We start from the raw sequence: 136,018 nt of genomic DNA on the forward strand, positions 1-136,018 counted from the left end.
ATAGCTCATAACTCCACCCCCTGCTCGTCTCATCTCTCCACAGCAAACATACTGTGAGCAGCAGTGCTACAGCTGCTAGAAATATCAACTTTGTCCTTTCGTTTGCAGCCCCCCACCCCCCCCCCCCCCCCCCCCCCCCCCCCCCCCCCCCCCCCCCCCCCCCCCCCCCCCCCCCCCCCCCCCACCCCCCCACCCCCCCCACCCCCAGACCCCCCCCCCCCCCCCCCCCCCCCCCCCGTTTAACATTATCTAATAAGGGTATACACTGATCAGCAGATGTCTGTTCCAGACGAGATAAATGAATCGTGAGCTCTTTTTTTTTTTTTTTTTAACTCCTTTGTTGACTTTTTTTAAACCATAAAAGCTAATGCTAGACCTGACCACACAGATGTAATTATAATTCCAGGTGTTGCAATGAGCCCTGGGACAAAAAAATTCAAAAAATGTAATGCTGTAATGCAGTAACGCACTGTATTCACATGGTGTACCCTGTTCATTGTTCAGGCGATGGTGGATATGCCAGGGATGCCAAGCTGAAAGCCCCCTCCTCCATGGCAGTGTCTCCAGATGGCACGCTGTACATCGCAGACCTGGGCAATGTCCGGATCCGAGCCATACGCCACAACCAGCCTCAGCTGAACCGCATGCACATGTACGAGATCGCCTCCGCGGCAGATCAGGAGCTCTATCTCTTCAGCACTAACGGGACCCACCTCCACACACTCAACCTTATCACCGGGGACTACATTTACAACTTCACCTACAGCGGGGAGCAGGATCTCAGCACCATCATCAGCAGCAATGGAAACTCAGTGCACATCCGGAGGGATGCCAATGGGGTGCCCCTCTGGCTAGTGGTGCCTGGAGGGCAGGTCTACTGGCTCACCATCAGCAACAATGGGGCCCTGAAGAGGGTGTCCGCCCAGGGCCACGACCTCGCACAGATCACCTACCATGGCAACAGCGGTCTCCTAGCAACCAAAAGCAATGAAAACGGATGGACCACAGTTTATGAGTAAGATTTTGTTCTGTAGTGGTGTGTTCTGGAAGTGTTCAGGTGGCCTGTGACCTACAGATCCCGGTTGTGAGCACGCACGTTCCTTCTTGATTTCTTTGTGTTGTTTTAATTTGAGCTGTCGAAGCTGCAGTAGAGAGAAGTGTGTGCCCCTGGCGAGGACTGATCTGACTGATCACTGCTTGATTTAATGGTGTGGGCCAGACTCAGGAGGATTCAGATTATTGTTAGATTTTGTCCAGCTCTGACATAACAGAATTCGTATGCAGTTATTATCAATTGGTGCTTTTAGAAATCCTTGTCGACAGACAGGAGTCATCACCACCTCTTTTGGCTGACACTAATGCTAGAATTCATTTATATAGGTTACTGCCTGTGCTCAGAGCAACAGACTGCCACATTTGTATTCAGATATTTATATGTGTGTTTATTTGTTTAATTTGGTGTGGTGTCCCAGAGGATATAGGCAAGTGCAATGACATTCCCCACACAGTAATGTATAGCTCAGAACATATTACCAACAATTGTCATTTGTCATGCAGTTAAACCTGCTAATAAAACTGCCCAAGGCACTATCGGCAAGTGGCCTCTTAAAATTAGAATTTATGACACTTATTATCGACTATTTAATAGTTTATTCCAGGGTGCAATTTAATTCAGCTTTGGGGCGCAGGGGCCAGTGTTTCTTTGTTACTTGACAAACAATTTGTTGCTATTTTCTGTGGAGCACGTCACCCTCTGGTGGTGCATAGCTGTAATGATATTTCAGAGAGGTACTGGAGTGAACTTGATTTAAATGCGCAAACCAATCCAACAAGCCCCATGATTTACTCAGGCGAGGAACAAATCAGACATGGTGTTCCAGCATGGTGACCAGAATAAAACATTCGAGATTGTTCAAAACATTCCAGATTGTTCTGTCTGTACAATACAAATGTCTCTGTGTGTTTGTATTGTATTTTCTGTCCTCTGTCTGTGCTGTATATATAAGGCTTACATAACAGTAATATCCATGGACTATCTGTCTAGACAGCTACGCAGCCTTTGTTGCAACGTTTTGTCTTGCTGAGGCTAAATAGTCTAACTTACTTCTTTGAGAAGAAAGGTGTTGTCCTTTTTCAACAAATGCATCTATTTTTCCAAAGTTTTTATAGAAATGTGTTTCTTAGAAACGCTTAGATTATTATAGCATCCCAGGAGTCTATTTATGTCTATTTAATGCAGTTTACTCACATCCTTGCATTCTGTTCTCTTCGGTGCAGCATTGCTTCTACTGCACTGGAAATTTCAGAATGATGCAACATGTAATTAAGTTACAGTATGTAAGCAAGTGTAAAAAGCATTTTCAAGCCAAGCAGACTCTACTGTCTGAATGTGTGTGCTGTGGGGCAGTGCTTTCAGATATACCTGCAGTCGCAATCTTCTGCTTCAGCGAAACATGACTTGTACCAGCATACTCATTTATCAATTAAAATCAATGCTTACTGGAAATGAAATACATCACAAACAGACAAACGCAAATATGCTTTCAAATGTCAGCATTTGGATATTGCACACAGCTTGGAATCGGATCCCTCTTTGCTAAACAATGCTGATGGTGTCAATCTCAAAACATATCAAATGTTAATTTAATGCATATATTTCTTTGATATAATACAAAAGTACAGTGTGTATCTATATATATATATATATATATATATATATATATATATATATATATATATAGATATATATATATATATATAGATATATATAGATAGAGATAGATAGATAGAGATAGATAGATAGATAGATAGATAGATATACTGTATAAAGTGTATAAATGCATATTTACATTGACATATTCTTCTTATACCTAAACTTTTATAAACACAAATTATTTGAATTAAACTGTGATCAATAGTCAATCCTTCCTACTTTGGATTCAAATATCAGACTAATAGGACTTACAAGTAGTTGTTGTATCATCTGTGCCCCATTATTTACTCCCATTGGCTAGCACAGACTGTTCACATGTCTCTGAAAGTCTATTAACAACATTAAGACACCTGATGAGAGGAAGCTACAGCAGCTGACTATCCAGGCATTAACCCTCTATTAGACCACTGTATGTTGAACAGTGTAGTTTAACCTATTGGTTTACCTATAAGTGACTTACCAAAACACATTCTTCAATGCCATTTATTTGGTTAACACTATACCCTATAACTTGTACCATTATTGTAAAGGCTTCAGAGTGAGAAATGAACTCCAAAAATATAACTGGTGCGTGGTAAACACCTGACCAGCATGTTGGAAAGGTTTATTTTTTTCCTAACTCTTCTAGTTTCTAGTTTTCCCAGCTAGGAGATGCAGTTGTGACACGGCTGTCTGCATTGAATAACAATCGTGCCTGTGTGTAGGTACAATGCTGAAGGTCACCTGATCAACGTGACCTTCCCTACCGGAGAGGTCAGCAGTCTCCAGAGCAACACGGAGAAGTCTGTGCGAGTGGAAGTGGACACTTCAAACAAGGAGAACTTTGTTACTGTCACCAACTTCTCAGCAACCAATACCATCTATACACTGCGGCAAGGTGAGCAGTACACCGCTGCTAGACGTTAACTTGTGTGTGTGTAATGTGACATGCCCGACCTGGTGATACACTTCCCCCTCTGCAGTACTGGGAACGTACCGCATTGATGCCCACAACAGACACAACATCTGCTGCTATTCTAAAGTTAGAAATGAGAGTGGTTACTAAGTGCTAGGCAGATCATCTGCCCAAAGAGTTCAGTACCCAATGCTGATACCATGTTCATTTTTATAACACTTTAGTAGGAATTAAAGAACAGAAAGGGTCGGTGCTTCATTGACCATTTGAATGACCCGGCTATTGTAATTTTATGGCCAGTAGCATTTGTCATTGTAGTTTTTTTTAAGAAGCGTTCTCACTGTAAACGGCACACCCAAGCAGACACCCTGGATCAAACTGATACAAATCCCTTGTCTCTAGTGGCAATAATGAAGGGTTGTATTCATACATCACACACTTGCTGCTCAATTGACTGCAGTCTCGACCGGTGTGTTAAAGCTTTATGAACAAGTCACACAGTGAATGCACATCTGTGTATTACTGTGTCCCCAGTTAAGAGACTTACCCATCGGTTCAATTCAACTGGGAACACACTGAGGTATGTAGTCCCATTTAATGATTCGTACTGTATTTTATTGAATCATATTACTCCTGGAAGATCTTTAGAGATTTCAACTACATAACATGAGCCTAAACAGGCTCCTAGTGCAGGCAGGGTACCTTCAGCATTAGGATACACCCCTCACTGAAGTGGCAGCTCTGTCATAGATGGCAGTGGTAGGGCTTCTTTTTTCTCCTCTATGCTAGAGGTTTTTATTCATATAAGGCAGGCTCCCTAAGGACCACATTCATAAAGCCTTGCTGTTCTGCACAGTTACAGAACCCCATCAGATCACCACAAAAGCCATTTAGAGTTTAGTTTAACCTCCCTTTAGAATACCAGGGGGTGAGGGGTGGGACTGCAAGGGATATTTCTACCTTAGCAAGATAAATTGCTCCTAGATGTTATAACAGAAGAAGGGCTCCAGGGATAAATAGAGCAGTTTTAAAGCTCCCACTTACAAGCATGCAGGCCATTTACAGAAATCCACAAACATGGAGTCAACTGATTGCTTTCCTGGTTTAGGATTCCTCGGCTCTAAGCCACTGTGGACGTGTTGGAATGATCGATGTCCTCCGATTGTAATATATTGAAATAGGGCTCTTTGCATGCCGAAGCGGGAAAGGATCTCAAGCTGCTTTCAGTTTGCATGCTTTCATCATTACTGACATAATCTGCTATTCAGGTTTGCCATGTATGCATTTATTTAGTTCCTTATTTATGCATTTATTTATTTCAGTAAAAAAAAAAATGCAGCACCTGGATTGTTCCCGTTTCTTTGTGAAGTTAACAAACATTAAACGTGTTAATAAGAGCTCTTAAATAAGTGTCATTTCCATAATGATGCAATGTACTTAATCACCAGGTAATACTTCAGTTTGTTTGGTGAAACAGTGTTAGTGCTGTGCCTAGCCATCTATTCACACGTCTGCTTTGCGAGTGTAAATGAGATGACAGGTTCATGTTATCAAATGCATGTCTGGAAAGACATCTGTTGTACTAAAGCCTCATTGGTGAGAAGATTCTGCAAAGGTGTCAAGAGCTGGTGGTCTGTGAAGACCCGATGAGGGTAAACAGGATGTTCTGCTCTTTCTCTCGCGTGAGCCAAACGACAGTTACGTGCTGTGTGCAAGTATCAATTCCACCAAGCGTGAACATCGCTGGACACTCAAATGTGTGCATATCATTTTTATCTACTGGTGGTTCGAAAAGGAGATTTGTTTTGCAGTGCAGGGGTACTAAAGCTAGGGCAACAATTAATAAAAGAAAACAGGTTGCAGTTCAGACTTTGAACCATTTGTATCTAAAGTATAAAATAAAATCTTTAGTGCATCAGAGACTATAGTTTTTTTTTCTTTCTAACTTGCCTTTTTGTAGGTTTTGGGGGCGGGGGGGGCTGGGAATATACACTGTCATGCTATAAATATTAGGACACAAGGTGTTACAAACAAAATCAGAAATGTAGGCAATCCTATCTTGTACTCTCTATATACAGCCTATCTAATAATGCGTGTATAGGATTGCTGAATTTCTAGCTGGCTGGAAGGTCCTGTATGTGTATGATATAATTAGTTTAAAAGTTTAGAGGCATGTGCATGTTTTTTTTTTTCTCCTTCTTAAAAAAATCAATTATACAGTTTATTGAAAGGGCTCTAGAAATGGCCACATGTTTATCTGGTTGAATTTTTTTTTTCCAGACCATGCACAGAACACCTACCGTGTGAGTGCAGACGGCTCTCTGCGCGTGACCTTCGCCAGCGGCATGGAGCTGACCCTGAACACGGAGCCGCACATCTCTGCGGGGGTGGTGAACCCCACCGTGGGCAAGTGCAACATCACCCTGCCCGGCGAGCACAGCCCCAGCCTGATCGAGTGGAGGCAGCGGCGAGAGCAGGCCAAGAGGAACTACACGGCCTTCGAGAGGCGCCTCAGGGTAATCATCTCTGATCAGCAACTCTGTGAAATGCACACAACAAATTATGTTGACAGAATGTTGCACTCATTAACACCATATATTTTCACTGCTGGGATGCCTGGCTGCTGGTGTGATTGTTTGAGCTTGATCACATGTCACTGATATTCTGTTATTGTATCTGTACTAGGCTCATAACAGAAACCTGCTGTCCATTGACTTCGATCAGGCAACAAGAGTGGGCAAGATCTACGACGATCACCGCAAGTTTACCCTTCGGATTCTTTATGATAAAATGGGCCGCCCCGTGCTCTGGTCCCCGAGCAGCAAGTACAACGAGGTGAATGTCACTTACTCCCCTGCTGGGCTGCTGACCAGCATTCAGAGGGGGAACTGGTCAGAGCGACTGGAGTATGAGAACGGGAGGATAGTCTCCAGGATGTGGGCTAATGGCAAAATATGGAGCTACACTTTCCTGGAGAAGGTAGAGTATTGTTGTTACTGGGTTTTTCTTTGTTAATTCTGATTAGTTTATTTGCTTGTTTTGCAATGCATTTGAGTGCCATGTATCAATATTATATACCATACCTTTTTATTAACAATAGCAGTATGCTTAACGAAACAGAAAATAGAATCTTTCATTCTATGTGTGTTTTGGAGAATTGTTATTTTTGTTCTCTTTTCTTTACATTTTTATTGTAGTCCGTAATGCTGCTTCTGCACAGCCAGCGAAGGTACATCTTCGAGTACGATCAGACTGACCGCCTCGTTTCCATCACTATGCCCAGCATGGTGCGACACAGCCTCCAGACCATGCTGTCCGTGGGATACTACAGGAACATCTACACCCCGCCTGATAGCAGTGACGCAGTGATGCAGGACTACAGCCGCGATGGGAGGCTGCTACAGACGCTGTACCTGGGGACGGGCCGCCGAGCCCTCTACAGATACACCAAGCAGTCCAGGCTGTCCGAGATCCTGTACGATACCACCCTGGTGACCTTCACCTACGATGACTCCTCTGGCGTGGTTAAAACAATCCACTTGATGCACGAGGGCTTCATCTGCACCATCAGATACAGGCAAACAGGTAGCACAGCACAGCAAAGCACACACTTCAATAGAGCCCTGCTCCACAGGCATCAGATACAGGCAAACAAGTAACACAGCAAAAGCACACACTTCAATAGAGCCCTGCTCCACAAGCATCAGATACAGGCAAACAGGTAAATGCAAAGCACACACTTCAATAGAGCCCTGCTCCACAGGATCAGATACAGGCAAACAGGTAAATGCAAATCACACACTTCAATAGAGCCCTGCTCCACAAGCATCAGATACAGGCAAACAGGTAAATGCAAAGCACACACTTCAATAGAGCCCTGCTCCACAGGCATCAGATACAGGCAAACAGGTAAATGCAAATCACACACTTCAATAGAGCCCTGCTCCACAGGCATCAGATACAGGCAAACAGGTAAATGCAAAGCACACACTTCAATAGAGCCCTTCAATAGATACAGGCAAACAGGTAAACAGCAAAAGCACACACTTCAATAGAGCCCTGCTCCACAAGCATCAGATACAGGCAAACAAGTAACACAGCAAAAGCACACACTTCAATAGAGCCCTGCTCAACAGGCATCAGATACAGGCAAACAAGTAACACAGCAAAAGCACACACTTCAATAGAGCCCTGCTCCACAGGCATCAGATACAGGCAAACAGGTAGCACAGCAAAGCAGAGCACACACTTCAATAGAGCCCTGCTCCACAGGCATCAGATACAGGCAAACAGGTAAATGCAAAGCACACACTTCAATAGAGCCCTGCTCCACAGGCATCAGATACAGGCAAACAGGTAACACAGCAAAAGCACACACTTCAATAGAGCCCTGCTCCACAGGCATCAGATACAGGCAAACACAAAGCACACACTTCAATAGAGCCCTGCTCCACAAGCATCAGATACAGGCAAACAAGTAACACAGCAAAAGCACACACTTCAATAGAGCCCTGCTCCACAAGCATCAGATACAGGCAAACAGGTAAATGCAAAGCACACACTTCAATAGAGCCCTGCTCCACAGGCATCAGATACAGGCAAACAAGTAACACAGCAAAAGCACACACTTCAATAGAGCCCTGCTCCACAAGCATCAGATACAGGCAAACAAGTAACACAGCAAAAGCACACACTTCAATAGAGCCCTGCTCAACAGGCATCAGATACAGGCAAACAAGTAACACAGCAAAAGCACACACTTCAATAGAGCCCTGCTCCACAGGCATCAGATACAGGCAAACAGGTAACACAGCAAAGCACACACTTCAATAGAGCCCTGCTCCACAGGCATCAGATACAGGCAAACAGGTAAATGCAAAGCACACACTTCAATAGAGCCCTGCTCCACAGGCATCAGATACAGGCAAACAGGTAACACAGCAAAAGCACACACTTCAATAGAGCCCTGCTCCACAAGCATCAGATACAGGCAAACAAGTAACACAGCAAAAGCACACACTTCAATAGAGCCCTGCTCCACAAGCATCAGATACAGGCAAACAAGTAACACAGCAAAAGCACACACTTCAATAGAGCCCTGCTCCACAGGCATCAGATACAGGCAAACAAGTAACACAGCAAAAGCACACACTTCAATAGAGCCCTGCTCCACAAGCATCAGATACAGGCAAACAGGTAGCACAGCACAGCAAACACTTCAATAGAACCCTGCTCCACAGGCATCAGATACAGGCAAACAAGTAACACAGCAAAAGCACACACTTCAATAGAGCCCTGCTCCACAGGCATCAGAAGGCGCTTTACATCAGCGGGTCGCTACTAGGGAGCCCTGGCACTGTGATGGATCTCCTCCTAGGGCTGATGAGTTAATAACGCTGACATCAGCACAATACCTGCACTTACCTCTTGTCTACAGAGCTTGCTCTTTTTAGTTGCATGGTAAGACGTTCGTCTTCGAAGCGTGAGGTTAGTGGTTTGCATGCAGCTGCGTTTCCATTTAATTCAGTGGGCTAAGCCATTACAGCACACAAAAAGAAAATTGAATTTCAGTTTGGGAATGCAGTGAGTCTTGTGAATCTTTGCAATATAATACAATAAAATACAATTCAATATTAGATTTATAGTGTGCCTTTGTTTGAGAAAACCTGAAGGCGCTGTGAGTTTTTAATACACAGATTTAGTTACAAATTTTAAATGCATAAAATTCTAAAAAGATGTTTTAAACTGATGTAGCTTTGGTCTAGGTGAGAGATACAGAATCCAGCCTTACACAATGAGAACTAATCCAGAGGCCATCGTCAGAGGAGTTTGGGGGTGTAGCCAGGCGCTTAACTGGTGCCCACAACTCTGCATGCAGTATGCTGGAGTCCAGCCTTGTACAATCATGGACATTTTGAAATCAATGTGTTATGCATTGTAGTGGGAGAGATGACACTTGCAAAGCTATAATCGAGAGAGTTTGAGCGTCCTTCAGGAAGCCCCTTCACCCTGCTATCCTCCTCCACACTGTAGTTTCAGATTATCTGTGTGCTGCTTCACAAGGCTGCTCATACAGGGTTATCACTTTGAACTAGGAAGGCATTGACTTTAACCTTCCTTTAACTGATCTTATTTCAGTTTAACAAATGTTTTTTTTTTTTTTTTTTTTTTTTTAATTTGAGTTTTGATAGGCCTCGATAATGTGGTCTGAAATAAGCAATCAGGGAGAGATGAGGGGAAGCGATAGGCCTCTGTTAAAACAGAAACCGTGCTGATGTGGCAAGCACTAAACAAGACTCAATATGAAACCAGGATGAGAGAAGGTTATGGTAATTGCCATGGTTTTGCAGGGACATTGTGATTAGCTGATGCTTTGTTATTAATATGTCACACTTTCAGATTATTTATGAGGTGTAATATGTATGGGTGTTCCCCTTTTTTAATCTTGTATCATACGTAACACTGTTTTGCATGTTTCGCAAGTAAAACAGCGAGAATGATCTATATATATATATATATATATATATATATATATATATATATATATATATATATATATATATATATATATATATATAGACACACACACACACACACAGCGTCTGAGTTAAATTCCATAGATGTGACTTGAATGAGCAATATGTGACTTGCATGATGTATGGTAACTCTGGTCTTGCTTTTAACTCTTGCCACTTTATCGCTTTACTGTTAATAATCAATAATTAATCACGAGCCATGGAGGTTTAAGACAAACAAATTAATCTGTCATAGAGTCTTATCATTATCATTATATTTGGGTCCCCTCAAAGATAATTATGCCCAGCCATTTTTTTTCTAACCACCAGTGTGCAATATTCATTATGTTGTTGCCATGATGTTGTTATTTTTACATCACTTCCTTCTTGACAATACTTTTATATACAGTAAGTGATCCAGAGGTGAATACATTATCATGAGCATTTGATAAGGCACCCCTGAAACCAAAAACCTGAAACTAGTGTTTATCCTATAAACACCAAAGGAACACTGGAGATTACTATTTATTTTGTGTTCCCTTAGCCCTATTTATTGTGCAGTTTACTCTATTTTGTTGTAATAGTGGTACAGTGCACTGTGATTCCCATGCGTGCTGTTATTTGATTTGAGCAGTTCTTAGGATGCCTCAACACGTCAAAACTCTGGAATTGCTTTTGGGCAGAACCAGAAAGAGTCGGTCAATTACATTTTCAGACAGTTTAAAAAATAAAATCCCCAGTAAACACCAATAGGGGAATAAACAAGCACAGAAATTCATAGCATATTTTTTTTTGTTTGGTTTTGTTTTTGTACTGATGCGCTGTTTCCTCAGCGGTAAATGACGTGACTGCCGCCCTTCTGCTTCTCGTTTGTCCAGGTCCTCTGATTGGTCGGCAGATCTTCAGGTTCAGCGAGGAAGGTCTCGTGAACGCCCGCTTTGACTACAGCTACAACAACTTCCGGGTCACCAGCATGCAGGCAATGATCAACGAGACTCCTCTCCCAATTGACCTCTACCGCTACGTTGATGTCTCGGGACGGACGGAACAGTTCGGGAAATTTAGCGTTATCAACTATGATCTGAACCAGGTCATTACTACGCATGTGATGAAGCACACCAAGATATTCAATGCCAATGGCCAAGTGATAGAGGTCCAGTACGAAATCCTCAAATCCATAGCTTATTGGATGATCATCCAGTACGACAGCATGGGCCGTACCGTTATCTGTGACATCAGGGTCGGCGTGGACACCAACATCACCAGGTACTCCTATGAATACGATGCGGACAGCCAGCTTCAGACCGTGTCGGTCAACGACAGGCCGCAGTGGCGCTACAGTTACGACCTAAACGGAAACATCAACCTGCTCAGTCACGGCAACAGCGCCCGCCTCACTCCACTGAGGTATGACCTTAGAGACCGCATCACCAGGTTAGGGGAGATCCAGTACAGAATGGATGAAGACGGCTTCCTCAGAATGAGAGGCAGCGACGTCTTTGAATACAATTCCAATGGGCTCCTGAGAAAAGCTTACAACAAAGGGTCTGGCTGGAGTGTGCAATACCGCTACGATGGCCTTGGACGAAGAGTGGTGAGCAAGTCGAACCTGGGGCCTCCTCTCCAATTCTTCTACGCCGATCTCACACAGCCCACCAGGGTGACCCACATGTACAACCACTCCAGCTCTGAGATAACATCCCTGTACTACGACCTTCAAGGGCACCTCATAGCCATGGAGCTGAGCAGCGGGGAAGAATACTATGTCGCTTGTGATAACTCCGGAACGCCCCTGGCTGTGTTCAGCAGCAAAGGCCAGATCATCAAGGAACTCTTGTTCACCCCCTATGGAGACATATTTCAGGACTCCAATCCCGATTTCCAGATTGTGATTGGTTTCCACGGCGGCCTTTACGATCCTTTAACCAAACTGGTGCATCTTGGGAGAAGGGATTATGATGTCATAGCAGGAAGATGGACCACCCCAAACTACGATTTGTGGGCGGAGCTGAACAGTGTCCCCAAACCTTTCAATCTTTACTCGTTCAAAAACAATTACCCAGTCGGGTACTTCCAGGACGTCACGCAGTACACAACAGGTAAGGAACACTGGGTGTTAACTGGTTTCAAACAGTTTGGTTAAAGTGGTCAGTGGAATGTCTATTGGGGCATTGTATCCCCAACTTAATTCATGTAATGAAATGAAAAAAAACGGTTATAAAAAGCTTGTATGCAATTCTGACAGAAAAATGTAGTTTTGTCACACTATAGCATTAATGCCAGTATATTCATAAGGTATTGTGGTGATGCTGTTTTGACTCATATGCCAGTGATGACTCTCCCACTACCCTAACTACAGTAAAAGGGGCATTTTTAATGCAGTAAAAGACCTTGGGATTAAGCAAAACCATATCTATATTTTATATAGTGTTTAGGGTCAAATACAGCCTGAATAAGCAATGAAACTGTGGTATTATATGGTACAAGTAAAAACCTGTATCTTTCTCATGTATGTGTGTGTGTATATATATATATATATATATATATATATATATATATATATATATATATATATATATACACACTTCTTACATGTGTTCAATGGCTTCACTTTGCTGTATCTTTTTATTAAAATGTTATACTGTTCTCTGTTTGAAGACATTGGCAGCTGGCTCCAGTTATTTGGATTTCAGCTTCACAACGTGGTGCCGGGGTTCCCCAAACCTGATGTCCAAAGCATGGAGCAGACCTACGAGCTGATGCAAACGCAGACCAAGACACAGGACTGGGACCCCAGCAAGGTGAGCCAGCACAACTGTGGCACAAAGGCGTTGTGTGTTTGGGCTTGCTCACTGGTTATTGCCGCAAGCCTTAATTATGAAATTGTTTTTTCAACAACATGCACTCTCTCCGGCCTGTGCCTGAACTTTAACTTAGCGAAATGGGATGATATAGTTCAATGGTTGTAAACTCGCCAACAAATAGAGGTTTAAATGTTTCATTTTTTTTTCTTAGTTTATTAAGAACATTGGAACAGCTAAAGCACACGTAGAGGAGCTATCCACAATAATTAACATGCCCAGCTTTTTATTTTCTTATGCTTGTGTTTTTGCAGAGAATAAAAACAGTTTAGGCTTGGTAGTTTAATATTTTCAGGTTAATTTGAACACTGATCCTTTCTCTATTCTCTGCCTGAGTTGCTAGAACCCAGTTTAGCCCTCCAGCTTAGAATGAAATGTTGTCAAGCTTGGGGAAGCAAACTAGCAAGCCATTGCTTGTGTGGATGTTTTAAGCAATTTGTTACTCACAGCATGTGCATTGCTAAGAGATAATATACAGGCCAATGGTCAATTGAAAGCATTCAATAACTGCTTTTCTCAACCCTTGACTTCATTATCCCTTCTCTGTTCTCCTAGGTTGTTCTCGGCATTCAGTGTGAGCTTCAGAAACAGCTCAGAAACTTCATCTCATTGGATCGCCTCCCCATGACCCACTTCGGAGAAGATCAAGATTGCCAGGACAGGAGCCCTAGGTTTTCCGCCATGCCTTCAGTTTTTGGGAAAGGAGTGAAGTTCGCTATAATGGATGAGATTGTGACCGCCAGTATCATTGGGGTTGCCAACGAGGACAGCAGACGCATCGCAGCCATCCTCAACAACAGCATTTACCTGAAGGGAATCCACTTCACCATCGACGGGAGCGACACCCACTACTTCATCAAGTCTGGTCCCTTGGAAGAGGACCTGGCTGTGATCGGCAACACTGGGGGAGGCCGCATTTTAGAGAACGGCATCAACGTCACTGTGTCCCAGATGACATCCGTTGTGAACGGAAGGACTAGACGGTTTGCAGACATTCAGCTCCAGCACGCTGCCTTGTGCTTTAATGTCCGCTACGGGGCCACTGTAGAGGAAGAGAAGGGTCACGTCTTAGAAATGGCCAGGCAAAGGGCAGTCGCGCAGGCCTGGACTAAAGAGCAGAGGAGGCTGCAGGAGGGGGAGGAAGGTGTTAGGGCATGGACAGAGAGCGAGAAACACCAGCTGCTGAGCACAGGGAGGGTGCAGGGCTACGATGGCTACTTTGTGTTGTCTGTGGAGCAGTATCTAGATCTTGCTGACAGTGCCAACAACATTCACTTCATGAGACAGAGTGAAATAGGAAGGAGGTAACAGCGACGACTGACTGCCTGACGTTCCTTCACCAAAGACTGCCTGTTTGTAGACATTCAATGATTTATTTATTTTTTCTAGAATGATAACTATAATATAGTATGAACAACAAAAACTGGAAAAGACATTTCCAACTGCCTTTAAATGTGACAAATGATGGTATTTTACTATTGTTTCATTGGGAGTGTCTTTATCACGGTGGCACATGCTTTCAAGGCTTGTAAAGCCTTTAAAACAGTTTCGGTGTTTCACATTACAGTCAATGACAGTTGATTTCAGTTTCAGACTGAAAATATTTTTGCTGTAAATAAAAAATAAATAAGTGAGGCCATACAGTATGGTGATTGCTACCCTGCCTTGTTTTATGGCAAATGTAATTTGTGTGTGCACCCAAAGCCCTGCAAGTTCTGCTCACCGTAGTGATGGGAGTATGTTCTCCCTCCAGCAAGTCAAGCCTCTTCATGTATTTTTAAATGGTAACAATGATCTACAGTATTTACACGAATCACAAATAAAGCGTAAATAGGAAGTGCTTTAAAAAGAAACAAACAGAGCGGATATGCATCACACATCGTCACCAGTCATTAAGTGTCAACATCACTGCTTATAACCTATAGAAGCAGTCATGTCTTTGAAACTGTACCTGTTGCAAAGTGCAGATATCCACGCTTAAATCTCTATAGAGGTTACTTTTCAACAAAATTACAGAATGCATTATAGTACAGATACAATTCAGATCTGTGCATTATTGTAATATAATGTATTGTTGGGGTGGAGCTTGTGCCTTTTAGTTAAAAATAAATTAATAAATCAGTAACACACATGGAAGCACTGTGAGCCATGGCCAGAGAACGTGCCGTACCGAATGCTTCGCATAGATATTCCGCACGACTTCTGCCTGTGAACTGGAAAGGACAGTTCAGTGAAGCTTTTCATGTGCTGCGACCTGCAGCAAAGTAGCATCAAGTCCAGAAGACTGAATCAGAGTACCTGGGCCAGGCCAGGCTGGTTACTAGCCAGAAACTGTACCTCTCTGTCTACTGGTTCCCCTGTGTCTACAATATAAAAGCCCCTTCATGCATTGTGTTTTATAAAAAAAGATATTGAAGAACAAAACGTATGATCAGATTATCTTTTACTGTATTATTTTTTTATTGTTATTTCATTATTTAACAGATGCTTTTATCAAAAGCGTCTTACAGAAATTAAAATAAAAAGTATACAAGTTACAGGCAATAAAAATACAAAACACACACACACACACACATATATATATATATATATATATATATATATATATATATATATATATATATATATATATATATATATATATAAAGGAAAATACAAAAAGATATACTGTATACTTAGTGAAATCCTGTAATACTGTAACGCAAACGGCCGAAGGCTAGTAAAGAAACAAAGAGAAAAAAAAAAAAGGAATACTGAATCTTGTGTCTACTGCATATGGAAAAGCTGTTTTCTTGTGGAAGGAGAGCAATGTGTCATCAGTCAGTTCAGAGTAATGGATTTCCTAGAAATGCCAAGGCTATGGCAGAAAATAGAGTTTCTCTACCCTTGATAAAGCAAGGGCAAAAAAAAAATATATATATATATATATATATAGTCTTGATTGTTTTTTTCATAAAGATATGCTGGTTGAATCTTAAATGTGTAGTGACACATACTGCTGAAACGATTGCTTTTAGGTGTTTGAGAAGGATGCTGCGTTATACTTTTTTTAAAAGTAACAGCTCTGCTGACGTTTCCTGTACATTTTGTATCAGTATAACAAAAACAAAGATGATCCTTTTTTTCAACACAGATTTATAATTGTGTTTGAGATTTTTTTTTTTTTTTTCTTGAGCTACAGCAGAGCTGGCAGATGACATTAATAACCTCCTGCTGCTGCAAGTATAGCAGGATCCATTGCAGTTTTTAAAGAGAAAGTTTATTGCGAAACACAGCCGCTTTAATCATCACAAGAAAAAAAAAAAAAGTTTTGTACAAGTGAATGTATTGATTTAGGAAGGAAGAGGTGTGTCGTGCTTAGAAAGCAGGCAGCATTTACTCCAGTTGTGTAAAGGTCATTGCAAGTGCAGTACTGTAGAAACCTTTGTCTACTTGGCTTAGTCGCTTAGTTTTACCTTAGAATTTTTATCGGCTGTTTTGAAGTTATGTATGCCTTTTTTCATAGCTCTCATTGGATCATTTTGTCTGTACTTTTGAAGGCTGCAATGCAAAAGATGTTAGAATAATGTTTTTTTTTCTGTTTAAGGGTTCCCACAGGAATATAATTCAACTAGGAGTAAACGGGTGTCTGGCTTGTGTTCATTTATCATATAAGATATTCTTCTATTTTATCTAGATGGGGTTTTCAAATCGGCTGGAAAGTTCAACAAAAGCTTAATACAAACAAATACACTAAATGAAAACTGTGGTCGCCTGTGGAGCTCCCCTATATATTATATATCTATATATATATATATATTATATATATATTATATATATTATAATTACACACACATACACACACACACACACACACAAACAGCTCTAATTCCTTCAATTCAAAGATTTCAGAAAATAAGCAATTCTGCAGTCTTTACTATCAATGTCAGATTTTGGAAAAAAACAAGCAAAACTCTCACAGCCACACATATACAAATCCCAAACTACTGTATGTACGTGTCCACTGGTCTGTGTTGTTGCGAGTCTGAAACCTGCTTCTGCCTTTGTCCTCAGATACATAAATGTAAAACGCACTAGAAGCCAACCAGAACACTGGGTCTGTGTCGTGGAAAGCTTGTTGCTAGGAAACCATGTGCTCCAATGATGTATTCCCGCTCTCTTCCTGTGTGTAGTGTGCGGGGTGGTGTGATTTGGCTGTGATGAAAACCCTCTAATGCATTTCTCTCTCTGGGGTTCACACCCGAGGCATGTGTTTTGTACAAGTGCTCCGCAGCAACGCGCTATAGAGAGAGAGAAGTTAATATATTGTGTGAGAATTTGAGTAAAAAAAAAAAAAAAAAAAAAAAAAAAAAAAAAAGGACTTTGAACTTTTCATTTTTAAAAAATAAATGTGCAAATCAACCTCTGGTGTGTGTTCTTTTTCTTAATAAATGTCTCTGTGGCATTTAAAGCAATTGCAGAATTAAGTGCAGTATGTACATTATATATCATTATACACTACTGTAAACTAACTCAAGTGTACTAGTACACTATGCAATACAACGCCCATTCACCTATAATAGAAGAACGATCTCCACGTCAGGAATTAGCATTTAAATTGATTGTTAAAAAACAACCCGACTCCAGCTCAGACCTGGTTTACATGCACAACATAAAGGATCTGGATTGCCTGCATTACTGTTTCTACCTGCTTTCCACCTATTCTGTAGATAACCCACTTCATACCAATGCATAGAGTCCCAGTATGTACAGTGCAATTAGAAGATATGCAGAATAAATGATTAAAAAAAACAAACAAACAAACAAAAGACACGACATTAAGGCAGACATACAAGCTTTACATTTTTAGCGAATGTATTCGTGTTTCTGGCAACATCAGAAGAACCCAACAAACCGCTCATCTGAGTAAGCCGTGAAACCAAAAGGCAACAGCGAAGGGAAATGAGCTAATTAATCTAGGCATGAATGTCGGGTGCACGTTGTGGTACAGTGTAGCTGTACAGCTGTCTAGTTTGTTTTTTAAACTCAGTTCTTTTTTTATTTTTCCAGTTGTTTTCTGAAAAACAGAATGTAACTAAATCAGGAATGCATCTATATGTACATTTACCAAACAATCAATGCTGTCTTTATTTTTAGTCAGGTTGCATGAGCAGAAGCGCAGTGTATGACTGACATGAACTCTGTGATGCAGCACACAAGTGTCATCTCATTTCTAAAAAAATTAATTGTGCAGTGCATTTTATATGTTATAATACAGCTTCCCTAATGAACAACTGCCCTGTGAGATCACATCATTATAAAATATTCATTGAACTTTGCTTTGAGGAAACACAATCATGTTTTTAATGAGAATATTAATTTGAAGATGTGCATTTACGCAATATACAAATGACGTGTCATATCAATAAAAAGAGAAAATCACATTGAGAACCATTATAAGATAAATCTCAGGCAAAATGCAAAAGACATGTAACACAAGGGCTACACCCTGCTTTGGATCCGTAATATAGGAAAACACACCATTTTCAATTTCAAAATTGAAAACCAGCTAAAATCAAAGAAATAGTTTAAATCGCTTAAATAAAATAATCTGTGCAGCATAAAAAAATAAGAAACTATCAGCTGTGTCTCAATGAATTATTAACACATTTACAGTGTGGGTTCCTCGTTACTGTAAACGGGTGTCCTTCAGTATTAGAATGCAAATACTTGAATAATAAACCTTCCAAATGTCATCCAGCTTTCTGCAGTTTCAGGCTGTCGTTTCATTCTTGATACCTTGTTGAAGTCATTAGCTTTGTTAATACAGGGTGGCGTTGCAATGACACAGTAACTGCAATAGGGCTGTGCAGCTAAGCAAGGTGTAGTATCAAATGAATTCCTGCCCAGAGGGTGCTGTTTTATACGTGGAGTATGAGGGCACAATGGCAAGCTAATAACAGCGCTGATGCATCTTGGCTCCTCTCGGATAGCCTCTCGCGGGTCTGTGAGGCGATGCATTGCATTAATGCTCTCCCTACTTTTTCTTCAGGTTTAATTTCGCTACAACAGCTTGCTGAAGACAAAAACAACAATGAATGCTGCGCTGCCACCAGTCTCTGTAACAAATCCAATAGTTTGCCTGCTGTGCACAAAACAAAGGCTTTCATGCGTCTGTGGTTTCCGGGATACTTAGATGATCTTTTTAATGATATTGTTTTTTTGCGCATTTGATAACAGATTTTTTTAAAAATATATAATATAATATATATCATTATATTATATATAAGATATATATATATAATATATATATATATATATATATCCAAGAGGTACACCATGTGGAAGTATGTGTCTACAGATATATAAAATTTGGATACGAAGCTGTCCATGCATCGTGGAACAGAGCGTCGTCTATCATGGTGTCGTGACACGTCTCCACCTAAAGCAAACACAAAAAGACATGATGAATATCAACGTTCGCAGAAATAGGCCCACCCTACTGATCAGAGCAGTAGAGTCCAGTAGTACGGCAATAAGGCAACAGTATATTCAGAAGCTCTGCATTCAGATTTAATGGGCTAGATTCACAGTGATTTAATCACCCGAATTATCAATGGCATTTTCCCTGAAAGGAACAAAAAAAAAAAAAGACCAAATTCTAAAGATGAAACAACTTAAAACTACTTTCAAGCCACTGCATGTGTTGTCTGAGCTGTTTATTGATTATTCAATTATTTTTTATCATCATCTGAAGTAATTACAAGTCAATGTTCAGAGGTACATAGTATTAGTAACAGTCTATACACACACACAATACAGTACTGAGAGAAGGTACAGTAGAAACCCTCACCACTGGATAGCATTTTAATTAAGGGTTGCAGTCCTTAGAGCTGCTTATAAAAAGAACCAAATAACAAAACAAACAGCTGTGACACAAGTAACCGGTGGGTTTTTAATGTTTCAGTTGCATGACTAATAATGTAATTACATAGTAGCTACCTAATCCTTACAGTTGAATTGGTTTACAATAAACATTAAAAACCACTTTGATTAATTAATAGTTTGCCCTTCAAGACACATTTTTTATCTGTTCAATAAAGGGTCGTATTTTAAGGAATGTTATTTTATTGGCTATTTTAAGGAACATTTTAAACAAAATCAGGAATGTTCGGCACTTCAAGTCCGCCGCCCTAAAAATTAATTTAAAAAATAAAATACAAATAAAATAATTTTAATTTCAATGTATTTTTTTCTTGTATGCAATAATGGTGTTAGGTGTGTCAATAAATCGACAGAGCGATGGTATTTAGGCACGCCACAAATTAAATTAATAAAATAGACTCCATTCAATTAAAGTTCTGACCAGAGATCAGAAAGCACTGAACGGTTTTACTCACAAAGGAGGTACCACTGATTAAGTTGACAGCACTTCTGTGTAAAAACTAAAAAATAATTTTTCTAACGTTACACCAATCGGTTCACCTACGGGCTCATACACAGTAGCTATCTCTTTAAAGCTTTTTAAACAGCACTTTTTTTTCCTTAAGGTATTAACTTAGAACATGTAAGTACATTGTAAACATGGCCCTCGTTCATTCAATTACACATTATAACTTTTAATATTCAAGCTAATTGGGACTGGAGGTTTTTAGGATAATCAAAATCTGCAATTCTTTACATGACTTCTCCAATCAAGAAACCTCCTAAAAAGATAGAATTTACCCCTTTTACATGTAAATATATAACCTATAGCAGGGCACTGTTTTGTAGATACCAGCGCTTGAGGGCTGAATAGTGCTCTTTTTTATTATTATTATTATTATTTTTTTTGCAAACAGGGCAGAAGATCACAGCACACAATACAGGTTAACTGTTCACATGCTCCAGGTGTTTGGATAATCAGGGCTCTGGTAGTCAGGGTTTTACCATACCTACAGTATCAAACTACACTGCTAGGGCGCTCCAGGACAGGAGTTGCATTACAGTCTCAAAAACATGTTAAAGTTTTATCTAAATGCAGTTATGCTGGCATACCGTTTCCAGTCATGGGTTGGCTGTTGGTGAAGTTGTTTTCTTGCAAACAGGGTAGAGTAGAGGCATCACTAAGCCCTGGCCCGGTTTATGATAGGCCACAATCAAGTTCTTTATCTTCCGAAACAGACGCTTTTGAACGCCAGGAGCAGTCTGAACAAAAAAACCACACACACAACAAATCAATTGTTCTGCTGATTTCATGCTGGTAAATGATTGCAGATAGATCAGATGTTGCATTTTTCTGTGCTAATTAAAAAAACAACGCAAAAGTTTAAACAGTACAGTAAATGCATTGAAAGTGCAGTAACTTTTTTTTTTTTTTTTGCTAAATTACGCCATGCAGATTTTTCCGAAACACAACATTACAGAATCTTCTGTTTGGTAAACACAGGCTTTTGTAAATCAGATGCAGTGTGTCTTGACTATTCACAGACACCGTTTTGTAGAACATCATGCATGTTAAATTAGAATCGGAAAATGAGACTCTCAGAATTTAGCGGTGGGAAGTAGAACGTGACCAATATACAATGAACAGGTTAGTAACCAAGGCTGGGGTTAGTTTAAAGTTTGTATTACTGCGCTCGTACAATACTAGCATGCTAAAAATAATTCACAATATACCAACATGAATTACCATAAAAGTAGGGGCATTTTTCAATCTTGGTTTACACCTAAAGTGAAAATACCCTCTCTTATGTTTTCATTATTACTTCCAAATAACGTGCCCACCCACCCACAAGCATACACACACACGGTATCACAGTGTCATAGTTTTGTTAAATGCGCCACTGACTGAAATTGTGTTATGTGGAAGAGCTAACATTTTGATGTCTGAAAAGTAAATCTAACCCAGACTAGAAGAGCAATCAATTAAAGCACAAGGGGAAAACAACTGCTGTGTTCAAACAACTGAGCTTTCATTTCATTTTCATTTGCATTCAACCACAGAATGGCTATGGCAGGTCATTAATATCATTGTTATCAGATTTAAAACAAGCAACATCAGAACATTTATTTCAATTGAATAAAAATGAATAAAAAGAAAGAAGTGTTCCTCAATAACCTCTACTTTACAATGACTAGGACAGTGCCATCATTTAGATTTAACCCGGGCCCAGTGGTATTGTAGGTAACTTCTACTCACCTCGGCAGACCAGGAGCCCCCATCTGTCTGGCACAATCTGTACGTGTACACAAACCCCTTGCACCTGTCAACGAAGCACAATACACAGAGATGACTGGTCAATCTGTACGTGTACACAAACCCCTTGCACCTGTCAACGAAGCACAGTACACAGAGATGACTGGTCAATCTGTACGTGTACACAAACCCCTTGCACCTGTCAACGAAGCACAATACACAGAGATGACTGGTCAGTCTGGAACTACACCTTCACAGTACAAACGAAGCACAGTACAGAGAGATGACTGGTCAATCTGTATGTGTACACAAACCCCTTACCTATAGTACAGTGTTAAATATCACAGTGAACCGTTATATTAGGTGTATATAGTACAGTGTTAAATATCACAGTGAACCGTTATATTAGGCGTATATAGTACAGTGTTATATATCACAGTGAACGGTTATATTAGGTGTATATAGTACAGTGTTAAATATCACAGTGAACCGTTATATTAGGTGTATATAGTGCAGTGCATCATTTCAAATGAACTTCACTCTGTGTCTCTGGCTGTATCTATTACATAACAAGTGATCTGGTCCTGAATTGACACAGAGTTCATTAATTGCATCGATGTATTCATGGTCTGTTCTGCACCAGTACCATATATTCCCTATATCGATACAAATTAACCAATACACTTTCATTGACTTTATAGAACTTCTTGCCACAGCAAGTGTATAATACGCATTGGCAAAACCAATTACTGTAAGATAAAATTAAAATAAAAATGATCAAATACAATTTTTTTTTTTTTTTTTTTTTAAATAGGAATTTGCTTAAAGGGTCTGGCATTTCTTACACACTTTGATCTCACAAAGTTGTCTGTTGCATGCAAATGCTGGGGTTAATACTGTAATTGAGACTGAAGAAAGACAGTAGGAACAATTTACTTTTGGATACGTCTCGCCTTTGTTTTTGTGGTTAAATTTAAATTAGCCTGGGGGTTTTTGAACTTCTGTTTTTGAATGGGTTGTCTAACCAGGTTTCAGCCATGCCCACGAGTCTTGGTACTCTAATAGTATGAACAGGCTTTGCTAACTGTGAGCTCTTCTCTGGTGTTCTCCTGCCTGCTGGTCATGCTTTATCCGTGTGAAGTCTCTCACACAGTTACCCGAGTGGGTGGCTTCTTTCCAGTCCCTTCTCAATATCTCACTGCGCTGCATCTGTTTTTTTTAACCACATTCCCTCAACGAGATATTATTTTTGCGGCATAGCCACATAAATGAATATTTAAATAAAAGCACCTTCAACATGTATTTCCAAATGAATGCAAATATATCCAGTGCATATGTGAGATGTTTTTTTGTAATAAGAAAAGCGTTATTTGACACATGTACTGATAAGCATCAAGACATTTGCAAGCTATCTGTGCAGAGGTGTGATGAGGGGAGATGTACAGTTGTTTTGGTTTTTGGCTCTTTACAGTGTGTTACCATAAATCTCTCCAACAGACAGCAAGCCCAGAAATAAGAAAAAACATCTGTGTTGAAATTGCAGCACTATTATTATTATTATTATTATTATTGAGTATGCTTTTTTTTGTTTATTAGTTTTTTTTTTTGTTTGTTTAATTAGCCCAGGTGATGTGATTGGATCCCTTTTCCAAATATTGCCCCACCCTACCATTTACCCATAACTATTAAAACATTCAGTGCTGAATTTACAAATTCTAAAAGCAACTTAATACATTCAATGACAAACATTTCCACTACAAGTATGGTCGAACGCATTAAAGTATGTAGAGGAGCAATTGTAAAATATTCGATGAGTGCCTGGGTGGCTAGCGTTTGTGATGTCTGGAGCGGACAATTGTGTAATGGAAATTAAATTCGATTTTGAAAACACACATTGACAAAAAACACAAAATTGGCCACATAAAGAACAGGGGCTTTGCAAATTTTCCACTCTGCTGTAATTATATTTATTTTATATATATATATATATATATATATATATATATATATATATATATATATATATATATATATATATATATTCTGTCAACAGCATTTTGCATTGCAGGCGTTACCCACAAATGGGGGTTACCCACACTAAGGCGCTGATGTAAGGATAGGCACAGTGCAAGTAACTGCAGCTGCAAAACCCAGATACTAGCCAATTCTTTTGCACTGCAGCCTATACAAGCTTAAGAACAATGTAAACTAGTCAACACGTGCAGGGATTTTGCTGCATGACAGTGAGGGTCACAATGAGCGCCGCCTGTGCTTACAGACATTTCTCAGACACACATACAGCCCAGAGGTGAGGTGAGTTAGGAGTAGAGAGAGCAGTAGGCGCTGTATGAGATTTGTGGAGCACGAAAATCAAACCAAACAAAAAAAAAAAACGTCAGACGAAAGTCCTCTTGGGGCACAGAAAAGAACAGTTTTCTAAAGGAAGAGCTGAGAGTCCTTACGGCTGAGGTCACTCAGCCTGAAACTGAGCGATTTGGAAAACATCAGTTATGCTGCCAATGAGGTCATACGGTCCTCTGTAGTGGCGAGGCAGTGCTGTCGGTATTACCAGGAGGACAGTCAGCCAGGTGATGAAAAGGTGAAATTTAGCTATTAGATCAAGGATGACCTGCGGCGTGAGATGATAATGCTTTACCACGGCATCCTCCGGCATCCCAAACAAAGTGACCCTGGCTTTGAATATGCAAGGTCTTCTCCGTATTGTTCTTCTCCTCCAAAAGGTTTTCCTGCCTGTCCTCAGCAAGAGCCAAAAACCATCCTGAAGCCAAGGACAGGTCTCTGAAGGGGTGGAATTTTATACAGCTCTTAATTACTCGCTTAATTACAACGCTTGTGTCAGCTTAGTATTCCAGATCCCTGTCCAATTCCATGCTCCATCCTTTATTTCAATATAATTTAAATGGATTCAACTTTAATAGCATTTGCAGAATGGCAGGTGAAAACCATTATTTACATATGCCGCATTTTAAGGCTGCTAAACACGGTTTGCGTGTGCAAAACGCAGATTTTGACCGCAATATGGGCATTCAATCCAGTTCAGTTTTACTGGAAATGTTAATTTATGCATTTGGTACACTTTTGTTGTTGTCTTGATTAAAAGATTACTTAATTATGTTATTCTTATAACGGCTTCAAAGGAAAACACCCAATTGAATTCCAAAGAAAATAAACTATGGACAGCAGTTTTAGCATAATTTCATTGATCTTTATCACAGTTTGTGTTATCGGTGCTTTATTAAAGCCATTATAAAGATTGAAGATCCATAGTTAAAATGTACTTCCATGCTCTTACTCAAAGGCTGAAAGGGTCAGACTCACACACTTCATTGTATGGGTTAGTTTCAAGGGAAGGAAGGCAGATAGCACAATACAAGGCTTTGTGCTGCATACAGGATTTTAAGCTGATGAAGGTACTGCCAATATTGTATTGCGATATACATTTAAGGGTTGATATGACAAATCAGATTATTCATGTTTTGTTTTTTTATATATATATATTGTATTTCTCTCCCCCTGTGTGAGGTACAAATATATACTAGGGTAACACATTAAAATAATTCCCGCAAGTTTCTAATGAATTCCGACAATCTCACCGGAATAACACCTGGATATCGTTTACACTTCCTCCGAGTTCTGAAGTAATTCATGTGTATTGAATTACCTATATTCCTTCCATGTTCCTCTGCAACAAATGATCACATGTATAAGACATGCATTCAGAGGATTGTTAAAAGTGCTAATTCATGTATGAACGCATGTGTTTGAACATTATTTGTTCATATAATATAGAATGAATGTGGTCAGTTCAGTCCATGTGCATTAACGGGGCTGAATTCAAAATGAATGACTTCAGAACTCAGAGAAAGTGCAGAACAGAGTCAGGTGTTAGTCCTGTAGTATTCAGCTAGCATTCATTAGGAATTTGTGGCCATTATTTTAAAGTGTTACCTATATTGCACATTTTCTTCTTTACAGGCACTAATAGCGGGAAAAGAGAGTTCCCTTTTTACGTATCTTATGTTTTACTAGTCTGTGCTAATATCCTGTGATGTGTAAACAAATTGTGCCTACATAATTAAAATCTGGAAACATTTTATGTTGTACGTCTTGTGAGGTTACATTTTTGCGAACATTTTATTCCTTGTGAATTCAATCAATGATATATTGCTGACGCTACCATGGTATTTTTTGTAGAAAATTAGATAAAATGCTGTACAGTGTTCTTGTGGTTTACCGTGCCCTCAGAGCCCCTTGATGAAATCAGCGCCTTAGTAAGCACTGTTGCATAATTATTTGTATCATGGAAATGTATAAACACTGTATAAAACTAAATACGTTCCATGAAAACGTTTGCACTGTGACAGTGTTTTATAGTTATGGATGTTATTTCACAGGAGAGAGGCACTATGGAGTTCAATTGCTTAATTTCTTATCTAGCTGGATCAAAACCACAAGGACATCACTGTTACAAATATGCTGCAGATCTTCATTGTCAAAAAATGAACTCTGTCTTTGTACTTACAACACACACAGGCAGTAAACCCCAGGCACAGTCTCGCTGTCACGAATTAGATAGCTGCCATCCTTTCCAGCAGCCCCTAGAAGCCTCTCTCCAGTCTCCCGGCTGATCTTCCCGTGATAAACAGGCAAGGCGTCCATCCTGCAAGCAACCCCCAAGTGGAACAAGCTGGACAGAACTGCTGTGAGCAACGCACACAAATTAAATTCTGAAATTCTGCAGGAGGCAGAAAAGTGCAATAGAGGAAGGTGAGAAAAAAAAAAAACACAGGATGTCACGTCAATCCTTTTTTTTTTGTTTTTTAAACCACAGCTCACTTTTCCATTTCATTGTAAATGCATCAGAGATTTATTATATATTATATATATATATATATATATATATATATATATATATATATATATATATATATATATAATCAAAATGGACCCTGTAGAAAACCATTGGTCATGTAAGCAAAATACATTGCTAATGGAACAGATTACTTTAAAACGACATCCAGATTACTTGATAACAATCTCTGTTTTCCACATTTGAATATACACATCTGTTTATGTTATATGTCATAAACACAAGTTAAATCTTTTTACACAGAAAAGGGTTAGGGTTCTATTGTGCAAAAAATGGGCACATTAAGAACATTGTAACAATGCCTAATAAAACTGCAATTACTGTATGTGTAAATTCACGTATATCTACCAAGTAACTACTATGGTAATAAACAGTAATTCAAGACAATGTAAAATACTGGAAAAATTACCTTAAAATAAACAAAATTGTACAATAAAAATATTGCCAAAACCTAAACAAAAACGCACGATTATTTGATTTCCATCTAAAAACATGCCTGGATTAAAATTTCTGTAGAATATTAATAAAAGTCATACATATCAAACAAAAACATGACATGAACTACGGCATGGAAACTGATCTCTCAAGGCTGCTTTGCTGTCAGGAGGAAAGTGTGATGCCCTAACGGAATCTGCAAGCTCATTAGTGTGTGGGTGCAGGTACAGTATGTCTGGCTTTGAGAAAGGGAGTTCTGGGTGGCTTGGCTTTGACATGCAAAACAATTTTTAAAACAATATATTGCCTCACGAAAGTGTTCTTCTACGCTTTGTGAAATGTCACCGTTTGGTTTGCTCACCCTCATGTGCAATGACCTGTTACCAAAGCAACAGTAACATTAAGCTTTTTACTAAGAGGCCCATTTCCACCGCCCTATTGAACATCAAAGTTTGGAGCAAGCGTACAGTTTATTATTTTCAATCATATCACCTACACTTGCAGGTTATACTTACAAGACTAAAACAGGATATTGCTCTGCTGTGGTTTAGCAAACCCTTAAAATTATATTATTATAAAAACATGTCTTCCCAATTGTATAATCTTTTTATAATCATTCCGTCTCCATCCTGGGAAGGTGTTCAAAAGGTGTCTAATTAGTGAAGATGTATCTAAATTAGATGCTTTTGTATTGGGTGGGAAGGACCGTCTACCTGGATGGCAACAATGAGCTCTAATTGGCCCTCACGACTTTTTGTTTAATTTAAAACTTTAAAAAAGTGGTGTATTGTTTCATCATCTCAAACAACTATAACACTAATATATATATATATATATATATATATATATATATATATATATATATATATATATATATATATATATATATATATATAAAAGCATTCATTAATTGGTTCCGTTTTGAGATATATTGCAAACAAATGTTTTGTTTAAATAGACAACTGCTGATGGTATTACTGAAAGACACTTCAGAGAGGTTTTCTTGTATCAAAACCACACTTCTAGTTTTGGTAACACTGCATTAATTACACTTATTATGCACAGTTACAATGTACTTACTGTGGTAATCTGCAATGACAGAGTGACTGGACAAATCACACTGTTAAATTATACTGAGTTGCTAAGCAGAGTTTGATTTTTGGGGGCTGGTGGGTTTTTTTCTGGGGAGTGGAGCTGTGGAATCTGAAGCTGGAAAGCAGAAATAATTCATCTTCTGACAGGGTCGACTTCTGCAGTTTCTTATTGTAAACAGTAAAGATTGGATGTATCGCATGCCATCCCATTATAAACTTTCATACTCCCTACTACTGTACTACCACCACTTTCAATGAATTGTTACTGCTGAAACAAAATGTTTGACAATACTTCCTAAACAGGCACTACTGTTTAGGTGTCAGCATCCTGCACAATATTGTATGTAAAATAGCTCCCCAGTCTCCGCGCAAAGTAACATCAAATGTGGGTGAATGGTTCTATATATATATTATTAACCCAATCGGTCCTGAAGTCAGAACTGCATGTGTGTGTCCTTAAACATGGCAAGCAGACTCCTAAAAGAACCAGAAGAATATCGCACTGAACACAATGCGAGCACAGCAGACTAACCCCACACTGATTTAGTTTAGCAGACTAAATACCAGTCTTAAACTGGATATTCTAGCTCCCTCTAAATCAAAAGAGCCACCTTTTGGATCTCAGTGAACCATATTGTGTAATCACAGACTAGAGAGCATTAATAATAAAGTCCAAACAAATTTCTATTCAAAGTCAAATCATAATTGGAAGTGTAGCTTTCAAATTACATGTTGTACATACACTGTACACATTATTATTAGCAGTAGTCAGATGAAAGCAGCTCAGTGATCACAGAATGAATCAAGTCTAATGTTTTGTTTCCTGTTTCCACATTTGTAATAATGCTGGTAACTATAGCTAGCAGAATATACATTGTACCTTCCTCACGACTCCGGCAGTCAGCAGACACACGCGAGCTTGCTGCTGTGGAAGGCGGCGCGAGGCTCCCGGACTCAAATTATTACTACATTTTCAAAATGTTATTTTAATAACTCGATAGTTAAAACTTTGTGATCAATGGCAATGGTTAACATATTATTCTGACACAGCGCATCTATTGTTAAGTTGTATGGAAGGTCCCATTATAAACACAATTTGAGATCTCAGTATGTATGCCATTTAGTATCACTGTTACATTGCAATTATAATATTGTTAATGAAACCTGAAACAAAGCATTTTTTATTGCATTTAAAATAAAACATCAAAACTGGTACGTATCAACAACATGGCATACAAGTTTAAATAGGAGATTGTTAGGCTTATTATTATGATGGTTAATGCTATTATGCAAGCAATGATACTTTCGTTTATTAAGAGTTTTGTCTGTATTACTGCTTAACAGCTTTTCTCCAGCTTAAAACAAAGTCATTTGTTTGTCTGAATTTTTTATTTATGTCATTACTTATTGACATGTGTTCGCTGTAGATGCTGTTATTTATACAGCACAGAAAATAAAATCGCTGTAATAAAACCAGAATTTTGGAATTACTGACAAGTGTGCCGGTGAAGTCAAAAGGTCAAAGTATCACATTTTTATTTTAAATTCAGGAAGCTACAATAGGTACAAAAAAAATAAATAATTCGGCAGATATTAATGCCAAGTAGTGAGCAAGGGGTCTTTAAAGAAAAAAAAGAAAGAAAATAGCAATTTGAGGATCCACTGTAGTGTCTGAGCTGCCTATGAAGCTCTGTAAACGTTTTAACTACAAAGCTTCCTTTAATGTGAACTTGCTGCACAGACGAGGCACTCCAGCAGCACGGTCTAATCACTCGTTTCTTCGGATGTGGGTTAAGTGATAAACGGCTGCAACTGACAACCAGTAACCTCCTGGTGTTTTGTGTTCTTTGACTCCAGGTGGGGTGGAAATGTTTCAGTCAGAGACTCCACAGAACACTTAGGTGTGAACTCTTAGATTAATTTTATTTTGTACATCTACGGACAAAAAAGTTTTGCATCACCCTATATAATTAACTATGTCCAATGAAACCTGCCAAATAGTGTTGCGTTAACATATTGAATTACATACCGCTTTGTAGTTTTCCATATACTTAACGAAAAACTGATTTAAAAATGTGACATTTGAAATGTAACATGAAATAGTACTATACTATTACTGCTTGAGGTAGATTTACATGATGCTAGATAAGATATCAATTATATCTGAATCCTACAACTGCAGGTGATGCAAAACTTTGGCAGTATTTAGAATGAAGCCATATCTAGTGTTTTATTTATTTATTTTGTCCCATACAGCAGACCATTATAGGACGCACTGAAGAATAGGCAGTGCACTATCTTTTTATTTATTTTATTCAGATTTTCACCTACACAAATTAAATGCCTCAGAAATAAAGCAGAAAGGCACTGGGATATTTATTTTTATTTTAAGCTTGTTGAAATCAATGTAATTGTTTGAGATGTTGTCCTGTCGTACATCAGACATTTAAGAGTGTATTCAGTAAATCGAATACAGGTGTAATAACAAACTACAATAAACTTCCAGTAAATGCACGGTTTTACTCGAAATAGAAATATTGATAAAATCTGTACTAGTTTTGCAGCACACATATTTGCAGCTTAGTCAGCATGTGCAATCTGTAGATGAAGAACATTTGCATCATCTATGTCAGACAAAAAATAACTGAGAAACTGTGGTGGAAAACTGAGCCAGTGCAAGTACATGTATATTTGTTTTCCACCGAGTCAAACTTGCTGGGTGATTTTGCTCTTTGCTTCCTGGTTTGAGAAATCATGCGATACTGAGACCCTTCAACTCATCACAGCAGAAAAAAAAAAGCATTTCCCTGCCAATGTTTTGTCATCATAAAACAATTGTAGGTAGCACAAAGAGTACTTACTAACACAGGCAAATAAGAAACAATTGCAACCTTAAAGAACAGGTTAATTTTCCATGAATTCCCCAGGCGAACCAAGTATTCCTCAAGTTCACCAGACTGAAATACATTATGGTTATACAACTCATTAAATTGAAGTAACTATGAGGCTTTCAACAGCTTCTGTAGTGATTTAATATATGTATAATTTAATATATCTTTTTAAAATTAGAACATTTTTTGCATTAAATTGGTACTTGTGCAAATAGAGTATAGCTGAGCACACGACCTATAGTCGATCAGACCATCCTGCCCCCAAAGATGCGGTTGGTTCACACAGGGAGGTGTTTCACACTTCTGCAAACATTTACAAGACACACAAACCACAACACCTTTGAAGTCAGAATATAAGCAAGTGGCAGATATTTTAGGACAATATAAAAAGGAAAAAAAAAAAAAAAAAAAAAACACACACACACACAAAAAAAAAAAAAAAAAAAACCACCCTTAAGTTTACTTTAGTATTGCACTTTTGTTTGGTCCCATGGCTGTTGAGATTTCAAGCTTCTAAATGGAAACTGAAAAGTTGCTAGATGTTTTAGAAGCCTTCAGCATGGTTGCTGTCTCAGGCTGGACTGCTACATTGAAACCAACATTCAATATGTTTATTTTAACATATCAAAATGAGGACCTTCACCAGAACACGTACGCTTAAAATGAGAACTTCAGCTTACAGCAATCAGCTTACCTCGGGTTTTCTAGTTCCAATACAAGCTAAGACATCTGCTTATTAAACAAACTGAAATACAAAATGCATCTTAAGCTTGATAGGCAACTATTTTCCTTTTTGTTCGTATTACAGTTAAACATTTTGGGGGCTGTTTTGTAATATTTACATTCTTATGGATTGGTAGAGACTTAAGGTCTAGAATTAGATGGGTCAGAAAGAAAAAAAAGACCTAAGACAGAAAACGATCAGCATGTTCTCTGTCCCTGTCAAAGCAGGACCCAAGTTCTATTTGAATCTAAAAATACATGAAATTATACAGAACGCAACACGTAGTTAAGCAAGGGATTTTTATATATATATATATATATATATATATATATATATATATATATATATATATATATATAAATGTTTTTTTTTTTTTTTTTAATGAAATAAAGATGCTGGCCCTTTTGTGGGACTTAATATCACAACTGCAGAAGGGTTACTTTTATTCAAAAAGTTACTGTCTCCAGACATAAATACAAATCAGAAACAGTACAGTGGACGACAGGAAGTGGAGGACAACGGGATAAGGTAAATATATAAAACATTTTAAGCCGATTGAAAAACACAGCTTTAAAAAGAACTGCTCACACAAATAAAACACACCTTTAAAAATAGAAAAAAGAAAGAAAAAAGAAAACCAGCTTGCACTTAATTTATATATACTGTACAGTCCTTTCAGCAGTTCTGTTAATGCAGTGGTCTGAAACTAGGCAGTATTCTTAAAGCATAAGAGTCATTTTATTACGGAAAAATAATTACGTAAAACACAAAAACATATGCTGTATCGATAACGTTTCTACTCTGTTTTAATATAACACTAGTTCATTTCTATGGGTCTTGGCTACCACAGCTCCAAAATACATCCTTGAAACATAACTATTTATTTAGATACATGGAAGATTTCTGCAAGAGAAAGTTGGAGTTTTGTATTGCAAGCAAAGTAAGGCATGGAATGATTATAAAGAATATACCTCAATAAACAAGACATAATAAAAAATAAAAAAAGTACATTAGTACTATAAGTTAATGTTTACTTAAGCTGTGTCTAGCTGCCCAAGCGTTGCAGAATAAAAGTTCATTTCCAAATAGTAATTTTAAAGATTTTATGTTACAGACTTAAAGGTTTGTGAAAGGACATTTGAAATTAAAAACTTTAAAAGAATACGGAGAGCTTCATGAATCTGTTATCCAAACTAATTTACATATATAGCAAAAACAAAAACGGTATTGAAACCTGACAACTGTTTGCAAAGACAAAGATAAAACAATATAAAATACACATTTAAAAATCTTTTTTTTTTTTTTTTTTAAAGCATGAATACACATGCTTTTATTTTTAAATATTGTTTTTATTTTCTTATATTTCTGAAACCTTAGAATTTCAGGTTGGAATTTAAAAGTAAGAAAAACTAAACAAACTGCGCGATTATAAAATCAGCACCAATATATTATATATATATATATATATATATATATAACTTTATTTAAAATTTAGGATACCTATTCCCACACTCTAATAAGCTGTATAATTGTGTTTAGAGAATTATTTTCAGCAAACATACTATACCAAGCTCCTTTTATTAGAGACACAATACAGTGGCACTACTGGAAGGATTTGAACTTGCTTCCTTAATATTAGTCTCTCAAAAAAAAGGACAAGCAAACAGTTCTAATCTTTGGGTAAGCTAAATGGCTACTTGTACAAGCAGTCATCCTCATTAGTTTCCAGCACTGTTGTGATGGCACAGCAGTGCCAACAGGAATTTAGCTCTGGAGCTCATTATTCCGAATATGCCTATACATGATTAGCCTTTGGCACATCTTTTTTCATGTTTCAACAAAAAACGCATACTGAAATGTAGAGGTTCGACTACAGCCTTTTCATCACTCTCCTAAATCATTTCATCATTAAAAATACAAATTAAAAATGTGTTTCTGAATTAATGAAAACTTACTGCTACTGATTACAATCATTTATAAATGAACGCTTTACATGGGATTGCTTTCTCTTACACAGGGCTGTACACTAAACAAAGGCTTCTGTTTTATGTTCTTAAACTTGTCGTTCGTTTGTTCACAAAACTAACGCAACCCGATTCATAATCTGCCGAGTGACCCCTCTCATTTCAAACACACGTGCCATTCAACAAGCTCAATTATTATTTTTTTTTGTATAACCAATTTAAAATTTAGACTTGAAGCTTTTGTAAATTGTGAGCAACTGCATAACTAACTAGGGAAAGCTTACCCACCGATTATGAACTTAGTTTTAACAAATCACCTCAGCAGGCAAACATTGCCTCTAAACGCACTTCGTCCAAAGAGCATGTCCAATAAACATTCTCCAGAGGAGAAAAAAAAAAAAACAATCAGAACAGCATCAAGAGGGTTACTGTAATAGAACTGCTTCGATTTCTCAAACAAAAAAAAAAAAAAAAACTGCAGCAAATCTTCTTAGAACATTGAAACTCCAAGAACCTAAAAAAACAAAAAGAAAAAATCAGTTATAGTTTAAAATTCAGCAATGCTAGGACTATTTATTTTTACATATCCAATATCTACGTTACCACATTTGTTTTTTGTGTGTGTGCAATTTATTTATCAAATGTATATATAATATACATGCACATACAGATTATATATATATATATATATATATATATATATATATATATATATATATATATATATATATATACACACACACACCTCAGAAATATCTCACACACGAAAAAGGGGACAAGTAACAATGTTGAGAGCTGATAAGCAGAAAGATGATGTATTTTAAATAATTGCTTTTAGCAAGCAGGTAATTTAGAAGAGATTAGAAAACTGTTTGAATGCACATTCAAATCAGTCACCCGGAGGATCAAATAGAGCCCGAGAGCAAAGCACTTTTTACCAGACACGATATTCATGCATGGGTTTCTCTGAGTGTCTGCTGGACTGCCTGCAATGACTCTTCATCACTGCATTACTTACAGAATCCTCCATGATGGAAGCAGGGTCGAAGTAGTCAGGTTTCAGTTCTGTTCTCTCTCGTCTGTTTTTAGATGGCGGCTAAAAAAAAGAAAATGTTCAATCGGTGACACAAAAAAAAAAAAAAAATTACTTTCAAAAGCCTGGAAATCTTCAAATTAATCAAACATATGCGTCAGATATGTGGCAGTTTGAAGCAATATTGAAATTACATAGTAAAAAAAATAAATTCTGTTTGAAACCAATGTGGTAGTACTAGTGGAAAACTGAAAAGAGACTTGACCAGAATATTCACATATACTTTATTTGCACATTTTCTATGGTTTTTTTTGTTTGTTTTTTCACAAATGAATACAGCTCCATCATGTGGTAGAAGTGGATACTTCACACTGACTGACCACGACCTGTTACTTTCAGTAGAGGCACCTTGAACACACAGCCACTTTGTCTTAAGCAAAATTTCCAGGCCGTATGGCAAACAGTTCATTTTGGTTTTACAGTACGTCTGCCAGAAAACTGAATCTATAATATATTCTGAACTTTTAAAAGTAATTCTCACCAAATCAATGTCCATTGTGTCAAAATCCATGCCCTCATTGAGATCCTCCATGCGACCTTCAGAAGACATCATCACATCTTCTACTATTGGCTCTTCATCATCCTCCATTAGTCCTGTACCACGCCGGCTGAGAAAGGGACAGACAAAAAAAAAAAAGTCATGAGACCCCGGTACCACAGTTAACCAAGTCTGTATACCCATTCTTGGTCACACTTCTGAACTTGTGAATTGCACAAATACACCTATACAAAAGCAATCATTTTATGAAACTGTTGCAGGGACACCACATTTAGAAACACTTAACACTCCAGTGAGAAAATGGGTCAGTTTAAAGTAGGGGGTTTGATTGTACTTTTCTAACGCTTATCTTGGTTAAGGACACACACACACACACACTTACATTGCATGCTGCAGGTTTGTTCTCAATTTAGCATAATTCATGGCAGCTCTTTCTTGCTGCTGTCTTGCTTCTTCTTGCTGTCTCTGAGCCAACATCCAAGTAACCTGGGTACTGAAGGGAGAATTGTTCAGAATGAGTCTACAAAATCGACAATGTTTTTAAAAAAAAATTCTGAACTGCGCTAATAGATATATAGATCTATATGCATCACAGAACTTTAAAATGTGGGTAGGCAATGTAAGACTAACAGAGCATCATATTTACACTGGTAAATTACTTTATTTTCTCACAAAGGCAACAGCTAAAAACAAAATATGGATATGTTCTTTCCTGTAAACGATCACTTAAACAGAAATCCCTTACTTGTAGTCTATAGGAGTTTGAGGATGATGGTGCTGCTGCTGCTGCTGCTGCTGCTGCTGCTGCTGCTGCTCGGGTTGCATGGGGTAGACTCCCATGTAACTTTCTTCTGGCCGTAACCTCTTGGGTTCTCTCATCACCGTAGATGTAAGGTGCGGCGTCTGCATCATAACGGGGCTCTGCAGTGACTGTTCCCTATTCATCCACATCCCATCACTGCTACTGCTTTCCTCAGCTAGAAAACATCTCAGCATTAATGTCGGTGTATAAAATAAATTAAAAAAAACAGCACTTTCATATGGTCTTCAACTCAAAGGAGTCAAATAAAAATGAACAGTGATGTCATTATTATAAAATGGGTTTAATACAACAATATAAAACCGACATTCGAAGCTACTGCTATCTGATAGTTGACAGGCTAGACACCTGTGACGTTCTTTATTCATAAGAAGATTTTAAAATGCAGCTTACCTTCTGCCACTTTTCGCTTGGCAGTGGCTGGTTTTGTCTTTTTACTCCTCACAGAGCCTCGACTGCTTATTCCACTGATTACTGACATTGTATCGTCATCTCCCCCAACCTGTAACGAATTTCTGTAGGAAATCAGGGGAAGCCAACAATCCTCCCTGCGTAGCGCCATTTGAAATGTCATGAACTTCTCAAGGTAAACATGCCTGGAAAAACAAGAAGCATTCTCAACACCTGGAAAGACAGCTACAACACATAGGTTAAACATTTTTATACTTAGAATAAGTATTCTGTGGAAAGAAAGCACACACTATGATATAATACTGAACAGCAGCCACCTGACCAAACAAGTTTATTTGTACTTACACTGTCTTCTTGTCCTGCCGAAGCAGTTTGGAGGAAAATTCACTCAGGATATCTAAGAAGGCAAGATTAACAGGAGTGTGCCCTTCACCATGAGGGCTGGGCTCTTTGAAGGCAAATTCTATGCCGTCTCTGAAACACAGTAACATAAATAATTTTACTTTGATCACTGCAGTATTTGGTGGCGGGATTACATTGAACTGGAAATAAACATTTGTATGACAAGCAGTTATTCATTTTAACAGACAATCTCAAAATGAAAGCCAATTCATTGGTTTTTTTCAATGTAAATAGTTAACGTTTTTATTATTATAAAATACATTGATATGCAAGTAATGAAAATCAAAACAATCCATAAATAAACTTAAATTTGTATTGGGCCACACATTTCTAGAACATTTTACTTACAGTTTATATTAATAAGGAATTCAACACAAATGTGAGTTTAACCATGTTAAAATATAATGAATTCTCAGTGACTTACTTATGTAACATAGCAATCGCGTCCCTTGTTTTGACTTGATCAAGCCCAAACGTCAAGGAAAAACGTCGAGCAAGTTCCTTAATACCACAGAAGGCTGAAGATGATCGGTCAAAGTTAGAGCCAAGCTCTGAGAGCATCTCATTAAAAAGCTAAAGGGAATACAAAGAACAATGCACTGCTGTTACCTGTCAAAAGAAATATGGACTAAAGGAAATACATGCATTAAAAACGCAGGTGTAAAACCATTCAAGATTTTAATGGAGCAATGTCAGTCTTTTTTTGTATGACTTGGCAAATTGATAGCCATCAATAGAATCTCAATGACATAAACATTAGCGTAGATAATAAGCACACTAATACTTCCTCTATTTAAAAAGATACTTTGTACATATATCTCCTATACTTGCCACAGAATGTGTGCAATACATTTACAAGTTTAACAGCATTGTAGGCTTTTATAAAATATATATAGCTTTGCTTTGCAGTGTAACCATTCTCTTACCTGTTGCAAGCTCAGTATGAGGGTTTTTGCACATTGGATTTTGTCTATTTGTCTCGTCTTGCTCATAGTTTCTTTGATGATATCTCCATAGTCATTGTAATACTAGGGTTAAAGAAAAACATTGTATGAGTGCAAGACAGGTTACAAAAAAAAAATACACATACACACACACACACAAAGCATAGGCAACCAGGACTAATGATCCATAACTTACCCTCATATACTGTTTGAATATGTCTGCCCCGGTATTAATTTCCACCACATTATAAACTATTAGTTTACAATAAGCTGCAAGTAAGTTTCGTCTTTTGTGCAAAGCTTCGATTTTACCAGCTTCGTCATCTTGCTGACCATCTGGTTAAAAAAATAAAAACAAATAAAAAGTTCAAAAATTACGAATAAAACTTATTAAACTTCACCTGAAATGAAAACCTTTTTTTTTTTTTCTTGTCACCATGTAAAATACCCTCCCTCTGGTGGCCAATAACAGTAATTGCATTAATACTAGCTTAACTATTCTGAACTATTGTGTGCTTGCCTAAATTACCTTCTCTCAAGAGCAACTTCATTGTTCTAACTTTATTCCAAGTCATTGAATCTTATTGCGATTGTTGTGAGTGAGAAGCCCTGGATTACTGCTGTTATAGCATGAATGAAAAACACTTCTCTATTCTGAACATGCAAGGGCATGCTGGTCTTACCTGTACTATTACTGTCATCATCCTGATCAATAAAAACATGATCCAGAATAAAGTTAAGTAGGTCAGACTGCAAAGAGGAATCTGGATTGTAAACCAAGGGCTCCATGATTTCACGACCTCCTGATACAATCTGATGGCTAAATATCATCAGGACATCACAAAGGATAGTGAAGGCCTATGAAGCAAATGTGAAATGCTGTTAGGAGTGCTTTATAAAAACAAGTGCTTATCAATGTAAAAACCACAAGTCACCTTCATTTAAAAAAATAAATATCATATAAACCATAATTTCCATTAATATACTGCCACTGAGTTTTTTTTTTTTTTTTTTTTTTTAAATGGCAAGTTTAACAACAAATGTTTAAGATTGTTATATATCAGTATGAAAGCGTATTGTTTTGGATCCATGGACCTCATTGCTTTTGGATAGTGTTCGTGTCACTGACCTGTTCTTTGACTGTTGTATTAACATTGGTCAGGTAGTGCTGGCAGATCTGACAGAAAGCCCTCATCTGTTTCCTCAATTTCACCATATCATCCTGTAGGAACAGAAATGAGAAAAAGGCCATATTCAATTACAGTACACATACACGTATTTAGCTGCCGCAAAATGGCACATATAACGGCACTGTAAAACCTGTCTTACTTATATTTTGTTTTATACTTAAAACATTAAATAATGGTGATGGAAGTGTCAGAGGATACAAGTGCACTACATAAAAAAATAAAATCAACAAATTCATTTATTATTTTTGCCTTAAACATGGAGAACATGTGTTTTCAGTTTATACTGCACAGGCAAACCTCATCTCAGCAGGATACCTGCATTTTTCTTCTGGCCATTCACTTAAGGATTTAATAATGTTGCTCTTAAACCCCCTATGTAGGATTAAATATTAGTTGCCCGACCTTTGTCGAACTGCCTTCTGAAATCTTGGCTAGATTCCACAGGATCACATAGTGGGTACATTGCAGTGCATGAATAACAATCTGGGGGAAAAAAACAACAGGCAATGAGGCACCATCATACAGAGCAATGTCCTTGTTAAAATAAAACCACTGTTAAAATCTGAAGTACACACCTGTTCTGGCATATCCCCATTTTCAATGCCCGTTTTAAGTAACTTGTAGTTGCTATTAAACAAATCCCACCGAGAGAGATCATGGGCACTGAAACGATAAATTAAACACACATAAAAATACATTCATTTAAAATTAAATCTGCCTGATGCCAAAAAGAATAAATTGAATTGGTTATGGGTCACATTTAAAGTATATACAATTATACAATTCCGAAAGTGTGAATGAACACCCCCCCCCAAAATCTTTCCCTACTGTTGTAATTTGTTTTACTTATTCAATATATTTCTGTTCATACCACCCTCCTGAGAGAATTAATCACAAACAAAAAGGGAAGATTAGAACTACGAAGAGTCATCTAAGAGTCAGCTAACACACTAGCTACTACTGTAGTGTCATTTTTAAAAGTATCCTTCACTCACTTATGAAAGGCTGTGATCCTCTTCAGTGTAGATAAGACCTGATAAGCATCGTCCTCATCAGGCTCTTCTCCCTGTAAAATTAAAACACATTTTTTTTTTTTTAGACCCTTGTTTCATCCTTTGTTAGAAGTATGTAAAAACCCCTCACACTGGCATGCTCTCCCCAGGTTGGAACCTGGTATTGTGCAGGTCAGCTATGCAATTTCACTGCTTTTGATAAAGCAGGGTAGACCTGGATGACAGAAGCAAATACATAACGCGTGTATCAATGCCCCAGAAGCAGCTTGTTACGGACGCTTCCATCCAAGCTTCTCTGGATTGAACTGTCGGCCTTGTGACCTGGGTAGACAGAACCCGGGTCAGGACACGGGTAGGAGTGCCAGTGCGAAAAGGGGCTTAAGATGGCAAGCCATTACTAAGGTTTTTAAATATAAAATTAAACGTTTGCAATACATACCTCCTGCAAGAAGTCCTCTAGTAGTTGGTTAAACTTATCTACAAGCTCATCCAACATCTGGCTCCTGGCAATGTCCACCCTGTTAAATATTGTGAACTCTTCATTGCAGAGGGCATGGCAGGTCTTAGAGCAGGCCTCTAAAACATCAGTATCTGTGTGCTTCGCAACAATTTCCCTTATTTGCCGTAACAAAGAATCCAAGTGCTACAAATTCAGATAAAAATAAATAAAATAAATAAATAGTTAATGCTAATTTAAAACAATATAGCCAAATACTTTTGTATGGGATTCACTTTTTTCTCCAACATTCAAACTGTAAATGCTGCTAAAACGACAAAATGTTGTAATGCAAAAATGGTCAGTTTCAGAAATTTGCACAGCATTTGAGAATATCCAGCACATGGTGATATTTAAATTAAAAGAGAAAACATACACTCATACCTTTTCTAACCGGCCTGTTGTGTAGATTTCCAAGTCAAAGTACTGTGGCAGTTGTAACAAGTTGGTTACCTTTTCTGCATCTACAGAATACTAAAAAAGTACAATTGAGAGTTATAAAGTACAAGTAAAGGTTAAGTATTATAAAGAATTTTGAGCATTTAAGGATCGCTAGTAAAAACTTTAATATGGGTTTGTGCAATGATTAAAAGAGAGATGTGTAAAAGAGCACCAACTGTACTTGTTTAATTCAAAAAAGAAACTGCTTAGCCATTTTAAGACTTGCAAATGATGAGTACAACATGGACACTAATGTATAAATTCTAACTAAGTATCTCAAAACAGCAATTGGACTGCATAATCCTCAAGCTTAAAATTGAACATACAAAACAACTTAATTACATTTTATATTTCTTTGTGGAAAAAGCATTTTGTATAGTTTATTCCTGCTCTCTACATGTCAAGGAGGGAATGAGAGTGCAAGAGAATATGGGGGGGGGGGGGGGGGTTGTCAAGGTAACTGATTAAGAACAAAAATACAAAAGCACAGCTATAACTGAGGGAATAAAATGTATTTGCTTATGGCCCTAGTTTCAGTCTGACCTGAAGTTTTTACTGACACATTCAGCCATGAAGAAACTGTTCCCTCAATAGAATATCGTATATAGATATATATATATATATATATATATATATATATATATATATATATATATATATATATATATATATATATATTTTTTCTATTCACTTGCATTTGGGATGAAACCTCTTTAAATGATAATATGAATTATTTTTTTATTTTTTTATTTTTTTTAACTGCTGCATTTAATCCATATATCGCTTAAACACAGGAAATACCTTGGATAATAACTGAGGCAATGACACTGCAAAGAGCTCTGTTATTCTCGTGCGATCATCAAGCTGGGATTTCTTCTCTTTCGCCGTGAGCACCTACAAGTTTTATAGACTGTTAAATTCCAACATATATTTGCAGATTAATTTGAACAGTTAAATTCAAGGATTGATATACAAACAGAAAAAAGAAAAAGAAAAAACAGATGTCATCTAATTCAAGATAGCCAAATGAAAACAGGCATCTTCCTTATTTCCCTTTAACAAGTGACAGGATCTTAAATGGAGAATAACTCATAAAAAAAAAAAGGTTTAAATAATGTTTTACAAAAATAACAAAGCAAACAAACGCCAAAATGCATTTGTTAAAATACTAAAATGGCACAAGATGGTAACTACTTCTGCTTACCCTTTTCCCAGTTCCTCTACCGACAGGGGGGTGGCACTCCGATGCCTGTCGTATAGTGCACAGCATTATTTCAATCAGTGCTGTCTCTTGCCTGTCCGTCAGTGCTAAAGAAAAATACAGTAAAAATCAAGTTACTTTGGGAGGCACGCACCGAGGAAGTCAAATCTTTACTAGTATAGAAAGATCTAGCACTCTATAATGTTTTAAAACACTGTATACTCAACTGGTAATTATGGTCCCATGCAAAAAAGGGAAACATACTTTAATTATATGAACTTCAAAGCTTTCCAATATAGGAGTCAAAAGCTAAAGTCCCCCGCTAACTGCAAATGAAATTCACTAGACATGTTAATTCAAAATTAACGTTCTGCAGTAGGGAAGAAAAAAATAGAAATCTATGGTTCACATAGATTCAAAATAGATGAATGACTAAAATGGTTTTGGCTGCAATTTGATTTCATAATACGCCATTTAAGTTAGTTAACTGAAATCAAGATTGTACAAACACCAAAAAAAAAAGTAAATCTTAATTGGATTTATGTTGTCATGAAGTTGGGCGTTGCTTCAATGCCTCAAGAATATATCCTCCACTAGCACCAACTTAGCAGTGTGACAGCAGATGGTTTGGGGTGAAATGTGCTGTCATTCCTTAGCAAGTGCAGCAGTGGTTTGTTTAAAAAGAATTCTGAGCGAGTATGATAGCCAGTTACATGCACTCAGTCCCAGGACACTGGTTGACAACTTACTGCAGCATCAGAACAATCTGGGGAACAATCGGACCAGCAAAAGAACTCACAATGTCGTGAAGGATCCTACCTCTGATCTCTTGTCATGGTAAAATGTTTACAGTGAATTACATGCAAGTTTGTGTGATCAATGCCTATGACTGGCTAACATTAACATTACTTCAAATCAGTCATGTTTCGCGACACAGCAGTCCCCCCCTTGTTGCTCTTCAAACTAGACTGCACCAATGTGCACAAAACTTTAGTAGACAAAAATTGATTTTTTTTCTTCTTTTTCTATCCATGTTCCATTAAACACATGATAATCAATTGAATGATGTACATCTCCTCCTGCTACAAGTCCCAGTTTAAAACACACACACAAATAAAAATGAAGCGTAACATGAATATCCTTTGTGTTGATTTCAAATAAATGAACCCAGTTACCTTCCTCTCCTGGAAGTGGTTCTTCTAGCAGAAGGCTGATCATACACTCCCAATCCTTCAGCAGCTCTGAGGCACAGTCCCACATGCTGTCCACAAGGTAGGCAGCATGCTCATGCAGCTTTATACGGAGGAAATGAAATCAAAAAGTGATCAGCTAAATTTAATCAAATAAGGGAAATACAGTGATGCAAATTTAAATGCTTCAAAAATACTTTTCTACAGAAAGTATTAATATATTTTCCTAGCTTTAGGGCCCTTTGCACTACCCACCCAGATCATTTCTTGCAAGTTATCTTTATAATGAAACATTTCTAATGTTTCAAAGTACAACAATATTAAAACACAATCTTTGGTTCTGGACAGTGTCCTGTTCAAAGGAAATTTAAAACTAAAATGTCACCAGCCAAGCATTAGAGATGGATGGCAAACAATGAGGTATTGTAAAAAAAAAAAAAAAAGGATATATAAAAACACACTCTTACCTCACTTTCCAAAAAGAAAAATACCAAGGTCTTCACAAGGTTAGCATTGGGACTTTGTCGGCCCCTCCTTTTAGGCATCCCTTCTTCTTCAGGATCCCTGTGACTAAACAGTCTATGCAAAAAAAAAAAAAGAATAGCAGCAAGCTTCTTAGGAGCCACTGAAAAAGTGTGTATATTCAAAATGCTGTAAATTAATTTACATTCCATGTATTACAGCCTAAAATCTGTAAGTAGTCAGCATTACTCACTTTTTGTAAAGGAACTCTCCCGCTGCCACAGCTACTGGCCGATGAGCTGAGTAAACCAAGTGATAGACGTTTTCACAGTCCTCCGAGGTTAGAACTTCATCACTACTACTGTGAAAGAGAAGACACACTTTGAATACAACAGTACAATGTCATACAAATATAGCTGTAAAGCAAATCAAAACAATAACTTATAAAATTTACAGATATTAAAACTTGGTTATTACACTAGCAGTATATATTTTTTATACATATTTTTTGCTGTTTATATTTGAAACTTCAGGAACATGAATTTACTGCACATTGTATTGACAAAATATACTTACTGTAATACAAGGGTTAAAAGTTTTATTGCTTGTACTGCCACATCATACTCCTTATCCAGTGTCATTGAAACAATTCTATCCTGAAAAGTAGAATAAATACATTTCACTTTCCTTGTAACACGCAGCCTCATTAAAATACTAAAGTATACCAGTTTAACACCAATCTCTCAACAAGGATCATAAGAGCTTTATCAATGCCAAATAAATGTTTGAAGTACCTCCTCAGTTACTCTAAAGCAGCTTAATCTCTGAAGTACTGTAAACCATAACTTATGGGCATTACAATAGCCTTGTACATCGAAAAATGCACGAATAAATACTAACCTTGAAACGACTTGTGAACAGCTCAAGCTTGGCATTAAGCTCTCTGTTGTAATACAGACCCTGAAGCGCTGTCAGACATTTAAGTCTCACTTCACCTTGCTGAAACATGAAGTACAATTTATAAAGACAACAACAAAACACTTACAGCTTCTAATAATCTTCCATTCAAGAAACCCTGGTTAAGTGAAGCAGACTCGACGATTATAAAAAAAAGTCAATCTTCTATTTTTGCTGAATGCTTAGCACACAATGAACCGTGACATGACTGGCTTTCACTTGAGCAAAAGTGATAATGACTGAATGTAATCTAAATAGAAGCACTCAATGTTCGATTACAATTCTGTAAAGTAGGTGTGCAGAGCAAGAAACTGCACCCTCGCAATGCAAAGTACCGCCATGGACATTTCATGGAATTCTTACAAAATTAGTTCATCCCATAGCTCTCAAAAGGCTGATTTATAAACTATAAGGATCTCACACAGTAAAAATAATACATCTGGCTTCACTGATCTTGGGACTACTTAGTTACCTTAGGTAGTCCAAGATGCTGCTTATTTGGTTCTTTGAAACCTGTACTAAATCTGTATAACAGATTAGCCATTACTTATTTGATATAAGCAACTTTATAGGAATGACAAGTTACCTTATCATGCATGGTCCATCCCACGTACTTTAAATAGCTGTCATTGAGAAATGCATCACTGTACATCTTCATCCACACACCGATCTCTTCAATACAGATTGCACGGATTTCAGCTATAGCATCACTGAAAACAAACAAACAAATCATATTTTTCCATGTCTTAAAAAAAAAAAAAGGGTATTTAAGTCAACAAACTAAAATTCAAAATAGTACCTGCATTACACTAGAAAACTAAGGCTTAAAACATGTTTTCAATACAAGTTACATTTAAAAAAAAAAAAAAAACGTTAGGCTTTATATTGGGCATGATTTATTTAATTTAATTAATCCACTATTTCTGGGGGGGGGGGGGGGGGGATAAATAATAAAAAATTATACAACCATCAACATTAATAGTGACATGACATGATAGTTCAATATATTAGGCTACACTTTATTTTCAATGCAAGTACACATCCTTTGGCTATGCAGTTCTGTAAATACACCTACCGGTATCTGTGAACAAAAACACCTTTGAATATCGCATTCATCATATTCTCAATTTCATCTTGATTTTCTTGAAGCTGGGAGGAGGAGAAATAAAACATGTTTAAAAATATAAAAATGAAGAACAGGTTTCCAATACATGACTGCTTTACCAACAGAGACCTTTCAACATGCAGTGCGTAGATTCCACACCTACATGTGCAGTCATGTCAGCCCAGAATCACACAACTTGGTCAATTTGGACAATTTGGTTCTTTACTGGTTTCACGTTTTTCTGCATGCAGCGTATCTGTGTTGGTGTTTAGCATGCTTCATGTCATGCAGACTGAACATGAAGTTCAGTAAGCGAAAACAATTAGGCCAAGGGGTTTATCTGATCAACCTATACTCTGCCGGGATGAGACACAGCTGGATTTGTTTTGATTGAGCATTTTACAGCAAATCGAGAATTGCCCTGGATTGCATCAACCACCTATCTGTGGTTATCTTTGGATTATCAATAAATACTGTAGTTGATGCAATCTGATGCAGATCGTGCAAAAAAGGACATGCTGGAGGTTGCCATTTAACATTACTTTAACTGCCACCACTAAGTGAACTATGGAACCACTGTTAAGTATTAGATAAATGGCAGTCAATTAAATAAACCCACTTTACAAATTTCGTCATTTTAGAAATAAAATGAAAAACACCCAGATGGTGGCCTAGCAGGTAATGAAATTATATAATCCCCTGATAATAAACACTGCTAGCTAAACAGAACACTAGTACTGCGATGGGCATGTTAGTATTAGACATTCTAGTATTTTGGCATCATAGCCCTAGTTACAATTATTAGGTTCATCAACTACGAAAGGGGAGGTGGATACAATGTGTTAATTGTCAAGTTTATATAAACAGATCCATAAGTGTTTAAGTCAAAGAATGAACTGTTAACGAAAAAAAACCTTTGTTTTTGTTTTAGTTATGAAAATTGAACCATTAAATTTTAAAACTCAAATGACTTACAAATATCAGTGGTTACTTTAACCAGAATTAATTCAGACCGAAATGTCCTTATACATATGAAAGGCATGACGTCACTGATTTTGATTAATTTATTTTTTAAACAATACAGTCCTTGTGCTAATCTACAGTAAACTACATGACACAGGACTCTAATAAAATAAATTCTAAAAACAAGTGTAAACAATTCTAACCATTTCTTCAGTGCTTGTTGTTGCACTACATTGCTACATACAGTATCTTCAACAGATTTTGTTTTTGTTTCAGGAGGTGGCTGCAAGTCCAGGGTACATTCACATGGTGAATTTAGGGAGACAACCATTTCGACAATCATTGATAGGAGTAGCCATAAAAACAACTAATGAATAAGGTTGAGGCGATACATCGATGTTTCAATGCATTGTATCGTTTGACAACTACCGATAGTCAAGCCAGTGCATCGTTTGTGTAAAGAGTTTTAACAAAAGGAAAACTTATTTTTTTATTAAATTTAGAATCGGCAATTATTTTTGGCATTAAGCGCAGAGCTTCTCTGCTCCCTTCAGGTCTGACTCTGAATCTGCATGCAATTGAGCTCACCTTCTCCCCCCTGCCCCGTCCCCTGTGAACGCTTACTGATGGGATCGGATCTGTGCAGTTATTTGTGCTCTTTCCAAATCAAAGCCTTAATTCTCAGGCGCTTCCACTGAAATTTGTCATGTTTTAGATGATCCCCACGTAAACGACAGTGTTTGCTGGTTTGCCCTCTGTTCTGACAGCTAAAACCCTGTTCTTCTGGTACACTACATGGGACCTCCATGGAATTTTGTTTTTTATTTTTAAAGGATGCAGGGAGCAGTGGAACCATTTTTACATGTTGCATTGCATAAAACTACTTCGTAATATAAACAAAATTATTGGATAGGGATTAAAAAGGGAAATGTCTTTTACATCTGTGTTTTAGAAATGCACTGCTGTTATTGTTTTGCTTTTTATTAAAATGTCCTGCGTAGCTTGTCTTGATTGGTTGTTACTCTAATATATCCTTTAGATGTACCAAACAACCTCAAAGTAAACAGGTATCTTGACTTAAATGCTAACAAATGTTTCCCCAAGAGTGAAAGATCTTACCTCCTTGCGTTTCTGTAACAAGAGCTCTAGCTTATCATTGGCTCTCTTGCCAATCATTTTGTTTCTCTCAGTCTCATATTGCCTTTGCGTGTTGTCCATATTAATGCTGAGATTCAGTGCAACATTTACCAAAGCAGTCATCAGCTTCATTGCTGTAAATAAAATAGATATCAAAGTTACAGCCCACAGCATATGTACAGAATAAGCTGAATGACTTATTCCATTCAGTCAGGCTTGAAGAGAAGCAGCAAATACACATCCATATACTGCAAGACCAAACACACACTGCATTGCTGAACCTCAAAAGACAAAATACAGTAAACTTAATTTAAAATGCACACTTGTTACTAGTTTTTCCAAATACCTTTACTATTGTATGTTGATTACAGTTTAAATGTATCATGCTCTAAATTGTTCTCCAGTTAATATTAGTGAAACTGTGTTTATTACCTGCCAATGTGCTGGTGTGCCTGAAAGCTCTGACCTGGGAGTCAGACAGTCCAGTGAGAAGTGAGATCACGGTGTCCATCATGTACTCATCATATATGATACTGTACTGACACTGTCGAACTAGAACCCCGATGAACTCACAGAAACTTGACTTGAACTTCTTCCACTGGGGCCCAGCGATTGTAAGTGGGTAGTCACCACTGTCCTATTGTAGGAAAAAGATTGAAAATCAGCACAGAGAAAAAACAACTTCATAGTAGTTTAACATGGTCAATAGGGTTGGACATTTTCAGTTATCGGTTATTGGCTAAAACTATAACTTGGCAGCAGTGGTGCTTATTCCTTTCTAGGACTCAAAAAAACAAATACCTACATTACTTATAGTTAAATACATCACTGAAGATAAAAGTATTAATAATATGAGGACTCCTCCAATGCTAGATTACTAGCAGTTAACTAAACCTTACCTCATCAAACTCTTCTGTCATCTTCCTAATTATTTCTGAATTCTGCATATGTCTAAACATCTCCGCCGATACAACACCTGCAACAAAGAATAACGATTAACCTGTTTTTGCCTAAATACTTGTTTAATCCCAGAGGTTACAAAACAATAATGTTATCAGTCATAGAACACTGGCTTAAGAAAAATAATACCAAAAAGAAACAAAAAAAATAGGTAGATACGAATGAGTTACTTAATATTTCTGGCAAACGCAAGATAATAAATTGAACACAAATATAATTTTACCAAAATAATGGTTTAACCTTACCTTTACAGCCTGAACACTGGATGAAAAAGTTGATGAGGTCAAGAAGTGCCATGTCCCGGTCGTGTTTGTAGGACTCTATCCAATCATCCACGACAGACTGTAAAAATAAAAAGGTCACCATCTTCAATAATATAATATTTTTTTACACCACTTTTTTATAATAACATTTACACCACGACATTTAATTTAGGCCAGTGCTATTTTACAATGAACAGCAGAAACGTTGCTTTAATTTATACAAGTTAAATCTCTTGACTTCAGCAGCATGGAAGAACAGGATTGCAGCATCTGGAGTTTTCTGCTGCCTGGGCAGGAAGCAAACACACAAACCCTACTTAATACCCTTCATTGCTATAGTGGTGTTAATGGACACTAGCAATAACTATCTATCAAATTTGCCATGCCTTACTTTAAAAAGGTACCACATTTCCCATCTCCTGATCTCTTTGCGACTAATACCAACCTGCATGGCGCTCTTTCCCATTTTCACCACCTCAAACAGCATCATGTTTTCCATCCCATTTTCCTGGTGGTGTCCATTCATCCGATTGAGGCCTCCACCTTTCCCCTTCTCTCCTGGGACTTTCTTACCCTTTTTAATAGTCTGAATTGAGGGGGAAAAAAAGTTTACACATTGACATACTCAATGTCATTAAACTGGGCTTTTTTTTTTTTTTTTTTTTTTTATCTACAAATCGGTGTTGTATAAATACAGCTAAAGCTGCACCCAACTGGATACTACTGAAACTGCACTGACTGAGCCAATATCGCAGTGGTATGTTACTTACTTTTCCTTTGCTTGGTTTTTGATTCCTTCCATCTGGATCTTCAAAGTCAGTATCAGATGAGAAGTGTGGATCAGTTTCCCTGCAATTAAAAACCATTAGTGCTTTATATGTGCAATTGCGACTAATAAGATATAAAAAAAAAAAAGTAGTATTGGGAAAAGTAAAGAATAAAGAATTAGCTGACTTACTGAGAAAAATTAAACTCTGTGTGTAATTCTGGTGCTGCTATCATTTCTTTAACATCTTCTGTACCACTGCAAATTAGAAAGGACTTCCACTCTCTTCATAAACAGGTCTGGACCAATATCTCAAAGACTCGCTTTTTGTCCCCCTTCCTAGAAACGATATCCTAAGGTAGAGAAAAGAAAATACATTGGCATTCATGCGTTAACTTCAAACAAGCAAAACATTTTAATAATCTGTTTCTTCAAATGCATTTTTAGAATGCATGAACTGGTCAAGCAGGACATCCAGATACCAGCTAGTTTAACTAAAAAAAATTGTAGATATTTTTTTTAATTGGGTGTTTTGTTCCATTGCATTGTGGAAATCAAGTCTCAGGCAATTTGATGGAAAAAAAAATCTAGGTTTTTATAAATGGAAGTTCTTGAGAGTCACAAAAAAATTACAATTTTACACAATTACAAAACAAGGTTAAAAAGCTAACCTAATGTTTAACATTATTAATGTTAGTAAAACTGTACCAGGTTGCAAGAGACAAAGTGTGTTATACTTTGTAAGTCTGTTTACATGCATTGCATTTACTAACCACTAGGGGAGCAACATTGTACTCCTTTTGGTCTCCAGTACTCCTTGTCAATGACACTTGAGCATTACTACTGTTTAGCTTCTCCACTTAACAAATGGCAAGCAATAACAAATCAAAGGAAAATTAGTGGTCTTCATCCATGAAAATTAACGCATTGGACAGTAGCACCTAGTCCCATTTGTGTTGTCTGCTGTAACAGTTAAATGAATCTTTTGCCATTGCAAGCAGCATGTTTTATCCATATTGTGAATAACACTAAAGATTTAGAACATGCAGTCTCTTTTTTCTCAATTACTATACTGGATTTTTGACCATTCCATGAAAATGTAATGCTGGAGAAGTCATCAATATGAAACTACTGATGACAAGTACAATAATTGTGTTACAGCAGGGCAGCCCCATCACCACAAAAGTCTTGGGTTTGCATTACAGTAGTCTGACACGAATGACTAATGAATTGTATGCATCCTTTGAGTGGAAGTTTAAGCATAATTTACCACTACTTAATAAATTAGGTAGGAATGCATTTTATTTATTTACTTGAAATCAAAACACCAACTCTTCATAAAAGCAAAACATACAAAGTATCACAGCATATCACAAATAACAGCTATGGCTTTTCCTGCAAAGGACGTGTTGTTCTTTTGATAAGCACTAGGGGTAGATAATGCTCTTTTGTAAGCGACTGCTACTTTATGCCTTCACAACTAAAAGTTGCTACAATGGCTACTTACTTGATCATGTTTTGACACTTGATGTTGAAAAAGAAGTGACATAGTAAAATATGATGAAATTAGTCTAATTAAAAATAAACGCAACAAAATATAACTATATAACTTTAGTAAATATCTAAAAACTGACGAGTACTAAAAACATTTTTATGAAATCAGATGTAACAGTTTTAATATGAAAGACAGTGATTGTGTAAAGCTTGAGCAATAAAAACCAAATTGTATTGTTACAGTACTACTACTTTAAAGATCAGCCCGAAATTAACTATGATCTCATGGTTAATTCAATTTTATTTGAACAAAAAAAATTTAAAAACACAAAAACAAAGTACAGAGGAAAGCATGTACTCAGAACACTAGGCTTAAAGCAGTGTTTTCATAACATTTTGTTTTTAAATGCATCACTTTCAAACCCAAGTGTTGTAAATGAATCATCATGTTGCACAACCTGTTAGATCCTATCATTCCACTTGGTAGACAGTAAACAGGGTCATTAGGCAGTCTCTAACCTTTATGTTACACATCTCTCATGACAGTGTGCAAAGGGCACCAGCTGTTTGTGACAAATTGACTGAATAAGGCAGCGTCTCTGCCCATTGTATTATAAAACAGTTAAGGGGAGCATTAAACCCTGCCTTGTCATGTCAGCTCTGTTCCTGTTTTAGAAGCACTTTCCAGTCTCCTGAACATAATCTGCAACCCATGCAGTTAACCAAGGGTTAGAAATCTTCAACCAACATGAGCCCATAAGCAGTTAATATTGCATAGTATTTGATTACATAGCTGACCTACAACATCACAATGATCATTGGCAGTCAAGAATATACACCAGTACTTCATTTAAATAAACTAGAGGTCCTATCCAAGCACTCTGTTTAGTTTTTCATATACATTACTGAACTAAAATTAAATTCTCACAGGTTGTTAATTTAAAAGGTTGGAAGACACACTACCACTTTATTAATTAAGTAATTGACTTAACTGGAAATGTACCCAATTACAAATTCAGATTGTTTGTTTAGCTGGAAACTTTGTCCTTTAAATAAAATACAAACACAAAACAAGATGAATACATTTTGGGATACAAGGTTTAGCTTTGTGATCTTATTTCCAGGAGAACTTGAACATTCTGATAGTGGATTATCAAGGTAACTCTTGGCTTATCCTGAAACTGGCTGCAATCAATTAATGTAAAATCACAAACATGTGTCAACATTGTGTTTCAATTAAAACCCTGAAAAATCTAACTTCTGTAACTGTACAACACTGACTTATCGGCTCAGATGACTTGCTACCATTTGTCAAACAGATCTCGATAACCCTCATGCACTAAAAATAAGGCTTTCTGCTTCTGGCCAGAGCATTTTTGGTAAACTGCAGTGATTTGGATTATTTGTTTTACCACAAGTATTTAATTGCCTGGGTCAAGTCAGCATGTGCTTAACACCTGCAACAAATTTACCAGATTTTCTGGGCAGCAGCCAACATAGTAAGTCAAACACATTCTGTGTTCTCCAAACATGCTTCAATGCTCATGTACGCACTTTTCTGAGAAATGCATAAAAGTACAGTACATCCCTGTGTTTAGTCAGATCTCCACAAATCTTTATACGAGTCCAGTATTCAATTAGAAACAGGCTAACTTAAAGATATACAACTAATTTCATGACAGCAGTTTAAGTTTTGGGTGTGTGCTTATGCACAAGTGTACTGGTATCTATCAGTAGATATCTACAAGGTCTATCTAATACATAGCACAAGTCAAAATTGAATGCAAAACGTATTCTTGCCAATGCCAACAGGCAGCAGTTATTGTGCAACAGCTGGCAGACTGTCAGCAAAATAGCCTACTACAATCCAGTCTGTATGGATATACAATCAATAATAACTGAGCAAATCAATGAATACCCCAAAGTGTTTTTTTGTATTAAAAAAAAAAAAAAAAAAAAAAAAAAAAAAAAAAACTAATTTTGCCTTTACAGACAGGCATCCTTTTTTTTTTTTTTGTTCCTGGGGAGTAAGTGTTATTTCCTAATTGCTTATGCCTCAAAAGTATAGAAAATGGCTATTATTCCCCACAAACTTTGCTTTTGTGACCAGGGCAGTGATATTTCAAAATACCACTATTTCCAATGAGAAAACAGGCAAATGTGTGTCTTTTCGTTCACATCAAGTCAGAAAAAAACAACATATGAATCCAAATTAACATGTATTTATACTAAAGTAATACAAAAATGACTACAAAAGATTTAGAAGTGAGTAGTTTCTCGAGATTTACAATTTACGAAAAAGAGAGAAACTTGACAGGTTATACACATCCTTTATAAATCTAGGGTTTAGCAGTTACAAAACTGAAAGAACATCAACAAATATCTGAATTCCACAAAGCAGCAGCAAGTTGACAATTAATTTGTGTCTGTGATGCAACAAACAAACACCTGTACATAAGAAGTTGAACTCATCTTAAAAGAAAGAATGGAAAACAGGCAGAAACTATTTTTATATATTTTAATAAATCCCAAGTATTGCTTATTATAGTTGTAATCTTAGTAGGTTACTTAATTTTTACTAGCAAATGTGTTCCAAACTGCACAGAAAGAAACGTTTCCTTAAAGTATGGTATAAAGTTGTTGAGGTGAGGTCACAGGGAAGCTTGTGAATCTTGAAGAACACAGTAAGACTGAGGCAATACATCGATTTATCGATTGATAGTCAAGCCTGTGCATCGTTTGTGTAAAGGGTTTAAGCAAAGGAACATTTTAATTTTTTTATTAACTTTGGAATCAGCAATTCTTTTTTGCATTAATCACAAAGCTTCTATGCTCCCCTCAGGTCTGACTCACTGAATCTGCATGCGATTGAGCTCACCTTCTCAGCTAATTAAAACACACAACACGATAGGGAAGCCACCATTCAGAAAAAAATGTCTGTTTATACCAAAGCTGTGAAATGAAACATAACCTTTTTTTTTTAGCCTGAGAGGCTGTCAATCCAACCAAGGAACAGGAACATAAACTTAGAGATGATTATAGAGATGACAGGAGACAATTACTTTGCAATGCCCTCAGAAATCTGGCTTCATAACTGCCTTGGTTTATTAATCTAAAATGGGGTTTATAAGGACAGCTAAATAAACAATGTATTCAGATCTATAATATACACACGAAGCACCACCACGACATCATCATAGGCTGAGAACAAATGCAAAGATATATCTAACTTCCTATAGCAAGACATAAGTTTCATCCTATAATTAGCAAAGTGATAAACCACATACAGGCGGAAAAAAATACATTTCTGAAAGCTGTAACCTAGCCTGACTGATTTAATCAAATTTAACAACAGAATTACAGAATTGCTTTTCATAATTTAAAGAGATACAGTATTGTGAATTTTGGGCTGGTCCGAATGCAAGAGCATATCATCTTAATTACAATACATGCTTGGTGACATCATAACGACCACTTAAGGGATGAAGAGTTTTCCCCTCCCCAAACCAAAGACAGAAGAGACAGAGTGGTATTACAAACAACACAGTGTCGTGTTCATATTGCGGGGACTCATCTTAAATATATACTTGTCTGGTTATTCGTTTAGCGTGTTTGACACAACATAGCAGATCCTAACCCATTTCTTATGTGAAGGATTTCACCTTGAGTACGAGAAGTAAATGTGCTGTTTATTACTGCAATAAACACCCTTTTGTTTTCAAAAGAACTATTCTGTTTCTTCACCAATATTATCGCACCTTGTATATATAGGCCTGCATAATTGTATGATGCGTAAGACCTTTATTTTTTTAGTTAAATTAGGCTAAGCAGCCACAGAAATACCAGAGAAAAAACATTTATTGTATACAATTGCAGTTAAAAAAAAATAATTCAAATTAGCCTTGTTACAAATACTACTAAATATTAATAATAATAATAATAATAACAACAACAACAACTATCTAAATTGGTTGTAATTACTCAAAACATTGTTTCTTTTTTAAAAAACAAAATGACAGGGAGTGCAAATTATTAAAACAATCTATTTAAAACTTAGTACATAACATGAAACGCAACTGTGCAACAGATCAACTATAAATCAGAGTGCAGAGAGGGAGTTGCACAGATCTTTTGCCAGACTTGTCACCATTTCCCAGTATATGTATTTAATGTTTCCGCTTAGAGTGCACTCTGTATTTTAGTTTTGCCCCATAACACCGACAGCTCTGCTTTCTTGCTCTCCCCAGTACACACCAGTTGTCAGAAAGAAAAAAATTAAAATTCTGAAAAAAAGCTAATCATTGGTACAATCTAAATATTTAAACAATAAAAAACACACACCAAAAATAAGACCGTTAAAGGGTGTTTGAAACTAAACCAATAACTAAGTGGTTTACAATAAAATATCATGGAAAAAACACAATACAGGATATTTTTTGTATGCATTTTTAAAAAATTCTCACTGATACATTCAAATAATACACTTGTTTCTCCGACGTCTACCAGCATCTGCACCCGTTTAACAAAGCAAAAAAGTTATCGTCAAAAGTTTACATAGCCCAATGTAGAGTATGTATATTTGGGGTATGTACACTTTTGACAACAACTTAATAAAAACGTAAACATTTACAAATACTCCCCGATAAACAGTTAATAAATTCAAATATTCAGGACGTTATGTTTAAAAAATAATAATACAGCTTTAAAACGATGGTTGCATAATGTAAAACTTTCAATATTTATGACATGTAACTATTACTCCAGCCTAATTTTATTACTGGCATATGTTATTTACATACCGAAACTTTATAAAGCAAGCATGCAAAAATAAAACAGCACTAGAATTAAGGTAATCCCTGTCTCTTTTCTGGCATGAATGAAAATAGGTTCTTGTGTTGCCAAGTGATGACAGCAAAGTAGTAATTTACACATGGAGCTGCCATAAAAGGTCAGGATCCAACCACTTGGAATCAAACTGCAAATTTTCATCCGTTGCATTGTCTCCAAATTGAAGTATAAAATACAATCAATTCACCAAAAGATCCTCAATAAAAAAGGGTGACCGTTTATATTGCTGGTGCCAACCGGAGGCTACAAAATGGATTTCACAAGCCACAGATAGCACTCATGCAAGTATAAATTCAACTGTTGTGACTTTCCTAAAACTACTTGGCAACTACATTGTTGCAATAAATCCCACTGTAAATGGTTACCGCATTAGGGTATTGTAGCATTCACAGCACTAGTAAAAAATCTGCTTAAATAAACTCTTTATGGCCTCAGTTAAAAAATAAATAAATAAACACACCTTATCGCTGCGCCCTTGAGTCGGCAGAGCTTCCCAACATGCTTCCTAAAAAGCAGCTTGAGGTTTTGCAACAAGAGAAGAGACTCATGCAGTCACTACCTGCAGTTTTAAGTGTTACTTTTAGGAAGTGGTGTGAACCCAGGGAAGAAATATGGTCGCTTGGTTTATTTTTAGACATACCTGGGCTACAGGTCTTGTGAGAAGTAAAGTACATCTCCCAGTATAAAAGCACTTACTCATCTTCAAAAGTCTTTTAAAGTGTCTGAAGCAGATGTTTAAAAAAATAAATAAAAATAAATACAGCAACAGGTTTGTTTGTTTACGTGCAAGTTTTGCACAAATGAAGGCTGACCAACTAAAGCATCAGTTTTGTAAACAGCAGAATGAATATATTTTACTGCTTAAAAAAAGAAGGCTGTTGAGCTTAAATTGCTTTGTGAAATAAACAGATGGCATTGTTCAATGGGTGATAGTATTGAGCAGGCTTACAGTCATGTTGCTGAGTAATATGAAACTACATGGTTTTTTTTTGCTTTTTTTGTTTTGTTTTAAGTATAAACTGTTCTCAAAAGTAACCAGTATGTTTCATACAGATAGGAAAAGATAATAAAACGTCACTACCAAGTGTTGTGCTCAGTATTAGTACTGTAGTTTTTAAAAAAAGATTAATGTTTTATTAAAATGCTGTGGAGATACTGTAATTGTATAACAAAAAAATTAAAACATTTGAATTTATTGTAGATGGTTGTGTGTGTTTTTATTTTTCTGTTACCCTCACTATAAACACCACCCTCGCTTACTGCCCGTTTTTACCCATGGCCCTTACCTGGTAGTATAAAGAGGGTTGACTATTTTCAAATGCAGGGCTTGAATTTCACTGTGTGCGGGGGGGAGGGGTTCCCCCCTATACTGCAGCCAATGGGGGGGGTAGCAAAAAAATAAAAAAAAATAAAAATAAAAAAAGGCACTGGTGTTGCTTTAAAATAAGCTGCTTTCAGAAGACCTAACAGCTGTTCATCCCTGTGAGAGAGAGCACTCTCCATTGCCCGATGTGAAGTTTTTGCATGCAGCAGAAGAAAAAGGTGCTTTTCTTTTTAACCAGCGTTCCATTTCTTTTAACACTTTCCACTCAGCCCTATTTCCACCTGTTTTTCACTGTTTTCATTTATGTATGTTTATGAGGGAAGCTGAGCTTCTCAGCTTTCTAACGATACCGCCCCTTTCAGTCTAGCTGCTACAATAACAGAGCAAACTCAAAACGAAACCTAAGCTGTGAACTCTGTCACATGATGAGAGGCTTAACTTCAGGCAATCGTAGTTCCAGCTAGCAGTACCCATACACACACTGAATAGTCTCTGGAGAACCCAGAGTCTTTACTTTTAAACAAACCAAATAGGTGGCATTTATGGTGCCTGAATAATATTTGCTTAACTTTTGGTGCGCTGGCACCCCAAAATGAATGAGTTTTAGGAGTTAAAGGTAGTCACCACAACACCTAGATAGAGTTCATAGCGTCTTTTTTTTCAAAATTGTTTACTTACTGCAGTGTACTGCGTTTCTACAATGCTAAAAGATAGTGGCCGAGAATCGCTTACGTGAGAACAGTCTCGCGACATTTAAAATATCCAGCACTACTTTTATTTATTTTAACCAGAACTACTCAGAATGTGGCTCATAGTGTTTTCATCACTGACACCCACTTCCTTAGAGATTGTTGTTGCGTTTCAGGCATTCTAAATTGGGTAAGAAGATACAGTAGCTTGGTGTCTTAAAATATCTCTGTGGGATTTTCAGCACTGAAAGTTGCAGATATGCAGGAGCAACTTGGAAAATGTGCGATTCCCGTGCTGAAATTCAAATCCTAATACATAAGTATATACAGAAGTACAACAAAGCTAAACACACAATGATCAATGATTCTCGGCACTGCTCATCTATGACAATGCTGGTTTCCCCAAACCAAGAATCTTGGATATAGTACCTAAAGCCAAATCCGGTAGTCACATGTGTGTTAACCAGGGTCAATGACACCAGAGCATCAGTGCATCCAGTGTTTGTACCAACAACGCTCTGTCCAACAGCAATGCTGATGAGCTTCAGGATCACTCCTCTTTCTGTGTTTTCGCAACTTAAGATCTGGGAGGGTAGTTTTCAGATTTTGTAAACAAAATACTGCAAAACAAATGTCCTAGAAAATGTGATATTTACCATTTACATGTAGAACTCTGCCAAGCAATGTGTTTGGTTTTATTCCCTATCTTTTTTATGAGCTACATTGTAGGAATTAATACAAATCTAAAAACACAATGATTATGCTGCAAAACATCTCCACGATAGGTACAACAACAACGAGACTCAGCATGTTAAAGTATTGTATTTGACTCGATGGGTTATCTAAACAACTTTTTTTTCTGTAGCATTAATTGAAACTTAGCTAGGCAGCCTTCAATTTCGTTCTGTGGGAAGTATTATTATTTTCAATAAAGCATATTATGAACTGTGACATTTATTCTACTAAATATCACAATACCTTTAAACCTGCCCTTGATGTAGTTATAAATATCTGCATTTCAAGATTTACTGGAAACAAGATGAAACTGAGCTGCTGACTGCCTGAAATGGAAATCCAAGAAAAACATTAAAGTAGCAAGATGGGCAGCCAATGAGAAAACAGGGTTATTTACTTGTGCATGTTGGCACGAGAATCAAAATGACTTTGGCTGTGTTCACACTGGGTAGCCTGCACTCAGTACAGTTCAGTACGATTGGTGTGAAGTGTGAACAACAAAGTCCGCTTGGAAATTGAACCCTACTGAATACACATAAACAGCTGGTTTGGCAAACGCACGAGTCTGGTTTGCTTGCTAAACCTCAATGTAAGCAACAGCTGGACTTGGTCCTCAGGGCCTGAATTTCAGCACGGAAATTACAGCACTGTTTCAGAACTGTTTTGAAAAAAAAAAAGATGATACTAAGTCTATCTAGATGTTTTGCTAGCGGTGACTTTCACTTTAACTCTTAAAACTCAGCCCCATTCATTTTGGGGCGCCAGCACACCGAAAGTTACGCACATAATACTCAGGCATCGTCATGGCTTATTTAAAAGTACAGCCTCAGGGCTTTCCAAAGCCGTATTCAGTGTGTGTTTGCAGTACTACCGGAACTACAATCGCCTGAAGTTAAGCCTCTCATCATGTGACAGAGTTCACAGCTTAGGTTTCGTTTTGAGTCTATTGCCAAGGACCAATAAAAATAACTTAAGCTTGCACCCAAATGAACCTTGTCCCTTTGTTCACAGATAAATGTGAACACCAAGCACACCGACAGTTTCAAAATAAACAAACCAGACCAAGTTTGAAACTGTCCCAATGTGAATGCAGTCTTACTGCCTCTATCTGGAACAGCAGAGTTTAGGTTAATAGATGAATAATACCACCTGCCTCATTTTTTATTTTGTTTAAAAAATGACATTTGAAGTGACAAGATCCAAGATTATGTTGCGGAGATCAGATTACCTCCTGCAAAGTCTCTGAATCATAAATAGCTTTTCCTGGTATTAAGTTCAATGATGCTCTGCTTTCGTAAGTGAAGTTGGTTTACACTGTTCAAACTGAATGCTTACTGTACATGGAATCTCAAGTCACCTTTCACAAACATTCACAGGCCAATCACTAGGCCTGACTAACAGATGTGGCAAAATTTAAGTATGACATACAGACTACCTCAATATATTCCTGGAACCTGTCACTCTTAAATTTATGTTAAACACCATTACCAAGTTACAAGTTTCATTAAAACTGGATAAGCGATTCTCCAGAGTTATGCAAAAATGTACACTTGATAGTCAGGAGGATGGATGTACGGACAGACAATCCCCTACACCCCCCACTAATCTGCTTTTCTCAATGCAATGTTAATACCAAGGTTCGGGACTAAGCTGTTTTCCAAGGGTATGGAGAAATCTGTGAAATGTGATGTACGTACATACAGCCACCTCCACTAAATCCCCTTTGCTAAGTCATGAGAGACAGCACGCTGTATCTGAATAAGCAACTTACATGAACATGCCTGGAGACCCCTTTGCAAAGTACACAATATTGTAACACCAACAGCTTTCATGGACACAACCCAACACCCCCCCTCCCCATTAACCACAACAATTATTTTTGTTAAGTCTGATGCAATGTGATATTCATATTTTTAACATGATACATACATTGGACCTTTCCAAAATTCCCTTGTGGTGATGTTCTTCCACAAAGGGTAATACAACTCTGGCACTGAACAAGCAGCCAACCCTATTAAAAACAAACAAGGAGTCAAGGGTTTTGAATTAACTGTAGGGAATCTAAGCTTACAAAAACACTCAATTTCTATAACTTGAGTAGGATCCAATAATCAGAACCAAGAGTGTGTGTCGGTATACCTTTAAGACAGGACTTTATTTTAGCCTGCGCCAAAACCTAAAGTAGAGTCCTTAGGTTTTTAATACACATTTTTTATTTGTTCAGCATCAAGTAACTTTACAGAGACTAACCTAGGATGACCAATTGGATACAGAAAAATAAACGCAATGAATTAAACCGCAGTGCACATTTCATTCTCAACCTCTGCTGATGACTGTGACGTGAGCCACCATGAAAGTCTGAAATGAGCAAGTTGTTGATTTTTGCATTGTATTTATAGTTGGTTTTAGAGTTAGTGTTGCACACTGTGGTGCTGCAACAACCACCAGCAAATATATGCTGATAACAGTAATTACATTTTCAAACTTTTAAAGTTGCTATATAACGCATTAATACCAGAAACAAGCAACACACATTTCCCCTAAATCAGACATTGTTTTGTTATATTAGCTCTTAATGCATTTCATTTGCATCCCTACATTATGGAAAGCATATTTCTACTTCCTTTGGAGCCAAGTCACACACTTCTTAGCAGGCCTTATATTATACTGAAACAGCTATTCCTGAATTATACCAGCATGTAAAATAAGAGATCATGCAAGAGCTTCTGAAGCCAGAGAGGGTAACATTCACCTTTAGAGAACTGTTTATTTATTTATTTATTTTAAACCTGTCTGATTCAGAATTTTTTGCAAAACTGAATTTTTCCCCCTAAAACATTTGTTTCCAAAAACTGCAATTGTACAGTTATGTATATTTTAGTATTATTTACAGTATTTGTAATTGTTTTAAATTTGTTTAAAAATGTTTTATTCAAAATGGAACACATTCACAGTCCAGGTGAAAGCACCAACGCAAGACTTATATAAATGATCTAAAAATGAAAACAAGTGTTTGCTAGAACATTTGTTCATTTGAAAAAGGCACATTTGAGACCCATATATAGCAAGTCTGTGCTGATTTGGTTTAGTTAGCTACAACTACAGTACTTTAGGAATAAACCATTTAAAACCTACCAACTAGTAATGGGATGTATTTCCTACAATTATATTTGAGTGTCATTCAAACATGGGATTGTGCTGATTGAATTTTAAATGCAGCTGGTTTACAAAAAGCCTGAGGCATGTCCTTAGCAACACCCATAAATGAGCTCAATTTCACTGACAAAACACTGACACACAATTCCAGTTATTAAGTAAAACTGTATCTCCTTCAATAGTTGTTATTCACTTCGGACACAGTGGGGCTTTCCTCTGAACAACTAATACAAAAATTGCAGTCACTACCTCTTATTTGATATGTTCTTTCCAGTCATGTAATTTGCAGTGTTTGAATCCCGAGGTGTGACAGCGTGGTGCCTCAGTGCAATTTTTTCCCTTCATGCCATTGCCTGGACACATCACCGTTTAACCTTCGCCAAAACAGCACACCACATAGCACTCCGACTCCCTCCCCTCGGCACTCTGATCGTCCAATCAGCACAAACCATTACTTGCAGACATAAACAAGCTGAAAACAAAACAGCTGCAGCTTTTGTGCTCAAATGATGATCTTTAGCCAAGAATTGGGGACCCGGGCTAGTACAAAAAAAAAAAAAAAACTCTAGACACCAAGCGTTTGGGTATTCAAGGAACTAAATAATTTGCCTAAAACAAATGCACCACCGGAGCTTTGGTCGTGTACACTATTTACACAGATTTTATTTTAAAGTCAAGGAAGCGGATTTAGCGCCACCCAACCCCTTTTCAAAAAAACAAATGTTTGTTTCCATTCTTAAACAGGGTGTGGCTAAACTGAGTGGTGAATTTATTTCTACAACAAAGCAAATTAACCTGGAAAGAGCTAGCTTTTAATCCTATTATATGGAATTAACCATTTTTGTTTATTTTACTATGTAAAACAGACACATCTGGAAGCACTCACCGACTTAAAACAAATGGTTTGTTTATTAAATAAGACAAACAAATACCACCCTATACCCACCCCAAATTATAAATGCGTTAACGTGTAGAATTTATAAAGCCACAAATGGCAATGCGAACAAAACACGAAATGAAGAGCGATAAGGTCACATCAAGTGGAAATGTTAATTTAAATTTGAACAAGGCAATAGACTGACAAACAATGACCTCAAACATTCAAAATACAGTATTAAAAAGACAAGACTGTCAATGTTCAATGAATCAACAGAACAATGTATATATATTATATTATATATATATTATATATATATATATATATTATATATATATATATACACACACATGTGTGTGTGATTTGTTTGTTGTATTAATAGAACTGACCTCTGAACTATTAGTTATGTTTCACACGCGGTGGCCGCGGGCTAAAAATATTTCTTTTAAATATAATGCTCCTTCATTTCCACTAAAACAATTTGTAAAATGTACACCCTAAATGTTGTGGAAATCGTGAATGCATCATTATTCCTTAAAATGGAAATTGCTGTTTACGAATTGAGCCGGGCCTAACTCAGGTTGCCGGTACAAATAACCTGATATAAACACTACGCAAATCCCGTCTGTGGGATTACATTTGAGGGCAGCATATGAACCAAACATCTTCAAATATATGTTACAATATAATGTATTAAGGTTATTAGCTGTGTGTGTGTACCAGTATGTAAAACTACGGCACGATTAGCGTAGTACAGTAAAAAAAAAAAAAAAAAAAAAAAAAAACTATGCTATGCAAGCAAAAATATATATTTACAACTGAGCATTACAATTTACTCTACATTCATTATAAAAATACAACGTGTGCAACTGAATCAAACGTCCAACGTAATATCCAGATTATGCATAAACATTAACTTGTACATTTAAACCTAAAAACGAAATAACAAAACCCCCCTCCATCTTGCACACAGGCAGTCAAGCAGCTGTCTCGACGAGTTCTCCATCTTGGCTCGGACCTAACAACGCAATATGTGCTGGCCTTGCTCCGACAATAACCCACAACTCAATGTATATTTGCAGTCCCGTCGAAATAACGATCCACAGCCCGACACTGTTATCCCCCCAGGACTAAACGGTCAACTATAATTTTGCTTTTGAAAGGAAAAAAAAACAAATTCGTCCTTGTGTCCTCCATCTTGCTTCAGACTAGTTTAGTTTGGATAACTCCGCCGCTGTGTCATAAACACATTTCCGACATTACAGAGGGGAAGATGACAAACGAGAAAACGGTAAAACGCGAGTTAATCACATCGCCTCGATCCCAAACCCCTGGGCTGGGGGGAAAAACAGCGATTGCTTTTAAGTTGTGCGTCTCCTGTAAATGCCTCTCTGTCTCGCCTCTCTGGTTCCCTCTTCCTGACACCGACACGAACCTCCGACACAAACCAACAAAAACACAAACCAACAAACTTCTGGAACCTTCTCCGCCATTTTACAACTTACCTCGCCGCTGATATCGACCTCAGCCGGCTCCCGGGCTCACAGGGTTGTTGTAATCCAGATCTGGGACGGTTCGGGGGCTGTATTTTCTAATTATAACAGGTTATTTGACAGAGGAGTTTGAAAGTGGCGGTCAGAAGCGGGTTTTGGACTCTCTCTCTTTTACCCCGCTTGCTCTGTTCGGTTTGTTGTTTCGCTGATTGAGGAGAAGGGAGACGTGCTGCAGAAGCGCCACCTGGCGGGCAGAGAGGACGCGGTGCGCAAACTGTGTTCTTAGTGACATCTTGGGGAATTTTGGAGTGACTGCCTTTTTTGTACGTACAGTAGCTGGAATAGCGTCCCATTGTTCTGCGTGGATTTGTGCTCCAGAGGGAGGCAAGAACAAAAGCCAAAATAGGTTAGATTCGAAATGTAGTATTATTGTATGTATTGCTGCGTTTTAAATGCTCGAACTTTGTTACAGACTGTTTACCCAGTTATGAATGCTCATATTATACAGACATATAACAAAACTGGGAGTTCATTCAATATAATTGATTAACTTAAATACCCTCCCCCCTTTAATTCCTCATACATTTTGCAAATTTCTCTGAACATACACAACTCAGCCCTCTTCGCTTACTGAGTTCCCTTTCCAGTTTATCTCCCCTAAACACACTTTATTGATCTAAACCAGGGCTTCTCAAACTCGATCCTGGGGACCCCCTGTGGCTGCTAGCTTTCATTCCAACTGAGTCAATTACTTGCTACAAGCTACAAGAAAGGCACAGTTGTATTTCATCATAGTTATTCAATGGAAACATTTATGATACTTAACCTTCCCTTATAAAGGTTTACCTCAGTATTTTCTCACAGTGTTTTTGTAGTTTCCACATGTTTTTCCCATGGCTGTACTCTGCATTTACCATAATTTATCATGTTTTAAAATAATTTTAAAAAATGCTTTGCCATACCTTGCTGGTCTTTACAAAGCTTACCTATGCTTCACCATGCTTTTACTGTGCTTTATTACACTTTGCTATGCTTTCACTATAGGGAATTTTTTATAAGGGTTACTGAGCATAGTATATGATACTTTTGGATCACATTAGACCAAAGCCAGAAAAATCTTTGTAAAAACAGAGTAACCTTAGCCAGTGTAGTCATTCATAGTGAAGCACAGAGAGCATGCCGCTAATCTATGGGTCAGTGCTTAGTACCTGTATTATAAGCACTGCGTAGAGATTGAAACATTGTGCATTTAGCTTGTACATTTGCCACTGTAAACTAATGGGTAAGGGGAAGCTTAAAAAGGTTTACTTGACAATACAACTCTCTCAGCACTTGCACCAATTTGCATTATTTTCTGTGATTCACTCCTTCCTTCCCACTGGTGTTGTCTTTAATCTTTCTACTATGAAACCCTTTTACATTGTGGTTTACAAAACATGCCCTTGTATGGCTAAGGGATTGCTTAGATCTTATACCAGTTATGTCATGTAGATTAGGGATTGCTCAGATCTTGTATCAGTTATGTCATGTAGATCAGGGATTGCTCAAATCTTGTTCTTGTTTCCATGCACATACTGTTCTGCCTTTCAGGAATACAACAAGCTACACGTGTGCACTGTACAGTACAGTAATCATTGCATGGAGAAACCTTCAGCTCTTTTCATGTCAGATATGCACATATTTCACTCAACAATGAGCCAGGTAACTTGTCGCATCCCAGTACTGTATGTTTCCAGATTACAATTTGAAGTGTAAAACAGAATTAAAAGGGATAGCAGTGATCATACTGCTAGTGATAATAAACAGTAACATGGCTTTACTGCTTTAATATATTCTCCCCTCCAACAAGTGTATAAAAAATCATAGTTACATAAAATCATAGTTAAACCATATATATGCGTGCGTATGTTTACGTATTTACGCGTAACTCAGTTACTATTTGTAATATTATATTGAAATGCCTGAATCTAATTTGAATAGATTTGAACTAATTTTGTTTCATACAGACACACCGTTAGTGCCGGTGGTTTTGAAGGGTATTAATACACTTGTATAGGAGGTGCTTTCATTCCCTGCCTCTATAACTGCTATCTGGGCAGGGAAGAAGCTCTCAGGACCCTGCTGGATCAGGTCTGCCATGCGAGGTGGCGTTCTGCAAGGAAACTATTTCAACTGTCACGACGAATGCTTCTGCAAAGCACTGGTGTTTTAAAAGTCAAGTGAAATCTTAATTACTTAAATATATAACACCTGATAAATGGTGAAATGAACTGGTCTGGACGCCCTGGGTAATTATGAATTATTAACTTTGCAAACTGCATTTCTAATTAGTCAAGGCAAGAACATGGGATTGCTTTTTATTTTATTGTTTTTTTGTTCACAGCTGCAATTGGCTTGCAATACTAAACAGGGTGTTAGTGTGTATCACCTTCCCAGCATACATGCTTCAGTTTCTCCAAGTTCTCACACTGCTCCAAAATGGGTTTTCTGCTCATATCCACATTAATAATAACATTAAAACAATTTGTTCCCAGTAAACAGAGAAATTTTGACTGGTATAAAGTCCAATAAAGCAATCAATCAATGCACGACCACTCAACTGCAGTGTTGTGGTGCAGCACTGAAACAGGCCCCTTCCCAGATAGGGAACATAATATTGAAAGGGGGCTGTTTTAAATGCTGCACACTGCCGCTACAGGTAAGGCACATGCTTTATTGACCAACCTAATTGAAAATTAAAGTTTAAAAAAAAAAAAAAAAAAAAAAAAGCTTTTTTTCATGCCAGGCAAATTCCACTACATACTATCATCTCTCAATTACTCCTACTAGGAATACTGGAACTCACAGCAAACACTAATATTGTGTTTCTATTAGAAACATGTATATATGGTTTGTTATTACATTAACCAAACCAGTTGTCTCTGTTCAGCAAAATTAGTTGTTCACATGTCCCAGACCAGACTAACAACTGTGCTTGAGTGTTAGTGCTCACTTAAGTGTGCCAATGGAATGTTTTTTTGCTATTAAGATGCAGTTTCATTCACCACCTCCTCCAGAAATAAATGATACCATATTTTAAACACACACTATACAACAAGTATAATAAATAAATTACTCTGAGCACAAATATCAGCATACTTTTCGTTTATAGTCAAATATTTCACCAAGAAAAGCATATAAAACACAGCATGTGCTAAAAGCTGCAAAGACTTAGCTGTATGAAAAGGTTGATGAAAATCATTATGACAATTAGCCTAGACTATTGCTTGGAAATGACATTTAGAATATACAACATATTTACGTTTGCATGTTTTAGTAGTGTGCATGCATCCTGATGACCGTCTGCAAGTCTTGAAAAATAAAAACACTTAACTGCTGTTCAGTACTACACATTTAAGGTGACACATTTAATTTGCATTTAACAAAAGGGATGTTGCAAAGCCAAGTAAATCACAATGAAAGTTTACAAGTCTCCAGTTAAATCACACTGTCACCAGATATTAGAGAACAATACTACAATTACAAATAAATTACATTTTAGTGTTAAACTGAACATGATTGTAGGACACAAACGTAATGATTACTGTATTAACATTACAGTACTTCTCAAAATATATAGAGCTGTTTCTATAACCTCTGTACAAATGTATATATCTTTAACTTGACTGTAAAATAAACGATTTTAAAATATTATATAGCTAAACCACCCCACCAATCAGAATCAACATCATAGTATAAATAGTTTAAGAAAATCCACATAACGACCTTCGCATTTATTTAAAGCAGGCAGTGTTAAGATGGTTGAAGAACTTTAGTTGATGTTAACTGAACAGCCTCTGACTGCTTTACAGAACACCTAACATGATTTACATGAGATACAGATATATAGATATATAAAAATCATTATCAGTATTTTTCCACAGCAATATACACATTTGTAAATCTCTCAAATAGCGCACTTCCAAGGCCAGTATCTAAATGCAGCTCTCTCTTCAGTGCTTAGCAATCTCAGCAGTACAGCAGCATCACTGTACAGTTCATACAAGCCGGTTTCAAGGAACATATTCAGGGTCTCTCTGTCACAGCGTTGCACTTTCTGTTTATTATTCAAATTCGAGGCTTTGCAGTGGGCTTGCGTGTCAGGGGCACATACATTTGTTGGCATATTATCTTTCTTAGCCCCAAAGTCGCAAACAAGTCACTCTGACTATTCGGTCCTTAACACCAAAGGTATTTTGTGTTTGCCCAATTAAGGCTATCCTTCCCCAGTACTTGTACTCTATTCACACTACCCAAAGCCACTCAGTCAGGTTTTCAACACAGCTTTATTGTGCATTACTTGGAGAGAATGGGCTATTAGGTAGTGACTAGGGTATCAATTAATTACTTTGTACTATGCTGCAGAGAGTTCAATTAATTGAGCTTCACTGTTAATCTACTGCATGGAATGTCATGTTATTTCAGTAAGAAGCACATGTCATAATGGGGACTGCCTGTTTGCTGTGGCATTGTTCCCAATGCGCCAAAGTCGATCGAATATGACTTACAGTTTTAAAACACTAACAGTGTCTGCTCCACGGCAATGCAAAACCACAAAAAAAAATCTCTTCTCTGCTTGTGATGTCAGAAGTCAAAACTGCCGTCTTGAATAAAGCATAACCTGCAATCCTAGTTTAATCATTGCTCTGGGGCATGATTGATTCAGGGCTTACGAGATGTAGGTTTTAACCTTCTGCTTGATAGGTGTGCAGCATATGGGGCATTTACTAAGGACCTCGGAACACTTCTTGCAGGTGGCCAGGTGTCCACAGGGGATGAAGACTATGGCAATGTTTTTGTCCATGCACACTTTACAGAGCTTCTCCTGCTGTAGTTTCCGCAGCTTCTCCATAGGGTCCTCCTCTGGAAAACACAAATTAAACAACTTCCTTAAAAAGTGGGGCCCATTTATAATTGAATTATAAAAACAGACACATGAGATTTATTTTATTCATTATTTATTTATTCATATATATATATATAATTGCTGTCTGCTTACTACAGTGATGTAACGTGTGTAACATTCCTATTCCTATTATGTAACAATTAACAAAGGTTATGGTTTTTGGGTTTAGATGCACACATCTATGGCGGTTATTTGATTATACTTTTTGTATTATAAGATGGCATGTATGTTACACACACACAGAACTTGCTACCTAGTTGGATTGTACAAAAACATAAAAGTTTGCATTCTCAAAAGTAATACAACAAAACCAAACAAAAAATTGCCAGCATCACTACAGTGTTTTTTTATTATTATTATTATTATTATTATTATTATTATTTAAAGCCTTTGACTGTTGTCAGTAAATATAAATTCTTCCACAAGAGGGTGCTTCCAACACCTCAGCTGTGATACCAGAACGAACAGATATGGCATAAGCAAGTATGTAGGGTTACCTATACCTGTGCGTTCAAGTTGTCTGTGTTGTTTGATCTATTTTTTCATGAGCTGACAAAACATTAATACTTTGAAAGGATTAGTCTTTAATCGCCATTATGTATATATATATTTTTTTATTTAAAAGTATGCAGCTTGCTCCAAGTTTAGACCACTCTGTCTGATAAAGCTAAACAAATAAAAAGGTTCCACAATCACAAGCTTTAATTGACATCAATATATTGGGTAATCTTCCATATACGCTAGGACAACACTTCTTGTCCACCATTAAAGAAATTCCATGTTAAAGCAAAATATCGTAGTATTTGCACAATACAATGTCCTTGAAGCAGGAAAAGGCCACAGTAATTTCAATGTTACCTACAGAATGAACCACTCAAGCAGAACAAAGCTACTAGATAAACTTATATATATATATATATATTATATATATATATATATATATATTATATATATATATATATATATATATATATATATATATATATATAGAGATATAGAGAGAGAGAGAGAGAGAGAGAGAGAGAGAGAGAGAGAGAGAGAGAGAGAGATTCCACAGATTACCAGATATGCAACTCAAGTACAACAGAATGATCTTAAAAAATTAAAATAATAAGGATACTTTTTTGAAAGTCCTACCCTTGTTATCTTGTGTTTCATCTGACTCGCTTTCAGCACTGGTCAGGTCACTGATCAGAGCTTCCACTGAGTTATACTCCACCCCAGTCTTACGCAGCCCCTCCCGGGCTGTTCTCTCAACATCTGCAGCATCGAAGCCCATCTCCAGAGCTTTCTGCACTACAGAGGACTGCATGATGCCCAAATCTTGAAAGATTAAAATAAATACAAACACAAATCAACCGAAACACCGGTACTGCAAAATCCAACGGTGCATTGTAAATAACCAGAGCTTCCTTTAATCTTCTGAAACAAAAGAGATCAATAAATACCTTCTTGTCGTACTGCCAGTCCATTAGGAACACGTTCTGCCTGTGAAATAAATAGACGAATTGTGACACTAATAAAACACACACGTGCTCAATATAACATTACAGGACAATTAGCAACCTGTTTTAACGTTTCATTGCATACACAAAATATTTGAATAAATGCACACCCAGCCATGGCATAAAATACAAAACAAGAGATTTTCATTATCATGACAGTGACCTATATGTATACCTATATACATGTACAGTGACCTATATGCCATTGTATATGTACATGCAAAACTGTAACACACTTAGATACTTGATGCCATAACTACGCTTTGCGGATTCAATACTTATCTAAAGCCTGATGTGCACATGTCAATAAACATTACCTGGGCTACGAATCCATATCATCTTACCACACCTTAAATGTGTCTGTAATAAACCTGATTCTGTTCAAAGAGAGGCATTGAAGGAAAATAAAAGATGCTTGGAAGCTTGTACTTACAGCAGAGTTCCTGCAGGGATTCCCTAACTGGATACTGTTCACAAACGCTTGGCCTTTCTCCGCAATAAGAAAGCTACACCTGTTTAAAAATAAGCGAGGAAATAAAGTTAAAAACAACGTCAAACTGAACCTTCTGTACAGCGCTTGGCAGTGACAAGATAAAGATATAGTAGCCACCATATATAGGTTCTGGTTTTAAATACTGCGTTTAAAATTCTTTACCCTGGATAGTGTTTGGCATGTTCCTCCCAGGGGTCCTCAGCAGCCTGCCAGCCCTTCAGACCCCCTGCACAGTGGAAACACATCACCTGGTCCAACTCACCTGAAAGGACACATAATTTAACACGCATTACTAAACATACTGCACGTGTGGTTGACAATGCAGAATTGGAGTTGTAGCAGAACAAAACAGGTACATTACAATGATCTACTGCATGTACATGTAAATGTTGAAGTGTGGCATACCTACAGATACTAAACACTGAAGTGTCACATAAGCACTACTTATTTCAAAAGTTTGAACTTAGTGTAATATATCCTTTTTATATGGTTTGATGACACATTCTATATAATGTGTGTTACAACAACATTTAAGACACTGGAAATCACTCTTTAAGAGTTTTAAATACTGAAATAGTTTCCTTTAGGAAGCTTTTGCCTATATAACTTTTCAAAAACACGCGTTACACCAAGTCTTCAGCCTACATTACAATGCAGAACGGTAAAACATGCAAAGTGGAATGGGTCAGACACATTCTATAAAAATACACTACCTGTGCTGTAAAAGCCAGACCTCGCCAGCCTCTCTGGGTCAACAGGATGCTGCCTGCCAGTGAAGCTGCGGAGACGCTCCTCATAGGATCCCATGTACGGAACTCTATCCATGTCAGGGGACTGCTGGCAAGGAATGTTCCCCACTTCATGGCCCAGGATGAAGAAGCAGTTGCTGAAGTGCCTCTCGTGCTCCTTCCAGGCTTCATCTCCAGGCTCCCAGTTCCCCAGCACGCCCCCGCAACAGAAGCACTCGACCCGGTCCCTGGAGCTCGTGTAATAGAACCCGGCCTGGGCCAGCTCCCGGGGCCTCACAGGGGCAGACGGGGGCCACGATTGGAAGGTGTCCAGCCTGGCTTCCTCGCTGCACATGTCAGGGTGTTTTGGATAGTCAGTCTCGTCCACAACCTCTCCCGTTCGCAGGCGGTATTCCAGATCCTCGCTTTCCTCGTCGTACGAAGCATTGTTGGTTGATGGGGCCACGTGTCCATTGAGCGTGGCTGGCTGGACTCTGTGCGTGCAGCTCAGGTACGTGCAGGAAGGGGACACCTGCTGATGCCTCTCTACAGGGGCGTCCCCACTGCTCCAGTTCTCCACGGTGTGATTGCAGCTGAAGCACCTGACCCGGTCAGAGTTGCCTGTGAAGAAGAAGCCAGCTCTGGCCAGCCTCTGAGGAGACACCAGGTTATCCCTGGGGAAGTTATGGAATGACTGGAGCCGTGTGTGGATTTCAGACATATCCCCACAGTTGTCCGATTCAAGGTCTTTGTCAGACTGGGAATAAGCCATATCGCAGACGTTTGCAAAGAAAGAAGTTAGAAATCTTCACAATTTCTGTAACACACAAATATAATATATTAGTATTTATAAAACTAGACTAAAAAGAACAAACACTGAATGATCTGTATAATGCACAGGGAGCAGATTTATTTCTATTGCAGCACTGTACGTCAAATTATTGTTATTTTAAACCACATGGATGACGTGTCTCGCTCTATTCCACCGAGTTAAAATTAAACGTGTCAGAGGACTGGAAGAATTTGGTTTTAGATTTAAAAAGGTGGTATTTTGGTTATGCAGGTTTTCATCTTGCTTAGACACACCTATTTTCACACTAACAGGGTTGGTTCTGTGTATTATTTAGCCATGGCAACAGTAACCACAGAACAAATATCCTGTGCCTTTAAGAGATTCCGAGAGTCACACGCAGCCCAGACACAGGCATGTGAGGGGGAGGAGGAACACTGTGTACTCTCTGTGAGATAATGAGTCACAGGAGCCACCCAGCTCAAGCAGCTACGGCTTGAACACAGCTTCTCCCAGTTAGGGTGCAGTAAGGGTCTAGATTCCTTCTGTTGAAAAAAAATCAATCATTGCTAAGAATTATTATCATTAACCATTTTGAATGCTGTTGTACACTACACATGGTTGAAACTCAGGTATCCTGCTTTAGCAAGGCAAAAATACTGCATGGGCTTAAAATCCCATCCTCCATTTTGACAGAGGCTCTTGCTTATTTTCCCCGGTTGTCTCAGACGAACACATTAACTTTTTAGAAGGCGAGAGTTCAAAATCCTGCCCTTGTCAAACCACTTTCTCCACCCAGGATCTAATTTCACAACAATTATTAGTTTAAATAACTAGTCATGCTGTTTGTTAATACAGTCCATGGTGGATGATCCCAGTCCAATTAAGCCACACCTCAAACCAAACAAGTATGCAATTGCCCTATAGCATAATAGCAAACATTTTTTATGGAACTCTGTCAGTAGTGATAACAGAGTACTGTGAAAAACTGCTGCTGTCAAGTTCTGCTAAAGTAGTCTCTTTCCTTTTGTAAGCAACAAAAAACATCTCTGTTCATCATCTTCTATTTCTGCACATTAATCACATTCCTAAATAAGAAAATTGTGTCACTTTAGTTTAATTTTAGGATGTTTCTCCTTTCAAAAGAGTAGGAGTTAGTTAAGAAATGGAGACAATTACTTTATACATTACGCACAACCAAGCATGGGGTACTCTGTGTGTGTGTGTGTGTGTGTGTGTGTGCGCGTGTGTGCGTGTGCGTGCGTGTGTATCACTGTCACGATACCCGAGTGAGATTCACAAGGCTAGTCTAAAAGGATTAGTTCACAAAATGTTAAAGCAGGGAAGTAAGATGAAGCCACAGAAACTGAACTGGGAAACGACAGACTGGACCAGTGTGAGAATGGCTTTTTCATCTCTTAGCACCCAATTACTGTGGGCATTCACCCATTTTCTCACGGATTTTAATGGTCTAATTTGACTGTTGCTGTAACCCACGTACCACCCAGGAGAAGTGATCAAGAGCCAAGCAACTGGAGGTGCCTGGCCTCGTTCATCCTGGACAACACAACCTGCTTTGGGGCGGAGAGGCAGACCAACCCCAGAACCCCTTCCATGGGAGCTCATAGGACAATGCAGCACTGCCAGTGAACCCACCAATCAAGATCTGTATTTGAACCAGACTCACCCTGCACTCCATGAAGCAGTGCCTTTACTGGGCAGGTTGTGCAACTACAGGCACAAATACTGCAAGTCCTTAAATTAACATTCAGAGTTGCTCCTTGCTAGTCTTGAAACATTGCTGCTTTACACACTGGAGTAATGAAAATAATTAAATAAATGTTCAGGCTTAACTATCTGTTTTTTTCACAGAAGTAAAAACCACTTGATTCATTTTTAACACAAAGACTTGGTTTAAAGTCTAGTCACTCATAATTCTCCTTCATTGTTAACCATTAACTTAAATCATCTAACTTGTTTTAAAACCTTTTCTATCAGGTTATTTTATTTTTCAGTTGTAGATGGTGCAGATTAATACACAAATTACCATTTTTAAATGAACTGTTTTGTTATATTTACAAGATTAAAAGTTTTAGGCACTCCCAACAGAAAGACAACACTCTGCAGCAATAACAAATATAGTAATGCAATTCATGTCTGCTTTCAAGTGATTTGTTTTTTCTCCCTTTTATCAAAAAAAAAAAAAAAAAAAAGAAAGAAAGCAGAGGTTGATGGTATGGGCCCAGGTAATAGTACCAGATTGGGGTATGGGGGTGGACCTGTGGGGGAAGTTAAAGAGCGGTTCGGTAAAGACACCGCATGGGATTTTCTTCGTTTTCAGTCTAATAACGAGATACCGGTATTTTTTATAGTCGTGAAAATGTTTTAGAAAATCCGCTTGAATTTCACCAGATTCCCCTCTGGTAGTTTTGAACGGAAAACAAAAAAAAATGTAAAAAACACGCACACACACACACACGAAGTTTTAAATACGGATTTATAACCTTAGATATGTTTTGTTTTTATTATTTTCAGCAGGGTGTTTTTATTTAATAAAAAGACAAACTTGTGTATCGCCAATCTGGAAACTAACTTAGTATGGTGTTCTCAAATGCTGGTACTGACCTTCCCTTTAACGAGCCATTTGCTGTACACTCATGAATATTACTAGCAATGCAGCCTTGGTTATCTTGCGCGTAATGCGTCAGCAATTTATCTCATAATAAAACACAGGTATGCAAAGAATGCTTAAAGAAAATGAAAAAACGTTTGCAATGTAGATGATGCCACCTCACCTTATAAGCAACATTCTCCTGTCATGACAGTTTAACTGTAGCACCCACAATGATAACGCTACAACGACACCTACCACTTGTTAACGTGTAGTAAATTACTCCAGTCAACCGACTCGTTTAACTGCATCTGCTGCTGTTAAAAATGCAACATTTCTGAAGCTGCAGGACCCTGCAAAAATGAACCAAGCCTGTCCCTTTAATTTAAATCCCCATTACGTACATTTGTACTACCTATACGCTCAGTGTCCCTTGGTTGCATTTAAATAAGCGTAAAACAAAAATAAAATCGAGCTTTCTACAGCTAAAGATGTTACTTGTAATGTTTAAAGTATCGCTGTTTGCTTTTTCTACACTTTCGATATGTATAGACAACACAGTACACTTGACTGTTCATGAAAGTTAACTGGTTACCAGTACCAACATCACACACACACACATGCGCATATATATATATATATATATATACACACACACACACACACACACACACACACACTCCTTTTTAAAATATTCAGAATACTTGTTACTGTACCTTTCTGCTGTTTGCCAAACGTCGTCTTGCTTTGACTGTGGAAGAGAAAGTAACCCGTCCCGTCTATCAACCATAAACTGACGCGTTCACGGTGGAAAAGTGACGTTAAACGTCCCCTGAACGCAACCAATAGGGTAGACATTGTCAGGACATGGGGGGGCGGGGGGTTTTAACAGTTTATTGGTAGAGAGAATACCTCTTCACAAACACATTCTTCTTTTTGAATAATTTATGTTGGAAAACACACACTCTCTCTCTCTCTCTCTCTCTCTCTCTCTCTCTCTCTCTCTCTCAGTTGGCTCTTTGAGATTTTACATACTGTGCCATGATATAGTAATATAACCATTACTATATATATATATATATATATATATATATATATATATATATATATATATATATATATATAATGGTTATCTATATCATGGCATAGTGTAATCACTGGTGTCACTCACCCGATTAGCACTAATTGAGTGTTATTAGAACTACAGAGTGTTACCCCGAATAACGTGCACCCAGATAAATGCTCAGCAGGCTGTGAAACTAGCTGTGATGGATCAACTCTCTTCAGACTGTGTGACATTGCCGTTTATTTAAAAACATGTTTTAATACTGTGCTGCACCTGTTTTAATTAAAACGACTAATTAGACAACAGTAAACCAATCTGGTGGTGCACCTGTTTGGTAGCTGTTAGTTCCCTGGCCTATTATACAAAATAGAAGCAGCAGCATTTTTTTTAATGCTGCACTGGATTTGCCATACACCATGATAATGGCAAAATTCCCATTAACGCCACAAGTGTCAAGTTGTTACCATATCCCTTTTCAAAAGCTATTCTTAACTGTGTTTTTTCTTAATGGAGAACTGATAGTATCATATAAATGGTCACATTTGTTCTGCTTCCCAGAAATCAATGCAGAAATAAAACCCCTGAACTATTGCACAATATGCCTGATAAACTAGGAAATACATTACCTCACCGCCCTGCACAGTAAAGGTGTGTATTGGTTGAAAAGGGTCCATCTGACTTTACCTAGGTAGGTTTTAGCCTCGCACTGCACACGTAGCCCCTCATGCTTCCCCAGCACCTTCGATAACAACATGACACATCCTGAACTGCACCTACTGGTAGCTTTACTTACAGCCTTAATACTGTTCAACTAAAGCTACATCGCCATCTGCCACTGGCACATAAAAGCCTTTTGAAACTAGACATGTTCATTTTCAAGTCAAATCAAGCCTGAGCTCCAATATAAATATGCCCCCCCCCCCCCCCCCCCCCCCAAAAAAAAAAAAAAAAAAACCTGTGAGTTTGTTAACAATTTGCAATAAATAATCTGTAATAAACACACTGTTTCAGGAGGATGAAATGAGTTGGGCACACTCGTATCCATGGTCATATTTATTCTCAGTACAGAAATCGCCCCTTGCCCAGGCTTGCTTAAAGATAGTTCCTATGTAAAATAAACTGATGACTTTATTATACATGCCTGCTGTCCCCTGGCATCTTTCATTCATATAATTTGGAGGTATTCAGTTTTCTAATTATATTATATATATATATATATATATATATAATATATATATATCTATATATTATATAATTGTTACAACAACTTGTTGATATGGTAACAACATTGTAACACTGTAAATTTAAGTAGTCAATTATGGGGATCCTATACCTGTGACTTCGTTTTGCGATACATATTGAAACACTTTCAAAACCTTTGTATTGAACAATGTATTTAGTCTGATGTTCTGATCTAAACATACTGACTGTCCTCTTCTGTTTTGATATGTTAGCATCATTTTGTCTGTGAATTTTTTTTTAACTTAAGGCTGTATTGGGATGCGGTAAGGACAAGCATTTTCTGTGGCATTCTTCAATGTAAAAGTAAGTCTAAAGCAGTGGAATCAGGTGAATGCAATGACTAAGTCTTGGGGCGCTGCTCCAAAAAGGGAGGGACTGGGACCGAGAAGAAGAGCTGCTACCAGGGTGATGCAAAACTGCAAGAATTTAAAAGCTGCAATATGATTTTGGAAGACGTGGATCATACAGAGTAGGACTCGTAGCTGCAGGAGCCGCTCCACAGCATATCCCAAGATGAAGAATTCACTTCTCTGGCTGCCTAGCGATACTGACTGGAATGAAACGCATGTATTTTGCATTTTGTAACTTACATTAATAAAGCTGTTAAACTTGTTTGAGCCTCTGTGACACTGAATACAGCATTTACAACACTGCGATACAAACAACGCAATATAGTTTCTTTGAATCTTGAACTATTCCTAGATGTGATTTTTTTTTTTTTTTAAATATGAAATAATATAAATATTTGGCCATTACGAGGTACAGAGGTTAATTTCTTTCTTTTTTCCCTATCAAACGTGTTTAATTAAAAGGTAGTGAAGCGCAACTGAAAGACGCTGGTATGAATGCCACTTCCTTGTTTTCTTGTCACATCAGGTGCGAAAGGGCGCCCTTTAGTGGCAAGCACTTTCATTTTTGACATGTTATTGTAACACACAACGATAAACAAATCAAATCCTAACTGAAAGTAGAATATACATTAACACATCACATGCGTGATGCATATTACTGGATGCTGGCGTTTGTATGTCTATCACACTACATAATGCATACAATAAAATATTTTTAACCTTATTATATATTAAATGAACTTGTGCATGTCTTAGCCTTATCTTTCATATTCATAGTATGCTACGGTGGCTTTGACGTGCAAAACAAAAACAATATACCAAAAAAAGGTGTTTTAAAAGTGGCGTGCGAAAAGGATGTTTCGCAAGTACATGTGATTTAAAAGTATATATATATCTATATATATATATATATATATATATATATATATATATATATATCTCAAACGTGCATTTTTTTTACAACGTGTACATCTTCCGTGGGATCCATTTTGTTCAAAGCAACACCTAGCATGCACCTAAGTTGGGTAGCAAAATGTTTTGTGGTTGCGTTGTTGTACTGTGTTGTACCTGATCAGTTTTATTCGAAACGCTTCATATTCTCTGCCTTTTCTAAACTGCACCACACAAGCCCCGAGACAAAAACTTGTTGTAAAATATAAACTTCAGCCAGCCCGTCCCGGCATGCAGCTGAGAGTGTCCTTTGACCCGGCGCTCTGTGCTAAACATCCGGGCTAAGTGCGGTATAGTGGGGAAGATGGCGGTGTTGGTGCTACCAGCTGATTGGATCAGAAACTGGGAAAAATCCGGAAAAAATGAGTTGTGAGTTACATTCTTTTGTTATGTTAACAGAACGTGTGAAGAAAGGTGTATGCTTACAGGGGACGCGAAACCAAGCCGGTCGATGTTTGTAAAGCACATTACCAGAACGGGTTGAAGTACTTTCTGCATTGTCTCCACCATACTCTCTAGAGCCGTGCGAGATTACAGGGGATCGAGACATTAAAGCGGGATGAGCAGCAGGAGATGGGACTTTCGTTTCAGCAAATTGCATCCCAATACCTTAGAGACATATAACAAGCTGAGGGGTTGAAAAAAAAAAGCGCTTTCTAGTAATCCACCTCATTGTCTTGTAGGGCGCTCGACTTTTTTGCGTGTGGAATTTGTGTTGCACACTTTACTGTACCGAGGCGTGGACAAATAAGTAAACTAACCCAGTCAGTAAGAACATTAAACAGTTATTACATCTGCAGTAAACTTCACCCGGGTTGAGGTTTGCTGTGTGTATATATAGCGAGGGATGATTAACATTGTGACGAATATTAATATTTTCAACCAAATAATGTGAGTCCGGGTTAAATATGATATGCAGTAAGAAAACCGTTGCTAGGACTATATTAATAATACAGCAGAGCAACAAAACACTAGGACCAATTAAAAAAAAAAAAAAAAAAACATAACTTGGATTACTTATTGCACAAGCATAGTTTTAAACAGGAAATAGCTATGACGCGTTAGACGTGAACACGACCATGTCTTGCGTTACATTTACAGTATACACCACTGCTTGTATTACATTGTTGTTTGCAGACAATTTCCATGGTATTTGATATCGTTTGTATTTTTAAATGGACTCAACCCCCCATTTGGATTTTTTTTTTTTACTGTAGTTTTCTTTTTAATAGTAGTCAGGGTACGTACAGTAAAGCCTAATAACCCTCACCTTCACTAAGCACGTATAAACCCTTGGGGGACTGCTGCTGAATTCAGCTGTTTCAGACTGCAAAGTGTTTTGGAGTTTCTGTTTGTGAGGATGGTCAACAAAGTTCTGTTCTTTTAAAGCATGGGTGGCCAATGTTGGACTTCCAACCCGGTTCTAAATTGTTTAACTGAACCAATTAACCCTCCATCCAGACCCTGAGTTAGTTAATGATATATTTTACCTGATAAACCTGGAGTGGAACAGCCCTCTAGGACTGATTGGACACCCCTGTTTTAAATGTATAACCAATGTTTGCATACCTTCCTTTGACATTAAAACGTCAGCTAAGTAGTGCCTACTTTTATAGTGTGAAGACTCATGATTCTATACTTGAGGATTTCAGTGTGAAATGTGAACTAAGAAAGCCCAACCACTGTTGTCTTGAGTGTTGTGCTTTCTGTTCTCATTATTCCTCAGAAGCTCAAATAACAGAGCACTGTTTTCAGTGTAATTAGCAAGGGACTAAGCCTGGAGATTGTTTGCAATTCCTTCTTGCGTGCTATTTGCCCTCAGGACATGTTATGTATCAACACTCCCATTGCCTCATTCTGCACACACTCTACAGCTGGGTTTTGCATTAACTGCAGGCAATATCCTAATTGTGTTGAATCCAGGTAAGGATGTGTGTAAATAAGTCAAAGACTTTTATCGTATTTGACATCAGAATTATGAATGGGTGGTTTTTAATGCTGAAATCAGACAGTGCAATTATAATTCAAGTGGGCTGTTAAGTGAAATAGCTATATGTATAATTAGTACCACATTGCAGTAAATGCATCTCTCATATGGCCTGTAAGCTATTTTGTTTTTCATCTTATTAATGCATCGGTTTCCTTTGCATGTAATGTTTTTGATAATGTCGTTTTTATACAAAGACGTACAGTAAATATATCTTAAGGCTTGACATGCTAAAGTAAAGTAGAATGGCTAGACAGGCTGTTTAGAATGATCTTAACTCAACCTCATACATATCATTTTCATTTTGAACATGGCACTCGGATAATTCTAGGGTTGTCTATTGGGAGGATTGTGCTAACCCTAGTGTATAGACTCTGGTGATGGGAAGAGTCTAGCCAAGCCCCTTAAGGGATGCATTTAACAGAGATGAAGAAACACAAATGAAAAACCCCTGAGGTGTAGATAATTTATTTCTACTATAGCAAACCAGGGGCTGGTTTTTCAAAACTTGTAATCTTGATAAAAGTGATACGCATTTTGTGATTGATTACTTTTATCTGAATTGTTTTATTCAGAAAATGTCACTGCTGGGTTACATTTATCCAGATTACAGTAATTTAGGAGTAAGGTTCATGATCATGTGGCTTGTTAGTGCCGTGTACTTGTTAGTTCATTTGCTGATAAATAACATGATCTTTTTTTTTTTTAACGTGTGAAAAGAACTAAAAGGAAAATATCACTGGACAAAAGGGTTGGACATTAAAATAGAAAATCTTGTGATTACGTATTAGAGAGGGTTGAAGACCACACTCAGCATAGCTCAGCATTCACACAAGTGTGTGCTGCATATGGGGTGTGTTTTCAAGGCAGAGGTAACTTGGTCAATGGTGATATTTAAGCTGATGTGTTTCTGTGTTTTTTTTCTTTTTGTATTTACAGTTTACAGTTATGTCGGAAACTTGCAGAAAGTAAACCAAATGATGACGTGACATTAAGAGGTAAGTTTGAAACACTGTAAATCGCTGAGAAAGCCATCAACAGAGTTCATCTGTGTTGAACAAGTGTTACGTTCAAAGGTCACTACATTTTTTTTTTTTTTTTTTTTTTAAACGGACACGTCGAACTTCACAATTTCTCATAGCATTTGCAATAAACATGTGGCACTACAATTAATAGTATATTCAGGTACAGTAGGTACTTGAATCTGATTGCCCTCTCATTAGTCAGAATGTGGAAGGGGTAGAAAGAAAAATTGAATTATTAAAATGAGTACATGAAAGAGATGCTCGGAGACAATGCTGGGTGATATTGCAGGCTAGGGGTAAGTCATAAGGGAGCTGTGTTTACAGCGCTCTGCTCCCAGTGGAGTTCTGTAGGAAGCTGTGCAGAAAGGTTGCCACTGACAACCTTGTAAGATTTTGGCTATTTGCAGTAAAGCACAATGTGAAGGATGTGTTTCACTCAGTACAGGATTGCATTTACAGCACCATGGTATTCATGTTGTGCTGCTCAGTACAGGATTGCATTTACAGCACCACGGTATTCATGTTGTGCTGCTCAGTACAGGATTGCATTTACAGCACCACGGTATTCATGTTGTGCTGCTCAGTACAGGATTGCATTTACAGCACCACGGTATTCATGTTGTGCTGCTCAGTACAGGATTGCATTTACAGCACCACGGTATTCATGTTGTGCTGCTCAGTACAGGATTGCATTTACAGCACCACGGTATTCATGTTGTGCTGCTCAGTACAGGATTGCATTTACAGCACCACGGTATTCATGTTGTGCTGCTCAGTACAGGATTGCATTTACAGCACCACGGTATTCATGTTGTGCTGCTCAGTACAGGATTGCATTTACAGCACCACGGTATTCATGTTGTGCTGCTCAGTACAGGATTGCATTTACAGCACCACGGTATTCATGTTGTGCTGCTCAGTACAGGATTGCATTTACAGCACCACGGTATTCATGTTGTGCTGCTCAGTACAGGATTGCATTTACAGCACCACGGTATTCATGTTGTGCTGCTCAGTACAGGATTGCATTTACAGCACCATGGTATTCATGTTGTGCTGCTCTTGGAGTAGGGTTATTATATTTAGAACATTTAGTAATCTATGATTTCCCTACATTTTCTAAATGCAATGTATTTGCATGCAGTCACCCAAAAAAACAATGATGAATATTGGTTGTAATGATTTAGATGTTAAACCGTATGTATTTTGTGGTGTGCTGTGTTTTTGTAAAGTACTGTGGGGACAGGGGAGCTTAACGGTGGTGGTGACAGACCTGTAGTGCTGGTCCTGTCTAATTTTATCATCAAACCAAGGTGTTTTTCCCTTTGTTGTTGTAGAAAGCTCAGCTGCCGCATTGGAAAGAAAACAGGAGCACAACAATATAAGCATGTTATTTCTTTTTGGAAGTTTGTAATGTACAGGGCGATTAGAAAGTAAGTCAATGATATGGTGCGTTGATGTGGTAAACTTACTTTCTAATCCTCCTGTATATTGCTTATTTCGTTGTAGCCCTCTCTGAGAGTCACATTCTCACAACAGCACCTTGTAATGAGATTTAAACCCTGCTGCTGTGTTACAAGCTTTAGAGGTTGAGACACATTTAATCTGGCATCAACTAACTGGCTCTTTGTTGGGTTGGCATTAAACACTGCCTTAACTCTGAGATTTGAGTTTTCTTTTTTTGTTTTAATTGGCATCATTTACAGATAAAAGGACACTCTTCTGGATGCGGTAGTACTGTGCAGCAGTAGTTTTAATCTTTTGAAGCCTTTTTAATTGTTCATCGTTGAGCTGAAACCGTTTAACAGGCTGCTGTCTTCGTCTGCATAGCAATCAGCCCACGAACTGAACTGTAATGGTGCTTAATACGAGTGAATCGTATTTAATGAGAAATGTAATCATTGGGACATTGTTTCTCACAACTTAGAAATGATTACCATTGATTTGTCTCCCACTGTTCGTATAGGCTTTGTTTATTAAAGCGATGTTACTGTTTATCCTGTATTCTTCTTAGATGCAACACTGTCCATTTTAATTGGCTTAATGTGGGCATGTCTTTGTTCTCTCTGTAGTGACTTCATAACATAAGCAAAATGAATGATTAATGATCTGCAGTTCATTTCTCTGAACTCTGTTTTCACTTCCACAGATATCCAGTCTGCTCTGTATGAGCTGGCTTGGCAGGTCATTAAAGGCAATCTCAAACTTGATCAGGCTGCTAGCGTACTTAATGATGTAATGGTAAGTGTAAAACAGAGACTTGCTTTACTAAACCAATTAAGTCAGGTGTGTACTTGGAGCATGTCATTATTAGAGAAGCAGAAATTCCTCTGAGGAGGGGATCTGGGCCAGTGGCATTATATTATGATTGTGTTCAATGCTGCAAATGACAGGGAAACAAAAGCATGTTTTGGCTCCAAACTGTGATTTTATTACTCTGCCTCTGAATTCTGTGTTTAAGCGCAGGGTGAACTGATGTTTAGGTTTGGTTGTTTCAAAATGCTTTACTCAGAGTTTGTGCAATTCTGACCTGAAAAGGCGAAATGTTGTCACTTAGTCCAACAGAAATCATGCTCAGTATTGTTTGTTTGTTTTTTTTTTTTTTTTTTTTTTTCATTTCTATTACAGGAATTCCGAGAAGATATGTCGTCAATTTTAGCTGATGTCTTCTGCATTTTAGGTAAGTTTGTCTTAGCATGTTTTAATGTGTGTAGATGTTTGGATGTGCATGAAATTCACTTTTAAATACGATAACGTCTTTGTGATTTTATTTTTTTATAGATATAGAAACAGGTTGCTTGGAAGAAAAAAATAAGCGAGAACATTTTACCCAGTTGGTTGGAGCATGTTTGGTAAGTTCCACTCGCACTGTACTCTGTGGTATCCACTTGAACTGTGTCTCTGTGGTAGTTTTTACCCCAGACTCCCTGTCAGGGCAGCAGAGCCCTCCTGTTACCGACTGTCTATCTATCATCACTATATAGAGGTACTAAAAGTGGAGTACTTATTGGACAGTGCTTGTGAGATGATCAGTGTGTTTTTCCAGATTTAAAAAAAAGCTTTGTTTGGTCACTAGGTGGCAGTATTCCTCTAGACATCTTTTTTTTTTTTTTATCTCTTTCTAAGACTTCTTAAAAACATGCGTGGCGTTTGTGCTCGGCTTTTTTCAGTAAATTAATATTACTGGTATTTGTATTGTGCTGCATGATATTCTCTCTATACCCCTGGATTAGCTGGCTTAGTGCGAGTGAGAGACCTACATTCCCCTCTGTCTCGCGGTCTTTATGCCATCCTCACAAGGCCACTACTATTCTAGGAAAAAACGAAAATTCTTAAGGGAAAATTTAAAAGTGACCTGTAATTAGATTTCAGGCTCTGCAGGCTGTCTCGCTTCAGAGTGCAGGATTTCCTTTGAGATTGTCCACACGTCCTAAAGTGAATGTGCGTCCCTCTTGCGTGGAATAGCCCACCAGAAGTGACTCAGCCCACCTTGGTTTTGTTTTTCAGTTCCTGGTATCGGACACGGTGCTCAAGGAGAGGCTCGATCCTGAGACTCTGGAATCCCTCGGACTCATCAAGCAAGCCCAGCAGTTTAATCAGAAAATTGTCAAAATAAAAACCAAACTATTGTAAGTAATTGAAGTCTCAGGCTGGCTTTGCACATTGCCAGAGGCATGGAGGCTACAGATCCAGTAAACAATGCAGACATGTTGTTTATATTCTGCCCTTGCTTGTAGACACTTGGTATGGGTTTTAGCAGCCAAGATGTGAGCCGGGTTACTCTATTCTGAGAGAATTTACAGACCAGACTCCTTGTTCACATTTTAGACTCGAACATCTATGGACAGATATTTACACCTCCTAATAATGAGCCAATTTGTTCTAAAGTTAATTTTCTTGTAGATTTCTGATTTGTACTGCCAGTAGTGATTCGTCTCGCTCGTTTATATTAATAGTCTTCAGAGTTGGGAGATAATCAGTCATTATTATTAGGTTTGACAGGCTCTCTAGACCTGGTCCACATAAGCTTGTGTCTACTAATCATCCTCCCCCCCCCCCCCATTACGTTCCGTTATGCTGACAATGGAGTGATTATAATTCTGACTCAGTAGCCAGAATCGGTACAAAGGACCATATGTAAAACAAATTAAGTACAGGAGTAATAGATGGAGATTTGGATCTGATTGAAAGTCGTTATTTGATTTAATGTATTTAATTTTAGATACAATACAGTAACGAATAGTCAGTGAATATGTGTTTCCATTCATGATAAATCTCAATTTTAATTTTAATAACCTGTGTTCTCTCTTTGCAGTTATAAGCAACAGAAATTTAACTTGCTGAGAGAAGAAAATGAAGGCTATGCAAAGTTGATAACTGAGCTGGGTCAAGACTTGTCCGGGAATATCACCAGTCGTTTAGTCCTTGAAAACATCAAGTCTCTGATAGGTAAGCATTGTAATGCATCACAGAAGAAGAGAACCAAACACAAGTGCCTTAGCTGTTATGAATTGGAGGCTGCCTGTTTTATTTATTTTTTGCTTCATAACCTGTTGAAAGCCATTAAATCACTTGTATCCTTTTTATTAAAATACATAACCATTCTCCAGCTATGTCAAGGCATATAACATCAGAATAATGGTTTCAGTGATTTCTTTGGGTAGTGCAAGTTGACTGGGCTTCAAACCCAGTAGCGCGTGTTGCAAGATGTATGGTTCTTTGGGGGGGGCTTGTTTATGTTAATGATGAGCTGTATTATTCTGCTTGTATTTTGATGTATACTGTTCTCTAACACATAACCAGGTCTAGCACAGTGTTTTGGTGGCTGTAGGTTAACGTGTATGTGTGTGTGTGATAGCGTTTGACAGTCTTGCTCCTTCCCGCCCACAGGATGTTTTAATTTGGACCCGAACCGTGTGTTGGACATCATCCTTGAAGTCTATGAATGTAGATCCGATCAAGACGAATTCTTCGTACCTCTTATTAAATCTTATATGTGTGAAGCACAAACACTGTGTCACATCTTGGGATTTAAATTTAAATTTTATCAGGTAATGAGTGAACATTTTCTCTGGCTTTTAAAAAAAGCATATTGTATTCATGTTTAAGGGCTGTTAACATTTAAATGTGAGCCACAATAGTGATTCCTGATGTAACTTATTATATACATTGAACGGGGTCTATTATAATCTAAATATTGCTGTCTAGACTGTTTTTTACCCCTTGAGGTCATCCATTCACCCTCTTTAACAATACAATAAAATACAGTGCATATTGCAAGGTCACAAGTTTTAGGATGGCAGGATTTAGATCCTCCAGATTTATAAAGTAAACTCAAGTATCTACCCTATTCCTAAATCGATTTCTGTACGTTATGAATATACAAACCTAAAGCATGATCAGAAATGTTGCTGAAGCCTTATGCTTGTTTAGACTTTGATAAAGGTTGCATTGCAAGTATATCAAGCCAACAGATCAGCAGTGTGCTGCCTGTGTTTAAAGTCCCGGCTGAACTCGTTATGGCTTTTAGCTGTAGTCCCAGATTCTATTAATTGCAAGGGTCTTGCTCTAGTAAACCAGTTTTTTTCTGTGCTTGCTCTTGTGTTAAAATAATCCATTGCATTCTGCTCAGTTTAACGATCTGCCCGTCTGAAACAGTGGGCTCTAATTTAATGACTGCTCTGTTTGATTCCAGGAACCAAACGGGGAGACGCCCTCGTCGCTTTATCATGTCGCTGCCGCACTGCTCCAGCATAGCTTGATTGAGCTGGGGGATCTCTACGTGCATGTAAGCGCTTCACGCTGCGCACCTACAGGATTTTCTAGAGTAGCCCAGGGAACAGCTACACTTCATGACAAAGTGCCACATTGAAATGAAACCTATTGTAACAAATCAAAACTAAAACAAACGGTGTTAGCGTTTAACCCTTTGACATATCAAGCCGCTGCTCATGCTCCTGAACATCATTAAATGAGCCGTGTAGGGCTGGTAAAGGGTTCATGCTCTGTGCTTTGGTATGACCTGAATGTTGGATTGTTTTAAAGACCTTTCAAACAAACCGTGTTGCTCAAAGTGCCCAGTGCAACCCAAGGGCATTGAAGTGTCATGTAAATCCACCAATAATGTGTCTGATACCAGGTGCTGGTGATTAACAGTTAGATCCTCTGGCAAACAAGGCTCTTTTGATGCAGCTGTCTTATTTTTAAAATGCAACTCAATAATTTTACAATGAAACTGGGTCAGTTGTATGTAATTAGAAGTGTACATTACTATTGCACAATGATGAGCAAGGTCATTTTTTATGATAATTTGAGTCATTATTTACAGTTAGTCCCCATTAATTGAATTTCCAATTACAAGGTCAAGCGGTAGCTCCGCTGGTACACTGATCAAGTCAGTAAAAAGTAGTTTGTTTTCTACAGTGGATTAGCTCTTGTATCTCTTGTCATTTTGGTTTGAGAACACTTCTATTTGCTGTTTTTTTTTGTAGCTGCTTCCTATGGATCCCAGTATCCTGGAGGAACACAAGCGGGAGATTACGGAAGCCAAGCAGATCGCCCGGAAGCTCACTATGGTTGTGGTGCCTTCTGAAAAGACAGACGAGAAGGACAAAGAAAAAGAGAAGGAGGAGGAAAAGAACGAAAAGGTTTGCAGTCTGTGTTTTCATGGATCATCCTAGGCTCCAGCCCTGTCCCAGGATGCCTGGTAGCTAAGTGGAAGTCATTGAAGGTGTTCACTGTAATGAGTCTAAATAAAACAACTCTAATGATGAGTCTTATGCCCCGATTAGCCACCCTTAACATGGAGTCTAGGGAGAAGTCTTTATTGAAGCAACATGACCCAGAACAAATTATTTGATGGCGTAAAATAGTTTTTAATGTAAAACAACAACAGAAATGCCCAGGATCTCATCTAGTATTGTCTTTAATTATAATTATATTTGCAATACACCTAGATCTTGCTTATGGGATTATTACATATCCTAACCCATTCAGAATCTGAGCTCACAGCAATTACTGTACACGACTCCAGAAACATTAAGTGTATGGTGTTTGATAATGAGGGAGACAAGACCTGAGTGAACTACTTAAGAATCGTTGCAGAATTGCTGTGTTCTGCAAAGAGGGATTTGATTGCAGTTTTTTTTTTTTATTAATAGATCACCTTGCTTTTAAAATGAGGTATTGCTTTTTTTTTTTCTGTGATCAGTCATGTCATGAGGACCTGTAACTGAAACAATGCTGACAGTGAGGGCTAACTGGAAAGAAATGGAAGAGACTTGATTAGGTTCATCAGTGCACCGGGAAAGAAACTAGCCAGTTTTTAAAAAGGCTGTTCCGTTTAAAATTGAAGGGTATTTTGTCTTTGTTATGAAACTGCCGGTAATTACCGATTTGTATGTTTATTATTTGGAACCTGTTATGTATTCTACTAATATTTTACGACATTGCAATGAAATGCTGTCTTCGTTTTAAAGAAGGAATAAAAATGCACATTTATTCCGTTTACAGCGTGGTGAATAATTCATGAAGGAGGATGTGCTAGCAGGTTATGATGAAACATTTTCCAATTAGTGTTGATGTTGAAATTTACATTTTTTTCTACCAGCCCCCCGATAACCAGAAGCTTGGGCTCCTGGAAGCTTTATTGAGGATTGGTGACTGGCAACACGCACAGAGTATCATGGACCAGATGCCTCCGTTTTATGCCGCATCCCATAAGTCTGTAGCTGTCGCTCTTTGTCAGCTGCTTCATATTACCATCGAACCCTTATACCGAAGGTAAAATAACTTTTTCCTGAGTTATGCGTTTGAGCACATTCGATCATTTAGTTTCTATTATTTATACAGCAAAAACCTCTGATATATTTTTGCAGCAATACAATTTGAATAGTTTATTTTTTGTGTTTTGTACATCTTTTCTTATAAGCAGCATAAAGATATAGATGCTGTATTTTGTGCTGGTTGAACTTCAGTTTGACATCACTGGAGCCCTGAGAACTGTAGGTCTCTAGTTCAGGTGCAGATGCAATGCAGTCATACTCTGTTGCCAGCACCTGTCTGTCTTCTATAGATGGTGGGATGTGTCTGCCTCGTCTAATGCAGCTTTGTCCCCAAAGCAGGTTGTTACTGTACAATTTGGTTTTACAGAGCTGGGGTCCCTAAAGGCGCCAAAGGAGCTCTCAATCGGCCACTGAAAAGCAAGCAAGCTCCCAAGCCTGCTGAGGCGTTTGAGGATCTGAGGAAGGAGGTGTTCACCATGCTCTGCTACCTGGGCCCTCATCTCTCCCATGACCCCGTCTTATTTGCAAAGATTGTGCGCCTGGGCAAAGGATTCATGAAAGAGGTTATTGTTAAGATACTGAAGCGTCCAATGTGTGGAATCAGGCAGACCTAACGAGACTGCGTGATCTTTGTTAAAATTACAGTATTGCTATGTGCTGTGCCAAGCTGACAGTTTTGCCTGCCATTTTGCTTTCAGTTCCTTAGCTTTTGGGCAAGCTGTTGGTACGATAGAGAGCAATAGCAGTACAGATGTATAATGCTGATGTAATGCCAGTCAGGATGACTACTAACCATTTACAACAGCAGTTTAATGTGCGCTAAAAATAAATTGTGCTTACTGACTTTCACTGCTGGTAGAATTTGCTGTTAAAAGCATCTTTCCTGTTTCTATGTGACACATGTGAAATTAAATCGAGTGAAGAGGAGGGAGCAAAACTGATAACTCAGCTGCTGCTCCTCGGTTCAGTCCCACACCCTGCAGATTTGTTTAAACATCCTCAAAGTTAATGGGCAGGGGTTTGCATTTTTCCTATGAGTCGTTTTCTTCCATCATGTTGCAAAAAAATGGTTTCTGAATCCCTTTAAATTCCAGCCCAGCTTATAAGCCAGTCGTGGAAGCTTGCGTAATGTGTTTTTACTTTTCTTGCAGTATCAGACTGACAAACAAGAGGACAAGGACAGAATGGTAAGTGATTCTTTAAAAAAGTTAAAAAAAAAAAAAAAGTTTAATTTCAGTTATAATGGTCATGATATATTTATTACTGCCCTGGTGTTTTCAGTATTTGTTTTACTACATTAAAAAGAAGTGGTGTTATGTCTCTTGTGAATATTCTAACCACCTAATACAGTGCTCTCCCTTTATGTTGTGGAACGGGTTACAAGGAGGTACGGTCATGGCTGCCATTTGTGCCATAATGCCATTACACTAGCAGTCTTGTTATAAGGCAGATCATAAATAACATGGTCTCTTAACTATGGCTCCCGACTATAGCGTTATAAAGGGGGAGCACCGTACCCCCTGTACTGTCAAAATTATCAGCCAGATCAAGAGTTGTAGCTCTCCAATTTAATAAGCTTATTTTTGTATTGGTTCTGATTAATTCAGATTCATGGCACGAAATAAATAACACGTAGGAAAGTCTTTTAAGAATTGATGCTTGGATTAGTGGGGCTTGGTAATGTTTTTTCTGTTGATTGAAGAGCTGGGGGGGGGATGTTTTATGCATGCATTATTAGCTTGTTCTTTGTGTATATGTAACTGCAGTAAAGATTATTATTCATTACTAGATCAGGGTTTTGCAGGTTTTAATATAAAAGATTTGATGTTGCAACCCATCAGGCAATTTTGATAAAGCATTAATTGAACTATAAGCCATGTAATATGATGCTGTCTATTTCTGGGCTCTACTTATTTGTGTATTTGTTTTGTTCCCTAGGACACACTGTTGAGCTGCTTTCTCAGTATAACGGACCAGGTTTTACTCCCCTCTCTCACACTAATGGACTGTAATGCCTGTATGTCGGAGGAGCTGTGGGGATTTTTCAAAATGTTTCCTTACCAGCACAGGTGAGTGCAGCTAAGTACAATATTGTATATTTCTTGATCAAAGAAAAAGCAATTCTGGGCCTGGTACTGTTGACATACCAGCTCTGGTATATTTCACTGTGCATTTCAAAGAGATGTCTCTTTAGTAATGGTCCAAGTACTGTACGTACATGAAAGCTAGATGCATCTAATAGATTTGAATGTAGTCATCATTGCATTGCTAAGATGGGACCCTGTCTTGTGTGTTCCAGGGTTTTACTCCTTAGTCTTTCATGCTCTGTATTACCTTGGTGGTTCTGTTGTTGTTAAATGTGTGGGATCCTGTTGTCCTTTTCAGGTATCGTCTTTATGGACAGTGGAAAAATGAAACCTACAACAGTCATCCTCTGCTTGTAAAAGTCAAAGCCCAAACGGTTGACAGAGCCAAATATATTATGAAGTAAGTCTTGGCTTTTTTAATTTCATTTTCTTTGTGTGTGTGTGTGTGTGTGTGTGTCTCTCTCTCTCCTAATATATATATATATATATATATATATATAGAGAGAGAGAGAGAGAGAGACACACACACTATCTTTTACTATAATGACCCCCCATGGGACCTGGAGAAATGTTTGTTTTATCAGGGTGTTCACTAGACGTGCTGCACAGGGCAAGCGCTAGCCTTACTGAATGAGACACCCTGCTTCAGGAACCTGATACACTACATAACCATCGCTATACATTACATGGGATCACTATCCCCTAAATTAACCTACTGATGAGCCGGAATTCACATGACGACTCCTGCTTCATATGGCCTCGGCTGGGCATTGCCTTCACAAGCACTGTGTTGCAGTCTAAACAATCAATTGATCAAACATCAAACATCAAGGGTTCTTTATAGTGAAGTTAGTGTGTGTGTGTGTGTGTGTGTGTGTGTGTGTGTGTGTAATATTATTATTCTTCCCCACATTAAAAGGTAATATTGCTACTATCGTTCTCCAGATTGAACTGGTAAAATGGCTTTCCTTCCGAGACAATAAATAGTGTCTGTAGCACACTAACACATCATTATCACAAACTCTGCTTTGTAGGCTAGTTCGCTGAATGTCTGAAGCAGTAATTCGTTGTATACTGTACCTGATAATAATGCCTAAACCTGGTCATTTACCTAATTAGCAAACCGCATTGATGAGCGTTGCCCAATCTGCTTTAAATCACTAGTGATGTCACAAAATGTATCTGCTACGTTTTGCCTTGCTTGTGTCAATCATTTTCTTGAGTCATTAATAAAACTTCCATTCAAAGCCAAATAAATAAAGTGCATTTCCTCAAATTGCTCAGATTTCCAAACATGCCTAGTGAGGAGAATAACCTTTCAGGAGTCCCTGTGCATAAAATTGTGTTTCAGGGAGAGGGATCCCTGCAGATTGATCACGTGAGCAGGAATTCTTTGATCAGCACAGGCCTTGATAAATGGCTGGGGACTGCAGTGCTGCAGTAATGTAATGTTGGGATCAGTGGAGTGGTACATTTGCAAGAGTTACAGATTGGAAAACTGTACAGCTAAAAGCGCTGAAGTGCCAAACTGAAAATTGAAGTGACTGCAATGCCACCATCCTTAGATTTCTATGAACAGATTGTTCTGTTTATGAAATCTGAATCTCCCAGTTTCAATATTAAGCTGCCACTTCATTATTAAAGCTACTGCTGAGCTGAAGAAGTGCATTTGTCATAGCTGTGCCCGCCTTTGTTTATCCTTGTGCTGTTTCAGGGCAGCCTCATTTTGCTTGTGCATCAATAAAAACGTATTTTGTTCAGCAGACGTGACAATACACTTGTGTGTGAAAAGACACAGCGGTTTACTCAGATGATCTAAATCAGTGGTTCCCAACCTGTGGCGTGCAGACCACTTGTGGTACGCAAACAACTCCCAAAATTCTGTTCTGCAGTTTCTACACAATCACTACTATTACTAAGCAACACAACAAACAGCTTTAAGCAAGTGATATATTATTATAAGATATGTGTGGAGTGTGCATTCGTCCCCTTTAATCTATTTTCATTTGTTACGGGTGTGTTTAGAAATGAATGTGCAATAACAAGCATTTAACTGAAACGACTTTCTAATGTGAAACAGATACTAATTAAATCATCTATGGCACATTTTGTCTGTTCAAAATTACAGACTTTTTTTTTGGCAGTCAGCATTATTTAAAAAGAAAAAGAAAAAATCTACATCTAGCATTCGCGGAAATGCACATCTTTCTAATCTGTGCTTATTCTACTGCTTGTGTTCACTGTTGAGGAAAAAGCATTTTTGCTTCTCATAAAAGTAGCACACTGCATTGAATATTCCTAACTCGGTTGGAATGACTAAATTCAAACAAACCACAGTTTTAGTAGTTTTCATTTTCAACAATATAAAATGTGCTACAGTGTTGCCAGGGATATAGGAATTTACCTATTATTTCCATACGTTTTTGGAGAGGTTAGCTGTATATAGTAACAGACGTTAATGTGAAACAGAAGAAGGCTATATTTGTAGCTTGACTTGTGAACTTTTTACTGTAGTGTGAATGATCGATTTCAGCTCCATGTTGTTATATGGGTTTATTCAGCCAGGTTTAAGATCTCCCAAGACTACATGTCAAAAGGAAATTCTATTAACACTACTTCTGGAAATAATGTGTACTGTCTGTTCTGGTCATATTTAACCAATATAAATGCTATAAATCCTATCGACTGTGCACCACCAATCCCTTTAAATTTCCACATCACAGCCCACCAGGAGTGGTAAGTAACAACCTGTACACTCTCCAATAATTGAACTTTTCAAACTGCTTCCCACCCGCCTTGTCTTCATATTCGGGGGTGTTTTTTATATGTACGTTGAGCAAAGTTGGTGAATGGGCGAGTGCAATAAGTAGAAATGGATAGATTTAATTTGCTACATGAGGGAACAGTTACGTGACAAGTGGTCTGTGGGGAAAAAATCCAAGCGCCACCAAGGTGCTCCCTCGAAAAAGGTTGGGAACCACTGGTCTAAATCATTATCATATTAATCCTACCAGGTTTTTATTTTCTTCGTATTTTTCCACACTGAAATAAACACAGGTGGAGGTGGGACTGTTTAATGAAAGTTATTCACAGTAAAATGTTGCTCACTTTGCTTAAAGCTGCGTAAGGGTTTAGGCAGCACAATTTCCTTGAAGTACAAAGGACAACATTTATAAATGTGTCTTACCCCTTTAGGAACATATATAACTAAGTATATATACCTCTTAATGTTCCAAACAGGTTAGCTTCACTTTTAAGTTGCAGTGTGGTGCAAAGGCCTTGATAAGTGTGGTCCAAAGTGTTGAAATGAAAGTGTTCAGTGGTGTCGAACAGCATATCCATTAGACACACTTTATTCAGCTCTAGAATAGCAGCAGCCCTTCCTGCTTGTAATCATGTGGCTTCGCTAATTGAAGATTCAGAGCCTGTCTTTGATTTGTTGTTTTCAGATTGTACAGCATGGTGGTGATATTAAAATGTCCGCTACAGCATTGTAGATAAGTGATTTTAATTTGGCCCCCTGCCTCCGCACTCCTCTCTATTGCAAGTGTGATTACACTCCCTTCATCTGCGCTCCTTTTCCAGGCGACTGACCAAGGAAAATGTGAAGCCGTCTGGAAGACAGATTGGAAAGCTGAGCCATAGCAACCCAACCATTCTCTTTGATTACGTATGTATTTTATTGCTTTTGACAGAAATAATTGGATAAGGCGAGATGAATGGGGAAAGTTTGATGTGGTCTCATTTGATTATTTTCTTGCTGCTGTGGGAACATACATTTTCATTGTTCTCATGGTTTGCTTTGAAAATATTGACTGACTGGTGTCAACCGCACATTTGTAATGTCAAAACGAGAAGTAAGTAGCTAACATAAAAACAGCGTGATGTAGAATCATGCATTGATTTGGTGGTTAGACTGTCCCCCTGTAATGTCGCAGAATTCTGGCTTTTATTTATTGTTTAGATATGACATCTCTTTATACCATCTACATGTTCAGAACATGTGTCTCTGTTGTTTTTAATTTAGTTTGTGTCACGCTTACTAACTATTCCAGCAAAATGTCACCTGAAAGCATGGTAAATAATCTAAACCAAAACATCATTAGAGGGTGAAGGAGAACACACGTAATAGGATGTCAAACATGTAAAAAAAGAAATCTTATGACCATATGAAGGATATAGGCTAGCAGGAATCGAAATTAACGACGGCCATGCAGAAATTGCCGTAATGCCCCTCAATGTATGTCTGTTCAAGACCATTCTTGCCGCAGTGCCCTTTCAGCTACAGCAGCTGATAGCGCCTGCATCTTATCCAAACACAGTTAGGTGATCTGGGTGGCTGTTGTATCGGCGTGGGGGGTACAACGAACACGACCCTTTCAAGCACGTGGGTCTAGAGTCCAGAAAAAAATAAATAAAATAATAAGCCTGGCTCGATCTGGGCCAGAAAAACAACTAACTGTAGAGACAGTAAATATTAGGTGGTTTCACCACGCAGTGCAGAAACTTAAAAAATAAATTAAAAAACCTTCCGCATGCCTGCATTCTGTTTCCTGGCAGCCAGCAGGCAGTGTAGATGAGCTCCATGCACAAAAACATCACTATTAAACTGAGGTGAGGAAGCATTTTCATTGAAAGAACACTGGATAGCCTGAAACGGTGTTTGCTGAAAAGGTTTTTGGAAAGTTGGTAGCTTTATCCGTAAATTCAACACAGCAATTCTGATTTTATATGTTACACGTGGGGATGAGATTTCTGAGTTTAGTGTATGTTAAACTGAGTTGAATATAGGCTATTAAAATTGAACAAAAACGGTCCTGTGGATTAGCGAAAAGCCATTGCCTGGCTTCAGCACTTGCTGCTGTGTCCTCGCAGGCTCCACTCTACAGCTCGACAAAATTTGGCATCACCTATAGAATGAACTAATTTTGTGCAATTGTCTGAAAGTCGAAATGAAACCTGCTGAATAATGTTACATTAACATTCTGAATTACATACAGGTTTGTAGTTTTCCGTAGTATGTAACGAAAAATAGGCTAGTTGAACAATGTGACATTTCAAAATCTAACATGAAATACTGCACTACTAATGGCTTTCAGTAGACTTTTGTCTTAATACCGGTATTTTTATTTTATTATCTATTTATTTTTTTAAATATAAATTGTGTCTCGAACCTAATTCTGGGTGATGCGAAACTTTTGGCCAGAGCTGTAAGCTGCTGGTTGACAAAAATAAAAAAACTATTTTCTCAATCAATAAATTGTTATTATTAAGTTAAACTGTGTTGGTTGTTTATGTGGTCAATAATTTTATATATGAATCATACAAATCTATGATGAATATTACAAATATTGAAATAATGAATTGTACAAATCTATTAAACTGAAGGCCATTTTGGCCTTGCCTTTTTTGTTGCCCATTCAGAGCGCTGCACTAATATCCCTTATAAGGCTTATTAAAAAAAAAAAAAAAAAAAACACAACTTTTTTTGTAAGATGCAATCTGGACAAGTGGAGGAAAGAGTAATTTAAGAGTGAAGGTTAATTTGTCGAATGGCATTTCACTGTGAGTGGTAATGGTGGAGGGTGAAACAAAGCATGTCAGTATTGCTGCCTGTCTGACAAGGGCAGATCCACAGGGCTTTGGGGAGCAGATTAGAATGAGACAGTGCAAACACAAGCACCCTTTAACCTTGTAACTCTCACTCCGATGTTTCAACTCCAGGTGCAGGTGAAGTACAGTATACGTGCCATGTCAGTTGTTCAAAACAAAATGCATGTCACCAGAGTGAATAATGTGAGTGTGTGCTGTATAATGACATGCATCCTGCTAGCATTTCAACCGACACAGCTGTGAGACTTAAACCCAGGGCTTCTTGTATAAAAAGTCTAGCTGAAAACAGATGTGGTTTTTGTTTTTTTTTTAAAACAAAAAAAGCCCCGAAGACGAAACCTTCTGAATTTTAGTAGATATATATTATTTAAAAATAAATAAATAAATATAAAATACATGCACTGTTTCAAGGTGACCAATGATTTTTCTGAGAAAGTGCTTTACATTGTGTGTTGCACGGAAAGGTGTAATTTTGAATCTCCAACATAGATACAGACAGAGTGAAGGAAATAAGACTCCTATTACATACCATAGCATTACATTTCACCCATTCCAGGTTTTACTACGAGCCTGATTAGCCTCAGTGTATAGATAACAAGCACAGGTGTGTCTTATTAAGCTCATTGTAAAACCAGGAATGGCTCAAACTGCTATACAATGGCAGTCTTTTATTTCCATCCCTGCAGACAAGTTATCCCAGAACGGCCTATGTTATGAAATTCTAGGATATTTGAGGCGGCATGTTCCAAAATGATTTGAAAACCAGTTTGAAAAGCAATGCCTGTTGTTCCTCTTTATTGCTGTGTCTGAACGGATGTCTTTTTTTGTTTTTTTTTAGATGTTGTCTCAGATCCAGTGGTATGACAACCTCATAACGCCTGTTGTCGATTCTCTGAAGTATCTCACTTCACTGAACTACGATGTCTTGGCTTGTATCCTTTTAAGATGATTTTGAATACTTAACTGGTGAGGCAGGAAGAAACATTTTGTTTTGGCTTTTGCTGAAGGAAATAATGAAGAACTCTGTGATATGGATATGACATGAAAGTAATAAAAACATTTTAAAAGTTTTGAGCTGTTCTCACTACTTCGCAAGCTGTTTATAGAGCCGGACTGCTCGTGATGATTTTGTTTATCGGAGTGTGTCAGGCTTACAATAAAAGTGCCTCTTACCAAAATTGCACTGTTCAAGTAAGACACATTAATGCAATACGACAATGGTTTCAATTTGAACAGATTCCTATTCTGAGTCGCACAGTTGTGAAAATCTGTCCCTCATCAGTGCCCATCATGTCAACTCCAGTATGTGTATTATTTATACAGCGACTTCCTGCTGTTTGGCATTTGGAATTTGAATTAGTCTATGAGACAGTGTTTATATTTCCTGTTGTCTTGCTCGCAAGATGTGCATGTGTTAAGTTTGGTTGTTGTCTGCCTTCAGTTGGACCCAGGATGCATTGAGCTACCTGTAATCCTCCATGCACGGTCTCGCTTTTGCTTAAGGGTCTGGCTTTAGGCAGGAGGCTTATCCATGTTTGGAAGATAATACCGCTAGTGGTGTCGGTGGTTCGGATGAGGTTTTACAGTTCAAATTCAGGTGCAGGAAGCACTTTGGTAATTGTCCTTAACCCTTTCAAAAGATTGCATTATTGAAGCGCTGGCTAATCCTGAGAAGGAGAAAATGAAGCATGATGACACCACCATTTCTGCCTGGCTACAGAGTAAGTAGTTTCCTTTTAAAAACAGTTCACTCTCCGTGCGTCGTGCCTCTGTTCTGGGTTGAAACGATTTCAAAGGTCGCACCAGTCCCAGTCCAGTTACTTTCCTTTATTGCATGTTGGACAGATGCATTTCTGATCCCTGTTTTTGTTCTCATTGTATTTTGTTTTACCATCTTTTTCCACAGGCCTTGCAAGTCTTTGTGGTTCTGTTTTCAGAAAGTACCCGATAGAGCTGGCAGGTCTCCTTCAGTATGTGACAAATCAGCTTAAAGCTGGGAAAAGGTGTGTATGGAAATGGTAACCTATATTATGTATCCTCATTGGAGCTGCTGTATAATAATCACATTGTATAGTTTCTATTATGTTGCCCAGCTGAGTTCTGTTCTACCGCCGCATTCTATTTGGCTGGTGTTTGTAATCTGGGGCGCCATATATCCAGAAAATTAATAGTTTTGTTTTTTGTTTTTATAGCATAGCAGTTTTACATTGTTCTAATCATTAGAGTGACTTGACTTGTCCATCTAGTATGTAATTTCAAGACATGGCAGGTGGTAAGGTGTATTCAATAAAGTACACAACATCCAGATGTATCCAAAGGCCAATGCATTCACCTCAGCCGCTGGGAATGCTTTTTCAGTTGAGCGAAGAAACCAAAAAAAAAAAAAACTAATGTAAAAGATGTTTAAACTGTGATCGAATACCCTAAAGATATGGGCATTGAGGCAGCATGAATAATTCAACCAGATAACTTCAGAGCTGTTTGTCTTGTTTGTTTCTTGAGCTCGGCTCCCCCGCTTGTTTTCTAATGAGTTAACTCTTTTGTGGTCTCCTCTGTGTAGTTTTGATTTGCTAATTCTCAAAGAAGTGGTTCAGAAAATGGCTGGGATTGAAATTGCAGATGAGATGACACAAGAACAACTTGAGGCCATGACTGGTGGGGAACAGTTAAAAGCGGAGGTAAGGAATCGGCCTGAAAAATGAGCACGTTGTGTTTGATTTCTCCAGGGTTTGCCTTGCTTATCCGTGTAAAGTAAGCTTTGCCATACCCTGAGGCAATAAACCTGATGCTATAGCAAATGGAAGTTATTTATTTATTTAATTTGTCTGGTTATAGAAGTTCAGTGGTGGTGTGTTTTTTTTTTTTGTCGTTTTTATTGGGTTTTTTTTTTTCCCTTGTGTACTACTTATTGCATTGTTTCATTCCTTCCTCCAAACGAAGCAGTGGTTTTACAACAGAGCCCTGGTAAAGCCTGCTTTGGCACCCTCATCACAGCAGCAGCATCTGTGTGCAATGAAGCAGCAAAGCATATCCCTGTATAGGCTTTATTGGTGCACTGTGATCTGTCAGCTTGGTGTGAAAGTGCCGTCCTGCTCCAGATAGTATTCAGTACAATCTGAATTAGCTCTGATTGGCTTGGCTGACTGCTGTCTCGGTGCCATCTGATTGCCTCGTCTGTGTGTTCTTTGATAGGGTGGCTATTTTGGACAGATCCGGAACACCAAGAAATCATCACAGAGGCTGAAGGATGCTCTCCTGGACCATGAGCTGGCTCTCCCACTCTGTCTGCTCATGGCCCAGCAGAGGAATGGAGTCGTCTTTCTGGAGGGGGGAGAGAAGCATCTCAAACTTGTTGGGAAGCTCTACGATCAGGTAAAAACAAACCTTTCAGTGTAACTGCAAGCCCTCAAATTAAAGGAGCAATCACCAGTACTTTTAAAAGCTGTTTTAATGAATAACATCTTTGTGCATTACCTTCAATTGGGATATGCAGATATGTCATATATACCAGGAAGCAACGAATATTTTTGTTCTGTAGAAATCTGTATAGCCTGGATTACAGTAGAAAAAAAATAAATAATCAAACAGTCTACAGATCAAAATAAAAAAGGGGGCTATTTTTATAAGGTTTCTTGGCTAATAAGTAAACAAAATTGCATTGTAAAGCCTTAGTTCGTGCCCCAGTAGTAATTGGAAGTATGTTTCCTATATACTAAGCATGGCTTTGTATTTTTATTTGTGCGATATCTAAAACATAAATCTTTTTGACACCCTTCATATTTAACATTGATGTAATTGTTCCTGCAGCATACTTAACTGTAACTAAAATGACTGCATGTTTGTTCTGTGAATAAAGCATGTAGCTGTAATACAGTGAATATGTACATATTGATAAAATAGATGAGCAACCAGACCGTCTTTTATCGAATATTTTTTCAAATGGTCTCCCAGATGTGATGTTTGAAAGAGAATCTCCTAATGATGGATTGTCTGAATCCCCTTTCATATTCAAATTGTGTGCATTCTTACTGCAGATGGAGCTAAAGACCTTGCAGTTAAAGGTACTGCATAACATTAAGATACAAAAGAAGGATTTGGAGTATAATGCCTTTTAATCCGTGAATGATTCAAATTGCAGTATTTAAAACGATCACCCGTTTTTCTTTGCATACAGAATTTTCCAGATGACTAGTCCAAGAAATTTTTTTAATTTTTTTTTTTTTTTTTTTTTTTTTAATTTATTTTAGTTCAGTGAAAAAGACTAATATTAATTGCATCAGTTCCCCAAAGCGAATTGAGTAAAATACAGGAAAGCTGCAAATTTACACTCCCTGTATTAACTTGAGGAATGCTGCAAAATGGGTGCATCACATATTAATGTACAAGCCCAATGCAGTAAAAAAAAAAAATCTAGCAAAAATGTATTTGTCGTTTTTTCCTTTTAAATCTGTAAAGCATGGTTATTACATGAAGGCAGGTATTAGACATGGAGGCGTTAGCGCCTCACAGATCTGTAATTGGCTTCAAGAACAGATTGTGAACATATTGTACTGTGAAAGTCAAGTAAAAATGCAGACCCTAGAAAATACTGTCCTGCTAGTCTGGGATTCTTCTGTTCCCAGTTGAATCACCTTATTCAACTTCTATATTATTATTAGTAACAGGATATGTTTAATTATTTTAATTCCTGATGCATTGTGATGTATTTAAACAAGGAACAGCAATACCATAATGCAGGAGAAATGTGTGTTGATTGACCCCAGAATATTGAAATTACCCCAGTTTCGATGTGCCACACTCCTTATGGGTGGGGCAATTTCAGTGTTATGGGGTGTATTAAAACCCTCCACTAGGACAAAGCATAGTAATTCATTCATTCATTCATTCATTCACCTGCATGAATAGTATCAGTAAGTACACAAGCCTCTTGTTGAGGGGAGAATACTATTATAAGCCTATGGGTTTGGATTAAAAAAACATTGCAAATTTGTGTAAATTGTGAATTGAGATAGACATTGCTATTTGGCACAGCTAAACTCCATTCCTGCTGAATGTTGGAACCCTTGGATAAATGGATAAAGATAATCAATTCCAGGACTGGAACGTGTGTGTGAAAACGAATTGCGTGCAGCAATTGTAGATGCTCTGTGTGCAGGTGTCACTCCTGACTGCCATATTCCATGTCTGGGACGTTTGCATTGAAGTTGAAGGCAGGCATATGGAATCTACATGTCATCAGTGCTCACATACAGGGTGCACGTGTACACTCACATTGTGCTTGAGGATTGACAGTGATTTTTGTCTCCTCCATTTAGTGTCACGATACGCTTGTACAGTTTGGAGGATTTTTAGCATCCAATCTCAGCACAGAAGATTACATAAAGCGAGTGCCGTCCGTCGACATCCTCTGTAACCAGTTCCACACGCCTCATGATGCAGCATTTTTCTTGTCAAGGCCCATGTACGCACACCAAATACTGGTAAGTAGAATTGATAAGTCTTGGCTGCCAGCGAGGATCTGTGAAAGCTGTTGCTGCTTGATTGCTGGCTTTCTGTCTCTGGGGCTTGAATTGAAGAGTGGGTGGTGTTTTTATATCTTCACTGCAGATATTTTTCATTTCTGTACAAAATGCTATTAGACCATTTTTATGGCAACATTTGACACACACTTTTTATCTGTGGATTGTGAATTTTATTTAACGTTTCTCAGGTTATTTTAGTGTGGCCTTGATAGTACAATTCCTTTTTTGTTCTTTTCTGGTGTTTCATTTGGGTTGTTTTATTAATTGTCATCACTCACAATGTATTCTCTGCACTCTGAAAAGCTTCCCTAATGTCTTGCCAAGTGTCCCCATCAGATGTTGGCCATTCTGGGGTTAGTCTTGTCCTTCTTCAGTCTGTCCTTCCTGCAGTGCCAGGGTCTGCTTCAGTTTATGAAAGGCAGGGAGATATTGTAATTATATTTAACTCTGTGACCCAGTCTTTTTTTTTCATCTCTTTGAGCATGTGTTGTAGTTTTACTTAGCGATGCCAGGCACATTTTGCACAATCCCTCGTTGCAGTCTAAATACGACGAGCTGAAGAAGACTGAAAAGGGAAACCGGCAGCAGCAGAAAGTCCACAAGTACATCGCGGCCTGCGATCTGGTGATGGCTCCTGTCCACGATTCAGTGGTCTCCCTGCACCCCCCCAAGGTCTGGGATGACATCAGCCCTCAGTTCTATGCCACGTTCTGGTCACTCACGATGTACGACCTCGCTGTGCCACACAATGCCTACGACAGGGAGGTCAGCAAACTCAAGGTTCAGATGAAAGCCATTGATGAAAATCCAGAAATGGTACGTGCTTTGTCTGATACTTTGTTTTCTGAAATGCATATTCTGGCACACACACAGTATTCCCACTCAGATTAACATTAAAATAATGCATTCTCTGCAGAATCAGCTAAGGACGAGACAAACACAAAGTTCCTCCAACTGTGCAATGATAAAATGATAAATAATTGTGACTAGATCTGATTCTCACCAGCAGAAACCAAAAGCACGTCTGTGTTCCGGCCTCTCTGAATTGCAGTAATGTGTGGTGGTGTTGTCGTCTTGTTTTGTCCCCTTAATACCGATCAGCCCCCAAACAAGAAAAAGAAGGAGAAGGAGAGGTGTACTGCACTTCAGGACAAGCTTCAAGAGGAGGAGAAGAAGCAGCTGGAGCATGTCCAGAGAGTCCTGCAGAGGCTGAAACTGGAGAAAGACAACTGGCTTTTAGCAAGTAAGTCACGCTTCTGTAACCTGTGAGAAACATTTGCTCACTGCTCTTCACTACTCTGTCATTCTTGCTTCAAGAGCCCAACTAGATCAATTATTTCCAGTAAATCCATTTTTTTGTCCATTTTTATACAGCGAAATGTAAAAATTCAACACATAAAAACAGGTACATGGAGGATTGTATCGCCAGTACTGCATGGTCAGATGTTAATGTTAGTACTCCATGAATAATTTAAATATCAAAATATATGAAATGGTTTGTTATTAACCCCGTGTAAATGAGACGCTCCCCTGTGTGGGTTTCGCAAAGATCTTTGTTTCATCGGCAGCCCAGCAGCATCTTGTGATCTCTGAATTTAAAAACAAAATGGCCATTATAAGTAAGTGGATGCCAGAATCTTAGCAGCTGCTATTTTTCTGATCAGACAGACACAGGAAAAGCTTTTCAACCAAGAAATAGGTCAGTTTATGTCTTCATGTTCTGACTGTGTGAGTAATCGAAATTGTGAAGCTGACTTTTCTGCCACTTGATGTGTTTGCTGTAAATGAACAAATAGCTGTGTGTGTGTGTGTGTGTGTGTGTGTGTGTGTGTGTGTGTGTGTGTGTGTGTGTGTGTGTGTGTGATATATATATATATATTAAAGGTAAAGGTAAAGGTGAATGCCCTGGCCTGTGGCATTGCTGATCTGTAAATGTGGTTTAAGCGGTTTGTTTCTCTACAGAATCAACTAAGAACGAGACAATCACAAAGTTCCTCCAACTGTGCATATTTCCTCGCTGCATTTTCTCTGCCATCGATGCAGTGTACTGTGCCCGCTTTGTGGAGCTCGTGCACCAGCAGAGAACACCCAACTTCTGCACCCTCCTGTGCTATGACAGGGTAAGACTGAGCTATACTCGGGTTATAAGGTAGAACTAGGATATTCTTTGCATGTTTAGCACCAACGAACTTTAAGCCAGTCTGTAAATAATGTCACCTGCACCATCTTAAAGAGAATAATTGTTGAGATGCTGGCGTTTTCTTTCCTCTTAAGGTTTTCTCTGACATTATCTACACTGTGGCAAGCTGCACAGAGAATGAAGCCAGGCGCTATGGGCGCTTCCTCTGCTGCATGCTGGATACTGTGACGAGGTGGCACAGCGACAGAGCCATCTACGAAAAGGTAAAACCCAAAACGAACCTTTTAAAAGATTTTAGACATACCTTTTTATAGATCAGTTGCAGAAGAGATAGGCTTGAGAATAAAAATAGATTACAAATGTCATCTTGAGGTTAAACGTTGTTTTTTAATCATCTCAAAATTAAATCGGGTTTATTTTTGTTTCATTGTTAGGAGTGTGGAAATTACCCAGGGTTTCTCACCATTCTGCGGGCAACTGGTTTCGATGGAGGAAACAAGGCAGACCAGCTGGATTATGAAAACTTCCGCCATGTTGTCCACAAGTGGCATTATAAATTAACTAAAGTAAGTACAGTGCTCCCCCTTTTTTAATGTGCAATGAGGAACAGTAAGTAAGAGAACAGAACAAGAACACTAGTGTAATGCATGACCATACTGCCTTACATTCTGCAACCTGGCAGCGTATGCACTGTTCTTTTTAGCAATGAAACGAAATCCTGAAAACCTGGAAATGGATGTTGTGTTGTATTTCTCTCCCTAGGCTTCGGTGCACTGCTTGGAGACTGGCGAATACACCCACATCCGGAATATCCTGATTGTGCTCACCAAGATCCTGCTGTGCTACCCCAAAGTGCTGAACCTGGGGCAAGCCCTGGAGCGCAGGGTGCACAAGATCTGCCTGGAGGAGAAGGAGAAGAGGCCTGATCTTTATGCGTTGGCTATGGGGTAACGGAGTGACCAACAATTGAGTGATAATTCAATACACTGCGATTTTAGCATTTATCAGTTCATGTTAAAACACAGGCTGAAAATACAATTTTAATGTTTCTTCCCATTACATTTTTTGATTGAGATCTGTTGCTCCAATACTGAGTCTTTCCTCCTAAAACTTTCAGCTGAATTTGATGCTGTTGTCTGCTTAGTTCCTGCCCACTGTCTCTTAACTTTCTGATTATCCAATATGAAAATATCATCAGTTTTCCCCCGCTGTAACATTCAAGAGAGCAGAGAGCAATTTCCAGCATTGTGCACATGCTTGTGTGGGGGTGGGACTAACCATAGCAATTACAGCAGATGAGATTATCAATAGCCATTCCAGTTTATTTTTAATTGAGGTTTTTTGCTTGCGGTGCATTAGGAGCCGTCGATTTTCTCTGCAAATACTGCCGCATTAATTACATGTGGAGCCTGTTCCCCACGCTTCCTGGTTAGATTCTACTGCAGTCAATTCCTTCGAAGATTAAATGGCAGGATAAGGTCACGGTTATTGTAAAGCCCCTCCTTGTTGGCTAATGGAAACGATTCATTTTAACAGGTGGACTTGCTGGGATCACATCTCCCCAGTTTTGTCCAGCCATGATGAAGTGATCTTATCAGATATTCATTGTAGTGAGAGATTAGTTTCTGAATTAGATAGTGGCTGGTGCAGTGGGGGGGAAGGGGGGCAGAAAAACTCCCTCGTCCTGTCCAGACCAGCTGACACTATTAATGTCAATTTGGAGAAGATCTTGAAGGACTGTACTTTTTACCATTACACTCCCCTTGTTTGGTGATCTGTAATGTATCTGAACAGTGGGTTTTTATTTATTTATTTATTTATTTATTTAAAAAAATATATATATTCAAATAATTTGCTTGCACTGGCTTCCTGTAAGTTTTTTATAATTTGTTTTAAGGTTATGCTAATGACCTACAAGGGCATGTTGAGAATGTTGATTCCAGTTTAAATTGGTTCCAATCACCTGAGGAGAGGGCTTTTAGTTTGTCCCCCACCTCGCATATGGATTTCAATTAGATTTGATATTAGGAGAACCAGTAGCATTGAATCTATCTAAATTAAAGAACTAGTTATGTGATTTTTTTTTTTTTGATATGATATTTTTATTGGGGAGCGCTCTGGGATTCCTTGGCAATATCTTGGATTGTGTATAGTCCCTAAAGTAGGTCTAGTGCCAAACAGCAGAAAAAAGAAATCTCTTCGTCCTTTTTATGAAGCTACAATAATAAATAAAGCCATTTTATTGACAAGCCCAGACCCACTTGCATGGTATTTTGCTCAAAAACAACAGTGTGAATGCTCCCTTAAGTGTGTTTGAACTTAACCCTCTCCCTACATAGGGAAATGCTTGTATATCACTGGCTGAGAACAAGAACATCGTAACAAACAAATTACACACAATCCACTTGCACTTGTGCATATTCATGAGTCATACTTGTATTTCTTGTTATTTCATTTTGTATTTTAATAACACTTATGCATTTTTTTGCGCTCAACCAGCAATATGTGCAAACTCCGAATACCTGTATACGTTTATTCTTTAATGCATTTTGATTTATTTATTTTTGTTTGTTTGTTTGTGCCTCTTAACAATGTGTGCGACTTGCAGCTATTCTGGGCAGTTGAAAAGCAGGAAACCGTACATGGTCCCCGAGAACGAGTTCCACCACAAAGAGCTGCCAGTGAGGAGTACCGGCCCTACCGTGGTGCAGAACGGACCGGGTAGCACTGGCAAGCCTGCGTCCGCCACCAGCACCGGCAAACCCGAGGAGGGAGCCTCCGAGGAGAACGGTGAGGTCCACAGCTGGCTCACAGTAACCATCTTACTTTACCACCCCACTTCCACTTCACCATCCCCTGCTCCGATCATATCACTGAAATCAATCAATCAGTCTATCTATTTTATATTGCGCCTTTCATAGTGGAACACCATCACAAAGCGCTTTACAAGATGCAGTAAATGTGTTAAATTTGCTTTATTGTCGAGCCATTTTAGGGTTCTAAATGTATCACGTATACAATACTTTAACATTACCCTTTCTAGCATATTGTGTTTACAGCCCAGCCTGCAAATCATATTCTTCAGAGGCTTGGATTACCTGATGTCATAAACTCTGAGTTTAGAATGTAGAAGGTTACAGAAACTGTATTTATCTTACACAGAAAAATCCAAGGAGAAGTCTCAGAGTGCTGTGAAAGCTGCAAGCAAAACCAACAATACGACACCAAAGGTGACCACCAGCAATGGAAATGGTGCTACAAATAGGTAAGGAGGGATCATAGAAAGAAGCACAGCCAACAGAAAGAAATGCATCCGGAGTATTACAGTGTGAACTAAAGGAACTATTTTAATGTAAAAAACAAATATTATTTTTTTATTTAATTGTTCAATATTTCTTTGAATGTTCACTTGAGGCTAGACAATAAATTGAATATAGGAATTATTTTGTAGTGCACCTTGAGAGCTTGATTTTTATTTGTATGCAGTCATTATTCACTGCTTGATTGACTGTAGAAGTGAAGTGTAGAAGCAAACTGAAATAGACTGTACCCTGTGCAATTTTATAAAACACTGTGCTAATACTTGGGCTGCTGACTAAACTGTACTTGTTCTCAGTGGCTTTCATTAGTTTGTTAGAGGTATGGGTTGTGATATAACCATTATAAATAGACTGACCATTCTTGTTGCTTTACCTTAGCACAAAGTTAATCAAGGAGAAGGAAGACAAAGATAAAAGCGGGAAGGAAAAAAATAAGGAGAAGAAAGAGAAAACACCAGCTGCCACTCCAGAGGCCAAAGCCCCGGGGAAGGAGAAACAGAAAGAAGAGAGGCCAGGCAAAGAGGATAAGACCCGGGAGACCAAGGAGAAGACCCCCAAATCCGAGAAAGAGAAGTTCAAGAAAGACGAGAAGGCCAGTAAGGACGACAAAGCCAAGGCGAGCAGCGGCGAGTCGAAGTCGTCTGCCGAGAAGGAGCTGTCCAAGGAGACCAATGTAGCCAAGGAAGCCAAAACTAAGGAGAGCAGTAAAGGAGAGAAGGCAGCTGTGGCTGGGTCCTTGAAGTCGCCCGTTCCCAGGTCCGAATCCTCAGAGTCCGAGAGGGGTGAGTGGAAGTCCGTACAGCGTTGCAAGTAACCAGGATATGGAGTGTGTGGTTTTGTGTTTTTGTTGTTTGTTTTTTTGGGGGGTGGGGGAATGGGGCGTTTACGTGTAGCTATAAAGTTGGGTAGTGGGTTAAGAGAAAGCCAATAGTGTGTTCTGTGTTTCTGTAATTCTCATACTGAAAACAATCTCTTTCCATCTTTCCTCTTCCAGAACAAAAGCGACGCAAACTTGATACCCACTCTTCACCATCACATTCCTCCACTGTTAAGGTTAGTATAGCCTGAGGAAGGCAGCGTCCCTATTTCTGGCCCTTCTGGTGTTCTTCAAAGTGTCCGTCTCCCTGCAAGTTGATGTAAAGTGCACACTGGAGCCTCTGGAGTCAGTTTGTTTTGGTGAAATAGAAAACTGCATTCCACATCTATACTGGAGGACTGTGTTGTGTTTTTTGTAGAATGAAATATTTTTTTTAAAGAAATGTTATCCTTCAAGGACTTAGCCAAATTTTGTAAATAGCAAATGTTTTGAGAGTGAAAAATTCAACGACAGCATGCAAAAAAAAAAAATTCCAAGTGCCTGAATTTTTTTTTTTAAACTTTTTGTCTTATTTTTTTTGGGAAGTGCAATACCGCCATGAGCAAAACGTCTTACCAGCCAAGCGGAGCAGCACAGTGTGTGTTTTTTTTTTTTTAGTGTTTGTTTTTTGAAGAAAGTATTGCACTGAAGAATTCCTGGATTGTTCATGGGCGTTTTACCTGGATACCTCTGGATTCATCAGGACCCCTGATGAGCCTGTTGCTGATGTGTGCCTTCTGAGAAGGAGTTCCGTTTAGAAAAAGTCTGTGGCGGTCGAGTCTCCTGTAGTTGTATTTGCAGTATTCAGTCAGCGTGCACCCTTGTGTTGTTCACCTTCCCCTCGAAAGGGTCATCCTATCCCCCATGCCTGCCCTGCTGAGGCCTGCGTTAGGAATATAAAGCAGCCAAGCACACCAGCAAGCCAAGAGAAAGCCGAAGTGGCAAACCACAAGCACAAAAACGTGGGCGTAGCCTTCAGGAGGGATCTGGGTAGCCACTACTCCAGGCATCATGTGTTTTTAATTCTTTCTGTACCCTAACCTACCAAGAAGTCGTTGCGTTCCCATTGCTTTGAGCCTCTTTGGACTGTAAGTTGTTAATTATACATAAGGAACACTAGCAAGAACCGCTGTGCTCTTAAGCAGCCAGGCTCCATTGAAACACAATTAAATAGCATGAAGATATTTAATGTGAGTAGAATAATAATCTGGTTGGAATTCACGAAACCCCCCCCCCCCCCCCCCCACACCCACACACACACACACACACACACACACACTACACTGTAGGGTTTTATGTTGTAGGATAGTCTTTTTAGCATTTTATAATTTAAAATACCCACATTACAACTGGTGTTCATTTTAAGAAAAAAAAAAATCTGATTACATGATTTAGGCTTGTCCTTTTTTTTCATTTATTTTGATATGCAGATTAGTTCTTTCTCAGGGATTTGTATAGATACACAATCTAACTTCACTATAACGAACCCCCATGGGACCTGGAGAAATGTTTGTTATATCAGGGTGATCACTATAATAGGGTTTGGCAATTTGCTTCACCAGAATGTTGAAAGAACACCCAATTTGAATTGAACATCAATATGTAATACTTTTTTTGAAGATTATTTCACATTGGTCAACATTTAAACGGTATGTTTAAAAAGAAAACGGTAAAGAAATGAAAAAGGAAAAATCGTACTCTTACATGTTGACGGTAGTAATTGCATGTCCTTTCTCTTGAAGGAAATGGTTGCGACAGTGCTCTTTGTTAGCCGATTTGGCAGATTGTGGCTTGCGATTTTCTTTCATGGTCCCGATCATCAATGATTTGAAGTTTTGTTTTCGGAGACAAAGACGATTTCTTACTCCCCATCTTCGTGCACTTTGCCTGGCTGCAGTTAGCTGGTTGCAGGTGCTTCCTCACACCCATTGAAATAGCCAACCTTGGTCTTTTGTTTTCACTGAGAGAATAACACATTCACACTGGAGAAAGCACGGTCAGTGAGCACTGAGATCACTGAATCCAGTCAGTCCTGTTAAAATCATTGTTCTAATAGGGCTAATTTCCATTGAAAAAATAGGTTCTTGCTGCTGGGACCGTTAAAAACGGGGATCGTTATAGTGAAGTTGTACCATGTGCGTATATATAATATAATATAATCACACACACACACACACACATAGGTTAATACAATATTACATATTTGAAATGGCATCAATTATGAACTTTACGTCCAGGCTGTGAAAACAAGGTTAACGTTTTGAAGCCTTTTTGTCTCCAAATAACGATGTCAAAGACTTAGTCCCTGAAGGTCTAACTGGATGTGTAGAGTGCCCACGAGCCATGCTTCCACAATCTCCTGGTTTCTGAGAACTGATCCAGCTCATCTGTCATCTCAATTCATTCCTACAGGACAATCTCAACGAACTCAAGGATTCAGCCACAAAGGTTTGGATTGTCTGTTTTAATATCAAAGCATTCTTCATTTCTAACTGTATTATTCTAAAGCAATTACGTAGCTCCCTTGTTCCTTGTGCAAACAATCAATAAGTTATTAAGACTTGCTGCTTAAATATTACAATCACCTGTGTCTTACTTTTTTTTTTTTAATGACTTCTCATGGGGGGAAAAAATAATTTGTGAAGTTACTAAATCTCGAAAGAGCTTTTTTAAAGAATTTCAAGTGTTTTCAGGGTGTACAGGCACTTGAACGTTTAGTGTCGGGTATTTTCTTCTATCTACAGGATTGCTTATTAGGAGAGTGTGGTTTGGAAGTGGAAAACAGTGACAGCACTCTGGTCTCAACCTCATGTTTAACCTCCAGGCATTTTATGTTCTGTGTCTCGGCCTTGAGGTTTTTATTTTCTCAAGGGTTTTTCTGCTGGTGAATTTTTATTTTCTAAAGCATTTCTTACTTTTTCTTTTCAAATGCCACTTCCTTTAGCTGCGAACAAGTATTGGTGCTAGTAAATAGTGAGTGACTTATATTATTACTACAATCCACTGTAGTACACCCACAGCAAACACAAGTGCAAAAATTATCGTCAGAATCGTATTAGATTAAAGGCTACATTTCAGGCAACTTCCGAAGTTACCTGGCGTGCCCCTAATAACCTTACTGGGCTGCTCAGTCGTACTAAATTGAGTTCTTAAACTGTGTGTGCTAATTCTGGAAAGCACTGTCAGAGTCCAGCAGCCATGCAGACAAGGCAAAGCTTTGTCTCCAGCTTGTATAACTGTGGCCGGCTTGCCATTGCTCAAGTTGGTAAACCCTGAAATTGCCAAAGCATTCTTCAGCAGTCACGTGTGAGTTAGAGCTAGGAGTCTGACACTAATTAGTGGTGCTATTTGTGCATTTCGCCCACTGTAGTCCCCTGATCCTTCTGGAAAGTCTTTGCACTGTGTAAGCCTCTGCAGGGTGAGATTGGGTGTGACTGCAGGATCCTGCACTAACTCGCACCAAGTACCATCTACCGAACAGCTACCCTCTGTGATGCTGGAGTGAGGGCTTCCTCTTCAGTTCACTTTAACTGGACAGTGGTAGCTGTAAGGCGTGACACAGATGGCAGGGAGCGAATATGTTTGAATGCCTCCCCAATAATTGGTTGTCTCTCGGGGAGAGGTATATATTAGGTAGAAAAGACAAGAAAACACGCCTTGGAAATGAAATACTAAACTTATAATTACAACTTTGCTTGCAATTCGATCTGTCTAGGGACTGTACAATTACAATTTGAAATACAGTAGAGTCAATTATCCAAACTAATTGGGGCTGATACTAGTTTGCATAAGGTATTAATAACAATTACTGCACCTTTAATAATGTATAGAATAAAGTTAACAAACACAAGTACCAACTATATCGCTAGTTACCTATTCTATCACATTAAGCATACACAATTACAAAGCTTTACAAATTGTTAAATGAAATGCAATTCAGCAAATCTTTAACACTTAGTAAAGGTAATGTATTACTGTAATTAAACATACCAAATATACCAAACTTTGAAATTCATCAAAGAATACAATTCATTACAGCTTTGACACATTACAAAATTTTAGGAATCCTTAAACTTGTTTCTAAATGTTTCTGTACTTTGATACTTGCTGTTAAGTAATTGTAATAACATGCAATTGAAATGAAATTTTTGACTCTGTTGTACTAGTATATTTAGTGCCACCCAGTGCTTTTGTAAACATCGTATATTGAACCATTTGTATGTTTTGTTCTTCTTCTGAGAAACAAATAGACAATCCTTTTGGCTAATGCCTTCAGTGTTCTTCTGGAAGACAAGTGGTCACATTTAATCCATTCCTTCGATACCTGTTCCAGTGTTACACCCATTATTTCACAATTCTTAATGTGGTGTTTGCAGTTAATTGGGTATTTATATAGCTTAGGTTTGTTTACACCATGGATTCTGATAGAGCCAAGAAAAATACAATTCAAATAAATAAAAGGCCCTCACTGGCTAGAGATTATCTGAACACACAGGAGCCTGCAGCTTTACATAACTTTGCGCATAAAGGAATGTTCAGAATCTTTTATAGGCCTAATTATGCCAAAGGAAATAAATGTGCAGTGATATATAAAGGCTTGTTCACAGCATTGAGCAGCTAACCCTCTGCTCAACACTGCATGGTATAATGAGAGCCACTGTTTTTCCCAGTGTACTTTTTTTTTTATAGCAGAGGAATATAATAAAGCACAAGTTACTACTGTATTTTGTCAAAGTGGAGTAAAAAGGAGTGCCATAATTGCGTGTTGCATTGCTTTGAAAGTTCAGTGGATATGTGAAACTTTTATACTGTAGATAATATAAATATCCATTCATGTTACAATTAAACACATTTCCAACAATACCAATTCTTCCTTCGACGGCTTTTGTGTTGGACTGGGTTCTTATGCTGGGAAAGGTGTAATAATTTGACACCAGGAATAAGTGTTTAATCCTTTTAAGTTTACCATGCCGGTAACCCCAATTACAAAGTCCATGTCCCTTAATTTCACCAGCACTACACCAACCACAGCACAGCCACACTATCCAAGAGCAAAGAGAGGGAGGTGGATAAGAAAGATATGGAGAAATCCAGGGATCGATCGAGAGAAAGAGAAAAGAAGGAGCGGAAACGAGTAAGTAGCACGCCGCCCTCTACCTGAGACCCCCGCTGGTCTGTATTTAAGATGGGAGAGTACATCAATAGCCAGCTGATTCTCACACGCATGAAGTAACCCTCGAGTCTTCAGTAGGCATGTTCAATGTTTTCTCTGGCACCATCAGCTACATTTTGAGTTTCCCCTTTCATGCCACTATGTTGCAGAATGTTATGAGTTAAATAATCTACAAATCAACCAACAACTACTCTAAGAGCAGCTAGGGGGTGTATCTGGTGCTTGTGATATAGGTAAATCCACTGTAACTGCAGCAAGGAAATGCGTGTAATGTTCCTCTATATAATATAGAACGAGGAGTGAGATCGTGATTACCAGTTCTCTTATTTTACTATAGGCCATTGATAAATTAATTTCCCATTCGTGCATTGAAAAAAATCCTGTTTGCGAAACGGGTTGATGTAGGTGATAGTGGGGTATTGCATTAATCCCAGATGTATGGCTCGGGTAAACATGTCATTAACTGAATTTAAATATTGTTTTAATTGAAGGATCATTCAAACAGTGACCGTGAAGTGGCTCAAGAATTAAAACGCCGGAAAGATGAAAATGGAACAAGTAAGTAATGAAAGGGTGTAAACGATGCTGCTCGTCACTTTCCGATCCGACTGCAGCTCTGTTTTCAGTTCATCGGTGAGTCCTCTAGTGTTTCGCTCGGTTCTCTTTCTAATTACATGCTGTGGTGTTGAATGTTGCAGGCTCTTCAAAGCACAGCAAGAGCGAAAGCCCATCCGATTCCCCACAACCCAACGAGAAGGAAAAGGAAAAAAGCAAAAGCTCAAAATCATCTAGCAAAGAAAAAAGTGATTCAGCCAAACCGGAGAAGGGTTCATCTGCCGGCAAAAAGGTGTTATTTTAAAACACATTATTACCGTACCTGCCCTTAGACGTGCTTTATTTTAATATGTGGTACTTTAGGGAGTTGTTTTTTTATGATAATAAATATAGGAGAGGAAAAAAACATTGGCATGAACAGTTTAATAGAGTACAATACTTTAAATGAAGTACAAGTCTGGTTTATTTAATTTAATTTGATTTGAATATTGACCTCCACATTTCATGACTCATTTCTAAAACTGCAGTGTGTTTTGTAGCTTTTGTAGTAAGCTTCACTATTTGAAAGAAGTAGCTCTGGGTATTTCTTTCTCTTGCTCTTTAGATAAAAGAGGACTTTACCGATCTCAAACCCTGTTGCATGTTCTCTGTATAACAAAGACTAGAAGGCAATGAATATGCTGTATATCAGTGAAGTCACTGACTGTTTCCCCTTCTCTAGGAGTCAAGACACGATAAAGAGAAAGCTGAAAAGAAAGAGAAGAGGGAAAGCACTGGAGCGAAGGAAGACAAAAAACAATATCCTTTACTGTTTGAATCTGTTTTTGAGATGTAGATCTGTTTCCATTTCAGTCAAACTGCACTGCTGCAAACGGGCTATCCAGAGCTGTCTGAGTTAGCAATGTGTGCAGATAGAGGCACTCCTTGACACTCATTTCCAGTGTGCAGAATCAATGGCAGAGCTGTGCTGGTGTTCATGGTGATCACATGGCAAATTGATGTGTGGGGTTTGGACAACTGGGACCCCCTTTACCTGCAGAGCCCGACCTATCAGATGCTATTACAATTAGCCACTTCTATAGGAAAACAAAAACGTTTAATTTAATTTCCAAGTAAACTCAAGTTTTTTTTGTGTGTATCTTTTTAATTAAAAATAAACCAAGAAAAATATAAGTTTTTTTTGTGTCCGTATATATTATATATATATATATATATATATATATATATATATATATATATATATATATATTATACTACGACAAAAATGACCCAAAAAAATGCTGTTATATACTCTCTATTATAAAAAAAAATGCCATGACAAAATCAGAAGTAGGTTTAATTTTTACGAACTTCTTACTGATCTGAACACACGACAAGGGTTAAACCAGTTAAAAATTTGGTCAAAAAAACTGTAATGTGCTGTTCCCAAATTTGGTCAATTTTAGGCAGTTTTTGACATTTAAAGTTTATCTAAACAAAAAAAAAAAAAAACATTTCCCTTAACAATGGTACCCATAAATCATCAGACAAGCATAGATAATGTATGTTGATTGCAGCCATCAAGGTGAGGAATCATGCTTGCTGTTAAAAACCTATTCTTATTTTGCAACACTTAATCAACATGCCAGATGGCATATGCACAGCCTTGAAGGGAGAGTTGGAGTTGCATGATTTTTTTCATTAACAGTAAGTTCTAGGTTCATGCAGGGACACGTCACTCTCCTACACTGCATTTTAATCAAATATTTATTGTTTTATGAAAACAACAGTTTGTGACTGGCTTATTGTATATCCACAATTCATAATTTATAACGTTTTCTATATCTGTGTATTTTAACTGGGGGATGAGAAACTAAACGAGACACCTTTATTTTCACAAACCTGAAAACTGTGGGGTAAAAAGAACACGTGGCCTCTGTTTGTTTATTTCTGTATTTTCTCTGCTTCACAAACCTGTATACTTTCCCAATTCCACATTACAGTCAATGGTCTTTTGCATGTCCCATTTTTGACCAAGAGGACCCAGTTTTAAATTGAACTACAGTTGTTGTAAGAGTGGTGTGTTAACAACATTTAGTAGAAAATGTTACTAATTCTGTGGCTAGAGATAACATCTGTAGACTCAGCTACAGCCGTGTTGAAAAGAGCAACTAATCATGTTTAAGCCACAACAGTCCAAGCAACTCTGAAGTAATGGTTTAACTTGGAATGCTTGTGTGGAATTTGTGGTCAGCAGTCAATCATATACTTGAAGTATTTTAATGCTAATTTTAACTGCCTACAAATTGTAGTTCATCAACAGAAAGTCTTTATGTATATATAAAAAGACAAAAAAATGTTCCAGTAATCATTTCAGATGAACAGTTTTCTGAATAGCTCTATACAATGTTAACTATTGTCTCCAGTAATGCTGAAGAACATATAATTATGGTTGGTAAATAAAAAAACTTGCCAAGTTGCTGCCTACCTGTTTTTCTCTTTAGCTATAATGTTATGAAAACTGACTAATTTTGTTAACTGAAATATATACATACAGCTTGCGTTCTGATTTATATTTTTCCAAAGAAATGTATTTGGTACTTAACTCTTAGTGGTCCATTTATTCAGCCCGTCAGGCGTGTCATGTGCAATTTATTTTCACATGTGCGATTTTATTTTACACGCACTGTTTAAAGGGGTCCCCCCCCCCCCCCCCCCCCCCCCCCCCTGCACTGCACATCAACAGGACACTCAGTAATACATATCCAGCTCTGCCCCCCTACCCCTTGTCCGCTGTATTTATCGCATACCTCTTCATAGTCGTGCATACTGATAAATCATCTCCTGATCACTCGTTTTATCACCAAACTCCTCAATAATGTGATCCAAGTCTTTTATTACTGTAACATCTCAAAAAGCTCCACAAATGTCAGTGATAGTCTTTGAGCGCTGGATGCGGAAGCAGCTATCTTCCTTGTTTGAGTCCGTGTTATCTCTCTGGTGCATGTGTATTGCTCAGATCCGCCCCCTTTTTTTTCGACTTCTCTCGGCTCCTATTGGTCTCACTCGGCCATTGAAAGTTTTTCTCGGCATTTTCCTGAAAAAAAAAAAATAGTGACCTGTGCTTGACGTCTTTTTGATGATGTCGGACATGGTCCGACATCAGACTGGAAAGGTAAAATTGTAATGTCGGACCTCGTCTAATGTAGGACCGCAAAGGGTTAATGGGTTAAAAGGTATTCCTGAATGAAAGGAGGAGGGATATAAACTAAAACCCCTCCTGTAGGAAACAGTTGAGAAAACAACAGATGTGACGCTAGTAGGACCCACCCCCTGATACCCCTTTAAAACAGCAGAGGCGAGTAGAGTCGGCAGCGCTTTATAATCTGTAATGCAGATCACTGTAATATCCCTCCTGGGCTTTCAAGTGGGACCAGCAGGGCACAGGGAGGAGGCGTGTTTGTGTGTGCACTTGTTGTCTGACCTGTGGTCATTGTTGTTTCAGATGGAATATGCCGTCGGCTGCCACAGTCCCTGATTTTACTAAAATGCACCTGGATGCTGTGGAGTTAGGCTTTTATTGTTTTTCCTTTTTGTACGGATCACCGTGAAAACAGAGGACCCAGCTCAAGTATAACTTGTTTATTTACTGGCTGCGCAAGTATTCTTTGTTGTTTTGCCCAAAAAATAAAAATTGTGTGTTTGTGTCTTTTTAAGCAGATCTTTTTTGTTATGTTCCTGTGTATTTTCAGTAAACCTGTACTATGAGCACAATATGCTGCAAACAAGACAATGTAATTGAGTTCAGACTGTTCCTACAGATTTTCCACAGCCCAGCCTGTGCTTTTATGAATTCCCTGCAAATGGAAAAGCATTTGTGTTTGTTGTCAGTGTTTCCCCATTACAAATATACTTATTTTTGCATTTATCTCGTTTGGGCTCCATTTTATTTATTTTTTATTTTGAAGCCATGTATACTTAGCAGTAGCTCTGTTTCAGATTTTGAAAATGGTCTATTTGTATATTATGTATACAATAATAAAATGGTTGCCTGTAATTAAAATCAGATTATTTGTTAGTTTCATTTCAAATGTTCCTTGAATTTTTTTTTTTTTTTTGTGTGTGTGTGTGTGCGTGTTTTTAAATGAATTGTATAAAAGTTGAATAACTTGATGACACAAATAGAAGTATGGCTTGTATAACTGCAGATTTGTATTGCCAACATTTAGTCAAAGTTTCAGAATTACTTTTTAGCAATTTTTATCTGCTGTATTCTGCCAGTGTAAGCTTTTTTTTTTTTTCCTAATAAAAAGTTTTCTCAGTGGGTCATAAATAACTGTGTTGTGTGCCTCATTCTTTATGCTGTGGGAAGATACATTGTTCCATGGACATTTGAAGTGTTAATACCTGCTGTCAAGCTGAATTGATAGGTTTAATTGACCAGCTGAATGATTCGAGCTGTGCAATGCAAATTGGTACTGTTTTATGTACTGCAGCGTTTTCTTATTATTTTATAAGCATTTGTTAAGATTAGGAATGACAGTGATTGGGGGAAATTTGAACTTGCTTTATAATGTTAAATACAGTGCCAGCAGCATAGTCTGTCCTATTGTGAACTTCTTGCGGTTTAATGTAACCAGTATGCCAATAGGCTCACGTTGCTTCTTTTAAGTGTGTTTATTTGGGGGGAGCTAACACAGGGGGGCTATGCAATTGTCTCAATGTAAATGTATAATATAAAGACTCAGAGCTGCTGGAAATAACAAAAGCAGCTTCTAAATTGATTTTGTTGCTAGCCATGCATTTCTAGCAACAGTACAGTATAATTGCTGCTTTTTGGTTTTTAAGCCTTACTACAACAAAAAAAAAATGAAATCGGTGCTTATCCGATAAACACTGGAAATGGTTACTGAATTTGTTGACTTTCCCTGTGGAAAAATAAAATACAGTAACAGTGAATGAAATCCATGTTTCAGTGGACTTTAATCCTTTCCACGTGGACTGCACACTGTAACAGGAAGAGACGGCATGTTTAAAACCCTCCAAGGACAAGCGTTCTTGTAGTTTCACATTCCATCTTTCTACATTTCTGCGTCAAATTATACATGTGACATGGTTTCAGATTCAATTATTTCTTCCTAATTGAGACAATGTTCCCGGAGACCTGACAGAAACAATCTCAAGGGCAAATTTTAAACCAGCAGCTTGCAGTGCAACAAAGGACTTGGGGTCCTATTTAGCGTTAATTCGTTGACTTCACCATTGACATTAGTTAGGTTCAATGGTATAAAAAAATATATATCTTCAGCTGTGGTCTTCTGCAGGAAAGGATTTCGCCTCTGCTGCAGCATAATGCTGAAACTTTCCCTTATACTATACCATATAAAACTATGGGAATAAAGGGTAATTGCCTGAATATTTGTTGGTGCCACCACCTGTAACATTAAAAACCTTGAAAACTCCTTTACGATAAAGCACAAATAACGCAAACAATGTGCAAACCATCAGCTTCAAGTGCCATTTTATATGGCCCTTACTATTGTGAGTTACTTACTGTTCTGCATTCTGTTGCTCCATACTCAATTATTACTAAAATTCTCAAAATCTGGTTAGCTGGTTGAATGGGCTACTGGGACTTGCAGCCCATCTCAATTCCATGTCACAATGTAACCTGTGTAGGCTATACGTAGAGCTGGTGGGGAGAGCTGATTCCAAAATCACATGATTTGACAGGAATGAGAAAGACTGAAAGCCAAGTCCATGCAGATTGAGACGATTAGAACTCTAAATGGGAGCAACAGAACTTATGATTAAAAAATAAAAAAAAGCTACTTTAATGAAAACATGCAAAAAAAACTGTGCAGAAGGGTTACATTGGGCAGTGTATAGTCTGAACCAATACTTCTCTCCATCAGAACAGCTATGCAGAATGTTTCATATAAACTAAAGCATAGTATCAGGGTTTTAACAGACTAGTTTAACAGGTTTACGATGGTCAGTTTTCAGCTGCTGATAAAAAAAGTAAACTTGTAAAAGTACTCGTAACCACTACAATTCCAGCATCTGTGGAGGAAGCGCTGTCTGTGTTGCAAACATATTTGTTGTTGGTCAATGAAAAGAGAATATTTTTACATGGAAACATATGATGTTATTGCTGTAAGAGCAAATAGGCTACAGCAGATCAAATAATCAATTAGTAATTAGTAAAATCCCAAATGTTCAAAATCATTTCATTTAATGATACAATCAGTGAGTTGTTAAATACTCGTAAAGACATAAATCTATCTAGTTATCTCGTTAGCTAGCTATATTTCTATTCATATATATGTCTTGTTAAGTTATAGTAACTGTACAATAACATCAGTGCCTTTGTAGTTCTGATCTATTTCAATACTGGCCTAAATGAGCAGAAATGCCACACTCAGATTGGCACCAGTTGTGAAAAATCTCTTGTTAAATTCAGTGGAGATCTGTTCTTTTCAGCTTGAGGTCTTGTTAAACTGAATACTATTAGTTTATCTTGAAAAATAACCATCTGTACAAAGCTTTAGGGAATTCACACACATTAGTGGGCTTGCAAACTTTTGCCATTTTTAATTTTCAAACACACAGCCGAAACAATTGGTGTGCTGCCTCTGGAAAGAGAGGCCCAAAGGCACAGCAGTTAAACATCTAAATAATTCAAACCGCATGCTGACTGTTCTTTTCACACTTCTTATTTTTTCTTCTTTTAAATAATGTATGCCTTTTATTGCAATCTGTCAGCTACCAGTTATGGAAAGAGAGCTCTTCGTTTCTAACCTTTTTAATTCACAGCGACTAAAAGGGTCTTTGACGGGATTCTTTTTAAATCTTCCTGCTGTGGTTCCCCTTTTTTTCCAAAGCCCTTGTATAGGACGCATTGAAAACTGCAGCTCAAGGAGTGAGTTCAGCAGCAGGATGTGTTGGAGCTGCTGTTATTAGGGATACAGTGTCTGTGGTGCTCCAGGGAGCCCCAAAATCAGTCTTCCAGGCTGCCAATCTGTAAAGTAGAACAGCCAACAGGGGAGCTCTCCTTGACTGCAGAATGCCAATGACATGCCCTGAAATAAACTTCCCAATGCAGTGATTTCATACGTGAGGATTTTTATCTCGGCAAAATATTTCACATACCAAGTGATGGCAGTCAGAGCACTCGAGTAGTAGAAACCGAGCTACGAGCCAAGGAAGGTCGTCTGACAGGCTGAAGCAAGTGGTGATTCATTTCTTTGAAGTAGTTTATTAGTGCATCAGCGGCCATTCAGTAATATGCAAGGAGTTTGAATTTGGATAATGCTAGCTAGTGCTATTGTAAGGTACTGTATTTAAACTACTTAATTTTACTAATCACATGCTTGTTGAAGTTGTGCTGAGTTGGTACACCTGTAGTGCCTACTCAGCTAGGTACTGTCAATCCAGAGCTGCCCAATGCTGTCTTTCAAGCAATATTTAACCATCGTGCTGAATTAAATCCGATATTGATGCCTATCATTGAACATTTACATTGATTTAATTCAGGTCATAGCAAGATCAGATGACCAGACCAGACACTGGTGATTAAACGTTAAACTGTGCTGTAGTTTTGTTATGCTGAGTCATCATAATCTATAGCAATGGATAAAAGTACATTAGTTTCCCTAATAAAAAGATATATGGATCGTTCTGTGATACAAAAAAAAAAAAACAGTAAGATACACAGATTAGAGAACTGTGTTTAGACGTGTGTCTTTTAAATTGTAAAAGGGGCCGTTTATCTTGTGTCCTGCGTTACTGGTTTTATGGTGTGAAACGTGTATAACTAGAAGGAACATTAAAAATGAGAGAATTCCAAACATTTATCTGCAATCTATACATTTGTTTTCTGGCTGGTCATGGTATGTTTTAATCAAAAAGGTGGGTTAAATAATTCAAATGAGTTTTCTTTAAAAAATATATATATATATATATATATATATATATATATATATATATATATATATATATATATATATATATGCTTGTGTGTTACTGTGGATGGGCTAATCCATATGCACACTACAGTATGCTGTTTCTCCATACGGGTACTGTTGATATGTCAAGTAAGCCCTTACTGTATGCGCCCTTGAAAGCACAGCTACTTTCTCTATTCCTTTGTGTAGGCTGAAGTTGTTTTCTAGGGCAGTAATCCTAAATAAGGGCAGCTGAGTTTCTAACTGACTTCTTGCTGCTTTCTGTGCTGTGTTGTGAAACACTCACCCACTTCTTGAGCTACTTTGGAGAAGTCGCTAATGTTGTTTCCACAGGAATGCAATTGTAAATCATGTATGAGCACTGAGCTTCACTTCATTCATCTTCAAAACGCAAGGCCAAACAGGCCACCTGCGTGTTAACTCAACTACACAAGCTGTTCCCGGTCTTCGCAATGTGACGGCACTGCCTCCGGACTTGCAGCTACACAATGACTTTTCTGAGCAAACCTTTAACATTCAGAAACCCTCCGGACCTGATCTGAACTTGTTGTTTTGCCAACGTCCTTTAAGATACTTACATGTGCATCAAACAGCATTGAACATACTGGTAGTCTATTTGAAGCTGAATATGAATAGAGTCAGGATGACAATCTAGTGGATTAAAAGATGCATGACAGAGCAGAAAAAGAGTTGGTCTTCATTGTCAATTTCCCGAGGGGGCTTTCTCTACCCCCTTCATTGCTCAGGTGACGACCAAAGTTTAGCATGAACAAAAAAAAGACCTGTTTGACTGAACAGGAAAGCAACTCGTCTGCTCTGCACAGGGGCCTCTGCAATTCTTTTTATCTACCCACAGAAACATTGACACATGGAAACATTTTAGCACTAGCCAGGGATTATTGAAAATAAAACAAAAAAGATTTTCTTCTTCAAACTGATCCTGTGTCCCTGTTGACATGGTAGAGGAATAATAATTGGCTTCCAAACGCCATCCTGCTGCCTTCACCATCATCATTCTTACTTAATATAGATCAGAAATGTATGTGAATGCAGCATGTAGTAATCACTGGACCGGATTTACTAATCTCCATTTGAAGTCGTCATGTTAAATAAACTGTCAATGTAAGCTATTAAAGGGTAAGTAGTTTAGAATTACATTTTCATGGTAGACACAGAGCAGAATACCAACAGGACCCCCACCGGCTCTCTGTGTTAATATTTAATGTCAGCATTGTATAGCGAATACATTTTCCGAACCCTCTCCTTTTAATATTCATTCTATTTATGGTTGAGTTGGATCCCACCATAAAAAGTAGCAAGGGCATATTTAAGTCAACTAAAAATAACTGATTCTAGTTGGGGAGGATTTTAACCTTTTCAAGCTGTTTATTGGCTTTGCGAATTGAGCAGACAATTGCTCATGTGATAGTTTAAGTACCAATTTTGAGTGTGTTTGGTGGCTCCTCTGCTCCCCCTCTACCCCTCTCCCCTTCACCCCTTTCCTTCCTTCATTTTCAAATAATTGGTTAATTTACCATACAGTTAATGATAAACTAAATCTTCAATGCAAGTGAGATAGCACAGTGAGATAATTTGATAGTATGCTTTGCTGGTCCTCTTTGTGGCATTAGGTTCAAGGCCAGCTGGTTCATCCTTTTTTATTTTCAAAGAATTGGTTAATTGACCAAACAGTCAGTGTGAAATCCAATTTTACCATGAGACCTGGTGATGCAGTGGGCTAATCCCACAGTCATCTCTCTCTGAAACCAGCAGTTCAAATCCAGGAAATCTGTGATTCGCCCTGACTAAATTGTCAATTAAAATGTATTTAAAAATAAAGGAAGAAGTCAGCTAGATTTGAACCCAGTACTCTAAGAACAGCAAGATAGCATGCTAGAGAATTAGCCCACTGTGCCATCTCTCTTGGTTTTTCATTGAATATATAGGAAATTAACAAATTCTTTGAAAATGAAAGACAAATTGGCTGGATTTGAAGGACCAGACTCACTGCATCCTATGAGCAAGTCTCAATGTACCCATGTACAATATGATCCTTTCACTAATGTGAGATCAATAATTGACCAACTGAAAAAGGAAAAGATCTCCAGATTGGCTTGAGCTTTTAGAAAGCTGTGAGTGAAGTATCCCACAGTGATTTATATTGGTTGGATTGTGCCAACCGAAGAAAAATAGTTCCTATTATTCATTTGAAAACAGATTGAGTGTTAGTGTCTGTGGAGTGTTCCGTAAAAAAGGTCACAGGGGGTTGTTAGTGGAATCAATTCAAATCAATTTGCGTCTGCAGAGGGAAATCAATTTTCATTGAGCCCTGCTGGAGAACAGGACTGCAGCCTTCTCGTGAACTGAAGTGTGTGGAGAAATTGAACATGCTCCCAGGGTAAAGAGATTTGCAAAGATTGCTGCTACTTCATCAGCTTCTCTGGAGAACACCACCCATGTGATTAAAACTGTGCTGTCAAGGGTTACAATCTGAAATTCGCAATGATAACTAAATGGCAGTCAGCTGAGATTTATTCCTGCGTTTGCTGTAAATAAGGACTGCAGCAAGTCTCCTCCTGGGACCGTGCTAGTATGGTTCAGGGGGACTGATATTGTCAGGTTAACTTCACGTCAGGTCCTGTTCTGTCCTTCGTGGACTCTTTTTGGCTTGCTGAAAATAAAGTCAAAACCCAACTAAATAGCTTGAAGGTCATTTTCACTTACTGTATTCAGCTGCAGTGCCCAGTAGGCAAGACACAATGTCTGAATTATTAATGTACTGAAAAAAAGAGAAACATTTAACCTAATGGAAATTCCAGCAATGGCCAGCACTGGGTTATACTTGCCAGAGCTGGTAGTCATATTGGTTTTTAAATGAGCTTCCTGGTTCAGCTGGCTGTACTGGTTTAAATAAAAAAAAAATAGTCATTTTGAAGACCTGTGTAACATTCCGAAGGCAATTTATTCTTGTGTATAATTGTTGTACACCTGTATGGAGGTATGTTATACCAGCATGGCACCCAGAAAACAAACCATGAAAACACATGGAAGATGCAAATGCATGACGTCCTCATATGACAATGCCATTTTTTCACTCTATAAAGCAATGGAAATAAATTGAAAAAATGTTCAATGAAAAATATATCATTGAGCTATGTCCTATGTCCTTGAGCTACCTGACCCTTTAATCTGGGCTGTCCCTGGAGGTGACGGTGTGCAGTGCCACAGCCTCAGGAGCACAGGTAGCTAAATATAAGGAGGAGGAGGAGGTCAGAGAGGACACCTTGACCCAGTTCCACTGCCAGGCTGTACAACCTTCTACACGCCGTCTATAAATTAAAAAAAAAAAACAACTAGAAACGTAAGCAACTGGCTGAAGGTCACATTTCAAGCCATTTTAATCTTGAGTTCATAGAGAACATTGCTTTAAAATGTTTCAACCATGCCAGGTAGCTGCATGGGAGAGGTAGTAAATATTTTTAATTTGATATTTATAATTTCCTGCTTGAAGGACCCCATGTGTTGGTGTAATATGTAATATAGAAGTATGTAACTGGATCAAGATAAAAGATACTCGCACAGTATTGTGCTTCCAAAGACACCTGTAGATTTTTGTTTGCAGAAGACGTCCCTGTTAATTGCTAATAATTGCTGGTAATTATCGCCAGTATGTTTTCCGGTGGAGAAGCTCATTATTCGAGCTGCCCAGGAGATTAGAATGGATTCTGCCTGTGTGCAGTAGGTATCATTCCTTGGGTTGACACAGTCATGACAGGATTCAATTTATAATATTGTTGTTTCATTTTACTGGTGACCGTGCAGGGTATTGGCATTGATAAAAGAGTGTTTTTTTTGTTTGTTTTTTTTATTGTGCAAATCACCAGAACACTTGGCACTTGAGTTTGCCCTGTGCTCTGGCTGCCTCACCTCTAGCATACTACTGCCTAACAAACACAGGACAAGAAACACACTCCTTCACAGCCGGGGCTGAGTGCTGTATGACTAATTCCCCTTCGCTCCCTCTCCGTCAGAAAACAGTCCAAACAAGAACTGCCTTTCCCTGTCGACAGCAGTTTGCAAAACCCCAAGTGTACCATTAAGCTTTCATAGTGTAACTGTCATCCAATTAAAATCTCAAATTAAAATCGCAAATAAAATTGGAAGCAATTACACTTAATGGTTGTTGTTTTTAATAGATTCTAATTTTAGACATGTTTGAAGTATTTGCGCTGCAGCGTTTTGTTGCCCTTGATAATGTTGCTTTTATTTCCTTCATTTTCCCCCCCATTCCTTTTTATTCACAATCATCTTTTTTAACTGTAAAAATAGTTCATTGTTACATAGACTTATACCAATATTCCCTGCTCTAGTCTCCATACCTGCAGCTCCTGCACAAGTTTTCATCATGCAGTTTTATGGCTACAGTTATTAATTTGTATGCAAAAGCTGCTAGAAGTAAGTACCATAAATTTTATAAAACTGTTTTTAAAATGCCCAGTGTAATGATATTTCACTGATATGGTCAGACTAGAGGACTACTTGACTCTTACAACCAATGAAACACACAGGGCAATTTGTCAAAGCATTTACTCCAGTCTTTCATTAATTCCTATTTTTTGAAAGATTTAAAATTAATTTTACAGAACTAGAACCAAGAAGCTGGGGTATATTTGTTAAGTCCTCCTGAGCACTCTCAGGGTCTGTTGTTTTTTTATTTTGTAACATTAACATTTTTTTTTTTTCTCCTTTCATAATAGGAGTTAATCAAAGAATGGAGGAAACACTTTAAAAATATGACCCAAAATCTCTTAACATGTAGCTATCAATAGTGAAAAAGGGGTTCTTTAAAATGTAAAGTAAGATTGTTACAGTATGGGATATTTGATCTATTGCTTTTAACGTGTATTATTTATTAGATGGTAAACAAGTGCATCATAGCAACATTAGAGGGTTAAATGAACTGGCTTTCAGTTCTCATTCAATACTACAGAAACGTCATCACTCATATCTAAACTAACTGCAATGAAATGTCCACTAAATATCCAAGTACATTCTGATGTACTTTAAAGACAAATGTGACTGATGGGAAGCTGGTAATTGTTACATCAAATAGATCTGTTCCCATGTTGGTTTACACGAGACCCACCACGCTGATCATTGGCTGCCTCCACGTTTCATTTGTTAGAAGCAGGCTGTATTAGTGCACTCACACACACATTCAGAGAACTCTCAGCAAGAAACACAAGGACGCTGCATTTTCTATACAGTTTATTTACAAAATGTATTAAAATTCTCTGTACAATACCTCATGAATGAGGCTTTATCATTTATTTATGTTCACACATGCAGTTTTTTTTTATTTTTATTTATTATTTCTTATGCTTTAATAATCGCTAGGTTGCTTGGCATTTTTTCTGTTCACTGAAGTGCAGTTACAAAAACAAAACAAAAATGTCCTGGAGTCACTACAGCTGACCCTCTGCAGCGTTTAGTAAGTAGCAGGGATTGTTACTCAATCACCACTTTGTACATGCAGTTTTAAAAATCAGAAAAAACGAAAACAAACTCGCATCTGAAAAGCTTTTGCTCTCGTGAAACTAACTTTGTTTGAACAAGTGTACGGTTTTCTTTACATTAACTTCTTTTCACTTATTTCCAATTTTTTTTCTTTTTTTTTAAAATGTTTATAGAAAACTATCTTTCCACTATATTTTTGAGCTCTATTCATAAAGCACGGTTTCATTCTTTCTTGGCATTTCCTAAAGACAGCGGAATCCCACTTTTCTTAGAGAAAGTCAAACACATTAACAGTGGTATCTCTAGATTGAAATGTTATACGATTTCCTTGCCCCATGTTTGCCAAATTTTGCACAACAGAAAAAAAACTTAACACAGCTTGACTCAGAAATGTCCATCTTAAAAACAAAAAACTAAGCCAAGATCTAAAAATTTATAAAGGCATCGCCAGGTCTTTGTAGAAATGAATTTAGCACAAGTTCAGTTTTGAACTCAATGATAGCTGACAATTGGAACTCTACTTCTCTGTATCCCAAACACTGTAAATTGTAAAGTGGTGTAACAAGTGCTTCAGAATTGGATGTCGCTTTTTTCTTTCCAGTATATATCCCTTGTCATGTACATTCAAATGACCTTTCATCAGCGTGACTGCCTGGGAGAGAACACTTATAAACACTATAAAACCATATGCTGTGACATTAGAGGTAATTAATATGCAGGTGCTCTTTTGAACAGTCTGTTTTAGTAACTCACAATTATGCCCCCCTCCCTTCCCTCCCCAGATTTGATATTAGCTAAGTAGTTATCTGGCACAAAATCAAGTTTGGAAATTGCTTGCATGCCAAATGAATTCTGTGCACTAACGCATCCTTTTGCAGTTGGCTTTACTAGATGTAAACAAAGTTGCACACCTTTTTCACACTTACAGTTTTGATAGACAATTTCTATACAAGTCGGTCAGCAGGACATAAATTTTTTGAGTCTTAAATAAAAAAAAAATTCCCCACTTTTTAACATTTGCTTTGGGCTAATACATTTTAAAAGCAACAACAGCCTCAAGACTGGTGTCCTGTTCTTTCACACCAACAGAAATTATATTTTTAAATAATATTTTATAGTAATTGAAACAAAAATGTTGGACCTAGAGTATTCTGTAATATGCCATATGTTGCCTTGCCTTGCCGAAGGGATGTTAAAGTCAGCAAACTGCATGAAGATGAGGAGATTTTAAACCAAGGAAGAAGACTCCCTCCTCTCCCATTGTATCTTCTTAGCTTAGATATATTCTCCAATTGTCCACATGAATGGCATGTCCAATTGTGCAGGGGCAGCTAATGATCGCTTTTGTTCTTGAATTATCCGAACCAGAAAGTACGATTTCCCAGTTGAAGAAAAATGTGTCATTTTTCCCTTTTTCTTCATTTTTCTAGCAAAGCAATATACTGCTGTGAGGAGTTGCATTGCTGTTGTCGCTCTGTGAATGTTCCATAAGGCACTGAAGGAAGAATTCACTTCTTTTAAATAACAAGTCAGTTGCGTCATCAACGATTATCGTGCCAGGCCTGACACCCGGGAGGGGGGGGGGGGGGGGGGGGGGGGCGTGCCGTGACCGTGGGCTGTCGAGGCCCGTGGCACGGCCATTCTCTTCATCGCTCCCAGTCACGGATGTCGCCCTTAACGTGTGTGCAGCTGCTGGCCCACCAACTGTTCAGCAGAGGAAAACAGAGACAATGAACCTCCACCACCACATTGCAACAAAACAGGTGAAAGGGCAAAAGGCAGAACAAGCTCTCTGACATGATTGTCATTGATCACAACTAATCGCGTTGCCAGCGGTGCTGTCCTGGCTTGAGAACTGCTAAAACAAAACGAGTCTGGATCGGGTTGATATCAGTGTTATCAAAAGTCAGAAGAATACTTCCAGATTTGCTCAGGATTTCCCTGGGCTGGTTAAATGACAAGTCCGTTAACTTTTATATTTATTTTTTATCTATATTGTATTTTGAATGTGGACCTCACCACGGCAACCCACTTACCAATCAGGAAGATCTTTTCACACGCTATCCCAAGCAACTGATGTTACCAAACTCCGCCTGACAGCCGCTATGCCCAGTTAATTCCACCCCACCACCACCACCATACAGGAGTGCAAAGGCCAATACAGCACGCTCTGTGGGCCAACAGCTAAGAGCACCAACTAAGTGAAAAGCACAATCACATGGCTCACCCCATACTTCCCATACTTCAAACGGCGGTGTCTTTACTAAGTGGGTTTGGGGTTGGTTATTATCCGTTAATGACTGTTCTGGCTTGTTCTGGCTTTTACACATTCCATGAAATGGCAGGCTTATTTTATTTTATTTAGAGAAACAGTGTTCTAGAAAGCAGTGAGGCAGAGCAGATTCAATTAGAAATGGCATGTTATTGGCACACCCCATTCAAGAAAACAGACGGACACTATTAAACAAATAGCAAACATAAAACGTCTGACACCTAACAAAGAAACGACAGAAAAACTGAAAAAAAGTAAAGTAATAAAAAAATATAAATGACAAGTCAATTATGAAATATACAGTACGACCCACAGTATGAGGTTAGTGGATTCTCGTTCATACCACTAGATTTTAACACTCTCTGTTCCATACACGTTGTACCCTTCTCGGTAGGTGGCGAAGTTCTGGGTGTTTGTTGGGGGAACAGGTTTAAAGTTTTGAGTGTTCTTTGCAAGTTTCAGGCTTTTGGACTCTGCTCGGGACTTGTAACAGAACTCTATCAAAGCTACCATCATGGCCAGCCCGAGCCCTCCAACAAGAATATAGAAGACTCCAGCCACATTGCTCAAACTCAGTGCGCTTGTCTTGTCCTAAGAAAGGTGAACAGAACAGTTAGCATGTCTCATACAGGAAGCAGGGCTTGCACAAAACAAGCTAATAAGAATAAAGCTGCACTCAAACAATAACCCTGCTCTCTGTCCCTTCTGGAAAGGTCTCCCATTCAAATCCCAGTCAAGGCCGAATACAGACCCCTTCTCCATGCACTGCTTCTAACACTAACGCTAATGCAATATTGCTACAGCCACCCACAAGACAAGGCTGTCATTAGAGGGTAGGTCCTTGTAGTGGGATGAACAGCTGGAAGAAAATATCTAACTGCCAAGTTCCTCATTGGCATTTGCCAGTAAATTGGTGGAACCTTGGACTCCTGCCATCTTGCCATCCTCGAGTGGAGGAAATGCCATGGCCAATGCTACTGTATAGTCTGTTGAAGTATGCTGAGTATAGTTTGGTTGAATGCAGAGGATGTCATGTTATTTTTCATCTAATCTGATCCGTGGCTCTTTTGAGAGACACCATTGAAAGGAAGGCAGTAACTCACAGGTCGAAACTGACTAAACTGACTCAGTAAAAAAGAAGCAAAAAAAAAAAAAAGGAAAAATTTAAAATGGTAGTTTAATCATATTCTAGACTGCCTGAGCACTGATGCCGAGAAATAATCTTTAGTTTTTTAAAGTCTGTAATCCTGCAACTCCTACGCAAGCTCAGTGAAGTTCATTACACCATTTTGCTGCTGCTATCTACCAAACCTATTTATTGAAAATGAAGTTATTAAGAGTTTTACCATTTGCAGTTTAACCCTATGAGGACCGACAGGTCATTTTAGAGTCAAACTAGTTAAAGAATATATATCTAATGGCAATTATTCCAGAATTTGACTTTGGAAGTTCACATCTGCTGTGCTTATTTGAACTCAGAGGGTTAAATATTAGGTTTATAACATTCCTTAACATCATATAGTGTGCAAACAAAATGTATTTATTTAGACAATACTATTTCAAACATAACTTCCAAACACACATTGCGTTTCACATGGCATTTGCAGGTCAGCTTGGACTAGTTTGTCAGAATAATACATTTTGTTTGTCCACCACACTGCATGAAGTTGAAAAATCGAATAAACCTTGTCCATGCAAATAAGTAACAACACCAATAAATTGATTTTAATAGCAAACTTGGTAAATAAAGACAGCAGCATAATGGTGCAGAAAGTTAATGGATGTCAAGTATGAGAATGAGCAAATATGACACTACTCAAGATTTAAATACCCAGATTATAAAAATATTAGCATCAGTAATAATTAGCTGTAAAATTGCTACATGAGATGCACATATTCCCCAGGCATGCTGTACTTATTCCTCTACTGATAAGACATAATAATAATAATAATAATAATAATAATAATAATAATAATAATAATAATAATACAGTTTTTCTTCATTGTACATAAAAATACAAACTTGAATGTATCTTTTGGATAATACAATGTAAATAAGTACTGTAACTGGGAAAATGGTTTAATACTTTAACTGTTTAAAAAAATAACATTGTTTGAAATTTGTTTTCATTTAAAAACAACCAAAAAGAAAGAAAAAGTAATAAGAAAATATGTTTTCTAAATATTGCTGTTCTTTGCATAAGAACAATAGGTCAAAATGCAATTTTGGAATCAGTACAAAAGACCTGCAGTGACTGACCTTACTTCCAGAGTCCTTGGCTCCACATTCACCCTTATCGTACCACCATTTGTTTTTCAGCTTGTCTAAGATGCCTTGTTCACTGAGTTTCAATACTGCAAGGTTTACAGGAGTTCTTCACGTGGGAAATAACATAAATAACATTATATTATGTTATTTTATGTTATTCAATCTTTAAACTACTTCAGTTTTTACAAAGCGATAAAGCAGGGATCCTGGCCAATGAAACAACACAGAGTGCAGGCAAGCTGTCTATTACCTTTTATATACCACAGCTAATCTAAGGTGCCAGGGCCTACCCATATCGCTTTGAGTAATCGGCACACACTGTTACAAAACATAACAAGCTGGGAGGGAAGGAAGGAAGGATCAAATGGAACACTGAAACGTTATTCATACGCTGCTTAAAATATCTACTGCCCCTTTACCAGTTCTTAACAAGTTTGATCAAACAGGAACCCATTCTTGCCAGACAAATGAAAACAACCAGCTGGATAGTGTGCCAGCTGAAGAGAAGGGTAGCCATCGCCTTACAAAAGAAGCCTACAGACATGTACAGAGCACCTCCAGATTCCAAGACACACAGATTGGAACAAACCCCTTGCTTACCCTGGATTGAGGACACTTCATACCACAGGAAAAAGTGAGGGGTAATCATGGCATACTGTAGGTATGTTTGCATAGATGCGTCTGGGTTAGAATCTTACTGATTTATGTGTCACATGGATAGTTTTGTGGAGGGTGGGCTGCCCATTCGTTGAGCAAGAACAATTAGCCACAGGACAAATTCCCATAGTCGTTCTTTCTTCTGGAGAGAATATAGGTGTGTGCTTGAGCTTGTGTACTGCAGAAGCTGAGGAAGCAACCAGTTTTTCAGAGACTTCTGCAGAGCAGCTTCAGGCACACACAGGCTTACATAACAAACCTCTGCGCCTGAAAAAAAGAGATTCCCCAGCTAGTTCACAATCAGTCTGCTTTGAGGATACTATAGTAACCACTCCAGCCTGTAAGACTTCGTTTGCAAGACATTATGTTATCACAGTTCATCTTAGGATTCTGTTTATTCATTTTCATCTTAAAATTATAAACATTTGCATTGTTAACTCCATGCAACATATTGTATACACCACATTCAAGCAGAGAAACCCAGGTAAATGTCTTTATGAGATCTGGGTATAATGCTATGTGCATTAAATATTCTGTGCAGAGTATTGTGAGATTACAAGTGTGTGTGTAGCGTGTTTGAGGCAAACAGCAGGCCATCTGGATGAAAGCAAGCATGAGAAATTACCTCCAAAGATTTGTGTACGCTTTCTTCAAAGTTCACGTTACTTAGCTTGCTGTTTAAAATAATTTGCATGGTTTTCAATAAGCAAGAGTCCATTCAATTAGACTGCAGGTGAAAATCTCGGTAAGATTCTGCATGACTGTGTTTGGATTTCCTAGATGCACTGCTTGATTACAGCTAATTACACAGATCTTCAAAAACGTTTAAAACTAGAACCGCAATCCCATTTGTGCATCTATTTCCCCTTTTTCTCAGGTAAGAAAACACAATAAAAATGATTTGCCATGGGCCTTGCATACAATGTATTTTTAAACATGCAGTTAAAAGTATAAAGGTTTATATTTTTTAAAACAATGAATAAACGAGAAACATAAGCAGCATAAGCAATATCATAATGATATCGGTCTCTCTTAGCAAATTTCTTGGTAAGAAGGTCTGAACTTTGCATGCTTTTGAGGATAGTACCTATGTCCTTCTTACAACAAGGAAGAAATATCTATACCCAAGGCCAACCAGGGGAACAGCCTTTCCTCCTTTAGCGATGAGCCAAGTGCTTTAATGACAGCAATGGAAATGGCACCAGGATTGTTGGTGGATCGGCTCATGGGTGATGTTCATAAAATGTAACCATGCCTGTTTATTTCCTGTCTCAACTCAATACAAAATGTCAATAGCTTATAAATTATAAGGCCTGGAGTTCACCTTCTCAGATCATCTCTTGAACCCTGACTCCACTAGAAAGCTGCAGTTGTAAATGCCTTGCTATTGAGTCGACAGGAACAGCTGCTGTCAATGACAGGGAAACCTGCGCTTTTGTTTTTAAACACACTTTCAGGCCAGTCGTCTCCCGTGATGATCTAGACTCCCCCTTTGTACCCTCAGCAAGTAAGCACGGTGATGTCTGTGGAGAGGGGCCGGGAGGA

General features: G+C 38.0%; 6 protein-coding genes across 9 annotated transcripts in view; 2 read left to right on the plus strand and 4 right to left on the minus strand.

The window, feature by feature from the left end:
* The window catches only part of LOC121295790 (teneurin-1-like), a 162,838-nt gene extending 147,355 nt beyond the window's left edge, over window positions 1-15,483 (plus strand). The window contains exons 25-32 of the mRNA XM_041220838.1: window positions 505-1,015; window positions 3,418-3,590; window positions 5,889-6,124; window positions 6,294-6,587; window positions 6,806-7,193; window positions 11,002-12,222; window positions 12,782-12,924; window positions 13,540-15,483. Coding sequence (XP_041076772.1) covers window positions 505-1,015; window positions 3,418-3,590; window positions 5,889-6,124; window positions 6,294-6,587; window positions 6,806-7,193; window positions 11,002-12,222; window positions 12,782-12,924; window positions 13,540-14,292 — 3,719 coding nt within the window. The 3' untranslated portion in view covers window positions 14,293-15,483. The remainder of the gene's footprint in view (window positions 1-504; window positions 1,016-3,417; window positions 3,591-5,888; window positions 6,125-6,293; window positions 6,588-6,805; window positions 7,194-11,001; window positions 12,223-12,781; window positions 12,925-13,539) is intronic.
* Window positions 15,484-20,555: 5,072 nt separating this feature from the next.
* On the minus strand, window positions 20,556-26,941 carry LOC121295377 (SH2 domain-containing protein 1A-like). Its single transcript, XM_041219919.1, has 3 exons — window positions 26,685-26,941; window positions 22,145-22,208; window positions 20,556-21,150 (listed from the first exon to the last, which is right to left on the minus strand). The coding sequence occupies exons 1-3, from the start codon at window positions 26,819-26,821 to the stop codon at window positions 21,010-21,012; spliced, it is 342 nt and encodes a 113-aa protein (XP_041075853.1). The 5' UTR covers window positions 26,822-26,941; the 3' UTR covers window positions 20,556-21,009.
* Window positions 26,942-32,602: 5,661 nt separating this feature from the next.
* Window positions 32,603-65,321, minus strand: LOC121295442 (cohesin subunit SA-2-like). 2 transcript variants are annotated; one of them, XM_041220051.1, is made up of 34 exons: window positions 65,082-65,321; window positions 50,646-50,806; window positions 50,458-50,536; window positions 50,133-50,273; window positions 49,670-49,766; window positions 49,364-49,440; window positions 48,897-49,101; window positions 48,447-48,598; window positions 46,335-46,408; window positions 45,846-45,969; window positions 45,203-45,301; window positions 44,879-44,958; window positions 44,556-44,663; window positions 44,308-44,419; window positions 43,826-43,943; window positions 42,654-42,757; window positions 42,251-42,343; window positions 41,393-41,482; window positions 40,952-41,155; window positions 40,495-40,565; window positions 40,075-40,162; window positions 39,902-39,982; window positions 39,439-39,531; window positions 38,993-39,167; window positions 38,506-38,645; window positions 38,292-38,393; window positions 37,790-37,938; window positions 37,309-37,437; window positions 36,946-37,148; window positions 36,478-36,709; window positions 36,115-36,225; window positions 35,715-35,841; window positions 35,159-35,236; window positions 32,603-34,654 (listed from the first exon to the last, which is right to left on the minus strand). In XM_041220051.1, the coding sequence occupies exons 2-34, from the start codon at window positions 50,687-50,689 to the stop codon at window positions 34,631-34,633; spliced, it is 3,804 nt and encodes a 1,267-aa protein (XP_041075985.1). In that variant the 5' UTR covers window positions 50,690-50,806; window positions 65,082-65,321; the 3' UTR covers window positions 32,603-34,630. The 2 variants fall into 2 exon arrangements, with proteins under 2 accessions (XP_041075985.1, XP_041075986.1); XM_041220052.1 differs by lacking the exon at window positions 65,082-65,321 and adding an exon at window positions 61,473-61,556.
* Window positions 65,322-68,203: 2,882 nt separating this feature from the next.
* Window positions 68,204-76,964, minus strand: LOC121295567 (E3 ubiquitin-protein ligase XIAP-like). Its single transcript, XM_041220350.1, has 7 exons — window positions 76,858-76,964; window positions 72,726-73,557; window positions 72,175-72,274; window positions 71,953-72,031; window positions 71,463-71,502; window positions 71,152-71,337; window positions 68,204-69,971 (listed from the first exon to the last, which is right to left on the minus strand). The coding sequence occupies exons 2-7, from the start codon at window positions 73,510-73,512 to the stop codon at window positions 69,778-69,780; spliced, it is 1,386 nt and encodes a 461-aa protein (XP_041076284.1). The 5' UTR covers window positions 73,513-73,557; window positions 76,858-76,964; the 3' UTR covers window positions 68,204-69,777.
* A 3,053-nt stretch (window positions 76,965-80,017) lies between these two features.
* LOC121295350 (THO complex subunit 2-like) lies at window positions 80,018-120,124 on the plus strand. The gene is made up of 39 exons (XM_041219860.1): window positions 80,018-80,119; window positions 82,677-82,735; window positions 84,912-85,003; window positions 85,391-85,442; window positions 85,544-85,614; window positions 86,270-86,391; window positions 87,078-87,211; window positions 87,653-87,813; window positions 88,458-88,550; window positions 89,254-89,409; window positions 90,372-90,544; window positions 90,914-91,109; window positions 91,698-91,733; window positions 92,485-92,615; window positions 92,932-93,033; window positions 96,219-96,303; window positions 99,085-99,178; window positions 99,887-99,967; window positions 100,153-100,249; window positions 100,807-100,924; window positions 101,439-101,618; window positions 103,562-103,726; window positions 104,309-104,584; window positions 104,870-105,011; window positions 105,731-105,888; window positions 106,043-106,171; window positions 106,343-106,474; window positions 106,671-106,855; window positions 108,517-108,698; window positions 109,071-109,173; window positions 109,607-110,010; window positions 110,223-110,281; window positions 112,497-112,532; window positions 115,099-115,218; window positions 115,749-115,815; window positions 115,956-116,104; window positions 116,534-116,610; window positions 117,325-117,376; window positions 119,297-120,124. Exons 1-38 carry the CDS (start codon window positions 80,055-80,057, stop codon window positions 117,350-117,352), a joined length of 4,710 nt encoding a protein of 1,569 aa, XP_041075794.1. The 5' UTR covers window positions 80,018-80,054; the 3' UTR covers window positions 117,353-117,376; window positions 119,297-120,124.
* An 8,931-nt stretch (window positions 120,125-129,055) lies between these two features.
* LOC121295642 (glutamate receptor 3-like) overlaps window positions 129,056-136,018 on the minus strand; it is a 78,959-nt gene continuing 71,996 nt past the window's right edge. Inside the window, exons 14-16 of one of the 3 annotated variants that reach the window (XM_041220554.1) lie at window positions 133,808-133,922; window positions 131,891-132,138; window positions 129,056-130,979 (exon numbers count right to left, since the gene is read on the minus strand). In XM_041220554.1, coding sequence (XP_041076488.1) covers window positions 131,893-132,138; window positions 133,808-133,922 — 361 coding nt within the window. In that variant the 3' untranslated portion in view covers window positions 129,056-130,979; window positions 131,891-131,892. Of the gene's footprint in view, window positions 130,980-131,890; window positions 132,139-133,807; window positions 133,923-136,018 lie in introns of those variants that run through there. The other 2 variants (XM_041220553.1, XM_041220555.1) reach the window with 2 other exon arrangements.

Source organism: Polyodon spathula, chromosome 20 (assembly GCF_017654505.1).
Source record: "Polyodon spathula isolate WHYD16114869_AA chromosome 20, ASM1765450v1, whole genome shotgun sequence".
NCBI classification, from domain to species: Eukaryota; Metazoa; Chordata; class Actinopteri; order Acipenseriformes; family Polyodontidae; genus Polyodon; species Polyodon spathula.

What these genes read in the sequence shown, in the direction of transcription:
- LOC121295442 (XM_041220051.1), bottom strand. Translation starts at nt 50,689, where the DNA reads ATGATAGCAGCACCAGAATTACACACAGAGTTTAATTTTTCTCA. An exon ending in GTTTTTGTTCACAGATACCG is followed by an intron (nt 45,970 to 46,334) that starts GTAGGTGTATTT and finishes GTTTGTTTTCAG; the next exon opens with TGATGCTATAGCTGAAATCC. An exon ending in GGAGAGTTCCTTTACAAAAA is followed by an intron (nt 44,420 to 44,555) that starts GTGAGTAATGCT and finishes TTTTTTGCATAG; the next exon opens with ACTGTTTAGTCACAGGGATC.
- LOC121295567 (XM_041220350.1), bottom strand. Translation starts at nt 73,512, where the DNA reads ATGGCTTATTCCCAGTCTGACAAAGACCTTGAATCGGACAACTGTGGG. An exon ending in GTCTGGCTTTTACAGCACAG is followed by an intron (nt 72,275 to 72,725) that starts GTAGTGTATTTT and finishes GTGTCCTTTCAG; the next exon opens with GTGAGTTGGACCAGGTGATG. An exon ending in ATCCCTGCAGGAACTCTGCT is followed by an intron (nt 71,503 to 71,952) that starts GTAAGTACAAGC and finishes TTTATTTCACAG; the next exon opens with GCAGAACGTGTTCCTAATGG.
- LOC121295377 (XM_041219919.1), bottom strand. Translation starts at nt 26,821, where the DNA reads ATGGACGCCTTGCCTGTTTATCACGGGAAGATCAGCCGGGAGACTGGA. An exon ending in GTTTACTGCCTGTGTGTGTT is followed by an intron (nt 22,209 to 26,684) that starts GTAAGTACAAAG and finishes CTTCGTTGACAG; the next exon opens with GTGCAAGGGGTTTGTGTACA. An exon ending in GGGGCTCCTGGTCTGCCGAG is followed by an intron (nt 21,151 to 22,144) that starts GTGAGTAGAAGT and finishes TTTTTTGTTCAG; the next exon opens with ACTGCTCCTGGCGTTCAAAA.
- LOC121295350 (XM_041219860.1), top strand. Translation starts at nt 80,055, where the DNA reads ATGGCGGTGTTGGTGCTACCAGCTGATTGGATCAGAAACTGGGAAAAA. An exon ending in GGAAATGGTGCTACAAATAG is followed by an intron (nt 109,174 to 109,606) that starts GTAAGGAGGGAT and finishes GCTTTACCTTAG; the next exon opens with CACAAAGTTAATCAAGGAGA. An exon ending in GCGAAGGAAGACAAAAAACA is followed by an intron (nt 116,611 to 117,324) that starts ATATCCTTTACT and finishes TAACAATGGTAC; the next exon opens with CCATAAATCATCAGACAAGC.